The following is a 144179-nucleotide window of genomic DNA, read 5'->3' as shown; positions in this document are numbered from 1 at the left end:
ATGCCGGGTATACCTAAATAGAAAAATGAGATTTTTGCAATGAATTTAATGTATCCGGACAACAACGTAAACACTCATTATTAACATCATGATCAACCCATCGCATGCAGGTTTCCTCACGATGTTTTTCTTCACCGTTAAAGCAAGTGATATTTAATTACTTAAAAACGCACATAACTCCGAAAAGTTAGAGGAGCGTGCCCGGGATCGAACCCCCGCCCTCCAATTAGAAGGCGGACGTCCTAACAACTAGTCTATCACAGCTTGTGATCATAATCAGAACGGTATTATAGCAGCTGATTGCGAGCGCAGTGCCCAATTACCCCATTGCCCCTTGGGCCTTGAGGTAGTTTAATGGATCCCTAGCGGTTTACTTCATTTTTATAGTTGTCTGAAATGGCACATTCTTCTATATCAGTAATCTACTGAATACCTTTGTCTATCCGCAAAACGATGGAACACTACACTACAAGGGATACAGGGATGACCTCTAACGGCGCAAAAACGGAAACCAACGTTTATCCTAATCCGCCAAACTGTATTATACAGAGTAGATTGGTTTTGATGTACGGCCAAGTCATAGACTGTTAGCGATTTTCATAAACTATACATATAGTCATAAACCTACAGATATTTACAATAGATACACAAATTTCAAACCCCTATTTTACCCCCTTAGGGATTGAATTATCAAAAATCCTTTCTTAGCAGATGTCTACGTCATAATAGCTATCTGTATGCCAAATTTAAGCCCGATCCGTCCAATGAGCTGTGCGTTGATAGATCAGTCAGTCAGTCAGCCAGTCAGCCAGTCTGTCAGCTTTTCCTTTTATATATACAGATAGGTAAGTGTTTTATTCACTGGGAAGTCTTTTATTAAAACAGTCATTTTGAAATCATACTTTACAAATTCAATAAAGTGTCTTGATGAGATAAATTAATGTACATAACCACTAGCTTCTTAAACTCAGACCACACACCCAACCGATTGTCTTAACCCAAAACCAAGTGTAAAAATGCATCAGATAGTCGGGCATCGGACGGTTATGTCTCATAAAATGCGGGGCAGTTTCGATAAACGTTTGTTAGAGCGAGCTATCGGGGCTGTTAAATGGAATTCCGGGCAATAAAGACCGTTGGATTGTCATGAATGGACTGCCTATAGACCTTTCGTTTTCATAATGGAATAAGTAATTTTGCGGTGCTCTTTATTTTGGTGTGGATTGTATCAGGTTCTTCGTATCAATACTTGGTATGCCGTCCTTTGAACACTGTGCAGTTTGATATTAATTTAAATGGTTTGGGACTTTATGGCTTCACCTAACATTGAAAGGGATAAAATGTAATTAATAAACCAAGCAATATTTGATTTTTTTAAGTCTAAAAATCTATAAATCGTGTAAGGTCTTTATCAGCCCTAGCACAGACTACTTGTAATTGTTAGGAAACACATATCGTGGAAGAGTGTTCCAAACCTTAGCCATGCGTATGAGGAATGATGACGTAAAACGTTTCGTGCGTGTAGATGGGATGTCGACGACATTTTAAGGATGGAAACTCGCCCGACGCGCGTCTTTCAGTTCGGTGGTAAAATGGTGATGGGGGGGACAAGATCGATCTAAGGTCTATTTGGGCTGCAAATTGCAAACACCAATTTTTATGCTTTGGTCTAAAAGTGTGGTGTAAAACATTTATTAGTTGAATGGTGTTAAATGTTCATCTTTCAATACTAAGTCAAAAAAAAAAAAACATGATACGATGTGATGTCAAAATGCGTACTTGCAAAATGGTTGTTTTGATATATTATTATGCATTGTAATTGTTTTTATTTCGAGGCACAATAACAGCTTGTTACTGCGGCGCTCGCGCAAGGCGAAGCTATGTGCGCGGAAAAACGACGCGTTTTCATATAAATAACGAACAGGTACTGATTGACAGGTCCCGCTGTGCACTCTACACTTTCAGGGGTCCGTAGAAAAAATATAATAATTATATTGTACTACCCTACAATACATTTTTTTTTAAATTTATGGACTAGCGCAATTGGCTGCATTCAGACCTGGTGGCAAGTGATGATGCAGCCTAAGATGGAGCGCGCTTGCCTAGAAGATGATTGCCTAGAATCTAATCTAACACCATACCAGACCATCAATAAGAGTAATTTATTACCTATTTTGAATAAATCATTTGACTTGACTTTTGATGCCTATTCACTCTTGACTTGAAGGTACCCATATTATAAGTGGAAGGGAAAACTGATGCTGGAAGGGTGTTCCAAATCTTAGCGGTTCGAATATAACCCTCCAGATATTATATTTTAGGGTATATAATGGCCTATATACTACAAATGGACAGGGACTTCCACACGCCACAGTCTTGCGCCGCCTGAATCCAGCGGCTTTCTGCGACTCATTTGATGTCGTCTGTCTTATTGATTGTTGCAACTTGAAATACTTTTTATCTTACTTAGCTGTATAAGATGTAAAATAGGTAGGTACATCATGTTACAGAACAAATAAAAATTAATGTCTGTCTCTGTCTATTAATAAAGAAGTAAATTTTGAAAGTTAGTTTGTAGGAACTACTGAACCGATTTTGAAAATTCTTTCACCAATAGAAAAATGCTACATTATTCTTGACTCTTGAGTGACATAGGCTAAAAAAATTAGAAATCCCTACCAAAATTGTAATAAGCTACCCGTGTGAAGCCGGGGCGGGTCGCTAGTGTGTTTCTAAAACAGCAATTTCTTCCAGACGAACTTTTCAAAAGATTTCTTCTGCGAAAGTGTCCATTACGCATCTGCTTGAAAAATTAATTCACAAATCCTTTTTTGACTTACTCTCAAGTTTTAATTAATTGATTATTCATCAACGTTTAGCATTCAATGAATATTAGCAGGTTAATATTATGTGCAAGTCTGTGTTTTTGTCGCGTACCTCCGAAACCCAACTGGTTAATTAAAATCAATATGGCCACCTCCCTTGCTGATTTCAAAGATACATGTGATTAGCATTTGGTTAAGAAAACGTTAATATTTAACATTTATCACCTTTGTGGTTTCGTTAGTTATCTTTGTTATTAGCTAATAATTTTTTATTAGCTAGCTGAAGTCTGCGAATTTGTCCGCGTGGATTTTTTGGTATAATTCTTTGATTTTATAGGATGCAAGCTATTTTCTGTAGGTACCAAATATATATTTCTACTCAGTGAGATAGAGGTAAATACATTGCATACTATTTGCCATAGTTAGGTACCTACTCGTTTTGTCTCACAGGAAATAATATGGTACAGTATCATTTTTTTCTTCTCATGCCCGTAAAGTTCGACTTTATGGTAGCTGTACCTAAGCGGAATAAAACTGCTTTTCATGCTCTTGTGCATAAAGTGTTTATAGGTAAACAAGAATCTATCTGATGACACAAAAAAATTGTATTTGTTTTACACTTTTACAATTAGGTACATTATTACAATTACAGAATTACAATAATTTGTGCTAAGTAATAATTTTATAATCTGAGACAGATTTTTAACTCCCGTCCCAAATTGTATAGTAGGTACTTACCTAATTTTGTGACAGTCGTGTCTATTCATTAACACAGCCGTGGCCCGTGATTCGTATTATTCGTATTGTTTCTAAAAGAACAGTACCTAGTTACCATTTCTATAAACGTTATTTAGAATTCTGTGGTGGGAAGGGATATTGGTCAGACCCATGAAGGCTGGGCATTGGGCAAGCATCGAATTATGTAAAGTGTGGTGATTACGGACGGCTAGCTACGACTCTATCTTCGTTAATGTAGAGCGCTTCAAACTTCGTGATATTTGTAAAGGTGTTTAAAAAACTCTGACGTTATGGACAATGTGGCACAATACCTATTATTGTTTATTTTTTTCAATATCACGTCACGGGAAAATATTTTTTATGTTAAAAAATCACACTAATATTATAAAGGCGAAAGTTTGTATGTGTGTGTGAGTGTATGTTTGTTACTCCTTCACGCAAAAACTACTGGACGGATTTGGCTGAAATTTAGAATGAAGATAGATTATACCCTGGATTAACACATAGGCTACTTTTTATCCCGGAAAATCAGAGTTCCCGCGGGATTTTGAAAAACGTAAATCCACGCGGACAAAGTAGCGGGCATCAGCTAGTTTAAAAATATTTGGCCTTTACACCATGTGATGTCATTAATCGCTTTCAATTCAGCGCGACATTAATAGTTTATTATTTTAAAAATAAATAAAAATCATGATGTTTATAATTATTCGCTACCGCTATACAAAATTTCACGTCATTTTATTACTGCAGTCCAAGACCCTAGATTATTATATTACTTCCTTACAAATTGGCGTACGACAAGAATCGTTATTTTAGAAAGAAAGAAAGAAAGAAAGAAAATTTTTCTTTCTTTCTTTATTTTCTTATGTTCTCAACTCGGTCGCTGAACACATCGACCTGTTCAGCTGCTCACTGGGCGAGTTCATAAGGGCCACAACGTTGTTGTTTAGTTTTTAAATAAAGTAGGGTTATTTAAGTTTACTTAGCTATCGTATTAGGTTAGCCTGTAAGGATAGTTTTAAGTTGTGAATAAATAAATAAATAAATAAATAAATGTTTCGCATTTAATTTTATACTTGCTTATTCTCAGTTAACTGATTAAAAACTAGGGAATTGAAAATCTCTCCCTTTGTTAGAAGTCTGTTAAACACTCAAGATCGTTCAATCCGCGTACACAGCAATAGTTTGCACCATGTGTAGTTTAGTGGGGCTGTGGGGTTGTTTTATAAGAATTACAATTATTTATTCACGCGATCCCACCATTGATCGCGATCTGTATGCTAATAGCTTTGGTACAGCTGATGTTCGTGTTCCGGGCTCAATATCATCATCATCATCATGATCAACCCATCCTCGGTTCACTACAGAGCACGGCGGGGTGATTACGTAGGTATCGCGATCATTGCTGTCAAACGTCCGGCTAGCCGCTAGAGAGAGAGCAATAGCCACAAAGCAAAATAAGAAGAAGAAGAAGAGAGATAGCAAATGAACTGTCACATTGCTACTGCTGTCGCGTTGCTGTCGCTACTGCAACGTTTTACGTAACCCCCCCGCGGGTCTTCTCTCAGGTTTTTTTTTTTTTTTCAGTCAGATACAACTTAGCCTTTTACTGCATTCTCACCTGGTGCTAAGTGGTGATACAGTCTAAAATGGAAGCGGCCTAACCTGGAAGGGGCATGGCAGTTTTTATTAAGCCCACACCCCTTTGGTTTCTACACGGCATCGTACCGGAACGCTATAACGCTTTGTGGCACTAGCCACGGCCGAAGCCGTATAGCAAGTGACATTGAATTACTTAAAACGCACATAACTCCGAAAAGTTAGAGGTGAGTGCCCGGAATCGAACCTCCGACACCGATTAGGAGGCGGACGTCCTAACTACAGGCTATCACAGCTAAAGGGTTCAATATACCTTCGTATCTTATGTAAAAGCACAGTAAAAGGCCTTGTGAATGAAGTCACAGCTTTAAGAGGTAAACTCCTCACGATTCACGAACCATCGATTCCTCTCCAATAAATCATCCCAGGAGCCATTATCAAAGTAAATATCCTTGTTAGATCAGCCACGATATTATGCAAATCGTGCAAATCGCATTATTATTCATACGGTTTTTGCAAAGGGCTCTATAGCATCCTCACCTTCAAAACCCTAATCTTACACTATTCTATAATAAGCTTTATGGTTTTAGAATAAAGTGCAGTAGAATTTTTCTTGATTAGTATTAGGTATAAAATTTTAGTTGTACTACTCGATACTAGATGGCGCCAGTGACTATGTAAATTCTCAAAGTAATTTCCATTGATGAAAAACTTGGGGTTCGTTGTTTTTGATTGAGAAAACATCTGTAAGTTATTCCAAGTATAATGTAACAAGATTAAAGGTGCCGAGGTTATTATTTCATAATGTCATTTTGATGCGGGGTGTGATTTTGTTTGTTGTGATTGGAAAATGGAGCGTGGAAATTAATTTTGGGATTGGATTTTCTTTTGCGATGGAAAGATGATATGTATTAGGTTGTTTATTTTGTTATATTACGTACCTACCTTACCTACCTACCTATAGTACCTTCTACTTACTTAGTTTTTTTTTAAAAGTTGTCATTATTAAAAATGTTTCGACTTTCGTGCAAATAGTAGGTAGGTTACCTACCTACTATCCATGTACTTATGTACCTACTTCTTTAAAAGATAACACAGATATTTTTCCAACCGGAAGTAACATATTGTTATCAGATATTAAATTTTTACGTGTTGATTTTTTTCGATTTTTAATAGTTTCTCCTCAAATTCACGTCAAACCGAATGAAAATGAAAGTACCGAAGATGTTATATCTTACTACTGAAAATTGATTTCATTCCAATTTTCAGTAGAAATACCAAGTTAGATATTCTCATTCTTACGTTAGACCATAATGAAAAATTATTACCTACCAAAGTTAAAGTTAGTAAAATTAAATTGCCTAAAATCCGTTGGTCTTCCCGAAGTTTTCCCGCTCATCAAAACTTTAAGATTCTACTAACGCCATCTAGCGACGGCAGGCAAGCTCGAAACTACTTCTACGTGTCAGTTTTTCTATACCACAGGAGATGGCGCTGGCACCCTTACTTATAATAATTATTGTACTTTATTTTTACTTTATTTTAATTGCTTGTTTTATGTATATTTTATTTTATACTAACAATAATAATTAATAGAAAAATTAACTTGTTTCAGATACTATGCCCCCGAGAACTGGTAATTTTTCACATTAGTTATAATATACCTACCTACTTAAGTAATACCTACCTCAGTCAGCGACAGGTCGAGATAGCAATCGGGGTATGAGGCGGGGGGAAGCCCCGCACACCCGCACGTCAGCCGCGCTCGCCCGCACCGGGTTAGCGTGGAGACTGTGCGGATGTGCAGGGCGTTCCCTCTCTGATTGCCATTTCGACCTGTCGCGTACCTTACTAACTCTTGATATACCTACCTACTGTACCTACCTATCTACTTTAAAACACCTGCATAAAAGACGGGCGGCGGCGGCGGCTTAAAACAGCAGTTCTGTTTGGCGGTCATTTAAGTAAATAAGGATAGAAACAAAGGAAGCGTTACTTCCACCCGAAAAATTATCTAGATTCTCGCCTGTAAGTCTATCTGTCTGTCTGACTCTGTACCTAACTACTTTCAGTTCGTGCCTAAAAAGCGATAGATTATACCTATACGTCATGTTTGCCATATAGACTATAGAAATTTCACGTATTCTGAAAATTTTAAGCTAAAATATCCAGTAGGTACCTGAGCAAATAACAGGAATTCCTTTAATTGCGAACAGTTTTCTTAAAGCGATACCTAATTTCTTTTATTGCGGGCAAAAGAATTTATTTCAAGGTCCGTTAAGCCGTAACCCTTCCGTGGTGAATGGGTGTCGCGCAAGGAATTAAAAGTGTTTCTGGGTTGGCACCGGGGGGGGTTAAAACTTTATTGTTATGGTTGTTGCTAATTGACCATTTTATAGACCTTCTTAAACTTAGCTTTATAAGTCCAGGAGCAATAGGCCTATAAAAAGGTGAAGATGCTCAGAAATTGCGAGCCCTTTTGTAGGTACACGACTGTCCAAAAAAGTAGTGTAGATAATGTTTTCAGGCTTCATATTGTATTCCATCATCATCAGTTTCATTGTTCCGTCATAACTTCTAAATGCCTGGACGGATATGGATAGTCCTTACTTCATCCCGAGTGATAATAAACTGACAATTTTGAAAAAAAATTAATATGATGGCTGTATGGCGTCATTTTCAATTACCTATTACCTAATGTGAAAAATCTTCTTTACAGTCAAATTGTTTTGACTGCGTAAATAATTTACTATCTTAAGCTAAACACGCCAGACGTCTAATGCAGTGCAAGCTGCAGTTGGGTTTTATGTTATGTCACGTTATGCCGTCGGTCCTGGTTCTTAGGTTTTATAAAAATTAAAATTCCTGTGGGAACTCTGATTTTCCGTGATAGAAAGTAGCCTTTATAAGTCCCCGGGATGCAAATACCAAACGTCGACCTCAGTTAAATAGATGTCCCGTGAAAAGCTAGTAGACACACTTTCGCATTTAGGTGTACTACTAATTATTACTATAGTTTGGATCAGTTTTCAGTATAACAGGTTTCAATTTATTTTTCTCTTAGCGAAAGAACCTACCTAATTATTCAACGTTAGTTTATCTTCTTCAAGTTTCCCACTGATTTGTGATCTCAATTTATTCAGTGCACCCCAATCGCGATATCGACAGGGTTAATATACGACAGACAGACAGATTGGGGGGCAGACGGACTTGATAAGTGTACACAATATGTAATGTGCGATACTATTGCCCCGCGGGTCCGCTTGATTAATGATCGTCTCAGATTTGATTTCCGAGCAGGAAAAGCAACGGTTTTTTTTAAAAAGATCGTTTCTTACCTCTTTGAAAAGAAACAAGAAACAAGAACAATTTTTTAACAACGACGAGAAGAGCGAAACGACCTGCAGCTGGTTTAGAAAGCAGATTCTACTTCAGTAGAACCTTCTAGTCCGAACCGCTAGGATATGGAAAATGAAAGCCCTTCTGGCATCAGTTTTCCCCTCCACTTTTAATATGGGTATACCTACCTTTAAGTCAAGAGTAAATACCTACTAGGTATCTTCTGGCAAGTGCTCTCCATCTTAGGTTGCATCATCCCTTGCCAGCAGGTCTGATTGCAGCCAAACGCTAGTCTATAATTAATTAAATTAAAAAAAATATTACTAGTTTATTCGTCCGCGTGGACTGTACAATTTTCAAACCCCTATTTCACCCCCTTAGGGGTTGAATTATTTAAAAAAGACCTTTGTAGAACAAATAAATCAAATCATTTCATTTCAGAATTTTTTTAAAATCTTTTCTTAGCGGATGCCTACGTCATAACAGCTATCTGCATACCAAATTTCAGCTTGATCCGTCCAGTAGTTTGAGCTGGGCGTTGATAGATCAGTCAGTCAGTCAGTCAGTCAGTCAGTCAATCAGTCAGTCAGTTACTCAGCCAGTCAGTCACCTTTTCCTTTTATATATTTAGAAGATTATCATATTTATATACAAGGTATTTAACAAGGTTTTCATTTGTGTATAATATAAAACTAAGATCAATCAGCTTTCGTGGTACGAAGCAGCATCAGGTATTCGTGATAAGGCCCGTATTTGCATATAAATTGCTCGCTGAACTCTAACGCTGGAGACGTGTCGTTGGGGCCCTGTTTACGAGATGAACAACAGACAGAGAATGGCGGTAGTTCGTCATTTCTACATTGGAATCTATTTTTGACCGACTACCAAAAAGGAGGTGGTTCTCAATTCGGCCGGTTTTTTTATTTTTATATATTATGTATGTACACCGAATTTTTCGGGGTTTCTGGACTGATTTGCAAATATTTTTTTTAATCAACAGAGGAAGTTTCCGTGGTGATCCCATTTAAATTTCTGGATCCAACTCCTCAATCCTGATGCTGCAGGGTTATGCCCGTCTAAGATATCAACATTCAGGAAGTGTTCATAGAGGCGTGTCGTTGGGGCCGTGTTTACAAGATGAACAACAGACAGAGAATGGGGGTAGTTCGTCATTTCTACATTGGAAGCTATTTTTTATAAAATAGGAACCAATACTTATAGGAATGGGTAACTGATTAAAGCTTGACTGACTGACCAACGTAGAAACTTAGTAGGTATTTTGCATTTAAGATTTTGTCCATCGAATTCTCGAGAAAAACCTGGTAAGTAGGTAGGTACCTAATTACTAATTAGTAATAATAATTAGACACATGGGCAATTTGTTATAATGTAGCTCCTAAAGTGTCCTCATTTTCTTGTGAAAATTAAATTATAAAATAATAGATACCAAGACATTTTGCTCATAGACCTTTAAAATAAGGAGGTACATACCTACCTCATATTTTTTTTATTTTAATAAAATTAAATGGTAATTTCAAATCTGTATAGGTGATATTTAACTACCTTTCATTTTCATAAAAGAAGTCGGTTAAAAATAAGAGCTTCTCTCTATTGAAGTAGGTATGTACTTAGGTACACTTAAGATTAAACAAATAGTAAGGTACGTACGATTTCCTCGTGTTTTTGAAATAAAATTGGATTTTTCTATCAAAGTTTATAGTGACTGTAACAATCATCATCATCATCATTGTCATCGTCGTCGACCGATGTTGACGGCTAAACATAGATAGCTGTCTCTTGTGGGGCCGACCACGATTTTGCGCCACCTGAAGTCTGAACTCTGAATATAACAATAGGTATGCAAGGTATAAATCCAAGACAACGCATAAAGGGAAACGTACCATTAAAACAAAATAATGGGATTTATGTATGAAAAATAAAGCTCCTCGCACACCTTGTAAAACGATTTTCTAGACGCGTAACGAATCGCGAGAGTTATTAACTGCGTTTTTTCCGCTTATTTTACCCTATTTTTATGAAGAGGGCGCTCGAAGATCATTTGTTTGAATTTTCAAAGTGACAGCTTCGTAAAAATGTTAAACGTTTTATTGGCGGGATGAAAATTTTAAGTTAGGGTCATTTTTCAAATTAAGTCAATACTTTGTTTTAAAAATTGAGATTTATTAAGAACCAGGCATTCACGATTTATTGAAGATTAGTTCGCCAGGATGAGCTTATTCCTTACATAAATATAAATGTGTTGTATTACAATAATTACAATAATGATTGGATTTTCCAAAACTCCACCCCTAAGGAGGGTAAATAGGAGATGGAAGTTTGTATGAAAATCCGTCATTTCTTAAGTTATTTCCATGACAAATTAAATTTGGGGTTACGGTTACAAAAGGAAAAACGCGTAACCTATTTCAGGATTTTTGAAAATTCTACCCCCACGTCGATTTTCTAAATTGCATCCGAGCGAAGCACTAGGCTATAATGGCTTTAAAAATAAACCTATACCTACTGTAAATTTTAAGCGCCATTAAACGTATTATACAACCACATTACAACAGAATTGTCAATTCGCGTCTATTGAAGCGATTTTAAGCGATCGCTATAAATTTTATTGTGCACGCAGGTGCACTCTGGGGACACTGTGCAGGCGCCCTTATTTTTAAAGTTGTTAAGGAAAAGGATTACTTCCATTATTTTTATTGTAGATTTTATAATGTCATTTGATCTTCTTACCGTGAAATAAAATCTAAATAGAGTACGCGGCAGAAAAGGTCGATACCTTTAGGAAGAGAAAGCGGTATCGTAGAGCGTTGTCTCTGTCGCTGAGACCGACAAAACGTCAAATAAGCATGAGTGAGACAGAGACAACTACGAAGCCGAAATCTCATTCTAAAGGTTGATGTACAATATTTCTTATTGACGCAAAACGCCATATTTTGTACTAAGTATCTACCTATTAGATTTCTAATCTACAAAAAAGCTTTCAAAAAACTTTAGTATTTACAAGACGTAAAGTCGTAACGACTAAGCCCCCGCGACAATATTGTTTAAATTCAACAGCGCTCTCAAAACACCGTTTACCTTGTAATCGCTTTTAGGGTTCCGCATTTTCCTTTGAAAAATCATTTTCCTTGAAAAACATGCCAAAATAATATATTTAGCAACATAATATTTGTATCTGCCAATCCGTACTTGGCCAGCGTGGTAAACTATGACCTTCTCATTCTGAGAAGAAATCCGTGCTAGTAGTGAGCCGGTGATGATGATGAATATTAGTGTAGATTCAGCTTTAGAATGCCCTGATCTACGTAGTGATTTGTGTAGTATAGTAATCAGTTTCCTAACCAGACAGACTGACTTTATTTAGAAACTTTCAATATTAAAGCTCAGTTAGACTAAAGTATTAAGTAGTAAGTTTATTATATTTTGTGAATATAAAGGGCACTCGTTGATTTTGTGAACCAGATGTAGTCGGCATAATCCGTTGTTGAACGGAAACTAAAACTAGTATTCAGCTATGATAAATTGAACGATTGATGTGGGCGATCAAAACAGTGTATTTGCACGAATTAAAATAATTTTAGAGGAGGAGCAAAAACTGAACTAATAATTATTGTAAACCGTTTTAATCTAAATCACAAACTTTGGACTGAGTTTTAGCACAGTTTGAGGGTCGTTTTGCTTAGAAATCTTCTTAATATATATGTATAAAAGGAAAAGGTGACTGACTGACTGACTGACTGATCTATCAACGCCCAGCTCAAACCACTGGACGGATCGGGCTGAAATTTGGCATGCAGATAGCTATTATGTCGTAGGCATCCGCTAAGAAAGGATTTTTAAAAATTCAACTCCTAAGGGGGTGAAATAGGGGTTTGAAATTTGTGTAGTTCACGCGGACAAAGTCGCGAGCATAAGCTAGTGCGTCATATTCAGTGGATCAAGAAATTACGTCCGGATCAAAGAAAAAAGTATTTTGATTAGAAATTCAATAGGAGCGTTTTATTCACAAGCTCCTCATAATCTTTAGGTAATTTTGTATCTACATACCATTCATCTTTGGGTGATTAGCATTTTTAGATTCTCAAGAAAGACCTTGCACCTGAATAAATAAGTAAAAAAATGTAAAAGTTCTACGGAACCAATATCCCTATTGCTTGTTCACTTTTATCACATTTTCTTACAATTTTTGCCGTGCGGAGGGTTAAAATGATCGTGTCTTATGATCTCCGTATTGTCTATGGCACTCAAACGGTTTTTATTATCTGAGGGGACATTTTAGACTGCAGCGGTTAAGGGTTGCGTTCGGGACTTCGGGTGGATGTGCTTTGTTTACTTGATTAGGTTCTTTTTGAGATGTTTTAAGAGAAGTTTCCCTAGCGAAGTTTCTCTATCTATATAATATAGCTAGTTCGATCCATGATGACGCGCCCCACTCTTTGTCCCAATGCAAATGTGCTGTGTACTGTTAGAGTGTGAGTTCTATCGGAAGTCGTAACGCATCGATTAGCGATGTGGGCAAACGCACAAGAAGGTAAATAAGGTAAGGATCACTCCCCGCACCCGTGGTTTCCCCGCACAAAAAATAGTGGAGCGCGTCTTCGTGGACTGAAGTATCTATACCTATATTGTGTGTTTTTTAAAGAGTAACTGCTGAGTTTCTTGCCGTCTCTTCACAGTAGATTTTTTTTTCTGAAACAGAGGTAGAGTTTTGACGTCTTTGACAATTAACAATGGACCAAAAGCTTAATTTGCTATAATCCGCTGAAACAGGTTGCAAAGCCTTTGCAATTGTGCATTGTAAGGTCTACATCTCCTGAGGATGCTCCGGTGTCGGGGCGAAACATGCGTCGAGTGTGTTTGGGATTTGTGTGGTGCTACGTGGTGGTGGTGCGTATTGGTTGCCTGGTGGCTGCTTCTTCCTGCATGTTTAGCAGTGGGAGGGCGGGCGGTGAATTTCGCATGCTGCATGTTGCACCATACAAATTCGACCTATTTGAGCGGATTATAGCAAATTAAGCTTTTGGTTCATTGTAGGTATATCATGGACTTCCGCAAAGTAACGCCTGCTTCTATACAACGCTTTGACAATAATAATTATCATAATAGATATAAGTAGCACAAGTTTTTCATTCTTTCACTATACATTATCACACGATTCGTTTCAGAAACTAATAGGTAGATAGATAATTATATTGCATATCAGTGGTTTTTTTTAATAAAAATAATACAATAAAACTTAAAGCTAACCAGCCCCCCAATTGTGTAAGAATAACCATTTCATGGCTATCGCAATCATCAAGAATTCTGCCCTTTGATTGGCTGTGATAAAATGTAAACAGCGAATCAACCAATCAAATGGCAGAATGTCTTGACGATTGCGATAGCCATGAAATGGTTATTCTTACACAATTGGGGGGCTTATCTAATTACATAATACAAATAATGCTCGCGTGGAATGGTGCCAAGAATTGTGTTTTTCCAGATTTTCTTAAAAATCTAGTTTTAAAGTATGGGTTTAAAGATTTGATTTGAGAAAACTAGAAGACCTTTCCCAAAAGATTTTGAAATTGGCTCATGTCGAAATTTTTTAACCAGGAATTGAACTCGTGACCTCTTGCTTTCTGGGCGTACAATGCGTACATTCTTACCGCTTCACAAACTATATCTTGTACTTAACTTTTGATATTGTAGGTAGTTAGTATTAAACAATACAATTTCATCCTACCCTCATAAAGAACAGAAACTATTTTTCAATAACATTAGAATGAAAAACATTAAAATTATCGTTGCCCAACAGTTGGACGGACAGGAAGCGGTCGTCGATTCGATTCCTGACCTGAATAAGTTATAATAAATCTTTTAATGTCGTCATAATTCATATCGACAAGTCAAAGCTAAGTTAGAATGTTTAAGAAACTCTCACATAGTTTAACCGAAGGCAGACTACAGATTTATACGATCCGACAAATTGGGCGAAAATACGTTTTTTGTGTTTTAACCAGATTAAAATCATAATAATCAAATCCTATTTATTTAATGTATAGCCAGAGAGAATTCAACCTCAAGAATTCCCATATTACCTACAAGGTTTTGCATGAAAACAAAATCGAGAAAGCTTTGTTGTGTTTGGTGGACTCAAAAGTCACATAATCTAGACAAGGTAAAGACGTTTCTAAGACGGCGTTTGCTAGCTTCTATAGATGAGCTGAGTAATTTCGGCGTGGATTTGAGGTTGCAATGGGTACCGTCACATATTGGCCTATCGGGTAATGAGGAGGCTGACTCCTTAGCAAAATATGGATGTAAGGAAGGTAAAAGGATTAAAGTTGAGGTCGACTATTCTGAATCGTTACCAAAATATAGACAATTATGTTACAGAGAGTGGAAAGAACACTTCGACAAAATTTCCTTAGAAAAAGGAATTTGGTATCGAACGTTGCAATGTGAGCCTCCTCATATACCTTGGAGCAGTTATACACGAATGAAAAGGAAATATGTAGTGTTAGCCCACAGGCTTAGATCAGGGCACATTCCAACCAACAAATTCGGTTTTCTTATGGGAAAAACATCTTCCCCAAACTGTGACTCCTGTGGCGTCACAGACGATGTACATCATTTGTTGGTGGAATGCATCCGGTTCGAATCAGGGAGAGAACGTCTGATTGAATACTTAAATCTGAACAGATTGCAAGTTGGTGTCTTTAATAGTTTATTAGCTAATCCAAATTCTGATGGAGCTTGCAATCTGTTCAGATTGCTACAGGGTACCTAAGTAACATTGTTGTGAAGTTTGTGTGATGGGATGGGATTGTAGGATAAGTTAGAATTGTATACATAAATAGAATTGTAGAATAAGATAGAGTACAATAAGGCTGACATACATAAATGTAAAAGCCTGTTAATAAAAGATTTAAAAAAAAAAAAAAAAAAAAGACGGCGTTCTATGTACCTATGCAGCGTAAAATCGGAAATAATATCTCATAAGTAGTTTAAACTTGGCTGTTGTCGTATAAAAATCGGTTGTCTGCGTCTGTATCCGTTAGAATCTAAAGCTGAGTGATAAAATCAGTGTTAGTCTTGCATCGTACTTGAAAATCTTTTTTCATATTAGTAAACTGCCCATGTTTCGAGACAAAGAGCTTTGAAACGAACGTTACCGACGTTATGTTAAAAACTTCAACTTCTTATTTGGGGTCCCGGGGTTCGATCCAGGATCTCTAAATTTCCCGTGTTATCTATGTGCGTTTTAAGCAATTACAGGGTGTAACCAGAACGCTGGCAAAAACGAAGACAGGTGATAGTAGGTACCTGTTGATGATTAGGTACTTAGAAATATGATACCACGAAATAACATTAAAAAATCCTATAATTTTGTAAAAGTTTACGATATATTGCAAATAAAACATCTGACTGACGCTAGAGTCAACGAACTTTGCGTAAGTAGGCCACTCGGAGTACCATTAGGGTAACAGAAAAATCCCATATTTAAAAAAAACTTTAGAATAGGTACGTACTTAATATTTAAGAAGAAAATCTTTTGTTTCTAAATAAATGTTATTATTACATGTAAAACACATTTTATTAAGAGTGCCGCGGAACATTTTGTCATCGTCCCCTTTTTTAACAGACGGATACAAAAAGCTCCACTTTATCTTGACCCCCCAGCAACACTATCTCCCTTCATTTTGACATCTTTTCGTTCGGGAGTTGTAAGATGAAGGGGTCAAGTTGTGGTGGTCACAGGATGCGGGAATCGTTTGTCATGTCAGATGGTGGTGATAGCCGTCACTCCCGGAGATGGACACAGATTTGTGTGATGCGGACTGACTATGAATATTTTTATCATATTTCACTGCACCTAGGTACCTAAGTCAAGAAAACTCTTTGTCATAGGTACCTACCTACTACAAATACCTACCTAATACTTATTTGGCTTGCAAATAGCTATTATATTAACGTATAGTACGCAACAACTCGAGATAGCGATCGGGGTATGAAGGTGGGGCACACCTGCACGTGACCCGCGCTAAGTACCCCGCACCGGGTTAGCGCGGGGGCCATGCGGCTATGCGGGGCGTCCCCACCCAGATTGCCATCTCGACCTGTTGCGTACTATAGACATCCGCCAAGAAATTCCTGAAAAGCCGGCAACGTATTGGCGGTTCCTCTGGTGCTGCAAATGTTCATGGGCGGCAGTAATCACTTAACATCAGGTGACCCGCCTGCTGCTGCCTGAACATTCACCCCCTAAGGGGGTTAAAATATGGGGTTTTTTTTAAATATTAAAATCATCGGAAATCCTCCGATTTGTGTCAGAGTTCTTTTTTGGGTATTACATTTTGTTAGTCTCTTACATTATTTATTTACAGTTTGTTTTTCTATATTAACTATATTATACCTATAATTTTTTATCAAAGTATGGGGTTGAAATTTGTGTAGTCCACGCGAACTAAATCGTGGGCATAAACTCGTTCTTTATAGATTAAAACAGGTTTGTTTTAAATGGCGTAGCTACATAGTAGCTACATTTTACTTATTGAACAACAAACAAATGAAATAAACATCAAAATGTTTGTAGAACACAGGTAGGTATCAATGGCAATTATCACCATAATAGCCACCGTTCTCAAAGGGCATGGTGTTAATAAAACGTCAAAATTATGAGGATACCTGTAATAGGATGATAACAATGGATATCAATAAGCAGTTTTTGTGTAGTCACTGGTTTAGAGATGGTTTTTGGACCTTGTATAATAACCGGATGAGTTATAGGTTACCTAATAGAAAGATTTTTATGGACATGGCCAATTTAAATTGACAGAATTTGATGTAGGCAACCTCCCTGGCGCAGTGGTAAACACTGTTGTCTTATTAGTGGGAGGTCGCGAGTTCGATTACTGGCAGGAGATTAAGAATTTTATAATTTCTAAATATCCTCTGGTCTGGTCTGGTGGGAGGCTTCGGTTGTGGCTAGTTACCAGCCTACCGGAAAAACCGTGCCGCCAAAGACTGCATCACCACTTACCACCAGGTGAGATTGCGGTCAAGGGCTAACTTGTACCTATCTGAATAATATCTAATAATAAATTAGTAATTTGGGGTTTCCACCCATTAAAACCCCTTCGGTGGCCATCCTCAGTGCATATTAAGAAGCTCCGTGAATTCTAAAGAACGTGCGCCGATATCTGTCTGCCTTGCTCTCGAGTCTGACTCGCACTTGGCCGGTTTTTTTGACATAATATTTTGTCACAATCCGGAGTAACAGCTAGATAATTATATTAATGATCACATCCATACAAAGCGATCAGGGTTACACAGGCGCCTGGTTTGTCATCAGTCCATTGTGGGCCATTTTACGACGTCGTAAATCTCACCGCGCATTATGATCCCGATATCAGACGGCATCGCGCGTCAAAACTCAGGTGTTCCGACCATACCTGGCGGGGTTTTTTTTAGTAAAATTCCTACTAGACTGTGTGGAATCGTCGAATTCGCGTTGGAAAAATCTGTGACATCAACGATTATTACGTAAGTAGGTCGTCGATTAGTACGTATATCCCCCCGCTTGATACCCTGATTGCCATCTCAACCTGTCGCGGACTATAAGTAGGTAGCCAAAAAAAAAGGAATAGACTGACTGATCTGACTGACTAAAACGCACATAGCTCCGAAAATATACAGGTGCGTGCACGGGATCGAACCCCTGACCTCCGATTAGAAGGCGGACGTCCTTATCACTAGGCTAACACAGCGAGACAATTTATAAATCTAAATATATAAAAGGAAAAGGTGACTGACTGACTGACTGACTATCTGACTGATCTATCAACGCACAGTTCAAACACTGGACGGATCGGGCTGAAATTTGGCAAGCAAGTAGCTATTATGATGTTGACGTAAGGATTTAAAAAAAAATTTCAACCCCTAAGGGGTAAAATAGAGGTTTGAAAATTATAGTTACAAATAGGTATAACGATTAAGAAAATAAACCTCAAATATTTGGAAATTCGATACCTATCTAGTCTGATTATTATCTTAAGCAATTTGCAGATAATATACGACATAATCGAAACCACCGTTCTCTTTTTGAAAAGGCAAAAAACATTTTATTGTTGCCGTAGAAAAAATAAATAAATCATCGACAAAACGGGTCTCTGTTTATTGCCAATTTGTTATTGTTTTTTCGTGTCTTCTTTTTACACTATTTTGACAAGTTGTGTGTAATATTAATTTATGGGTTTTTACTTTTTAGAAGCATTTAATTTCAACATAAAACTTTTATGTGAAATAAAAGATTTAATGTTACTTTCCCAGTTAAGGCGGTTATGCACTGCATTCGATCCGAATCCATGAAAATACGATCTGAAGTAGTCATAGAACTATTTGAATGGTAGTTTCTGGTAAAAAATTCTGACTCCACCGGCCATCGCTCCTACGGCAAGCATAGCCATCGCCACTTCAACTTGCTTGATAGCTTTAGTTCTCCTGCGGATCTCTTCATTTCTTCTCTTCTCATCTTATCCTTCAGAGTGACCTCTCTCCATTGACAAATAAAACACACTGTAGGTACATATACAATTTTACAAACACAATAATTCTCCGTTAACTAAATACCAAGAAAACAAAAATATTACGACCCCGCCTCAAGAGCTGTTAGAAGCCAAAGAAAGCACCAAAAAAATTTTTATTGCAACCCACAAAGCCTATAGTGCTAATATAAATAAATTATATACAACAAACACAAGACGATTAAGCTATAAAAATGCTACTGTTTTTTGACACCAGCCACCTTCCCGGAACATATAAAAGTGCATAATAGCTATTTGTTTTTATCGCATTAAAGAGAACAGGCTAATAAAGTAATAAAAATCCGAAAACGGACGGCCGGGGGTTATAATTTCGCTATTAATATTCAATTTTACCCCAAAACTTTGCTCTTCAAAGAAAAATCTAAGATGACAATCTCACGAGTGTCATTTACGCAGGTTCCCAGTAAAGAAGGGTTGGGGGTGATTTTACTTGTGTTTTAGGGTTCCGTAAAAAACGGTGATAGCTTAGGGGTTATGACGTCAGCCTTTTACTCGGGGGTCGGGGGTTCGATCCCAGGCACGCACTTCTAACTTTTTGGCGTTTTAACCAATTAAAATAGCTTTGAAGGTGAAGGAAAACATCGCGAGGAAACTTGTATGCCTGAGAGTTCTCCATAATGTTCTCACGGTGTGTAAAGTCTGCCAATCCGCTCTTGGTTAGCGTGGACCTTCTCATTTTGATTTCTGAGAGAAGACCCTGACATGAGGTCTCTTCTCAGAATAGTTGGCCTCAGTCGTAGATGGGCTGGATATCAAACCTTTGAAAAAGCAACTGCCGAGTTTCTTGCTGGTTCTTCTCGGTAGGAAGGTCATTTCGAACTAGTCTTAGATGCATTTGACCGATTCAAAAGTACTTGTAAAAATTTAATTAAGTTTTTTTATTTTATAGAACTGCCATTATGTCATTAATGGAAAGGAGTCACGCCCCTCAGCAATGAGGAATACGACTATCAAGATTTAAGACTAAGCTATCACCGCTTTTTTTATTGTAGTGCAATAGTAAAGTAGATTATGATCTTTATGACGAACCGTGTAGGCTTGGATAATGAAGATGTATGGAGATATGCCTAAACCTTTTATTAAAGCACTGCGGAGATGAAATTTGAAAGATGTAGGTGTAAAATAATGTGTGTGTAGGATGGAATGAGAGCGTTCTGAGGATATCTCGAGTCTTTTCTTTTTGGACTAACACACACTCTTTGACGACGTCTCTGGCGCAGTGGTGAACGCCGTGATCTTATAAGTGGGAGCTCCCGGGTTCAAATCGTGGCAGGGGCAATTTCGTAAATTATTTAGCTCGCGACTTCGTCCGCATGGACTACACAAACTTCAAACCCCTATTTCACTCCCTTAGGGGTTGGATTTTCAAAAATCCTTTCTTAGCAAATGCCTACGTCATAATACCTATCTGTATGCCAAATTTCAGCCTGATCCGTCCAGTAGTTAATTGAGCTGATAGCGTTGATAAGTAGATCAGTTCAGTAAAGTTACATCGATAAAAATTGGTATACAGGGTTTCGGTTAAGAATAAAAATACGTATTTCACGATTTTTGGAAAATTCTACTGCCAAGGGGGTCAAAAGGAATAAGGGATGAAAGTTGGTTTGAAAGCCCGTCATTTTTCCCGTGATTGAATTGATATTTGGGTTTTAAAAAAAATGTAGTTAGGTCCTACCTATTTCAGGATATTTGAAAATTCTACCCCCACGCCAATTTTCTAAATTCCACCCGAGCGAAGCCGGGACGGGTCAGCTAGTGTGGAAATAAATTGAAATTGTAACTAAGTATATAACATTAGAAGGATTTTGTCACAACTATTTATCATCAAACTTTCGTTTAAGAATCGAGGGAAAACCCAAAATAAACACTGCCCACTCGCATGAACACAACCATTTTTCACGGCGAGACTTAATTTCTGCCCGCTCGTTTTTCATCTAACCCTAACGTCAGACTCTACGGTAAAGTGACCTAAGTCTTAATATACATATTATTATTAAGTGAAAAATCCTGTAGGTATGCAAGCTATCTCTGTGCCATATGTCGTCAAGATCGGTTCAGCTGTTGAGCCGTAAAAGGTAACAGACAGACAAACATGCTTTTACATTAGTATCGAATACACGAACTGTCAAATTAATATTAACATTAATATGTTTTAATTGATTATAAGATTTCAAACTCAAACTCAAATTTAAACTCAAATTATTTATTCAGAATAGGTGAAATTTTACGCTTACTGATGGTCAAAATTTTAATTTGTAAGATGATTTTCATTTCTTCTTACAAATTTTAATTTGTAAGATGATATAGAGGTGATAATTAATACGTACTTAAAACTAAAGCTACGAGGGTTCCAAACGCGCCCGGGTCTGAGAAGAGCCCACAACAAACTCAGCCGGGTATTCTTTTTATTATCATCACTTTACAAGATCACTTAAACTTATTAGAACTATCACAAAGCCGTATTTGTGTAAAGATCCAAAATGCGAACGTGTGTGTGTTTGCTGGTTTGTCTTTTAATCACGTCGCAACAGGGCAACGGATCGACGCGATTTTTGCATGGATAGACCTGACATAGACTACTTTTTATCTCGAAAAATTAAAGATTTCCCATGGGATTTTTAAAAACCTAAATCCACGCGTACGAAGTCGCGGGCATCAGCTTGTTATTAATGTTTTAGGAATTCAATTCTAAAAACCGTTAATGTTTACTTATCACCCTTTCCTCTTGGAGCGACAAGTTGAAAGGTCGCGTCTTGTCCGTGCCTCGAATAGCGCAATACCAATTTGTTTAGCGACAAAATATCCCTTTAAATAAGTGTACATACGCCCAGGGGGACAAGAAGTTGGGTTTCTTTGACAAAATGATGTAGAATGTCCCTAAAGGTTCTAAACTAAACTCAAGCGGGCTTGGCTAATTTGCAGCGGTACGCATTTTGTATCCTAATTCCTAACCCCTCGGTCACACACTACCCGTGTGGCATGGGCAGTAGCGAGGAATAGTCCCCGCGCTAAGGGTGCCTGTCCACTGAAGCGGAGCGGAGCGGAGATGTGTTGAGCAGACCAATCAGATTGTCGGTAAATCACGTGATATTTTTATTCCGTCATTCCATAAAACCAACTATACACATCTACGCTCCGCTCCGCTTCAGTGGACAGGCACCCTAACCCAGTGCCGGCGAGCGCGGATGACATGCCGGTGTGCGGGGTATCTCCCCGCCTCATACCCCAATTGCCATCTTGACCTGGTCCGTAGCCAACTGCAGGCAGCAATAGGCGTCGAGTCTACAGTACCTACTTCTACAGTGCGACAAGGATCTTTTGGCACGTGGCCAAAAATCGGAACTGACGCCACCACCTTGTGAAGTGTCACGCTGTCCCCATAAATGTGGTGTTGCTAAGTAAAAAACCGATTTTGTGATCTGGGGTCCAAAAACGTCCTGCTTGGAAAAAATAAGATCAGAAGTGTAATCACCGTTTTGTTCGCCAGCTACTCAATATAATTTGAATTTTTAAAAAGAGAAACGATGCTAATTCCTGAATGGGACGCTGCTATTGGGCAGCGGTGGCCGAATTTCTCCGAACGTCGAAATTTTAATGGTACCACGATCACGCGCTCGGACCGTTAGTGCACATTTCAAAAATAGAACACACCGGCCATACTGAGTACTTGGCCAGTAGCGATACATGATCTGCTTATTAAGCAGTCTATTTATTTTATTGTGGCCAATAAAGTATGCAAAAGGCGCGCGGTGACCGCATACGTTCCTGTGAAAATGGCCATAAAGCGGGTACTAGAGCTACGCCATATTGCGCCAGTTCTACCACTTACCTAACTAAGTATAACGCGACAGCAGCGACAGGTCGAAATGGCAATCGGGGTGGGGACGCCTCATACCACGATTACAATCTCGAATTGTCGCGTACTATACAAATCATGTCAATCCTAACTAACTGAACTCTTCGAAGTTTAAAAAACAACTGAGTGGTATTTTTCTATTCGCATAAAAGAAGACAACATAGGGGGAAAGAAAAACCGTTTGAAACGCGAGTGTTTACAAAGAATTCACACGCCACGACTTACCTAATCCTATTGTTATTGCTAATGACGGTCTCAAGTGGAAACACGCCAGCTTATTTTGAATGCACTATACTTTATTGTTAAGCAGTGATAGCCTAGTGGTTAGGACGTCCGCCTTCTAATCGGAGGTCGGGGGTTCGATCCCGGGCACGCACCTCTAACTTTTCGGAATTATGTGCGTTTTAATTAATTAAATATCATTTGCTTTAACGGTGAAGGAAAACATCGTGAGGAACCTGCATGCCTTTTCCACAGGGTGGTGTCCTATCTCCTTTACTTTTTTCCATTTTTATCAATACCGTCACCAATCTTCTTTCTTTACCATATCATCTCTATGCTGATGATTTCCAACTATACGTGTCCACTTCTGTGGAACAAATCGCTGAGGCCGTTGAGCGCTTAAACTCTGAACTGAATGTGGTCTGCGGTTGGAGTAAAGATCATGGATTGTTGGTAAATGCTAGTAAATCCCAGATCATTGTCATAGGTAACTCCAGGCAAATTTCCAAACTTGACTACCCTTCATTACCACCAGTGATCTTTGATGGTTCTGCGCTACCGTACAGTCATACTGTAAAAAATCTTGGGATTATCATGGATAGCAATCTATCATGGAAACCGCAAGTTTCAGCTGTTAGCAAAAAAGTCTTTGGTGCTTATGGATCCCTAAAAAGGTGGAAAAACTTACTACCCGTTAAGACCAAGATCTTGCTTGCCAATACCCTCCTTCTTCCAATCTTGGATTACGCCGATGCCTGCTACCTAGATTTAAATGAAGACCTACTAAATAAACTGGAGCGACTGCAAAACTTGTGCATTCGGTTCATTTTTGGTCTAAGGAAATACGACCATGTATCTGAATATCGTAAAAAACTGAACTGGCTCCCTATTAGGCATCGACGTAATCTGCATGTTCTTTCTATCCTATTTGCCACACTTTTCCATCCCTGGTCACCACCCTACCTTAAAGATCAGTTTAAATTTTTTAGCTCCTTCGAACGTGATCGCGGCCTGCGTTCCTGTTACGATTTCAAGCTTATAACGACCAAACATAATACGCATGGCTACGCGGAATCATTTACTGTAAAAGCAGCTTCGCTGTGGAATGCACTTCCGGTCGAAATAAGACGCTCCAAATCGCTGGCAATTTTTAAAAACCGTGTCAAGAAACACTATCTGTCACTGTAGATTTTCTGCCATAACTATATTATGTACAGTTAGCTATGTAGTATGTATTATTTATTTAATTATACTATATTGATTTTATATAGTATTTATATCCATGTATATTGTATATATTATATTATATTTTATAGTATGTACCTATTAGAGTGTATGTGTTTATATATACCTATATATATTTATATATATATTATATTTATAGCTAAATTGCGACTCCCCGTCTTACAGTTCTATAAGTTCTTAAGTATGGGTTGCCTGGAAGAGATCACTTTAGTGATAAGGTCGCCCTTTGTTTTTTAAGTGTATCCTGTATTCTTACTCTCTGTAAATCTATTAACAATAAAGTTATTTTAAATTAAATTAAAAATGCCTGAGAGTTCTCCATAATGTTCTCAAAGGTGTGTGAAGTCTACCAATCCGCACATGGCCGGCGTGGTAGACTATGGCCAAAACCCTTCTCACTCTGAGAGGAGACCCGCGCTCTGTAGTGAGCCGGCGATGGGTCGATCATAATGATGATGATACTTTATTGAAGAAAAAATACATAGCTGCCTACTGGATGTGTATTTTGACGAAATAAAGAACACGTCAAAACTCAGTGTTAATTAAGCGGTGAAAACAAAAAAAAGAGTCTCAAGGAGAAGAAATCCCAGCGGCGGCATATTGCCAAATTTCCATACTTGTAATCTTAAGGCGGTAGACAAATTTACGGAGAAAATATGTAAATTTTATACGAAGAAAAACACCAAGATCTCCACGGTCCCGCTGCTAAGTAACCCGGAGGTGTGAACTCGGCTTTGAAGACGAAAATCCCGATGAATTTTTTAAAAGACTTCTTGTGCGGTTTCTTTTTTTAATGTTTATTTATGTGCGGGGTGCAGATAGGGGTTAATATTAATGTGCGATTTGTTATTTGTTATTCATACAGTTGTAATGGGTTTATTGGTAGGTACTGGTTTGGTGCTGAACAAAATATTAAGTTATTAAATTCAGAAAAGCTAGATACTGGTGAGTGTTTTGGGGGACCAGTACTAAGATTTGGTCAGACGATTATGGCAGATCTGTATTGCAGTTGCAAACTATGATGGAAAAGCTAGCCGTTAAAAATTGACCGAGACTTGTCAATAGTAGGGTCTTGTTCTGTAGTAATAAAATGATGTGATTTTTTTGTACATCGGTATTTTATGGGGCTAGAATTCATTATTAAAGAGAAAAATTATATTAAATATATAAAAAAATATTTTTATTTATTCTTAACATAATATTTACTAACGTCACGCTCGCGCTGTACGGAAAGCGATTAATGACGTTACAAGGCGTAAACAAAAATGATTTTTAATTTTTTTTACATAAAAATATTTTCCCGCAGAAATTACTCTATACCTATTTAAGTTAAAAAATTGAAAAATATTTGACATTTACGCCTTGTGATGTCATTAATCGTTTTCCGTACAGCATGACGTTAATAAATAATTGATTATGTTAAAAATAAATAAAAATCATGTTTTTTCAACTATCAACATATCAGTAAGTATTATATCTAAGTACAAAAATTAAAAAGAAATTCACTTAATTCCTTAACAGTCAACAGTCTACGAGCATAAATAAAAATCCAACCCTCCCCGGGCAGCTACGAAACGGCTACAAATTAAAAAGTACATTATAAATGGAGGCGACTGTATGATAAATGGCGGGAGAAATTAAAACAACGCGATAATGTTATTACTTATCTGTCTTATTTACGGCTCGCGATACTTCCTGAAATGTACTAATGGTATTATAATGTGCTTCGATTGAAAAATAGTAGATGTAATTAGTACCTACCTTTAGAATAGGTATTTAATTCCATAACTTAATACAGGGTGTAACCAGACGCTGGCAAAAACTAAGACAGGTGATAGGTAGGTAAGTACTGATGATTACTGATAATATGATACCACAAAAAAAAAACGCGAAAAAGAAATATTTATATAAATAAATAAATTATATGGGTTTTTTTGCATGAATAAATAATAAAAAGAAAAAAATCTTTATTTACGAAAAAGGTTCTTTTATAGTGTCGTTTACTAGTGGTCTCCACACGAGGTAACTTGTATCATGGAGACCATAACATTACCTATATGAGTTCTTAAGTAGTGGGTTTTGCTGAGGACTAGGAAAGTACCTTTATCAACCTAAGTAAGTACCTACTAATTATTTTAAAAATTGAAGCTATTTCTTTTAAATGAATCTTTAAGCTAAATGGTTAACCTCATAGATATAGGTAAGTTAGAGCAATAATTCTAAATCTTTAAAATCTCGTTCAACCATTCCACGTTTTCGAAAAATTTCCATTAAAGTCCCGATAAAAAGAATCTCCTCGGTGCAGTTAAAAGAATTGCAAAACGACGCCCTGGGGCCTCCTAGACCCCGCTGCATCCGTGAGATTTATCTGAATAAATTATCTGTTTTACCTACCCACCTGAAGTGAAGGGTTGTCAAGAGAATTAATATAATAAATAAATAAATAATCTTTATTTCACAGACATCAAAGGCCCACAATATTATGTTAGTAACCATCTTAATCTATGTTAGTAACTATATTATAATATAATGTATGTTAGTAAGAAACTTATTCTATGTTAGTTAATATAATTAATATACTTATTAACTAATGCAGACATCCAGTGCGCCTTGAGAGCGCTGTCCTGTCTGTCTGCTATCACCTTCAGGATAATGTTAGGACTTCTCTCCAACCTACTTTTGATTGAGGCGATCCTTTTCCGTATGATTGCGAAGAAGCCGTCTACACAGTTATCCGCAAACATACCGGACGCGCTACAGTACCGAGGCAGTCCCAACATTATTCTGAAGATGTTATTATACTGGACTCGGAGGGCGTTTATAGATTTTTGGGTATAGTCAACCCACAGACTGCACGTGTAGAAGCTCTGACAAAAGGACTTGAACAAAGTGACCTTAACTTCTTTTGTGCAACGAGCAAATCTGCGAGCTATCATATTCCCTCTAACCGCCAATTAATGCTTTGCAATATTTATTGTTCTAATATTTATGGGGAAAAAAGATTTTTGACATATTTCTCAACAATGTACCCTATCTATGTAAACTGTACCTGTTTATTGCTCATCAGTCAACACAGTTTTATAAATCTACAAATACCTATATTTACTCGAATTTCCACTACCTACTTACGAGTACCTAAGTCCACTTACTCTACTACCACTACCGACGACTTCGACCAAAGCGACTACGAAGCGGCGCGGTTGTCTCTCACGTAGCGCCATGCACACCTACGCGCGCCTACGCGTATCCACTTACTCTACTACCACTACCGACGACTTCGACCAAATCGACTACGAAGCGGCGCGGTCGTCTCTCACGTAGCGCCATGCACACCTACGCGCGCCTACGCGTATCCACTTACTCTACTACCACTACCGACGACTTCGACCAAAGCGACTACGAAGCGGCGCGGTCGTCTCTCACGTAGCGCCATGCACACCTACGCGCGCCTACGCGTACCTATATTCACGTCGGGCGTGGACGCTCCCGCATCGCGTCCCGAATCCAGCTGCGCGATTGCAAGAGAATGACAGCTACAATGTCACGATCGCAATCACCTCTGATTGGTTGACGCTCGCTCACTATTGGCTACAATGCATTGTTGCAACAAGAATTGCACAAATTCAGCCAATCACAACAATTGAGATTGTAATAATGATTGATGCAGGTTTGCCGCAATCGAGGTGCAGCGTTCATGACGCGCAGGTGTGGCCATACTATAATATTTTTAATGCTACGGTCAGCAAAATTAACCAGTGTTTTTATATTAGGTAACTTTTTACAAATATTTTAGTTTTCTTTTGTTTACCTCAAAATATTTGCAAGTCAGGGTAACCGTTAATTTGACTAGGTAAACTAAGTATGAATCTTTATGTAAGCTCATTCCAAAATTGATTAGGATAACAATCGGAGTCGCAAAAAAGTTGTGCTACTTACCTATCTATACCTAATTGGCATTTTCAGCACGAGTTCAAAAATCAGCTAGGTAATAATGATTGCAGTGCAGGTACTAGGTATCAATAATGATAAAATCGCCTTAGATATTTATGGGTGTGGCGAATTTAGACAACTCCATTTACTTTGCATATTATAAGTAGGCTTTATTGGCCATATTCCTAAAATAACGACTTCCGTTAACCATCGCAGACAATGAGATGTAAAATTTTAATGCAATTTTTTACTAGCCATTTTATAAAAACCGGCCAGGTGCGAGTCAGGCTCTCGCAACGAGGGTTCCGTACTACAGTCGTATTTTTTCGACATTTTGCACGACAATTCAAAAACTATGATGCATAAAAATAAACAAAAATATGTTTTAGAATGCACAAGTGAAGCCCTTTCATATGATACCCCACTTGATATAGTTATCTTACTTCGAAAATTCAAAATACTTATTTTTATTTCATGACCACAATTTAATTTTTTTTGTGTAATGTAACCACAAATTCACGGTTTTCAGAATTTTCCCCTAATGTCTACTATAAGATCTACCTGCCTGCCAAATTTCATGATTCTAGGTGAACGGGAAGTACCCTACAGGTATCTTGACAGACCGACAGACAGACAGACAACAAAGAGATCCTATAAGGGTTCCGTTTTTCCTTTTGAGGTACGGAACCCTAAAAAAACACTAAAACAATGGATTGGAGATCCATTGGAAAGCTTAGCCATGACATCACCGCTAACACATTCACCAAAGTGAAACCGACGATACACGGACAGAGAAAGAAATACCTTTTAACAGGAAATAGTTTATATTCTCAAAACAAATTGCAATAAATTGTTCATGTTGACTACACTAAGACAAACAAAACCCAACTCTATTCTTAACTAAATAGAACATAAATTACAATGAGTAAATCCAAAGCCGATAAAAGAACACGGTGAACACGAATTAAATCTGTAAAACAAAAGTCATTGGTCCGAATTTCAAATTTCGAATCGAACGCTTAGGTCCATTTGAATCGCGGCACGCAATTGGTCATTTGCGATTCAGCGCGCGAACCGTCTTGATGGATCGATGATGGTAGCGAGTCGATCGCCGTTTGACCAGAAAAATTGACTTTGATGCCGGACTATATGTGGAAATGATATGACCAAATGGAAAAAACCGGCCAAGTGCGAGTGAGGCTCGCGCAATGAGGGTTCCGTACTACAGTCGTATTTCTTCGACATTTTGCAGGATAATTCAAAAACTATGATACATAAAAATAAATAAAAATCTGTTTTAGAATACACAGGTGAAGACCTTTCATATGATACCCAACTTGATATAGTTATCCTACTTAGAAAATTGAAAATATTAATTATTAGTTCATGACCACAATTTACTTAATTGTTTTTGTGTCATCTAACCCTAAATTCACGGTTTTCAGATTTTTCCCCAAATGTCAGCTATAAGATCTACCTACCTGCCAAATTTCATGATCCTAGGTCAACGGGAAGTACCCTGTAGGTTTCTTGACAGACAGACGGACATACAGACAGACAGGCAACAAAGTGATCCTATAAGGGTTCCGTTTTTCTTTTTGAGGTACGGAACCCTAAAAATGGAATCCCTTTTTCGTAGCTTTTTGAAGGTAAAGCTTCTTCTTGTGAATCATTCACAGTCGATCATTTCTCTATCAGTGATTAGATTATGAAACAGTCGTGTAAGTGAAAATCCATTCTTCATAACGTCTGAAGCCCCGGAAAATTTATAGGCACGCGTTTTTCTGAGAACTTTTTGCGAACCCCGCCCGTTGCACTATTGTCGTACCTACTCCTAGCACAAGCCTGACGCTTAGTTGGAGAGGAAAGGGGAATATTAGTCATTTAACATGGCTGATATTCTTTAAAAAAAAAAGAATTGTACCTATTCCTTTAGATCTTAAGGCTTTAGGAGGTGGCTGTCAAATATTTTTTTAGCGTTTTAGCAAAGAGCACGTTTTTATACCTCTGTGCTCTTGGCCCTTGCACTGAGATCTCTAATCGAATCTACAAGTCTACAACCCTTTCTGTTAAATGTCTTTAATCTAATTAATAATAATTAATCAACGCACAGCTCAAACTACTGGATGGATCGGGCTGAAATTTGGTATGCAGATAGCTATTATGACGTAGGCATCCGCTAAGAAAGGATTTTTGAAAATTCAACCCCTAAAAGGGTGTAATAGGGGTTTGGTGTAGTCCACGCGGACGAAGTCGCGAGCATAAGCTAGTCGTCTTTAATTAGGTATAAGCCTCGATGTGGTATAGGTACATTGAGCTGTCATCATCATCATCATCATCATCAACCAATAGACGTCCACTGTCTGGACATAGGTCTCTTGTAGGGACTTCCACACGCCACGGTCTTGCGCCGCCTGGCTCCCTGCGACTCGTCTGATGTCGTCCGTCCACCTAGTGGGGGGTAGAGGTTTAAAATATAAAAAAGTTGTTTGCGTCTGACGTAGTTACAGCTAGCTACAAAATCAATTCGCAATTCTATTTCAGAGAAGTACGCACGAGCGCTTTCTTCGCGAGGGCTCGGAAACTCTCTTTGTGACACTGTAGGGAATGCTTGTCTTCAATTCGATATAGCTATACTTACTTGATAAGGCAATTGTACTTATTTTTACTTTAAGTACATACCCACCAACTATTTAGGTATGTAGGTATTCTGTATCAATGTACCTACAACTCAAACCGCCTGTGTCTAGAAACTTAAGATTTTGCATCTAGGTTCTCTCTATAATGTAATGTTAGGTAGACCATCGTACAAGAAGTGACACTAGTTTTTTTTGTGATGTATAGGTAACGTAACCAAAAATTCGCGGTTTTCGGAGTTTTCCTTTTACTTGGGTTAGGTATAAGACATTACTATACCTACTTACCTGCCAAATTTCATGATTCTAGTTCAACGGGAAGCCTATAGATTTTGATTCCATTGACGGATCTTGACACTGACAGACACGTCAGGCAGATAGAAAGACAACGGTGATCCTATAAGGGTGCCTCATGGATTTAGAAAGTAATAATTCTTATTTGTACAAAGAATTAGTAAAAATTTCTTTGAAGTGCCTTTTCTTTCTAAAGATACGGAACCCACGGAAATTTTTTGAATGAATGAATGATAAATATTGTGTAGCAATTCGTGAATATATTATATGGTTCCTACTTTTCACCTTGGTACAAGTACATCAAAGGATATCAAACGAAATCTATCAACGCCTTACAAGAATTGTCAAAGCACCTAATTCGACGCCGATGGCTTCATACCACTCAGATTTCCCGGTGGATTGACGTAAGAAAGAGATGCAAATATACATTTAATATACGATTGAAAGGGAGAGGTATACGGTCACGGACTCTGTTCAGATGATTGGTGTACGTGCGGTGACGACCGCGCCTATACGTGACTTTTGAGTTCGACTTTGAGATAGTTGTGTAGTTTAGCGACTGGTTTTGATACTTGAAGTTTACACTAAAGAGAAGATTTTTTTTATGTTACACGAAAGTATAAATAAATCAGTCAAGTGCGAGTCGGACTCACACATGAAGGGTTCCCTACCATCGTAGAAGATTATGTACTACTTATTTAATATTTTTTTAATTACATGGCTGCCATTTTGATTTTTTTTATAACGGCAATAGAAATACACATTCTGTGAAAATTTTGACTCTACCTATTACGGCTCATAAGATAGGTAGGTAGATACCTACAGCCCGCTGACAGACGGACGGATGGACGGACGGGCGGGCGGACAGCGGAAGCTTAGTAGGTAATAGGGTCCCGTTGGCACGGTTCTGATACGGAACTCTAAAATTGAAAAAAATTATTGTAATTCAAAATTTGCACCAACATCGTATGAACTCTTTTAAGTTTTTACATGGGTATGATATAATTTTAAGTCAAGAAAATAGCTGTTGTAAGGTGCCAGAGCCAAAAAATAAATTAGTAGATATAGAATAAAATAAACGTTACCGTTTACTTGTAGATTACCTGATACCTTCACATCCTCAACGAGTCAGGATAATTTCACCAAAATACTAGGTACCTAACTCTAACACTACCTATAGTCCTTTGTGCATTTAGTAAGGTAATTATTTTTATTTTTATATTTTTTATAGAGTTTTATCGACCTTCAAGGAAATTTCAATATAATAATTTTAAATACATACCTATCAAAAATTCCGGACCGGCAGGAATCGAACCCGCGTCTCCTGTATTCAAAATTATTTAAAATAAATATTGTGTTGTATTCTGTTTGTACTTTCAAGTTTCAACGAACTACGATAAGTTTAATAAGTCCAAGTATCAAGACTAAACAAATAATAGAACTATGTATAATCGTTTGACTGACAAAGACGCATACCTTAGCTACTGTCTTATTGCTGCAAGCCCATTCATTGTTTTATTGGCCGGCATTTATATTGAACGAAGAATGTCTATAATCTTCTATATCTATATTAAAAAAAAAGAAAAAGCTGACTGGCTGTGGCTCTACCGCGGTTGTTTGACAGCTACAATGTCACGATCGCAATCATCTCTGATTGGTTAATGCTCGCTCACTATTGGCTACAATGCATTGTTGCAACAAGAATCGCACAAATTCAGCCAATCAGAACAATTGAGATTGTAATAATGATTGATGCAGGTTTTAGACAATCGCCCTACGGACGGTCCGATCCCGATCCCGATCCCGATCCGTCCGATCTATCGGACGGATCGGGTTGAAATTTGGTATACAGATATGTAGATTAGGTAGCTATTATAATGTTAGACATCCGCTATGAAAGGATTTTTGAAAATTCAACCCCTAAGGGGATAAAATAGGGGGTTGAAATCTTTGTAGTATACGCGGACGAAGTCGCGGGCATAAGCTAGTCTAAATAGGTATGTAAAAGGAAAAGGTGACCCGACTGATCTATCAACGCACAGCTCAAATTACTGGACGGATCGGTCTGAAATTTGGCACGCAGATGACGTAGACATTCGTCAAGAAAGGATTTTTGAAAATTCAATCCCTAACAGGGGTTTGAACTTTGAAGGGTAGTTCACGCGGCAGAAGTCGCGGGTTTAAGCAAGTAATAATATACAAATGTACAGTTACGGAACCAGAGCCTCTAGGGTAGATGTACCAATTTTGTGTGAAAATCTTTTTAACTTTTTTTTGTTGGAAAAATAAAATTGCAAAATTAAGTCTGTGTGTCACCCACCGTAATGCACAAGTCATGTTTTTAATAGGGACTTTTTAAACGGTTACATTTTTTTTCTTAAAGTCACCCACAAACTTGCGTTCATTATACTGGGAACTGAGGGGTTGGGTGTAGAGTTACAATTTTCTCAGACAGTCCAAATTCTGTAAAAATGCTTACGAAAAGTAAATTGCAACAGTACCTAACTTATTATCATCATCAACCGATAGACGTCCACTGCTGGACATAGTTCTCTTGTAGGGACTTCCACACACGGTCTTACGCCGCCTGAATGCAGCGGCTCCCTGCGACTCATCTGATGTCGTCCGTCCACCTAGTGCCCCCACAGTCTTCCAACACTGCGTCTATCTAACTACCTAGTATAATATAATAATATTAACTATCACATTAATTTGAAGCTTTTTATGTGTACCTACTAAGTAGATGATGCTCGTGACTTCATCCACGTGGATGTATTTAAAAATCCCGCGGGAACTTGTTGATTTTCCGGAATGGATGGTTTGGATGATCGGATGTTTATTACCCCTTCTCGCCATAATGACTAAACCGATTTGGCTGTAATTTGGAACGGAGATAGCTTATATCTACCCTGAATTAACATATTGGCTACTTTTTATTCTGGAAAATCAAGAAGTCCTCGCAGAATTGAAAACTTATATCAGAACATAGTCACATAGAGGTTGCCTGTAAGAGATCGCTTTAGCAATGAGGCCGCCATTGCAACCTTTGTATAGTTTCTTCTGTATCTTGTATTGTTTTCCTGTAATGTGTGTGTGCGCAATAAAGATTTCTAAATAAATATATAAAAAGAAATTATGCCGCCAGATCTATAGATTCTCACATCTGTAACAATGTCCGATGGGGTATGGAATCGTGGGTGGGTGAAGTTAAGCGAGTTTCGTCGACTGTCAACACGTCGTCAGCACGCGTATTGTGCGCGTAGCACGCGGGGACAATGCGCGTAAGTGACGAACATTAGGGTACAATTTAATGATTGTGCCCCATGATTTTTTAGAAGTCTCCAGTACTTACCTAGTTACTTATAACAGCTATAAATAAAACGATTCTTCGATTTTTTTAATTTTGTTGTTTAATTTTTACCTACCTACCCACAAAGCTGCCTAGAATTTGAATCCTTTGTCAGTTTTCACTAGAGCATAGATGCAATCTGTAAAAATTGGTATTTTATTTAGATACTAGATATAAGATCAATCCCCTGTATATCTCAAATTTAGCTCACTTTCATCTTATACTCCATTACTTATCACTAACCACCAGGTGAGATCGCGAAGTCAATTTATTGATAAGCAGCTAACTTGTAATGGAATTCATAACTTGAACTGATAACTTCAGGGCATAAACTTTGATTGACTATTAAGTTAACTAAAAATAGCGCTCAGCACCGGATATGAGATTCGAAGTCTTCATCAAGCATTCAGGACACGACGTTGCGACCCCTGCTCTTAGCAGTCGCACTAAACATAAATATCCATACCTCCATGCTAACATAATAAATCCCTGATTGTTTGTAGGTGAAGGAAAACATCACATGAGGAAACCTGCGCGCCGGAGAGTTCTCCATAATCTTCGTGAAAGGTGCGTGAAGTCTGCCAATCCGCACTTGTCATTCTTAGAGAAGACTCTTTCAAGTTCACGACAGTTAGAAAACTTGTACGTTTTTATTAAACCTTACCTACCCCTTTGGTTTCTACGCGGTATCGTACCGGAACGCTAAATCGCTTGGCATTCTGATGATGATAACAATGAAACTAAATTTTGCTCGCAGTTTCTTAGGATATCATTAGGAGTCAATCCGGGCACTAGGAATCTTGGCCGAATTACGTCCAAGTGCGAAATAGCTACCGGAAAATCTTTCTTGCAAAAACAGTAGACATTTCTTTATTTCTTTTAAAGGAACATTTGTTCAAATGTAATTGCAAATTGCTGCTTACACTAAAGCGCGATTCTATTAGCACCTCCCCTCGCAAGTACATTTTTCTTGCTCGAATGCCCACGTTTTTTTTTACCGGAGCCAATAAAAGTGTAAGTGGATTTTTTTCTTCGGGAAACCTAATAACGCGGGTAATTTTTCAATTGTCTGTACAGTTGGTAGACACCTTTCTTGGATGGGCTTATGCAATGGCAAAAAAAAATAGTGCGTGTACTTAATCATTATTCCTCATACGCATGGCTAAGGTTTGGAAATACTCTTCCGCGATCTGTGTTTCCTATCAATTATAATCCGGGTATCTTTAAAATAAAACAAGAGTGTATGGGTCTTCTAGGTCAACTCATCCCATCTTAGGCAACATCATCACTTTCCATTTATAATACTTATTAGGTAGCGCCTATTGATTTTCCAAAAACTTCAGTCTTCAGCTTTTTTCAATAGTAATGCATGTAATTTTTTTATAATTTTAATTCACTTTTTACATTGTTAACATAGTGAAAAATATAAGTAGGTACCTCTTGTTTGAAATGCTCAAATTTTTTTAAAAATAGATAAAACATTGCTAAAATTTGATCCGTTCAAACGCCGCCATTTTATGCGGGCTTTGAACGACGTCACGATTCCCGTCAGTCACCTGTCACGTGACAGTATTACTATAGAAGAAAAGATTGAAAACGTGAATCGTGACGTTCACGTTTTCAAACTTTTCACGTTCCGTTTCGACCAATGGTGATCCGTTTCGCAAAATGCAAATTTCGCTCGCTTAAATTTTTGCACTTCATAATTAATAATTTATGCAATTAAAAATAACTAAATAAAAAAATAATGGTTGCGATTTAATGTCAGGCCAATGAAGATTCGGGGAGGGAAAAATTCAAGTAAATTTAAACCACACGCATATTCCTTATTGGTAGGCATATTATTATTATCAATGCTATGAATTAATGTGATAAGTACATGGATTAAACTAGCAACTGGAAATGATTTTGTCTTTACATTGATACCTATAACCTATAGGTATGTAGATACTTCTGTTCTTAGCAGGGGTTGTGAGCGCGTGTCGTGAATGCTTGATGCAGCCTCCAAAACTCATATCCGGCTCGGCTATTTTTAGTGACTGCCGTAGGATTAATATCACGCTAAGTTTCCCTCACTGAGATAAACTTGGTACGGAAATATTTTGATGATGGTGCAAAATAATTGAGTTTTGTTGATATGAATACCTACTTAAATCAGTAGGTAAGAACCTACCCATATTATAAGTTCCCATATTAGGTTTCTGTGATACACCGGAATAGTCAGTAATTTATATCCAAAATGTATCTTTGTTTTTAAATAAAATAAAATGCGAAAGCGTGTTTGTTTGTTGGTTTGTTACTATACTACTACTACTATTATGGTATTTAACGTTGGCGCTCACTAAGAAAGCAATAGATTTTAAGGAGCCTTAACTCGTTTCAGTTTTTTCCAAAATATTGTTGCTTTTGCAATCATATTTTCCTTACCTTATTGACCTTAGGTGCAAATAAGCCTTATTTCGACCATACATTTATATATATTTCGAAAAGTTTACAAGTCAAGAAGCAAAACGTTCATATGTATACTTTGTCGTAGGTGATTACAAAAAAAGTTAAACTGCACACAAAAGGGTTAAAAGATCATATCGAGATAACTTAACCCTTCAGAAGGGGTTGTTTTATTAATTTATTTACTCGTATCTTCGAAATTATACAAATTTCATCATAATTGGCCCCCATATGCAAAGTTTAATGTTTCGCCCTGATTTTATCATCGCTTAATACATTTTCTTGGTTAGGGTTCGTGTACCTATTAGGTTTGTTTTGAGATGTTTTGTATAGCAATTTGGGTAACTTTCAAGGACTTGGTTGCTTAAAAAAATATTAAAAAAACCGACTTCCAAAACCACTCCAAAGTAAAAAATAACTTTTGTTTCCATACGTGTATGTATGCTTTGAGGCTTTGATTTCTAGTTTCTGTAGGTACTGTAATTATGCTCGCCCGACTTCATACTTACATCTTCCCTTTCCCAGCCACCTATTTCCCGGGCCGTGGGTCTAGCAATGGGCTAATGGTAGGTTCACCTTTCTTTTCTTTTGTTTTTTCTTAATCCTTTGGCTGTGTGGCTTAGTTCTAGCCTAATAGTGCATACCTTTTTTTTTTCTCTAGGAGGAGGAAAAATCCCTAATGGACTTCTGTCTATCGACAGGGTGTGTCCGACTCGCACGGACTAAAAAGACCTCCCCCTCTGCGAGATCAGCACGGAACCGCTACTTTTACTACCGCTACGATTACTTCGTGCTATATAGTGCATGTCTACCAATCCGCACATGGCCAGCGTGGTAGACTATGGCCAAAACCCTTCTCACTCTGGGAGGAGATCCGTGCTCTGTAGTGAGCCGGCGATGGGTTGATCATGATGATGATATAGTGCATAATATGTTAATGACATTGGTAAATCCGCGTTGCTCCAACTCACAATCTGGTTGGGTGACTGATTTTGTTGGACCCAATTCGGGCTCTAATAATTTTCCTCGGTAAATACACTAGGTACGCTTAGTCCTAATTATGAACATAAAAATAAGTAGGTAAAATATTCATTGTACAAATAGGTAGATAGGTATAACTAATATAATAAAATAATTACCAAAAGCAAGCAAAGTTTCATTTACTGGCAACACAGCAAGCGTGAAGCGCAAGCAATTAAAATTAGAATATCTTAATACACATCGAAGTATCAGGGTTGCCATCTTAATGCGAGCTTGTTCCCTAATTCCCGAGATAAACTCGTGTAAGGCCCTGGACATGTTTATTTGTATAAGTGAATGTTTATGGTGGAATTTATGTGGGTACACGGGGTTTGTATGGAGATAGCGGTGTATTTATGTCTAATTAGGATGTTATGGTGAATTGGGGAATATTAAATTTGGTGTTATCTTAGATAATTACTGCGGTACTTAGGTCATAGGTGTGTGTAATTAAAAAATGTAGAGTTTTCTTTTCGTCCTTACATTTTTTGGTAGGTAGAGCTTTTTTAATATTTTTAGGGTTCTGTATCTCAAAAGGAAAAAAGGAACCCTCTTAGGATCAATTTGTTGTCTGCCTGTCCGTCTATCTGTCCGTCTGTTCGTCTGTCTGTCAAGAAAACCTGTGGGGTACTTTCGGTTGACCTAGCCTTAGGTTTTAAAGATGTCATCACACCATAAAAATCATGGTAGATACAAAGACATTTTACTTGGAAAAGTTTACAAGTAAAATGTCTTTGGGTAAATAATACTTTTATTCAAATAATAGGTACCTACCTATGACCTTCAAATTATTTCCTCTAGGTCGATTCTTATTTTTTATATGCAAACCCATCCACGCAAAAATAGCTACTATAGTTCGCGACATGACGAGATGGCAATCGGGGTGTGAGGTGAGGGGACGCCCCGCACACCCGCACGTCACCCGCGCTATCCTGCGAGTTAGCGCGGGTGCTGTGCGGTTGTACCTACGGGGCGTCCCCATCCCGATAGTCTTCTCGACCTGTCGCGTACTAAGTATAGGTAGGTTGGTAGGTACTTCTAAATTCTACAGTTTTCTTTAGAAACGCAAACGTTCCTTCAGTTGGAAGATTAAACACCAATTACGGTTCCCAACCACGTTTGTGCCACTATTATAGAGGATTTATTTGACCCCCTAACAATAAAATAAAGGTTGGGTCAGTGTACCCTCGGATGTGGGGCAAGTGCGATCGATGCTGCTTAAAATTCCGTATCGATGTACTCGTACTTACGGAGTTTGATGACGTCACGTAGGAATTATCACATATTATATTTTTACGTCTAAGGGCGTTTGTGCTCTCATCCGTATTCGATTCGTATCCGTGATTCTTCGGAGTGGCCGTCATACAAATACGGAATCGGTGGTTTCACGGATGGGTGCACAAACGCCCTAAAAGTGGGTAAACAAAAGTTTTAACCACCTTTAGGGCGTTTGTGCACTCATTAGTGAAATTTTCAGATTTCAATTTCAAATTAAGACTATCAACATAGTAGGTATTTTATAAGAACATATTTTATAAAACGCCTGCCAAGGTGCAGCTTTTGTAACAAGTTTCATAACTGTCATGAACTATGCCAATATCTCGATATTCTCTGCTCTAGCAATCATTCATCAATCATGAATCTCATGATTGACAGGATTGACCCATCGTCTAATGGCCGTCTAAAGCTGATCGTCCATCGAACCGCAACATCATTGGTGCTCCTACAATTCCAAACTCCCCAATGTCAAGATCGTGGCAGGTTCAAACACCTGACGCGGGGAAAAAATGAAAATCACGAATTATCCAATAAGAACCACTTTTCTGGTTGGTTGTCTATTCGTGCTACCACTCACATAAGCGGAGCGATTTTGTACCCAATTTATTTTCACGCAAAAACTACTAATAACTAAGCGGATTTGGCTGAAATTTGGAACGGAGATAGATTATACCTTGGACTAACACATAAGAGGCTACTTTTGTTAGGCGTTTGGAACCGTCGTAGCTTTAGTTTTAAGGTTGCGTTATAATTATCACCACTATATCTTACAAATCTAACACTAGGTATACCAGACAATCAATAAGAGTAATTTATTACCTATTTTGAATAAATCATTTGACTTTGACTTTACCCCGGAAAATTCAAGGGTTCCCACGCATCCACATCACTGTTCCCACGGGGGTTTTAAAAGGGGGTTTTAAATCTTTAGTGGTGGAAGTATTCAGCGTCATCTATGAAAATTATCTCAAACGTTGCCTGGAAACCTCCTCATTCCAAACTCCCCAATGTCAAGATCGTGGCAGGTTCAAACACCTGATAAAATGAAAATCACGAATTATCCAATAAGAACCACTTTTCTGGTTGGTTTTCTATTCGTGCTACTTACCACTCACATAAGCGGAGCGATTTTTTACCCATTTAATTTTCACGCAAAAACTACTGAGTGGATTATACTGTTTGGAACTGAGATAGATTATACCTTGGATTAACACATAGGCTACTTTTACCCCGGAAAATTCAAGAGTTCCCACGGGATTTAAGAAAAACCTTTATCCACGTGAACGAAGTCGCAGGCATCAGCTACTTAAGTAGTTTAGTAATAACTGTAGCACGATTTAACGTAGCTAATTGCTACGAGTCTATGGCTTATGTGTAGGTATTCCGTATACAAATACGGAAATAGAAAATGTAGAATTTTTTTTTTTAAATAGAGATAGCGAGCAAACATCGCACATAGGTGCCCGGGATCGATCCTCGAACACTATCAGTTAGGCTACCACCACTTATTACTTAACTAACAAAAATCCTACAATAAATGCCATAATTTAGTTACACTTACTGAAAACATCGTGAAAAAACTGAAAAATACTTCCCTTTCGCTAATAAGAAAGACTTCCAGCTTTGCTTTTTTTTATAGAGATAGCGAGAAAACGAGCAGGCGGGTGACCTGATGTTAAGTGATTACCGCCGCCCATGAACATTTGCAGCACCAGAGGAACCGCCGATGCGTTGCCGGCCTTTTAGGAATATGTTGGTCCGCCCCTTGAATAACCCCATGTTGTAATCTAGTGGGAACACCGCCGATGGGAGTGGGTTCCACAGTTTGCATGTGCGTGGAAAGAAGGATCTGGCACAGCGGACGGTCGAAATGCACCAGACACCCAGGTGGTGAGGGTGAAATTCCTTACGGTGGCGCGCGGTGCGGTTGTAGAAAAATGAGGGTGGAATGAGGTCAAACAGCTCTTTAGAGCACTCCCCATTATAAAGGCGATAGAACACGCACAGGTAGCGTTAAACATACCTAGTAATTTTTCTACCCTAAAGACTGATTTCCCGCTCAGCCGATGCACAGTGCCCGCAGTCCGCGTACCGATGCGTCCGATCTAAGCAGTTCGCGTGACCGTGTCCGCCGGAGCGAGCTCTTTATTGATTACCACTGTTTACCGTAACCACCCGCGAAACAAAAACATCGGAATGGTGAAACAAACGCGCAATGAGCGTGCCCGTCAATGGATTGTTGCTAGGAATTCTTCGAAAATTGAATTCTTAGAGTGAAATCTATAGACCGCACTCTGACTTTGCTCAGACTTAAGACAGAATTAAAAAGAGACAGATGTATATTTCTCACATAAATCTGTCTCGTTTTAACTCAATCTTAAGTCTGAGCAAAGTCAAAGTGCGCTCTATAGATGTCAGCTTTAGGTATCTAGTAGGTACCTAATAACTGGAACACGAAAACGTAGCGGATTGCTACGAGTCTAGAGCTGCTTCGAAATCCATACTATCCATCCATATATACTTACATACCTACTACTTAATATTATAAATGCGAAAGTGTGTCTGTCTGTCTGTCTGTCTGTCTGTCAGTCTGCTAGCCTTTCACGGTCCATCCGTTCAACCGATTGTGCGTGATTGTTACAAACATCCAAACATCCACACTTTCACCTTTACTAGGATTAGGATCAGCATGGATTGTTACCCTACATTCTGTGGCCTAGGTATACCTAAGTAGATTTTAGTAGATCTATTCATGCATCATCTAACCCTAACAAAGTTAAATTGCCGGCTATCCTGAACGGAAGCCACAAACGCTTGGACATCCGCCCAAGCAACGGATAGCGGCTAACAGGACTCATTTGGTTCAATAGTGACGTTATAATAATATGAATCACGTGTAGGAAGGAGGCGGTAATAGCCTAATGATTAACTGCCTAACGATTAAACGTGGATTAACGGTGGAATAATTAGGTATACCTACCTACTTTATTTTGTCTTTCTCTGTCAATTGTCATCAACTCATTAGTTATTTGACATTTGAAGGAAAAAGACAAAACAGAGTAGTGGCCATAGAGATAGGTAGTGGCATTGGCCCCGCGATTGACTTATCTACCCAACATTCGTTGACCTAAGTACTTATAGCACGGTAATGTTTAGCGTCAATCAGTGGCTCTATCGCGGTTGTTTGACAGCTAAAATGTCACGATCGCAATCATCTCTGATTGGTTAATGCTCGCTCACTATTGGCCACAATGCATTGTTGCAACAAGAATCGCACAAATTCAGCCAATCAGAACAATTGAGATTGTAATAATGATTGATGCAGGTTTTAGACAATCGCCCTACAGGTGTCTTATTTGTATAATACAGTGCGAACTTTTTAAAAAACAGGTTTTTTGAATTATTTTTCGCCTTTTTTAGGGTTCCGTACCTCAAAAGGAAAAACGGAACCCTTATAGGATCACTTTGTTGTCTGTCTGTCTGTCTGTCTGTCGGTCTGTTAAGAAACCTACAGGGTACTTCCCGTTGATCTAGAATCATGAAATTTGGAAGACCTACCTACCTGAGGTAGGTCTTATAGCAGACATTCGGGAAAAAATCTGAAAACCGTGAATTTAGGGTTAGATCACACGAAAAAAATTAAATTGTGGTCATGAACTAATAATAATTAGTACTTATTTTCGAAGTAAGATAACTATATCAAGTGGGGTATCATATGAAAGGGCTTCACTTGTGCATTCTAAATTTTTATTTATTTTTACGCATCATAGTTTTTTATTTATCGTGCAAAATGTCGAAAAAATACGACTGAATTAAGGAACCCTCGTTGCGCGAGCCTGACTCGCACTTGGCCGGTTTTTTTGTGGTATCCCACTTGTAATCATCCGTACTATCACATGTTTTCGTTTTTGTTAGCGTTCTAATTACACCTTGTACCTAATATTGATCGAACTGCACTGAAGCTGTTTTGATCACATGATAAAATACCTACCTAGTTAAGTATACCTATCTCGTAGACCGTCTGTCGGGAGGGAATTCTATGGGTGACTATGAAGTGCGACCGGCATATTAACAACTGCTCAGCCTCAGTATGAACGAACTTGAACCCTAGTTAAATGTGAACTTTATTGGTATTTCAAGGGAATAGTTTTCCTTATTGTATTCATAGTCAATGGTTATTAGAAGCTAATCTGATTCATAGCTTCATGGTTAGGTATTAGGTAGGGTATGCAATGCACCCTAGGATCACTTTGTTGTCTGTCTGTCTGTCGGTCAAGAAATCTACAGGGTGCTTCCCGTTGACCTAGAATCATGAAATTTGGCAGGTAGGTAGATCTTATAGCTGACATTTGGGGAAAAATCTGAAAACCGTGAATTTAGGGTTAGTTCACACAAAAAAATTAAATTGTGGTTATGAACTAATAATTAGTATTTTCAACTTTCGAAGTGAGTGACTATATCAAGTGGGGTATCGTATGAAAGGTCTTTACCTGTATATTCTAAAACAGATTTTTATTTATTTTTATGCATCATAGTTTTTGAATTATCGTGAAAAATGTCGAGAAAATACGACTGTAGTACGGAACCCTCATTGCGCGAGCCTGACTCGCACTTGGCCGGTTTTTTTAAGTTAGTAGGTATACCTACCTACCTATCAAAGATTAAGTAGGTAGTGTAGACGGTACCTACCTATAAAAACAAGGTCCTACTCAGTGGCGTGCGCAAGGTTCGAAGAAAACATCTTATACTTACCAAACATTTAGGTAATGTTATAACGAATTTATTGGCATGTCGTACCTACTTCGTCATCATGATCAACCCATAGCCGGTTCACTACAGAGCACGGATCTCCTCTCAGCATGAGAAGGGTTTGGCCAAATGGCCATGGTAAAGTCTATTCAGAATAAAAAGAGTCGATCTTTGGCCTTTAGGTTACCTACCTACTTATCTACTCTGGTACCTATAAGTATTTTACGAGTAGGTACGCGTTACTTCATATAAAACTCTACCAAGCAGATGTGCGATATGTAAAAAATATCGTTGCAAATGGTTCCCAGTGTGGAAGTGTTGGAAAAGGTGTCGTAATGGCATCTCAAATTAGCATCAATCAATACCTATTACCTACAGGTGTGAGCCACACCCTCGCGTGCCAGACACTCGTACCACGGCGTCTGATCACACATTAACGGTGCTGCAGCCTGCAACAATTAAAAATCTTTACGCGAACCTACAAAACCGCACCACGCAGGCACAAAACTGGCGAACTCCCAACCTACTACTTATTATATTCTATGAGCGCAAGCTATAAACGTATTCCCGAACATATCACGTGCGAGACTACTACCAATTTCATCCAATCAGAGCGCGACAATTCAACTTAATAGTCTAAGCCACGCCCAATCACGTAACCGCCTATTACAGTCCGTGTAACGACGCAGGCTTTTAACTTCGCGATGACGTCCGATCGATTCGCGTCTCTTTCGTTTTAGTACCTCTATCCCTGTCTAATCCACGAAAAGCCACGGGACCTAGACACAGTAGACCGAGTGAATAAAGTCGCGTTTGGCGCGTGTTTTATCTGAGGTCTCAGTTGCACGTCCGAGGTCGAAGGAGGGGGTCGTGCAACTGTTTTCGATAATCGGCCGCGCGTTCCGTACGTGAAAATCGGCCAGTACCCGACCGGTCACGTCTGCGTAAAAACGGATATATGCCCAGAATATTTATTAAGTGGGTGGCTGTGCGTGACTTCTCTCCAGTGAATAGGTTATAGCTGGTAGCTGGCCACGTAAATCGGTCGCGAAATAGGACGGTTTGTTTTGTTTGCTAACTGAAAACGTTTGCGGCTGAAACTGTTAACTGTTCGTGTGAATTTTTTGCGGCTCAGAGTTCGCCGAAAATGTGCGTTCTATTTTCGAACTAGTGTCAAAGACTCTATCGTAAATAAAGTGCGGACATTTATTTAAATAATGGAATAAGAAGAAACTATTTCGTGTTCCGAACTTCTTATTTTGAAGCTTGTGTGTTTGAAAATGGAATAATCAGGAACATTTTCAAATTTCGAACGTTAAAGTTTTGTTTTTAAAATGAGTGTGACAGCGCGGGAAAGGACTGTCAAAGACTAAAAGATTAAAAAAACAGATACGATATAGTGATAATGTTGCCATACCAAGCGGTTGCAATGGACTACGTGGCCTCAGGGTTTCACCACCATCAGCGGGCTGGCGGGTTGCCCGTCATGGGCCTGCCGGGCCCCGGGCCAGGCCTCAACCCGGGCCTGAACCCGGCCTTCACCCATTCCTGGTTCGTACAGTCAAGCCCGGATATCTGTCGGCAGCAACAAGCATCCAACCAATCGCATCTCGAACCTGGGCACGTTTCATTTTTTCTTTTTTATATTTTTCTTTTTAGTTATAGTGTTTCTTCTTCTAGCGACCAAGTTTCTAAGATTGCTCATATTTTCTACTTAGGCACCTTACCTTACTTACTTTTTAATAAGTGTCAATTAATTTATGAGCTGTTCCACGTTTGACATACTTAGCAGGTATGGACACAGGAAATTCTGGACCAGAGTCATAGATAGATACGGTCTAATTTTTTTTTCAAGTAGGTACCAATTTTTTTTATCTACCTTCGAACCTACTTAAGCAAGCTTTCTATAAAGCAACAAAAAAATTGCACTCGCTTAGCTCATTTTTAATCATAAGGGTTTAGGACCTACTAGAAAAACATTTAAGAAATATGAGCAATTTGTTAGGTCTTGGTCTTGTGTTAAAAAAGCATTTTTAATTACTTTTGCGTCCTATTTATTTTAGACGCTTTATTTAATGTGCTTTTATAGATTTGGAGAATTAATGTTGTTCGTCGAAAATAATAATATACCTACCTATCATGTTAAATTAATATAAGTCCAGTAAATCTACCAAGCTGTTACTGTGTCATTTTATTCCATCATCAGAAGTGGGTCCTTATAGTTTTTTTAAAAGTAAAGCTTTGAATAAATCATCATATTCTACGAATAAGGACACTGTTACAAAAGGGCTACTTTTCAGGAGGAGCATTTTTTTAATACTTACTAGCTTATGTCCGCGTGAACTCAATAAATTTCAACCCCCTATTTTAACCCACTTAGGGGTTGAATTTTCCAAATCCCTTTCTTAGCGGAAGCTTACGTCATACCTAATAGTTATCTTTATGAGAAATTTCAGCACTATCTAGGTACACGGTGGCCAGGGTAGTAATTTCAAAAGCTAACTTCTAAGCAATAAAGTCAATTTTTTCAAACTTTTGTGAATTGACATGATGTGAAATTGAAAGTAAGTATCTAAGTATGTTTCAAATCAGCAAAAAAGCCACAACGGCAGTTACGCCCTTATTCGTAGGATACGATGAAATAAGCTGATCTTATACTTAAGTATACTTAGATTGTTACGGCTATATACCTACTCACGTATTTAGTCGACGTAAGCACGACTAGTTTCGAACCCCTCCGGAGTCCTCTTTCACAGGGACTCAGCTATTCAGCTTCAGGGTCTTATTAGTGGGAGGTCCCAGGTTCGATTCTGGCAGGGTTTTGGAGTTTTATATTTTCTAAATTTCTGGTTTGATCTTGTGGGAGGCTTCGGCCGTGGCTATAACTACCACCCTACCGGCAAAGACGTGCCGCTAAGCAATTTAGCGTTCCGGTACGATACCGTGTAGAAACCAAAGGGGCATGGGTCTAATAAAAACTGCCATACTCCTTCCAGGTTAGCCCGCTTCCATCTTAGATTGCACCATCACTTACCACCAGGTGAGATTGCCGTCAAGGGCTAACTTGTATATGAATTAAAAAAATCTGTGCAACCCATTACGAAATCGACTGATTTCACACATAGTTCTAATAATAGTTTTATATTACGAAATTTAGGTTGGTAGTGATAAAACAACTCAACAAGATAATAAACATCTTATTGAGAGTGCCCGAGTCAGCAAAAATTGCTCAAATTGTGTCCGATTTGTATCTCAACTCTCAACGACATTGTCTTACTGGTTCTAAACATGATTGTTTCCAAACCGTCTCAACCAGCCGGCGTGGCATCATTAACTAGGTATTGCGTTGGTATTTATATACTTACGAAATATTAGCTTATGCCCGTGACTTCGTCCGCGTGGACTACACAAATTTCAAACACCTATTTTATACCCTTAGGGGTTGGATTTTCAAAAATCCTTTTATATGCAGACTGCAAGTCAAATTTCGGCTCAATCCGATCAGTAGGTGCGTAGGTAGTTGAGCGTTTTAAATATATTTAGATTGTAGTCACAAAAAATATACCTATAACTCTACCTACTTTTTTACCATATTTTATTAACCGACTTCAAAAAAAGGAGGAGATTCTCAATTCGACTGTATGTTTTTTTTTTGGTATTTAGGTACTATCTATTTATCATATTTTTTTACCTTTCTCAACGTAGGTGTATGTAAATCCTAAGATCCAGTACATCGACATTTAGAAGGAGATGGCAGATTTGTAGAGCGTTGTCCCTGTCGTTGAGACCGACAAAACGTCATGTTAGTATGAGTGACAGAGACAACGCTCTACAAAGCCGAAATGTCATTCTAAAGGCCGATGTACATTACTTTCGGCCGCGTACTTTACTGAAGGTAATAAGTACCTATCCATTACAGATTTAACTTTAATAAATTAATATTTCACTTACTTTGACATCTTTAAATAAAACCATTATTTTTGTTATTTATAAAAGTCATAAACAAAAGACGTTCTCAACGAGATGAAATACCAAGGTTAAAACGATTTTCCGTATAAAACAACTATGTTTTAAAGCTATACCCGCTGGGCCATAACCCCATCGCTAGAGCGGCAGCTTAGTGCGACTGCTGGCATAAAAAAATGGTAGAAACATTCTGGGCGATTCGTAGCTTGACACTACATTTCTAAGAGAAACATTGAAAAGACCAAAATGGCAAAGTTCATCACAGTTTCCGTGAAAAGTTAAGATTTTATATTATTCTATTTTTGCCTGGCACTGTGTACTGTAATTGAGTTTAAGTATAGGGCCTATGAAATCACTAGGTATCCCTCCATGTTATACATCCAAAAGTGTATTTGTTGGCTTGTTGGTTTGTTAGTTTGTCCTTCAATCACGTCGCAACAGAGCAACAGATTGACGTGATTTTTTTGCATGGGTAAGTATCTATAGTTTAAACTTTTTACCCCGGAAAATCAAAGAGTTCAAAAGAAAATCAAAAACTTTAAACATGTGAATGTTTCACAGGTCGTTATAATGAATCTATTAACTTGTTTTGTTGATTACTTTCGCACTACAGAAAATTGCGTACGAAAATCTTTGACACTTATTTTAAAATTCTTTTAAAGGTTCTTCCTGTTGAACAAATTATAAATGATAATCCAACTCAGTTTGATACATTATCAGAAAACAGAGTTTCCAACATGTTTTTATGTAGGTAGGTAAATGTTTCGTTAGTGCAAACTCACGGTAACGCTAATGCAACAAAGTCGTGGCCAAGAAGGTATAAACCAACTTTATTTAAAGCAACAAGTACAAAGAGTGGAGAATTACGTAAATTAAGATTTTTATCATGTCATGAATCGTGGACAATACCGAGCTATTTATTTTTGTTTTGATCACGCAACTAACCTATAATGATACATTAAAAAACCTATTTTATGTGCCTAATGTCGAGTTTCGAGGATATACTCAGAGGTGTGGAATTTTTCTTGTTTTTGAATCGTAAAATAATAAATACAATCTTCAAATAGGAAGCTATTTGAAGATTGTATTTATTATTTTAAGCGTAGATAAAGCGGACTGAGCCGCTTTTGGCACTTTTGAATATTTTAGAGCTGCCTTTTCTTCACGTTGCATGTTGGTGGATAAATCAACATCATTATCAAATTTAAATAACACTTAAGGTAACAAACAAGCTTTGTTAATAGTTAGTCCACAAAAAATAAGTATTGTCCAAAGTAATAAGTCCATAATATTATAAGTAGCTAGGGTACCTAAGTATCTAATTCTTACGCTTCTTGTGGCGTCAGGGAGGCTGACGTGTGCATGTCCTTAACTTCCGAATTAGGAAAAAATGCCGTTGATTATTATAATAAGTGTTGATTGGTCATTAGTGCTACAACGCGTAGCACCTAAACCAAAGTTCGTAGCGGGTTTAAAACGCCTACAGTACGCGGCAGAAAGTAATGTACTTACATCGGCCTTTAGAATGATGTTTCGGCTTTGTAGAGCGTTGTAGTCACTCATGACGTGACGTTTTGTCGGTCTCAACGACAGAGAGAGTGCTCTACAAAGTCGCTACCTCTTTCTAAAGGTCGATGTACATTACTTTCTACCGCGTACTGTACATTGTAAGGCGCAAAATTAGAAAATTAGCAATTTGCCACCAAAGTCCACCAGACTAGTTGGCACACATCGACGCGTTTTTTACATATGCAAGACACACGTACCTACACGTCTATCGTAATCTTTCATCGGCAGCCATGCGGAAATTTACTAATTAGGTTCTCAACATTTTAGAAATCTAAGTGGTAATTGATTTCTCGGCTGCCCTAGATCGATCTGGAAACGGGAAATAGATAGATATATACCTATTAAACAAAAAATATAAGGTCATAATATTATGTGACGTGTCCACTGTCCCGAATTTCAGGGTACCTACCTAATAGAATCTGAATTTGGGTTACTCAAGTCATTCGGGTAGGATTCATCATTCACTGCAGAGCACGGGCACGCACGGGTCTCCTCTCAGAGACAGTGACGTGCAGGTCATAGAGGCATAAATGCACTGCTTAGGTACCCTATTGACCCTAGTCCTAATAACTCAATGCTTATTTTTCGCTATTGACTAAATAGGTTCATACCTAATTGCATACCTGACTTAAATACCTGTGCACGCCACTGCTCAGAGACTAGTGATTTTGGCCATCAGTCTACGCTGGCCATGCCAGATATGCGGATTGGCAGACTTCACACACCCTTGAAAACATTATGGACAACTCACAGGCATGCAGGTTTCCTCACGATGTTTTCCTTCAATGTTAAAGCAAGTGGTATTTAATTACTTTAAAACGCACATAACTCTGAAAAGTTAGAGGTGCGTGCCTGGGATCGAACCCCCGACTTCCGATTAGAAGGCAGACGTCTTAACTACTAGACTGTCAGGGTACCTATAGGGTCTGAATTTGGTAGGATTATAGTGGGTTGAATCAGAGAAAATGTTCTTATCCACATTGGGTTCTAGACGACATCCCACCTGTTCGTCATTACATAGTTAGTGCGCGACAGGTCGAGATGGCAATCAGGATGCCACACCCGCACAGCCCCCGCGCTAACCCGGTGCGGGAAAGCGCGGGTCACGTGGGGAAGTGCGGGGCGTCCCCCCGTCTCATACCCCGATTGCCATCTCGACCTGTCGCGTACTAAACTTAGATCACTGTGTGAGATTGTTCATGCTCACATCTAGTCATAGACAAGAAAATCCCCGTCTCTCTACTATTATTTCGAAACAAAGGTAATATAATTTGCATACCTACCTATTATCGCTGAATCATGTTTTGTCTCAGTAATTTGACGTTTTCCCAGAATCGTATTTTTATAATGATCTATTAAATTTAACGAACTTGAGCCACACGAGTAGAGAGCTTGAGCTACATTTCTAAAGTAAGTAGGTAGGTACCTACCTAACTCTAGAAACGTAGTAGGTAAGTACCTAGGTAGAGTCAATGATAAAACCTGGCGGTTAGACTAGAATTCCTCACAAGGGAGTACTTAGGTATAGTACTTACTTATTATGTACTAGCTGATCCCCGCGGCTTCGCCCGCGTGTATATAATATAGCCTATGTCACTCAGGAATAATGTAGCTTTCGATTGGTGAAAGAATTTTCAAAATCGGTTCTGTAGTTCCAGAGATTACCCCCTACAAACAAACTTAACGACATTACCTCTTTATAATATTAGTATACTTAGATGTATGAATTGTATCAATTAATCCTACAATATTAGAAATGCGAAAGAGTGTTGGTTTGCCCTTCAATCACGCCGCAAAAGAGCAGCAGATTGACGATATTTTTTTTAACTAGATAATTGGGGACGATTAAGACCTGGAGAGTATAGGTAGGTACCTAATAAGCTACTTTTTAAGAATGCGTTAACATTAAACGTTCCGGGATTTTGATAAAACCTAATTAAATTCACGCGGATTAAGTAGGAAAGTGTTATCTAATTATTAAATAACTAGCTGATGCCCGCCACTTCGTTTGCGTGGAATTAGGTTTTTTTTAAATCCCGTGGGAACTCTTTAATTTTCCGGGATAAAAAGTAGCCTATGTCCTTCCCCGGGATGCAAGCTATCTCTGTACCAAATTTCATCAAAATCGGTTGAACGGTTGAGCCGTGAAAAGCTAGCAGACAGACAGACAGACACACTTTCGCATTTATAATATTAGTATGGATGGATTAATTAATTACCTAGTAGTTTATATTTTTGTGAAATATTTCAAAAAAAATAGGAGGGGTATAGATACCGCTCCTAATTTTTTTACAGCGAACGTTGAAACGTTTTTGTTGTTTCGAAGTAGACAAAGCCTTTAAGTATACTTCTACTGGCCGCACATTACAGTCAGTTTATACAAACAAGTTAATTATAATAACATTTAAAAGATATTTTAAGGAGACACTACAAAAAATCCAAAACACTTTTTGTATACCGAACTTTACCTTTTGGTATACCGAAATCTAAAATCTTTTGACTCAATCTATGAAACCCTTTTACACTTCATCAAAATTTCTTTATAAAAAAAGCTTTTGAAATGAGGATAAAAAGTCAAAAAGTGGTCCACATCCGTTGTCTAAGCTATTTTGATTGGAATATAAAGGCCGTGACTAAATGGTTCTACGTACATGAATTTGATGATAGATAGAGGGCATTCCTTTGATTTTCTGAATGATGAAACTTGGAACCATATACCTACTACCATCATAGAGCCTACCTATACCTATTTAAAGTACCTAAGTTCTTCTCTATCCCACTCACCTTCTTCCTTGTACTTGTATCTTGCCCTAGATAATTAATTGTAATCTATATATAACCTAGGTATATGAAAGGAAAAGCTGATTGACTGATCTACCTATCAACGCACAGCTCAAACTACTGGACGGATCGGGCTGAAATTTGGCATGCAGACAGCTATTAAAAATATGACATAGGCATCCGTTAAGAAAGGTTTATTGAAAATTCAACCCCTGGGGGTAAAATAGAGGGTTGAAATTTTTGTAGCCCAAGCTACGAAGTCGTGGGAATAAGCTAATAAGTCATAATATTTATTAGGACCACGAAGTATTTAACCCAGATACCTATTACTGCTAAATAGGTGACGCTAGATGACGAATATTAGAAATATTACAAGTAAACCAGCCTTCTAGCAATCATTAGATAGAGATTAACTGATAGCACAATAGTTTAGAATGAAAATAAATTAAGCAACTTTAAACTCTATGCCTCAGGAATAATGTCTACAAAATTTTGAACAAGAATAAAAATCTGCTACGGATTCAAAAATGATCGCCGGCCCTTTTCGAATATATGGATCTATTACGTTTTGTCTTGTATTATTTTTGTGGTTTCTATACAGAATGTTCCAATTTTGACGTCAATAAAATTGATGACTTAGTTTGGTTTTCCTTGAGTAATGTAAATCAAAAGACTTACATTATAAAGTAATTAGCTAAATTGATAAGTAATGATTTTTAAAAGCATTCATTAAATTCATCATATCCGTCATACCGACAATGACATTAATCATAGTCGGTTTGACGGTTAAGGTAAATTATTTGAAAACTATTTACCTACCGCAGGAAAATTTTATAGCAAGGCGAACAGTAAACATGGCAGCCTAGCTCATTATGGACCCTGCTAATGAGAATCCTTAAGGGCCAGCACATATTATTGAGTACAGTACAGACATAATATTATGTATTGGAGCAGTCTTTTTGATAACAACTTTAACTCGCTACATGCACTCCGTTGATATATGATTAAAATTGGAATACTAATAAAATAAATGCGCAGGAGACTTAAAGACGCGCGCCGCGCCTGGACCAGCCTTGCCGCCCGCCCGCCCATCTCTCACGGGTTTCGCTAGGTACTTACCTAGGTACTACCAACCTGTAAGAATATATCAGCACTCGAGTGAACACATCGCATCATCATCGCACAAAACAAATCAAAAGTGACATTGTTTGTCACTTTTGATTTATTTTGCGTTCAGACGTTTCATTTTAAGTGAAAGATGCCAAATAAACAAAAAAGTTTGACATTCACCTTTAATGATGCCGACTTGTCCGCAAAAATCACAGGCGTTGGTTGGGTCACCGTATCGAAAATTTTTGTTCCTGTGCTCGTACTATGAAGATTTAAGAGAGTTTTCTCGTAACACCCTGTAGAGCACGGTAGTCAGTTCAATCAGCGAGCAACCGCTGAATCACGGTAATTCGTCGCGCCTTCTGTCCATTGGAGTTTTTGTACCGACAGATCGAGCCTTAACACTTTCAACTAGAACATGTTAGAAAATAACCAAGAAAAAATATTAGTCGTAATACTTATGACCAAATCGTTCGTTTATATTTACGGGAATTTTGCTTTTGATTTCGTACCTAGTACCTAGGTATTCATTCATCTAATATAATTAATGATTTTATATCAAAAGTAGCAGCTGCCCGCGACTTCGTCCGCGTAAAATTTCTGGTTTCTCACGAGATTAGAAACTCTACTGCTGCAAAAGGCCTCACTTACCTACCTACTCACTCAGTCTCGCCTTAAAGTATACTTAACATAGAATACCTAAAACCCCTATTTTTCCACATAGTGACTTTCATATAACCTTCCAACAACCATTTTACCCCCTTAGGGGAGGGATTTCTCAAAACTATTTCTTAAGAAATAACGTACCTTCCAAATTGTTAAAAAGTTAACAATAATTAAACTTTCCTAAACAAACTTTCATCTCCTATTTTACTATCCTCAAGGTGAAATTTTCCAAAATGACTTCTCTCGTCTAGTAACAAATCGTTCAAATATTTATTTTTTGGTTGTTGCCGTGAACTAAAATATTATAAGAATGCAGGTTTCTCTATGATGATGGTTTATCGATACTAGGTTTCAAATACCTACTTACTAAGTACCAGTGGCGTGCACAGGGTTTGAAGCCAGGGTAGGCATTAGTTAGGTAGGAACCTGTTTAATGGCAGGTCATAATGAAAAATATGCATTGAGCTATTACAACTGGGGTAAGCAGTGCATTTATGCCTCTATGACCTGCACGCCACTGCTAAGTACCTACCTAATTATATTTTCTAGCCAACATTCAAAATCAAGATAATAACATATCTAGATTCTAGATTAGTAGGTAGGTACTTAGGTACTTTCTTACCAATGACACTGCTAAAAAAATTGTAAATGTTTTCTACCAAGAGTATCTTTTTTGATTATAAAAAGGCACCTGCAGCAAACCTCAAATCACAACCGCAGACGTAAATTGATGCACTTTTTTGAAACATCGATTTCTTAACTTTTATTCGGTTTTATATCCAATAATCGTTTTGTAATGTAGGGTAATCGATGCTCGGAATTACCAGTTGCAGTCAAAGTTTCATAACGATGTTTTGGAATAACATGTTTTGGTATTCTTCTTCTTTGTGGTTGGTTTCCGTATTAAGATTTTTTAGATCTCTTTCTTTTTATAACAGCTGTACTAGCTTATGCTTGCGACTTCGTCCGCGTGGGCTACACAAATTTCAAACCCCTATTTTACCCCCTTAGGGGTTGAATTTTCAAAAATCCTTTGTTAACGGATGCCTATGTCATAATAGCTATCATGCATGCCAAATTTCAGCCCGATTCGTCTAGTAAATTGAGCTGTGTGTTAATGCGTTGTCCAGCTTTTGCCATGGACTTGATTCACGTGGATTTAGGTTTTTTTAAATCCCTTAGAACTCGTTTTTAGGGGTCCGTATCTCCGTATCTTCTTATGGGATCATTTTGTTATCTGTATGTAGCAATGTTTTTTTACTGCAATCACACCAAACCCACCAAGCCAATAATAATTAAGTAACCAGGTATTTAAACAAATTCAGTGCTATAAAAGGTTAAAATCTTCGGTTTAATACTTGAATGTAATCCAAGGACCAAGACTTCAGTTTTTTTCAGTCTAGGGTCTAGGCACACGAGTAGATATTATAGACCAGAGGGGAAGCTTCACACTAGCTCACGCACACCACGACGTGCCACGGACGCTCCGTGCGCCCAGTTTGGCGGCAAACGGAGCGTCCGTGACACGTTGTGGTGTGCGTGAGCTGCGCTAGAGTGAGTGAACCTACAGCCAGCCGCTAGTATGAAGCTTCCCCTCTGGTCTATATATCTACTCGTGTGGTCTAGGTACCTAGTTATGTTTTTACTGCATACAAAAATTCGCAATTCACTGTTTGTGTTTCAGTTTTATTCGTACAATTAATTTATCAAACTTAGTATTTCGGAGCAGGAATATTTTTTATAAAAGTTGAAGTATAATGAGATTTAGTTGTATAATTTACATTTTTATGAACCCGCAATCGTCGTTTACGCTGACAATATCGTGGAATGCGGAGCTATCGGGCCTACACATCTGTACTTTGCTTACAACAAGAAACAACAGAGTTAAGGGTGTGCGCAGACTTTTGTTTAATTCCCAATTACTTCCTAGACCCTGCGAGTTCTCCATAATGTTCTCAAAGGGGTGTGAAGTCTGCCAATCCCCACTAGCCAATAACTATGACTGTAGACGACGCTTCTTATTTTAAATGCTAGACCGTGCCAGGCCCGAGCCGTGCCACGTTCGAGGCACGTCCGATGAGCAGACGATCCACGCGCTGCAATTTTGTATGACGAAACGTTTACATGGACGAGCGAGGCGCTAAAACGGTGCGGGCGAGCGCGAGTGACGGGCGTCCTTCCGCCTCATACCCCGATTGCCATCTCAACATATCGCGGACTTCACCTAAATGTAATGGACATTCCAATAGTGACAGTGTGACCATCAATCAAGCGGGACCAGTCGGGATTAGCGGGACAAGTGTCCCGTAAATGATGCATCATTTCCCCTTTACCTCATCAACGCACTTTTGTACCGTGCCCCCTGTTGTTTTAATTCTTTCTTTTAGGGTTGAATTGGCATTGAAATAGGGTGAGGGGTCACTATTTGGTCTGTTCTGGTAGGTGTGTAGGGATTTTATGTGACGATGACAATATTCTTGACACATTCTAATTTTTTTTGTGATGAAACCACAAATTCACGGTTTTCGGATTTATTCCTTTACTTGTTCTATAAGACCTACCTACCTACCCAATTTCATGATTCTATAGGTCGATGGGAAGTACCCTATAGGTTTTGTTGACATTGGACAGACGGACAGACAGACAGATAACGAAGTGATAATATAAGGATTCCTTTTTTCCTTTCAAGGTACGGAACCCTAAAAAAGAGTTTAGGCCACAGTCCACTAGATCTACCTGGTCATCATCTAGTAGCCGAATCATCTAGTCACTACCCATAATATTATAAATGCGAAAGTGTGTTTGTTGGTTGGTTTGTCCTTCAATCACGTCGCAACCGAGCAACGGATCGACTTGATTTTTTGCATGGGTATAGTCACCGAGTATAAAGTCTGTGGGTACCTATAGAAAGACTTGGAGAGTGATATAGGCTACTTTTTATCCCGGAAAATCAAAGAGTTTCCCCGGATTTTTTTTCAAACCTAAATCCTCGCGGACGAAGTCTCGGGCATCAGCTAGTAGTCGATAAAGATAAAGGCTGAAAGCTAGAACCCAAAGCCGAAGCAAATTGTAAAAAAACGATAAAGGTAAAGCAAGCACAGTGGAGTTAAACTGCAAGTTTCCAGACAAAAATACGAGAAAAATTCTCTCCCGCCCCGGGCGCAATCAGCCGTCCCTTCAGTCGATTATTGCAAATAACTATTATTTCCTTCGCCTTTCAATTGGCAGAATGTGGCCCCAACGGTTCTCTTTGTATTGCTAATTTTACCAGCGCTAGTTTTCTCTATTTAGGGACTCTTAAGGAACTGGGATTCGCTAACTCGATTCGACATTTTAATTCAATGGACTAAAATTAGAGCTATAGAATTTCTTTAGAGTTAAGCCAATCGAGTTTAGGTAGAATTTTGTAGACTATCAAAATGTGATTTGAATTAGGTAGGTAGGTACAACAAAAATACGACCTAAGATAGAAAAAGTACAGATTAACATGCATTTACAAGTAATCAAATCTCCAACTCTATCAAAAGTTAAAACCACTGGTTAAGGCGAGTCACCGAGGCGGGCAGCGCGGCTTTGAACTACTAAACCGCTTGGCAACGTGCAAATTCTGTGTTTCAAACGTTAAATTTGAATTTAATAAATTATAGAAGTCCTGTTGAAAACCAAAATTTAGCAGGTTCTCTGTAGTACTTAAAGACAAATATTTCCATATAAAAATTATTTGCCAAGTCAGAAATTTAAGTATTAAATCATTCGTTTTAGACTTTTATATCGGCTTATTTCAAGATTTTATTTGATCGAGTGAAGTACTATAATTTAGGTATATTGTATATTTTTAGCAAGGCCATTATTTAATAGTAAATACCTAAAACATTTGATCTAGCAAACCAGTTTTTTCCGCTTAGCCTCGGTGACTCGCCTTATAACGCTTATACGTATAGGAGTTTGTATGAAATAGGGAAATGTGACGTCATAAACTTCTGACGTGCGTTTTCAAGCGCAATCGGAAAATTAAAATGGTCATTAAACTTAAAACTAACTGGAGACATGAATTTTGCGTATTTTGGAATCACTGCGTAGGTAGTTCAATTTTCACTAACCTATCACGACAAAGTTATGTAAGTATCCAATTTCATAGAAAGTCAAATTTATTATTTTGCCTTCTTTTTTCTTAAAGGACTTAATATTTTTTTAACAAACAAGAGGTTTCTACTTTAGAATAATACTCCGGGTTCAACGATAACTGCATGCCCGAATACCTCATTTGACCATTTCAAATCCCAGCCGCCACAGATGGGACCGAGTTATACCCAAGATCGCAATTTTATTCATCACAAAACTATCCACAGCAAATCCCGGTTTATTGCATTTATGAATGAAACAATTTTCCAGTTTCGCTACGATTTCGGTGGGCAATTTGCTAAGCGGCCAGCGACCATTAGTCATGCTTGTATCGACGTGTCGGGCAGATTGGCTATTTTTTGTCCATGAACGTCGGATCAGTACCCATTGGGGTGTAATACGGATAGGAACATGTAAAGTATACGGGGATTTTAGGAATATCATTAGTCATTATAAATCTAAAGCTCTATTATTCATACTAATATTGTGATAGCCTGTACTAGTGGTTAAGACGTCTACCTCCTATTCGGGGGATCGGGGGTTCTATCCCGGGCACGCACCTCTAACTTATTAGTCTGGTGGGAGGCTTCGGCCGTGGCTAGTTACCACCCTACCGGCAAAGCCGTGCCGCCAAGCGATTTAGCGTTCCGGTACGATGCCGTGTAGAAACCAAAGGGGTATGGGTTTAATAAAAACTGCCATACCCCTTCCAGGTTAGCCTGCTATCATCTTAGGCTGCATCATCACTTACCACCAGGTGAGATTGCAGTCAAGGGCTAACTTGTATCTGAATAAAAAAAAATTAAAAAAAAAAAAAACTTTTCAAGCTGTGAGTTTTTAAGCAATAAATTATTATTTGCTTTAACTGTGAAGGAAAATATCGTAAGGTAACCTGCGTCCTTGAGAGTTCTCCATAATAAAATGAAATGAAATCAAATATAGTTTCTTTGTTTGAGTATGGGATGATAATTTGTGTCTGTATTGTACAGAGTTACCCAACATATCCAGTCAGGAAACCCTGACATGCAAATTTTTTGACAAAGTAAATATTGTAATGAGGCCAATCTGTACTTGGCCAGCGTGTGCTTTGCTTATAGCTCATCAGTCGTTCTATTGGGTATTTAAAATAAGGTATTAAAAATAAGGTTGCTTCCTTTTGTGAATTTTCGATATAACTAGGTAAAGTTTAAGATGAGTATAAGTTATTTTGTGTTTTGTATTCCTACTTAAAGTGTAAAATTAAGTTAAGTTAATTGAGGTACGTACCTACAAAAAATAGCCTGGCAATTGGCGCATGCGTTGATGCAAACTTGAAGTTTTTGTGACATTTTTACAATTTGATATAATTTAGTCATTACTTTGATATACCATCATAAAAGAGGTGACGCGTGAAAAAAGGCTTGATTCAGAATTCAAATATTGCACAAAAACTGCTTATTCTATAAAGAATGTTTCATTAAAATAAGGTGACGCTTGAAATTGTTTCTTTTACGGTCTGGAATTTTTTATCTGTCGCCGACTGAAAAATCTAATTATTCTGCATAAAATCAAGAGATTGGCCGAGATCTGTTGTACTATTTTTTTTTGCGACTGAGTTTTTTTTCACTAAATTTAGTAATATTGAGTCATTTTGTATAATTTAGTTCCGCCATTGCATCCGGTATAATATCGACAAGATAAATATTAGAATTAGAATCCATACTAACATTATAAATGCGAAAGTGTTTCTCTCTGTACTAATTATGTCTGTCTGTCGGTCTGCTAGCTTTTCACGGTCCATTCGTTCAACCAATTCTGATAAAAGGTACAAAGATAGCTTACATCATGAGGATTAAAATTGGCTAATTTTTGTTCCGGAAAATCGAAGAATATACCTACCCTTGCTCAACTTACCTCACTTGAACGCGTGTAGCTCTTAAAAGCGATTTATTAGGAATGAGTTAGTATGGAGTATGGACACTTATGGAAAGAGATAAATTATTTACCCATCAGTATGCATAACAAGCATTTTGGACTAATCGTTCAGGACCTAATATGACCGATCAAGTGAAAAACTGTTCAAATCGCCCCGCCCTACCCCACTTAAGATTTTCATTCAAACAGATCATTAAATCATTAGAGTTTTTATTGTATGCTAAAAATGTGTATTTTTAATATTCTTTACATTCCCATTACTCAGATAAATCGCTTACACTGTGTTTTTTTTGGTTTTATGAATTTAATGTAGATGTTTCTCAAATAATCGGTATAAAGGAATATTTACATGTAGAAAAAATTTTCACTAAAATTTTTATTTTTTAAATGATTCTTAAACACTGTGATGAAATGTAGGTATTTAGGCGTAAAGTCACCTTTAAAATCTAATTATTATTACCAACCTTCTAGACTTTAACTTGGATAAGTACATACGTTTAAACTTGAGGCAGCTATAAGCATTTAAACTAAGGAATTTTACGGAATTTGTAAAGTAACCGTAACTAATTGAAATGTACCTGATAATTACGTCAATTTGTACTAAACAAGCATTCAATCAACGTCTTAGCTATTTGGTATTCCGAGCCCGTTCCAAAGGAAAATTGGATATGACGTGATTATTAAAGTCCGCCTAAAGAGCCGGCAATTTGGCCAGTGCGCAAATCGCTAGTCCCAATGGACAGGGCAGTTCGGCTTTATTTATTTTTGTCCAGAATTCTACGTAAATGCACCACTGTGTTATGTGTAGGTACCTAGTGTATGGGAATATCTTTAGAAAATAAAGAAAAATGACTTCTCACGCGCCATTTTAACTTTATGTGTCAAATTTCATGTCAAAAGTACGATTTAAGTCCTTCTTTTAAAGGTGAACCTACTTAAAAAAAAAAAAAATATTAGCCATTATAAATGACTAATATTCCCATTTCCTCTCCAACTAAGCGTTAAGCTTGTGCTAGTAGTAGGTAGGTACTTACGACAACAGTGCAACGGGCGGGGCTTGAACCGTCGACCTTTCGGTTTTCAGTCCACTGCTTTACCCGTTGATCTATTGAGGCTCTAACTTTTGACATGACAGTTGACCCATAGAAATAAAATGGCGCGTGAAAAGTCATTTTGTGCGGACTATACTAACCTACTTTATATATATATATATATATATATATATATATATATATATATATATATATATATATATATTTTATTTAAAAGTGACTAACCCATCGTCGGCTCACTTTCGGCCATAGTCCGCCATGCTGGTCAAGTGCGGATTGGCAGATCTTTGAGAATATTATGGAGAACTCTCGGGCATGCAGGTTTCCTCACGATGTTTGATATAATTGCTTAAAAAGCATGTCCCGTTATTTAAAGCAGCAGATACCCTTTCTATTATCTATCTTGTGTAGAATTCTGTGGTAAGAACCTAATTAGGTACACTTGTTTTTTTATGACTAGACTTAGGTATCTTATCTAAATGCGAACTAGTCTAGCCCCGTTGCAACCTATGATGTTACTTTGTTACTACACTTCTACAGTTAGCTACAGACAGTACATGTGACAGAGTGATGTCATTACGAGGTGAATCTTGATAAACTTTATCAGACTGCGAGGAATTCTGTGGGTGCGGGTTAATATATTCACGGGCATTTTTATTTTTGCTTTACACAAAAAAGGACAAAGTACAATGGCAAAGTTCATACAACAATTTACCTGAAACTGATTTAAAGCGTCTATGTACGAAAAATAAAAAACCATTAGGGTTTCATTACCTAAACATAATCACCAAGATTTTTTATCCTATGAGGAGGCCACCTTATGAAGATAATAACATTTTTATATTATGAGGTTATACGTTTTGACAATGCTGATGATGTACCGATTCAGCATACCCTACACCAAACGAACATTAGTACTGAGATAGCTTGCATCCTGGGCCCTGGCGATGGACATTGGATAGGTAAGTACTTTTTAGGGTTCCGTACCTCAAAAGGAAAAACGGAACCCTTATAGGATCACTTTGTTGTCTGTCTGTCTGTCTGTCTATCCGTCTGTCTGTCAAGAAACCTACAGGGTACTTTCCGTTGGCCTAGAATCATGAAATTTGGCAGGTAGGTAGATCTTATAGCTGACATTTGGGGAAAAATCTGAAAACCCTGAATTTAGGGTTAGATCACACAAAAAAAATTAAATTGTGTTCATGAACTAAAAATTAGTATTTTCAACTTTCGAAGTGAGTGACTATATAAAGTGGGGTATCATATGAAAGGTCTTCACCTGTAAATTCTAAAACAGATTTTTATTTATTTTTATGCATCATAGTTTTTTAATTATCGTGCAAAATGTATATCGTGAAAAAATACGACTGTAGTACGGAACCCTCATTGCACGAGCCTGACTCGCACTTGGTCGGTTTTTATTCCGGAAAATCAAAGAGTTGCCACGGTTTTTAAAAACCACGCGAAGTTGCGGGCATTATATTAAGTATATGCACTAATTTATAGTTCAATGACTCAAACTACATTCCAGTTTAGGTAGATCACTTGAAAAGTTACAAGGTCATTCGGAAATTTGCCGAGTCACACTACCCTCATCACAGGGGTGCAGACGAAACGGCTGTCCCGGGAGACCGAACCCGGATAGAATAGTTTTGATCCTGATCTTTAATAGTTATCCAGGATATCCTGCTGTACTGTAGTGCCTGATGTCCAACACATATACCTATAGATAGTGGACTGTGGAATCAAGGCGCAGCGTATTTTTCTTACCAAATTAAATTCAGCTTTCTTTACTTTGACATACGGTTGAAATTGGAGCAATGAAAATGAAACACGGAAGTGATTTCGAGGCACCGTGCGCTGCCGCCGCTTATGCCAAAATAAATAACCAAAGATTGTAGAGAATTTGTGAGCTTTTTAATATTACTAGCTGATGCCCGCGACTTCGTCCGCGTGGATTTATATTTTTCACATGTAAATCCCGCGGGAACTCTTTGATTTTTCGGATAAAAAGTAGCCTATGTGTTAATCCAGGGTATAATCTATCTCCTTTCCAAATTTCATCCAAATCCAGCCGTTTTTGCGTGATTGAGTAACAAACATCCAAACATCCAAACATCCACACTTTCACATTAATTATAATATTAGTAGGATAGTACTCTTAAATTGTAAATCTTTCTAAGTTTTTTTTCCACGTATTTTTAAAAAAATTTATTCTCATTATTCATCCTGTGTGATACCTACCTACATAACGATTGGTTTCATTAAAAAAAATAACCTACTTTAGGATTTTTTTCCTGTATATAACTGAAAAAAAACCGTAAAATTAAGTAAAAAGTAACATTCTAATCGTTAAATAAATAGAGACGAACTGAACAGTTTTTTAAACCATCGAAAAACAGATGTCTTAAACAGACACGAAAGGCAAAAACAGTCACGTGATCAGACCTATTTTTTGTTATTTTGCTAAGCGAAATGACAATAAGACAGCGTTGTGACCAATTTATGATAGACCACGGCGTTTTGTCACAGTACAAGAAAATAGGAAGAAACAGAATGAACTAAACTTGACCTGACGAACGTGACCTTTCTGGTCACGCGTATCGATCGATCGTGTTTGACACGGTCGCGGTGGGCGATGATCTTTAGATTTTTTGTTTAAAAATAAATAAATTACTAGCTAATGTCTCTCTCACAAGATATTATATTACATTAGTGCATAGCTCTAAAGCCCATACTGACAAATACACAAAAAGTTTCATAGGTATAACCAGCTTATGCTCGAGACTTCGTCTGCGTGGACAACAAAAATTTCAAACCCCTGTTTTACTCCCTCAGGGGTTGAATTTTGAAAAAATCCTTTTTTAGCGGACGTCTAGGTCATAATAGCGATCTGCATGTCAATTTCCAGCCCGATCCATCCAGTAGTTTGAACTTTGTGTTGATAAATCAGTCAGTCAGTCAGTCAACTTTTCGTTTTATATAGGTATTTAGATAAAAGTAGACTTTTTACGATTCCTAATCTGCGTGACAGTGAAAGTTCCATTAAAATCAGATTAATACATTTTTTGCTATTACAAAACAGTCGGATAAATACAGATCTAAAAATACAACAAAAACTGTTAGATTGTAAATTATTTGCCTTCATTTGATAGAGGGGAAAACTTTATTGTTACTATTAACTGGATACACTGCAATGTATACCCTCATACAATATGGGTGGCCAATATGGCACATTAAATGAACATTTGAAAAGAGCAACTGTCGACTTTCTTGCTAGTTTTTCTCGGTAGGAATGGCATTCCGAACCAGGTGGTACCTAAATTCTTTGAGGATTTAAAATCACTTGTAAAAGTTAATTTGAATAAAAATATTTCTATTCTATAGGTAAGTATACGGCACATGGGAAATACCCCAGTTTGTGGACACCCCTACAAGATACCTATGTCCAACAGTGGGCTTCCATCGGTTGTTATGAGCCATGACGACGACGACCACACGATGATTAGAACTTAAGTATACCTACAGGTTGTTTCAAGTCTTCGTCATTCTCCTAATTAAAAAAAATGACCTATAACTTCAAGTATCTATTGTCATACTCATTACCACAAAACGTCATATTCGTCTAGCTCCATACATAATTTAAGGAAAATAAAAACAAAATTTTAAATTACCAAGACATGTATTTCCCTTCCTTAACCACTACAATAGTTCGATGACTAATACCTACTACAAGGATCTTGATTAACAATTGCCTAAAATTACGACATCAATAGGTAATATCATAGTTTTGTATGACTGCATAGGAATTTCAGGCCAAATATACTATCTATTATTGCATGCTATTATATTGTCCTTATTAGGTATACCTTAAGAATACTATAATCATGTAGTTATTTGCAATCAAAAATGGCGGTGGTCATTATGATACCTGTTCAGTTAAGTTTAGAATCCTATGAATTTAATATATCGGAATCGTGTTTATTTTCATGTGTAAAAACTCCAGATTGCACCTATGATTAATCAAAAATCTAAAGAAAGCTTTCATTTAGAAAGAAACAAAAAAAAGATGCATTTTTTCAAAAAACAGAATTCATAAATTTTTCATAATTTTTTTATACTTCAACGTTTTCCAGTTTATTCCCTAAAATAATATACTCAAAGCATTAGCAGTAGAAATATTGATAATAGAAATATTATATATAATGGAAATCACTCACGATAGTTTAAACGCTAAAATAGCATTAGGAAAGTTTGCTATAGAGGCTTAGTATGTAAAGATTCTAAATTCAAATGCAGAAAATCGATTTAAACGTGCTTGAAAAAGCCGCCGGCCGCTTTCAAAAGTCAAGTGACTCATATTTCTTATCCATATCCATACTAATATTATAAATGTGAAAGTGTGTCTGTCTGCCTCTGTCTGCTAGCTTTTCACGGCCCAACAGTTTAACCGAGTTTAACTGATGAAATTAGCTTACACCCCGGGGGAAGGACATAGGCTACTTTTATCCCGGAAAATCAAAGAGTTCCCACGGGATTTTTAAAAACCTAAATCCACGCAGATGAAGTCGCGGGCATTCTCTAGTATTACAATATAATAAAAAGCAATGATTTTTGTTTACTTTGCGATAGGTACCTGAACCTAGCTACATATATCTAGGTAAGTCGGTACTAGCTGAACCGCTGGGCTTCACTTTGTAGAAATTCTGAAAATTCTCTGTCAGCCAAAAGTCTCTCTAAATCTTTTTTACATTTTTTAGGCTCACTTTAATTTGTACATTGATAGGTATCAGTCAGATTACCCTTTTATATTAAGTATGTAGAGAAAGAAATCAAGAAATTGGGAAAAAAACTAACCCGTTAATAAGAGCATGGGTACAATTATTTACCCACACATCACATTATATTATTATCTACGAAAACGATCGTTTGTTGTATCAATAATCTCGAGGCGTAATAAGCCGATGACATTTTCATTTCCGATGTCAAATAGTAACAGCACAGGGACACCCCAATGAGTGTGCCCTTCGAATAAATATTTCGGCGCTAGATCGTTTAGCTAATACATCCCGAGTTTAATTATATTGGTATTAGGTAATATTAGAAAACATTTTCATTATAGTATTTTCTACACTAATGTTATAAATAGGTAAAGTTGGTAAGACTTTCTGTAACGAAAAAAATTGCACGCAAATTTTTAGGTCGGTGTAACTTTGAAAATAGGTACACATTTTTACGGAAATCTGCCAAACCACAGACACATTATTTATTTCTATATAATGTCTACCTACTCCTAGCACAAGCCTTACACATAGTTGGAGGGAAAGGAGAATATTAGTCATCATGATAAACTTGACTAATATTCCTTTAAAAAAAGAAGAAGAAAAAACTACATTTGTATAGAATGCGCTGGGTAGCGCCTAGGGTTATCCGTTTTCCCGTACAGTACCCGGCAGAAAATAATGAATATCAACCTTTAAAAAGAGATAGCAGTTTTCTAGAGCATTGTCTCTATCGTTGAGACCGACAAAACGTCACATAGGTATGGTATGAGTGACAGAGACAACGCCTTACAAAGCTGATATCTCATTCTAAAGATCGATGTACATTATTTTCTGCCGCGTACCTACTGCACATTTTATGTGACACTAAAGAAATGTAGTATTAATAAAATATCAATAGGAACCCCTACAATAAAGTTTTTAAGTGCGGTGAGAATTTCATGGTGACAAATATGACATGTCACATTGTCACCATAAAGATGTTACGGTAATGCCCACTTCAGATCAATGGGGAGTCTTAATAGAGACCATAATACCATTCTTAATATTTTTATGAAGGAATCTTTGTAGTTTGTAACATATAAGTGGGAATTACTTCAAGTATTTATTTGACGTCTCAAGGGACTGAGATCTGAAAGGTTGTAGATTAATTAGTTTGTAGGAGGAAAAAGTTGGGAATTTTTAGTTTTTAAATTGTCTCTGGTCTACTCTGATACGAGGCTTCAGCCGTGGCTAGCTATATCAAAAGCATATCTCTTTCCGAATTAGCTTACTTTCATCTTAGACTGCATCGTCATTTACGAAATCCCAGTTGAAATCATGGGTTAATATAAAAAATTACTACCGAATACCGATACCTATTGTAAATGCGAAAGTATGTTTGTTGGTTTGTCTTTCAATCACGCCGCAAAGGATCGATGTGATTTCGGAAACTCAAACAGCCGCACTCAGAGTCGCTTAATCGTTACTTAAGGTATCCATACTAATAAATACCTTATAAGTAACGATTAAGCGACTCTGAGTGCGGCGGAAAGAGTTCTCACGTGATTTTTGAAGAACTAAATCCACGTAGATGAAGTAGCGGCTCTCAACTAGTATGTAGTAAGATAACTTATAGAAACAGAAAAGTGTAAATTCGATAAATTAAAGACTTTAGCTAACATTTTCGAAGTTAGCGTGCCGCTTGTCTTTTTATTTCCTCCCAAAAAAGGTCTCAAAAGAAAAATTCCAATACAAAGTACTAGCAATAGGTAATAGAGTTAAACGGAGTGAAACTTTTCAAAGGGAAATTCACACCCCATACACTTAAGGGTCGGCTAGCTTTCTTTAAAAGCGCGGACACCCGAGCCCCTGGAATTTAGTCAACCGTCCAGTCCCCGGGGTCTTTCATACCCACGGTCAAGGAAATTCAAATAAATCGACGCATTCCAGTGTTAGGATTTCTATAGATGAGGCCTATATCTGTAAAAAGAAAGACATTTCTCAAATGTCCTTCCGTAAATTACAAATTCAGCGTGTCTTAAAAAAAATGTCTGAGATATAACTTTAAAAAGTCTGTACCTATCTACCTATGCGATTTTTTTTTATTTCACGCAAATTATCCATAAATGCATTTACCTACGCATCCACCCTCCTGGAAGCAACCAAATATTTTTTTGAGTTGAAATCCCGTAGACTATACGGCTGAAATTACTTAATAATAATAATCAATTTATTTTATTTTATTTTATTTTTGTTGTTTCAGTTATTCTATTTTTTGTCGTTTCTGTTATTTGATGTATTGTTGTTTCTGATATTTAATTTTTATTGCTTCTTTCGTTTTATTTTTTGTTGCTTCTGTTAATTAATTTTTTATTGTTTCCGTTAGGTATCTAATTTTATGGTGTTTCTGTTATTCTGTTTTAAATTTTTTGTCGTTTCTCATTCCTACTTATTTTATTTTTTGTAAACATTTTTAAAAATATGATTGTAATGAGTAGGTGCCTATATTGTTAATCGATCTGTGATCTGTCGATAATTTACGTACATAGTAGATAACGTTGTTATTTGTCAAAAGAAAACATACAATTGTTTGACAAATAACAACGTTGCTAAGTAACTCATCGTAACTTACAGATTACAGATGGGGTGATTAGGTAATTTCGCCTGTTAGTAGAGTCATTGCAGAATAATCTGGGAGCCCACCGAATCTAAATATATAAAAGGAAAAGGTTACTGACTGACTGACTGACTGACAGATCTATCGCACGCACAGCTCAAACTACTGGACGGATCGGGCTGAAAATTGACATGCAAATAGCTATTATGACGTAGGCGAAAAGTCAACCCCTAAGGGGTGAATTAGGGGTTTGAAATTTATAGAGTCCACGCTGGCGAAGTCGCGAGCACAAGCTAGTCAATCTAATAAAACACTTGCCATTATGGGATTAATGGAAAGGGGTTACGACCCTCAGAAATGCGAACTGCAATGCAAAGAGTTGCTAGGTCGAAGTGGATATCTGATAGGTATTAAGAAACATAATTTTGCTCTTACATCGAATACCTGTTCCTCATAAATTCTACTCAAAACGAAGAGACCACTCCGATGCTTTTCGTCCTACTTTTATGACGTCCTCCCTTCATCTTCGAAGTGTCTGTCTTTAAGTGTTCACGTACGTGTCCCGACGCCCTGTACACCTGGGAATCGAACCCACAATAAGCACTAACGTCTTGACCCCCACCCCTCATACCAAGCGAAAATAAACCATATAACTATAGGAATAAAGTTCAAAATGTATTGATAAGTTACAAACGCGTCGGTCAGCGTTGATTAGTATAGGTCTGACGAAAAATGTCGTAACTCACAAAATTGGGGGAAACGAAATCGTATCTTATCTCAAGGAAAAAAGAGTAAAAAATATGTTTCCTAAAGGAAATTTGACGTGTAAATTGAAATAGTAGAAAGCCGGGGTACGCAGAAATCGAACCGGTCATAAAAAGTCCGGTACGCAACCGTGTCGCAGTAGTTACGCCTAATGTGCCCGGGACAAATTGAGTTGCGCCCGGGTAGGAATTAGTTCACCCCGGGGAGTTCCTTGCATAGTATGACGGAGGTGTCACTCTATGATTACATTTGTGTTACAGGCAGGGAGAAATAATTGCAGCTATTTTGCAGAAATATCACTAACTAGCTGATGCCCACGACTCTGTTCGCGCCCCGTAGTTCAGGTTTTTAAAATCACGTGGGAACTTTTTGATTTTCCGGAATGAAAAGTGGCGTATGCCCTCCTTCTCCATGATTAATGGTCTCTCCTTGAATCTTACTTTACTTGTGCTATAAGACCTACCTATCTGGCTATCTATCATGATTCTAGGTCAACGGGAAGTACCTACCTACCCTATAGGTTTTCTTGTCAGACAAATAGACAGACAGACAGATAGACAGACAACAAAGTGATCCTATAAGGGTTCCTTTTTTCCTTTTGAGGTAAGGAACCCTAAAAATCAACGGATACATCGAATATCGAAAACCGATGACGCTAGTCAATATTCAATATTTCGTTGGATCTGAAAATAAAATGTTTATAAAAAACAATTGAATAAAATCGGTTTACTGAAATCAATATTTCGTCGATATAATTATGTTCCTATCTTAAAATAAAAAGGACGTAAATAAGTGACGAGAAGAAACTGTAAATAATCCCTTTTTAATAGGTTACCAACAGAGCTCAATCTTTTATAGAAGAAATCGCACTTTTACTTTATTATTTACAGATTAAGCTATCGGGTAGCGGAAGATTAAAGGAAACTAAGTGTCTGTGACTCTCGGTACATTATTGTCAACTGTCACCTTTAAAGGGTTGACATCAAAGGTCGAGCTCTTCGTTTAACCGTTCAAATGATGGGAGTGTATTCGGGGACGTAATCCCTTGTTGCGGGTCTTTGAGACCTCGCCTGGGAACTTTGGAGTATTTTCTGCTTGAATAGTCGTCAGTCTAAACATTGGTTTTCATTGTTGTGGTCCAATGGGTATTGATGATCGGTGTAATAAATTGATAATAATCGTTGGGATTAGGTGTTATAAAGTTTTTGAAGAATTTGGTAGGTAGGTATATTATTATTTTGCAAAAAAATACCTACCTAATAAGTAATAAACTTTTTACGTTATTTTATGATATATCCATCAAATTAGTATGCATGAAGTACCTACTTAATTAACTGACATAAAGCCTTTATCACTTCGTTGTCTGTCTGTCCGTCTGTCCGTCGTGTCTGTCAAGAAAACCTATAGGGTAGGTACCTACTTCCTGTTGACCTAGAATCATGAAATTTGGTAGGTAAGAATGAATCCGAAAACCATGAATTTATGGTTAGGTACATCACAAAAAAATTAAAATGTATTTTCAATTTTCAAGTGGGGTATCATATGAAAGGGCTTTACCTGTACATTCTAAAACAGATTTTTATTTATTTTTATGCATTATAGTTTTCGATTTATTGTGCAAAATGTCAAAAAGATACCCGCACTAATTACGGAACCCTTGGTCCGCGAGTCTGACGCGCACTTGGCCGGTTTTTTTTTTTACATTTTCTGTTCAGTATTCAGCTATTAGTCATAATTTTATTCAGAACTCACGTCTAACCTTAGCTAGTCAAGAATAGGTATTCGAATAGCTATGATTAGCAATCCACGCGTCAATTATAAAACATCCAAGCTACTAGGTATCTACTACAAAACGTGCGTACAAATACCTACAAATAGGTCTAGATGCCGTTAATCGATAAGCTAGGAGACTCATTGGCGATTTACCAATTCCAAACTTCAGTCTTGATCACCGCAGTAAGGTTGCCGGCTTATCGGTGTTTTATAGGATACTAGAGGATGCCCGCGTGAATTTACGTTTTTAAAAATCCTGTGGGAACTCTTTGATTTTCCGGGATAAAAAGTAGCCTATGTCCTTCCCCGGGATGCAAGCTATCTCTGTAGCAAATTTCGTCAAAATCGGTTGAACGGTTGGGCCGTGAAAAGCTAGCAGACAGACAGACAGACACTTTCGCATTTATAATATTAGTATGGATAAAGGAGACCGACCATCTCCCATACATCGTTGGGCCCAGAAATTGATGAACCGTTACAAATTCCAAATTAGTATCATTTGTTAGAATAAAAGTATCTCTTTTGGACTGCTTTAGTGTCAGTTTGAGTGACAATCGCATAATCAAAATAAGTATATGGGCTCATATCCATGGTTAAATAATGTGTTATTTGAACAATATATTTTATCCAATTATCGATCAAGTAATAATAATTAGACGACTAGTGAACTGTTTAGATTGGTTTACTTTAAGTACATAAAATAACCAACATAAAATTATACCAAATTCTACTCTACACCATCCCACTATACAATTGTTATAGTAATTTAAATAATCTCGACAAAAACCTTCCCATTAATTAATCATTACCATTAATAGTTTTCTATATTTAACAAGTATAAACTCAAATTATTTTGTGTGATTTTGGTTTATCATAAAATAAAGGTTTTTTTTCATTTTTTTTTTTGTAAAAAGACTGGGCCTAGGCCAAGGGCCCAAAACTGGCCGGTCTTCTTTCAAATACTCAGGAGCTTTTTGATCTTGATCCTTCTTCACCTTGAACATTTTTTTCACCGTCGTATCGGAAGACACCGAATTTCCTCAACATTCTACACTCACGAAACGCTTTACTTATAGGTAGGTACCTACATCATTTCTTAAAGGTTTTTTTTTTTTTTAAAGAATATTAGCCATGTTAAATGACTAATATTCCCCTTTCCTCTTCAACTAAGCGTGAAGCTTGTGCTAGGAGTAGGTACGACAATAGTGCAACGGGCGGGGTTTGAACCGTCGACCTTTCGGTTTTCAGTCCACTCCTTTACCCGTTGAGCTATTGAGGTTTATAGGCTAGGCTTTAGGATACCTACTATTTTTCCTGCAAGTGCCAATCCAGGTATTCTTAAAACAAGAGTGAATAGGCATCGTTTAATTGTGGTCAAGAGTGTGCCTATACCTAGGTATAGTTACCTAATAAAACTAAAATAAAAAAGTCACACAAATTAGAATAGGTAGGCATAATACAAAGGCATTGTAGGCAATTTCGCTAAATTCAAAACGACTCAAGATATTACGTAATAGCCTGGGGCGGTCAACCCTCGGCTACTATAAAGTTATTTTAAACAATTTAATGCCGTATTGGGTCAAAACTGACCCCTGAGAAACATTAAATCAAGCTCAAAGGGCCGGTTGTTTTATACATTAACCGTTTTGTACGGTTATCGGGAAATTTGATCTTCTATCGTTTAAAGGGTTTGTTTAGATTTTCTTTATTTTTAAAGAGTTATTAGTCCCAGAACTGCAGTTACTTTTCAGATAAGGATATTGTTATCAGAAAATGTTATTGATGTGATACATTCTTATGTTATTTTGCAACCAAATAATAATATATTAGGTACCTACCTAATATATACCTACTTCCTCAACATTTTAATAAGGGCTGATTTCATAATCGTTTACAGTTCTTGCAATTCACGAAGGCTAGTGAACTTTACTTGTGGTAAAGTCGTTTACATGGTCATTGCGTAAGTGTGCGTGCATGTCGCACCAATCAGTCGCGAGCAAGCGCTGTCAAACGCACACATTTAGTGTACCTTACGTATACCGATACGACTTAAACACAAGCATGAGTCAGTGGCCTTCGTGAAATGCAAGAACTATAACTAAGGAATAGATTTGACAGATTTCAAATGAGCGAAAAATGGTCCTACATAATATTTCTGTAATCAATAGTGGTCATTAATTTCTTGTGTTTGACGTTGTGATAGCCTAGTGTTTAGGACATCTGCCTGCTAATCGAAGATCGGGGGTTCGATCCCGGGCACGCACCTCTTTAGTTCTAGTTCACCTAGTTTTGTTCAAAATGGCGTAACTCACCTCTTTATGTTGCAATAAGACGTAGAACTTTTGTCAGCGTCAGGGAAATGGGCTGTTTCCGATGACCTTACTCAGGTGACAATAAACCAGCGCCTCCGGGGAGGCAAGTAATCGGGCTCCGTCGTAAACTAAGCCCATCAACGGAACGCGTACTCAGCACAGGTTTAACACACGCTAGTAAACTGAGCACAGTTAAGTACTTACTTAATGCTTTCTACAAAAAAATATTTTATTTTTCTCAGTGTTACTTGTAGAGTGTACAGTTTCATCATCATCATCATCATGATCAACCCATCGCCGGCTCACTACAGAGCACGGGTCTTCTCTCAGAGAGAAGGGTTTTGGCCATAGTCTACCACGCTGGCCATGTGCGGATTGGTAGACTTTACACACCTTTGAGAACATTATGCAGGTTTATGAAGTGATATTTAATCACATAAAACGCACATACTTAACTCCGAAAAGTTAGAGGTGCGTGCCCGGGATCGAACGCCCGACCTCCGATTAGAAGGCGGACGTCCAAACCACTAGGCTATCACAGCTTCACAGCTTACAGTGTACAGTTTACTCAGTGTTAATTTGAATAAAATATTTCGTGTTCTTAACTCTTTTTATTAATTTAACCGGATCAACGGCCATATGCCTAATATCTGAAATCTTAACACGCAACATATAGGTACCTATACCTATTTAGATGTACAGGGTAAGGTACCTATACTACACAGTTGACGATAAGTATAGGAGTACTTAGGTACGTAGGTAGGATTTAACGATAAAAACATAGGTAGGTATATCTAAGCAACAATGACCTGATAAGTAATGCATAGATAAGTATCTACGGCATATTATCTATACACGGTAGGTAGGTTGTTACCGTTTAATAAAACAAAGCGATTAGCGACGCCGCCCGTGGGAGGGGCGTGGGAGGAGCGGGAACTCCCACCTGACAAGATGCGATTTTTAACAGACCACTTCAAATCCTTGAGTTTTATATTTTACTAGCTTATTTTTTATTAAAATAAAAATAAAATAAAAATAAAAATCCTTTTTATTCGTATAAACTTTTACAAGCACTTACGAATAGTCGGATGCATCTACCACTGGTTCGGAATGCCTTTCCTACCGAGAAGAACCAGCAAGAAACTCGGCGGTTGCTCTTTTCAAATATTTGATACCTATAGGTACAAGATTAAGTATGCCATGTATAAAATAGTATTTGCAGTCTTGTGCTTTGCTGGAACGAGCTGCAGGTCAAATCCACGCTCTTTTATCATTTAGATAATCTTCAATTGTGTAATATGCTTTTTTCAAGAGCATATTTTTAATAGATTTTTTAAACTTGTGCAAAGGTAAGTCCAAAATAGTTTGCGGGATTTTATTATAAAAGGTAATACCCAGTGGCGTGCATAGAGTTTAAAGCCGGGGTAAGCAGTAGTTAGGTAAGCCAGTCAAAGAATAATGAGCATTGAGCAATTTCAACCGAGTTAACTATTTCTTGGGTAAGCAGCGCTTTTATGCCTCTATGAGTTGCATGCCACTGGTTATACCCATACCCACAAATGATTTTTGGACTTTCCTGAGGTATTAGATACCTATGTGGAAATATAATATACTTATAGTAGGTACGCGACAGGTTGCGATGGCAATCGGGCGGGGTATGAGGTGAGGGGATGCCCCACACACCAGCACGTCACCTGCGCTCGTCCACGCGGGGACCGTGCGGATATACGGGGCGTTCCCTCACCGAATGCCATCTCATCCTGTCGCGGACTATTAAGTAAGTATAGGGTAATTCCGGGGGAGATGGCCGTACGGGAGAGATGGCCAATACATAAAAAATCGACAATTAGACAGTAAATGGCACTAATATCAGTTTAGTACGCTTCCTTACGCGACCGGCGACAGGTGTCTGTGAGTTTTTGTCAAAAAGTACATGAAAATGTAAGTAAATTCCACTTTTTTGTTTGATTACACATTTCATATAAGGCAAGGGGTTATCATAATACGTGGTGGCAAAAAGATTTTACAATATTTGCATGTTTTAGCACAGTTATTGTAAAGTAATTAAGTTTCCACGCATTTTAACCTATAAATTATAAATCATAGTTGCGTGTTTCTTTTTTTAATTCATATGGCCATCTCTCCCGGACAATCGGGATAGATGGCCTATTGTTAGAAAACGCAAAGCCATTCGGAGGATCTTAGACAGTAGCTGTGAAGAAGTTCCCTTCTCCCTTTGTGATACTTCTGAAAGTGAGAATGAAGACAACGAAGAAGATAACTGTAGAGGCTGTGGAGAAAATTATCACAAGACCCAACTCGTCGAAGACTGACTGCAATGTAATATTTGTATGCTTTAGACGCATGAAAACTGTACGGAGTTTGAGGATATGTGCTCTGACTGTGGCAATAAGAAAAAGAAGGAGTTGAAAGGACGTAAGGGCAAAGGGAAAGGGAAAAAGAGTACTGGCTATCTCTCCCCGACTCCTATGGCCATCATACCCGGACAATCTGGGAGAGATGGCCAATCGTAAGTTTTTTATTTTGTGCCAGGTTCATTACTTTTGTTTATTTTAAGACTGATTATTGTTAACATTTGATAACAGATATAATTAAAGTTTCGTTTGTGATTAAAGTAATTGTTTGATTTATTATGATTCATTGACAATCAGTCCTCAAAGTTAATGGGGCCATCTCCCCCGGAATTACCCTACTTACCTACCTACCTCCCTACCTAGTACCTAATAAGAGTAATAGGTAAGTACCTAAGTAGGTTATTTATCTAATAAGTAGCTAATAAGTAGGACCAAATTAATTGAAAAAGTGTTTTATGCAAAAGCTAACAGTTTAATTTGACATCGCAAATTAATTTAGGATTTGACTGTAGTTTAAAGATCCTAAGTGCATATCTAACTACGGTTTTCTTATAATTCTAAATAAATCCCACTTCTGATGACATGAAGGAATTTACTTTTATAAGTAACAACTGAAAACAAGTCTAACATCTTCCAAGTGCATTTTATAGTAAACAGGACAGGATCATAATGAATTAGAGACGTGAACTACGAAATCTAACTTAATCCTTTCTTTACAGCATCCTCGAGCTGCGAAAAGAAAAGAGCAGAGACGCAGCCAGATCACGCCGAGGCAAGGAAAACTACGAGTTCTATGAACTAGCGAAGATGCTGCCCCTCCCTGCTGCCATCACCAGTCAACTGGACAAGGCTTCGATCATAAGGCTGACCATAAGCTACCTCAAACTAAGAGACTTCGCGAACCATGGAGATCCACCGTGGAGTCGAGATCTACCGATTAGCAAAGCTTTAAAAGGTAAGTTTGCCCTTTTGAATTTATTTGGGGTAATTTGGGGGTAAAATGGGTATCTGGGGTAAGAAATACCCCAAAAATACCTCTGGTGCTGCAAATGTTCATAGGCGGCAGTAATCATTTAACATCAGGTGACCCGCCTGTTCGTTTGCTCGCTATCTCTATTAAAAAAAAACTACGGTACTTTTTACCCCAAATTACCATTTGGGTGATTCTGCCTAACATCCTACTTATTATCCTGAAATAATGCTAAGTTTAACTATTACCTACTGTCCCCTATAACCAGTCAGCAGCAGCCTACTAACTCAGTGCCTAGCACTGAATGATAGCCACCGAGCTCAAATTTGAAATTTAATTTTAATCCATTGAAGTTTTCCTGCCAAAAATTATTTTAATATTACTCAGTGAAGCAGCAATGTAGAACGTCAAATGAACTCGGTGGCAATCATTCAGTGCTAGGCACTGACTAAGCAAATCACCCTCGTCTTCGCCAACCATTTGGACCCACCGTGGAGTCGAGACCTGCCGAGTAGCAAAACTTTAAAAGGTACTTACCCCATTTGGGGTAAAAAATACCACAGCGATTTTAGTAATTCTGCTTTAATCATTGTTAAGGTAAAATTATTGACAAGGGGGGTTTGAAATAATGCTAAGTGTTCCTGTATCGCGTAGGTATCTAGATTTTAAATAATTTATACTTATTTCTGTCATTTCACAGTAAAAATAGTACTATATATAATAAATATACCTACCTACGTGAAATATTCCGTCAAAGGCGGGCACCCTCCAGTACTATGCAAAGTGAGTGAGTGGCTTTAAAATAACCGGGGAGGGTTCCAAATCAGATTTGCCTTCGTCAAGTCATTGTCGGTACTAACCGTGTTACGCCCGTGCGGGCGGCTAACAAGATTTACAGTTTATGTTCTGTTGATTTTATGGTGGAATAGTTGTAAACATTGGCAACTAGAATTTAAAACTATTAAAAACTTAATGCAGCTGACCAAAAAACCCCTTTTACTACAGGACATTGTAATCATCGTTTAGGTACCTACGTCAATTCAATTTTTTTTAAATGATATAGGACTGAACTTGTTAACACAGATTAATTTGTCAAAAAATATATACTTCGTGGGTCAAATTTACCCAGCAGCGAGCAACACCTACCTACAGTGTTAAATAAGAATTAGTTTTGAAAAAGTTCAAAAAAATAGATAAGTATGCATGAAAAATGAAGACAAAATCAATCAAGATCACGAACATAATGCAATATCAATATAATATAATGCAAAAATAATATAATAAATTAAATTAAATTAAATGAAAAAAATTAGAATAATTTTATTATTAGGTATATTATTTATATCGCGTGAAATAAAGACGCCTACAAACTATATAACAAATTATTAATTTGAAATTGCAATCAAAATTCTAATAACAAAACTATGAACAGCTATGAACAGTATCATAATATTGTAATAATTAATCTTAAATTAATTAATAAGTCACTGAATATACTTCTAGCACAGTGAGACCAAAAAGAATATTCGCAAGACAAAATCTTTTTTTGAGTAAAAATGTGAGGCGCGGACTAAATCACAAACATTGACAAGCGAAGCGTGCACGCAAATAAAGACGCCTTGGGGACACTGATTCACCGCAATACTTCAAATAAATAAATTACCTATACAGCTATTGGAAAAAAATACAAACGTTTGCTTTACTGTGCAAACGTGGCGCATGTGGTTGATTGTCGAAGGCGATGCGTATTATTATTGTTGTTTACGTGTATTATGTGGGTGTATTTTTGATAAATTATGTATGATAAAATGTAGAGTGTACGTACATCTTGATTACCTTGATTGTAAATGATGATATTGTACTAAACGACGCCCGTGGCTTTGTTTGCATGGATTTAAAATTCTTAGAAATCCCGTGGGAACTGTTTGATTTTCCAGAATAAATTGTAGACTATGTCCGTCTCCTAGATGCAAAATAATTACCTCTGTATGAAATTTCAACAAAATTGGTTATTGGTTGATGGGCAAAGAAAAGGTAACAGACAGTCACACTTTTGGATTCATAAATGGATTACTTGTTAAAATATTTAACAGCTGAGCAGATTTCGATGAATCTTGACTCTATGTAGCTCAAAATGCGTGGTAGGAAATTTTTGTAAATGATCATTTTAAAATGTATGGGGTGTTTGTTTAATTTATTTTATTTCCCTATTACTTAGTTTAATAGGAAACCTAACCTCTAAACATAGAACTGAAGAATTTCCACATGCAGTTTTTTGACATCTCCAAATTCGTAACAAGTGTAGCAACAGACCGCCCCACGACAAATCCAATTTTGGCCCCTAATACGCTTAATGCGACCGCGGAGCGAATCACTACGTATGCCACTGTCATTTTAACTCAATTTTCAAACCCACCTATAGTCTATAGCGGTATTAAAATAAAAATATTCGACAATAAAACATAGCCATTTAGGGGTGTCAAAATTGTGTAGCAAAATGTTTTTGGGGGCTATACGCTATACAGTTTACAATATGCTCACGTAGGCTATAAAGTGGGGTACTTTGAAAAAGTACTTCGATTTGTAAGTAAATGTCACCTGCGAGATTTATATGCACTCTGTAATAAATCAAGTAGGTATACTTTGTATTGTTACAGTGTTTTATTCAAATTATGCCACAATTTGTACCTATCGGATTGCAATTCCTCATCTATTTTATGAGGCTTTTATTACACTATTAAATACCTAAATAGATATATTAAAGTTGCAAATGAGCATTTTATAAACAAATTTATATTGCGATGTAAGAGCAAATAAATAAATTATGATAAGTAGGTAAATAGGTATAATTCATTTCCGCGTAATCTAATCCATATTCCACGTACTTCAATTACTTACTTAATAATATTATAAATGCGAAAGTGTGTCTGTCTGTCTGCTAGTTTTTCACGGCTCAACAGTTTAACCGATTTTGATGAAATTTGCTACAAAGTTAGCTCACATAGGACTTAGGCTACTTTTTATCCCGGAAAATCAAAGAGTTCTCACAGAACTTGAAAAAAATTGCTGATTTGAATTTGTTTTGAAGGAGTAATAAAAATAAATCTTACAAACTTACAAAATATATTATAATAATATAATGATAATCAGTTAAAAACTATCGATTCAGTTAGCTCAACCTTGGATTAGTCTTAGGATAATCGTAACGGTAAATGTAACAACCTAAAATATTTTTTAAGGTACTATTCATTGGCAAAATATAAATAGCAACACGTATTTAAAAGAAAAAAAAATGAGTAAAATCAAGAATTGAACAGGCTTACAAGTTTTTTCAAAGAATATAACAAGATCACCTCAAACGCATCTGTCAACATCCAAATTGTAAAAGACACCGCTTAAATGTCTAATTATTCTGGTACCCCCTTGTGACAATACGCCGAGAATTGGGCCAAAATTTTTAATCTAATCAATTAACAATCAGTGCAAACGATATACCGCTTGTTAGTGTTGCTTATTTGGCGAACGTGACTTGGTTATTCAAATCATTGGGGGTTCACTTGACGATTTTGTCTGGCCCGTTTAATTGGTTATCACTGTGTGGCATTTTGAAATAAATGTAGCGTTTTCAAACACTCTCATTGCCTTTTTGTTTCAGTTCAGAAAGATATAGAATGTTATTATCTCTTCTGTTGTCTTTTTGACCCATTAAAGAATAAGCATTTTTCAGAAGTGAATATTTTAAGAATTTATCGTCACCTTCGATAATAATGGAAACAATGACCCTTAAAAATAGTACTTCTGAAAATCCTACGCATATCTCTTCATGACACGAATGTAGAGCTGCCAAATTATTTATTAAGCAATAAGGCATCTTCAGGAATTTATCGTTTCTTCGATAACTTTGGAAACAATAACCCTTGTAAAATAGTACCTACTTACTTCTGAATATAGAATTATGCAATGCAATTAATTCAAATAAATCAGACCACATTTCTAGACTTTGTTCTTATAAGAAATATTGAGCTAAACAAGTTTGCTTGTAGATGTAGGTACTCTTGCAATAAATTTAAACTGTCGTGTGAACGTATAAAATTATTTTATGCGCTGTGCGTTTATTGAAAGGTGAGATTATGTTCTATAACGCATTTACCGCATAACTCTGTAGTAAAAAGACCATTACGATAGAGGTGCCCGTTATAATCAACACCATGATTGGACAAAATGATGTTATAAAGACGCCTGAGCGGCTGGTTATATTTTTATGATTGCGTGTTTATTTTAATCACGTATCCTGCTTTAGTTTCAATTGTAATTCTTAGGTTGTAGCTAGTAGTGACTTTTTTACCTTTATTGGCTTCAGTTACTGATTTAATTTAGAACATAAATTATAATTAAAGGATACTTGGCTAGTCTTTTGTAACGTAAGTACCTATGCTAGAATAAAAAACCCCTATATTAGTCACTATCTGCTTCGATTTTGGTAATTACTCTATACTCGAAATATAGCCATGCTAAAACCTATTATAAATGCGGATGTGTGTCTCATTCGTCTTGTTGTCAGCTTTTCATTTTGTGCCATGTGGGTGCAAAAGCTCATTTTAAGTAATTATTTAGTATTTAATTACTACTACTTACCACTCATTTTAAGTTTGTACTTTATGCATAAGATGAATTAATTAGATTTCTTTTATCAAAATTTAAAAGTACACAGATAGCTCGCGTCCAGAAAACAGACTATACCTACTACTTTTTATTTTGGCAAATTAACGAGTTCCTACGAGATTTACTTATAACAAAACCTGAATTCCATACAGACAAACTTGCGCACGTCATTGAGTTATAGATACGTTAAAAAAATCCTTATCTAAAGATACAAAAGTTCTATTTAAACTATTCAGTATAATTTTTTTAATTCAAGTTAGCAATTTTTTAAATAAAGATTACGAGCAGAATTACTATAAAAATTTACAAGCAGAAATTATTCTTACAAAAAATGAACTGCAGATAAAATAACATGTCCATACTCTTGCAAATAAAAATGATTGCTATCGTTTGTAAATGCCCTAATATGGTCGGACGTTGAGTTATAACATTATTAACGCAAATGTCAGCGGATGTCAAATTAGCCGGTACTTTATAAAATGCGGGTAATTGTATGATTGGCGTGCAGGTTCAGACGATAGGGTACAGATAGCGTTTAGGTACAAAATACTTAAGTTAGGTACCTATCAAAAATGATAATACCTAAGTGATATTAAGTAGATAGGTAGGTACATCAGACATAGTCGGTAATCTAGATTATAAAGATTAGATATAAAAGAAAAATCTGCCCGACTTTTATAACGTTGACATCCGCTAAGAAAGGTTTTTTGAACATCAACCCCTAATGGGATAAAATAGGGGTTTGCAATCTGTGTAGTCCACTCGGACGAAGTCGCAGGCATAAACTAGTAGCCCAGTAATACAACAAAAGGAATTTTTCCATCTTCAGACATAAGAAAATAAGAGAAATTGTAGAGTCGAAACATTACTCAAGAAAAGGCAATATTTCTCAATACAATATCGGAGAGGCAAGCAGATAAATTCGACAAATTAACTGGGTGGTAAACACATGTTCTGTTCCCCATATTGCCGCGCGGTAGCACCTTTGATTTATAGCCAATAGGGTTCGCGACGAGGATGTGTTGTGTGTTACCGGGATTTTTGACTTTTTGTTTCCTCTAAATATCGCTTTTTCTTAAAGAATTTGGATTATGATCTACAAATACGAAGTTTTTTTATTTTTCTCGCCTTTAGAATTACGTAGGTAACTAATGTAAAAACTTTCTTAAGTTTTGTGATTTCACTATCGATTAATAGAGCTCGTCCAATTTTTAACCGGCTTCAAAAAAGCGGCTTCTCAATTCGACTGTATGTTTTTTTAATTTTTTATTATGTCTTTAAATTCCTTTCAAAGAAGTGAATATTTAATTTTTCTAATTGCCTTATACTTACCTTTCTGTCTGATTTTTGGTTTGGCCTCTTCACATGACTTTTTAGAATATAATAGAATAGAATGGAATAGAATATATTTTTATTCAAGTAAACTTTTACAGGTGCTTTTGAATCGCCAGATAGTTTAATTTGCCACTGGTTCGGAATGCCGTTCCTACCGAGCTTATGAGCTGAATCTCAATTTTAATAGCTTAGACTGGTTATAGACATACATACGTAACGACATTGGTTTCTTATAAGAAATCCTCTGGTGCTGCAAATGTTCATGGGCGGCGATAATCACTTAACATGAGGGGACTCGCCTGCTCGTTTGCTCGCTATCTTAAAAAAAATTGTTAAAATGTAAGTTTCTAGTCTAGGTACTTACTTTACCAATGGTGGGTTTCACTCTAAGTACTTACTTACCTAGTTACTAACTTTAAATTAGTATTAGGGCCTGTTTCACAACCTCCAGATAAGCTTTATCTAACGAATAAATTTGACGTTATGACAGTTTTTGTATTGAAAATCCGTCAGTGTCATATTTATCCGATAGATAAAGTATATCTGGCGATTGTGAAACAGACCCTTAGGCTTATTATTTAAGGGTCAATTTTTAATCGTCAAATAAATTAAAATAATCGTTAAAAATTTTGACAAATATATTCGTCTGTCTATAGACAGATTTCGTATTTAAATTAAAAACTGAAACTAAACTGAAAATTATATTCCAAGGAAGTGCTCATAATCAAAAACCATCCCGAAATATTAAAATAAGTACCTATTCATCCTGATTCATAAAAAATCCATTTCCAAGACATCTAAGGCATAATATTATTATAAACAAAACTGTTTAACCTTAGGGTAAACCTAAGTTGACCTGCCGGTTATAATTTTCGCTCCTAAATCCTAATACCAGGGCGTCCGTAAATCATGGTACGGCACATCTGCCGGCGAAATAGAAAAATAACAATAAATAAGGGAAAACGCGCCACGACACCGGCTCAAACGCGAAATATTGGATTTTCACCATTTTTCTTGTCGGCCAAAGCTTTTGTTTGGGATTCTAAGAAATGTTAATTTTTCTTGGACTTTAAAGGAATATTCAAGCAAATAGGTATGTGACTAATTGCCTTTTTTAATATTGACATTACTGACAAACATCAAATTTCAAATCAATTTTGCTATTTTAATCGGACCACCACCAAGACGAGCCTAACTAAAGGACGGGGCACTACGTACCTACCTTTGCTCGATGCGTTTCGTCGTATTTTCGAGTAATTTTTTCTTAACCATATGCATTGATATAGGAAGAATCTGGCTAGGCGTAGTATTTTGTAGTTTGAGTCTGTTTTTTTAAGCAGCTGAAGCGGCTTTAGCAGCCTAGTCCTCCATCGAGAGTTGACATGCTATGAACGGATTGGGCGTTCGAACGAACAATTTATGCATTTGAAACTTCGTGAGGAAACCTGTATGCCTGAGAGTTCTCCATAATGTTCTCAAAGGTGTGCGAAGTCTGCCAATCCGCCCTTAGCAGCGTGGTATACTATGGCCTAAATCCCTTTCATCTTGAAAGAAGACCTGCAATAATAAATAATTCATTCATTCATTCATTCATTCATTCATTCATTCATTCAATGGGTTGAGGTGGTGATAGTAGCAGATTTGGTAGATACTTAGTAGAAGCTTCCTTTTAGACGCTTTGGTTGTTAGAACAGCTCAGGCGCTCAGGTCATTTGCCTTTGGCCATTTAAAGCTGGTTAAGTCTAACCTAACCTAGCCAAGTTTAAGAACAATTAATACAAAAATCCAAAATAATAAGGAAGATTCCACAAATAAACTCTTGATTACTTTCATGATAAGCCTAACGAAACCCTTTTATCTCTTAATACACTCATGAATACCTTGGTCTTAATAAGTTAACCCTTCGCGATCCATCTTTGATTAACTCTCTACTCTTAATAAGTACAGTTCATTCAAGATGTAAAGGTACTATAGGTACCTACTAACCTATTGCTTCATTAGGAGTCTACGTTTCATAATTAGATACTAGATGACGTCCGCGACTTCGTCCGCGTGGTTTTCGGTTTTTAAAAATCCCGTGGGAACTCTTGCTTTTCCGGGATAAACTGTCTGTGTTAATGAGCTTTCGGTTAAAAACAAAGAAACACGTGTTCCTATCACCTACCTATCAGTATTTTTGAAAATTTTAGCCCGGATGAAGTCGCGGGCATCCTCTAGTTAAGAATAAAACAGCAAGCATTTATATGGTTCTGTATAATATTATAGTCAACACAAAACTATCCATAGCTTCCGTTTATTATCAATCCCGCAGCCGAAACGCCATTTTTGTCCCTTCGGCCGGTGCATCACAATCATCGCCATTCTATATTGACAGTACGTGTTGCGAATGAACAACATTTTCCGTACTTTGTAGGCATTTTTATTTTGGTATCGACCGGGGTCGCTTGGGCCCCGGCCCGGGTGAAGGGTTATTCGCCCATGTAATTGGCTAGTTACAATTCATTATGCTGTCCTGATTTTTCGGTATTTCGCACTCAGTTTGTGGGGAATTGGGATCGGTATGGATATGGTATTACACGGATGCATTGAGCCACAATGATTTTAAAAGTAAAAAGCGGTGATAGCATACCTAGTGCGAAGACCGCCTTCTTTCCGAGAGGTCGGGAGCTCGATCGTGGGCACATAGGTATAACATTCGGTGTTGTTCTCAACTCACCTGGTGGTAAGTGATGATGCAGTCTAAGATGGAAGCGAGCTAACTTGGAAGGGGTATTGCATTTTAATTAAACACATACCCCTGATCGGTTTTTACGCGGCATCGCACCGGAACGCTAAATCGCTTGGCGGTACGGCTTTGCTGATAGGGTGGTAACTTGCCGCGGCCGAAGCCTCCCACCATCAAAAGGCACTCCAAGTCCGTGGGTATATTATGCGTCCGTCCGTCAATAACTTCGTACATAACTCGAAAAGTTTCGCTATAGGCCCTCTGAACAATAACACTCGGAAAATAGCGAAAGCACCAATGTTTAGACAGAAAAGGTAATAATTTAGCGGTATTTGTCCATTTCGACGTGTGCGGACAGTGCTAACATTGACCGGGGGTGTTTTCACAGGGCGAAATTAAATAACAACTCAACGCCTAATAAACCGGGGGGCGGCGAACTGGAAGATAGTTTTGTTTAACATAAGATAGATAAGCTATAGATACTTATTTATCATCGATATACCCAAATGACAAGATATGCCCAAGCAAACAAAATTTTCACGGTTTTGGCACCAAATAAATCAGCGCCACCTCTTAGATACCTTATGAACGACCCGTTTGAAATTCAGATGTCACTGAGGTTGCCATTTTGTTTGTTCAATGGCCCTGTCCATACGAAGTAATACATGTATAGGTCAATGGTCAATTTTTTCACATGTTAAAAAAAATTATAAGTAGGTGTGTAGGTACTTCTTTCGTAAGAAGAAAATTAATTTTATAAGCAAATTTTTTCAAATTTTATAAGTAGGTACATAACATCAATTCCATTAAGTAATAGCGGTAGATAGGTATAATGCAAACAGAAACCATTGCTTTAAAAAAAATCAATCATCACAACTAGGTTTCTATATAAAAACTTCCGCAGAAAAACCGCAAAAGTCCAGGAACTAGGGAATTCGTTCAAAGAAATGCCCGAAAGACAAACTTCCCCTCAAAAATAATACAAGTCTCGCGTTGATTACCAACCCCTGGGGGCGCCACTTGACCGGAACCGGCATCTAATGAAGAATTACGCCCTTTGTGGTCGAACCTACTCTTAAACTCTATTGATTGATTGGCCAACGTTATTCGACTGTGAAAATGTTAGTTAAGTTGACCTTTTGATGTCAAGTACTGAAAATCCCGATTTTCCGACATGAAAAGGAGCCTATCTCACTCTCGTTTTTACCTTTTTTTTATTCAGATAAAAGTTAGCCCTTGACTGCAATCTCACCTGGTGGTAAGTGATGATGCAGTCTAAAATGGAGCGTTCTAACCTGAAGGGGTATGGCAGTTTTTATTAAACCCATGCCCGTTTGGTTTCTACCCGACATCATATCGGAACGCTACATCGCTTGGCGGTACGGCTTTGCCGGTAGGGTGGTTACTAGCCACGGCCGAAGCCTCCCACCAGACCAGACCAGAAATTTAGAAATTATAAAATTCCAAACCCCTGCCATGAATCGAACCTGGGACCTCCCACTAATAAGACCACAGTGCTTACAACTGCGCCAGGGAGGTCGTCAAAAACTTTACCAATGCATCAACGCACAGCTCAAACTACGGGACGGATCGGGCTAAAATTTGGTACGCAGATGCTATTATGACGTAGACATCGCTAAGAAAGGATTTTTGAAAATTCAACCCCTAAAAGAGTAAAATAGGGGTTAGAAATTTGTGTAGTCCACGCGGACGAAGTATTGTACGAATTTTGCTAGCTACTTACGAGTAATAATTATGTTCTTAGATCATTGGCACATACTCGTAGATCAAATAATCAGTGGCGTGCAGGTCATAGAGGCATAAATGCACTGCTTACCCCAGTTGTAATAGCTCAATGCATATTTTTCATTATGACCTGCCAGTAAACAGGCCTACCTAACTAATGCCTACCCTAGATTAAAACCCTGTGCACGCCGCTGAGATCAATGCCCATATTTCACTATCCATAATATTATAAATGCGGACTTCCGCATAACCAATAAACCAACAAACACACTTGTGTTGTGTTTATTGGTTTATTGGTTTGTCCTTCAATTACGTCGCAATGGAGCAACGGATCGACGTGATTTATTAATGGGTTTAGTTAAAGACCTGGAGAGTGTATGCTAATTTTTATGCCGGTGAATTAAAGAATTCCCACGGGATTTTAAAAACCTAAATCCACGCGAACGAAGTCGCAGGCGTCAACCAGTTTCTTATACAAGACGGATTATTACAACATTATTAACTTGTAACTGTAATGCTTCGGAAATTACAGCCATTATGAGACCTGTATCAGACTTAAGAGTAATACCACACTGGGTGGGCGTAATGAGGAAATTATGCCGAGTCTTAGCGGCCTTAATAAAAATTTGTTCTTGCTTGGGGACGATATAGAGCTGTATAAATTGTTGTACTTATTACATCTAGACATTTCGCATTCAGAGTATTTGCCAACTTATGGATTTTAGATATTGTGATATTTCAAGATCTTTCATAAAACCACCAAAACTATGGAAAAATGACCCATAAATCAAACTCAAATTCACAATCACTAAGTAGGTATTTATGATATTATACGAAAGTATGTTTGTTTGCTGGTTTGTCCTTCAATCATGCCGCAACAGATCTGTGTAGTTACGACTGGGTAGTGACATAGGCTATCCGCATCAGCGTCCGCTAAGAAAGGATTTTTGAAAATTCAACCCCTAAGGGGGTGAAATAGTGGTTTGAAATTTGTGTAGTCCACGTGGACGAAGTCGCGAGCATAAGCTAGTAATTAATATGGGGCAAATAAAAACTGAACTACATGAACTTATATCAGAAACCAAGAACATACAGAGTACAAGAAATACTTATAGAAGAGAAACCTTGAGACAGTTTCGACAACATTACGGAACAGCTCTAAACCAAGGTTCTAATATCACTTACCTTTGTTCAGTATATCAACAATATAAATCGTTTAGACATCAAAAAAGCGAAATACAATCGGGTGACCCAATCTACCCTGAAATTTTACACTGATAAAAACAAAAGTTCACATGGCTACATTTGGGCCGCGACTATATTTAACCCGTGCGATGTCGCGATAGGTCTTAAGGTAGGATTTAATACCTGGGAAAACAAAACGCGTAAGGGCAGGCCTTTTTGGTCATATGTCCCAAAAAATATACCTAACGCGGTACACCACATCTCACGTAACTCTTATCTCTTATGAGAGAGAGAGACAGAGAGACTTAAGAGAAGACAGTAAAAAGAGAGGGATATATTCAATTTCAGGCTGCAGCGCTGTGCGGTCTGAATTACACTTTATTACTTTACTAGATGATGCAAGCGACACCGTCCGCGTGGAATTAGATTTTTAAAAATCCCGTGGGAACTCTTTGATTTTCCGGGATAAAAAGTAGTCTATGTCCTTTCCCGGGATGCAAGCTATATCTGTACCAAATTTCGTGAAAATCGGTTGAACGGGTGGGCCGAGAAAAGCTATTAGACAGACAGACAGATAGACATACTTTCACATTTATAATATTAGTATGGATATATGGATGAGTGAGAGAGACTTAAGTGAAGACAGTAGAAAGAGAGGGATTTATTCAATTTCAGGCTGCATCGCTGTGTGATCTGAATTACACTTTATTGTATCGTAACATGACGTATCGATATTTATTTAGATGTGTTGACGAGTAATCCTTCTGCACTTGAAAGATGCGGTTAAGTAATCTGTGGTGAGGGCAGAGACGCGACGCGGCAGCAGAGGATCTAGTGTAACACCCACTAACTTTTCTAGTTAACCTTAAGCGTAATCTCAAATCTTAGAAGTAAATAAAACAAGTGATTATATTTTTCATTGGAGGAAATTTTGTTTTGGTACAGCTCTTGGTTATTTATAATTCAGCAACTATTGTTTTTTTAAACCGAGCGATCGCACGAGTGCAGGCGAGAGATTTTATCAGGAAGAGGAGGAGGACTTTTGGATCTGGTAAGGTTAAAGGTAAACCACTCACAGAATGATATCTGGATTAATATAAACTTTTGCTTAAAAGGCCAAGACCTTGTCTTTTCTATAGCCCTGGTTGTGATCTTCTCCGTGTTTCAAATCTAGTGGTGTCAATTCCTTGCCTAGTCCCGTGTTAGACAAGTTTCCGTCGTACTACGTATTCATCGCGCTCTGTTTGTCCAGACCTTTAACCCACGCGATGTCGCGATAGGCCGAGCGTGTGCTTTATTACGATTTAATTCAACAAAGCAGAGGTTTCTCGGCTTTGATATTGCCGACTTGCGGCTTTGTAGGGCAGACCTCTTTCTTATTGTTATGGATAGTCCTATTAAGGATTGAACCTTAAATGGTTGATGGAATGTCTATACTTACTGTATAGTCACATCCTTTATATTATGTCTGTTTAATCTTTAGCCCTTATTGATAGCATTTTTCTATATTTCAAGTGCTTTTATTAGATTAGAAAAAATACAGGTTGTTTTCAGTTTTATAAGCTTTTTCTAGAATTGAACTTTAAGGTGTCTAAAATAATGCACTCTTATATTATAGGAAGGTTTACTTGAAATTTAATTGAGCACTATTCACAAGCTTCGTGAAAAAACACTGGTTACATACTGAAATAGGTAAGTACCTACCTACCCATCTAGATATATCTACCTTTTTTCATTTTACATATTAGGTAAATCTTACTTACTATTTTAGTATAATAAATGTGAAAGTGTGTTTGTTTGTTGATTTGTCCTTCAATGACGCTGCAACGGAGCAACAGATAGCCGCATTTTTGTTTGGATGTACGTAGTTAGACCTGGAAAATGGCATAGGTCCTAGGTTAGGTTTTATACCGGAAAATCAAAGCGTTCTCACGGCATTTTTAGTACCTACCTTAATCGCACAATCTAGTAACAATAATATATCTATTCAAAGGCTGTGTTCAAGAAATAATAATGAGGAGTTTCCGCAAAAATGGCAAACCATGCAGTCTCCACAGCTCGGTAAAGTCATAGAGCAAAAGTTGTTATGTTTTGTTTTGCAGCGGAGTTACGGTTGGCTTCTTGTGACAGCGTTGTTTAAACAATATGCATTTTGTATTTCATACGGACAACAGTGTTTTACGCACACTTCACTATAATATTATACGTATTCCTTACAAGAAAATTGGTGATCAACACAATAGGCTTATACCTTTAGGCACAATACCTTTTATAATAAAATCCCGCAAACTATTTTGGACTTACCTTTACACAAGTTTATATTTTAACTCTATTAAAAGTATGCTCCTAAAAAAAGCATATTACGCAATTGATGATTATAATATCTAAATGATAAAAGAGCGTGGATTTGACCTGCAGCTCGTTCCAGCAACGCACAGGACTGCAAATACTTTTTTATACATGGCATATTCCTATATCAAATATTATTTGAAAAGAGCAACATAGTTTCTTGCTGGTTCTTCTCGGTAAGAAAGGCATTCCGAACCAGTGGTAGATGCATCCGACGATTCGAAAGTACTTGTGAAAGTTTACTTGAATAAAAAATATTTATTATTATAGTGTTAGACACTGAATGATAGCCACCGAGTTAGCGAATCACCTCGCTGCGGGGTGCAGAAGTTTAGGTAAAAAACGATAACACACACGTGTGACGTGACAAATTAATTAATTAAACCTTTATTTACTTCCTTATCTTTATATACAATATTTTCTTATAACTACTCGTATTTAATCCATACTAATATTATAAATGTAAAAGTATGTCTGTCTGTCTGTCTGTCTGTCAGTCTGCTAGCTTTTCACGGCTCAACCGTTCAACCGATGACGAAGTTTGGTACAGATGTAGCTTGCAACCCGGGGAAGGACATAGGCTACTTTTTATCCCGGAAAGTTTAAGAGTTCCCACAGGATTTTTAAAAACCTTAATCCACGCGTACGAAGTCGCGGGCATCAGTTAGTATTATTTATTTGTATAACTTTTTCGCTTAAATCTTATGTTAGTTTTGTTAGTATAATTATGTTAGTATAAAAATTAAGTACCTATGTGGTTTATATGTGTAAGGTTTGCCTGTTGTAGGTATGTTGTGTTAGGTAGTTAGTAATTATTAATTTACAAAAGTTACAAATTTAATTTGTTATGTGAGTAGGTATTCTGTGCAGATAAGGATCCCATATTTGGGTATAAGGCCATATTTGGGTGACGTGACAAATACCCTGTTCTAAAACAATGTGATATACCGCCCTCACTCCTCGGTCATACCCACTCGTAGACTCGTGACGGCCATTGAGCTAAGTATCGTAATATTGCGCGGGTCGTGCTTGTCTGTCCGTGTGTCCGTTCCGCCGGTCACGAACCACGCACGGCGTGTCCTTGCGTGTCGTTGGAGTCACTTTCAATGTTGTGAACGTGGAAAACTGCATGTCGATTCCGATGGTTAAGCAACTTAGAACCAAGTCGTTGTATGGAAGACAGACTTTCGAACTGAAACGGCCTTTACCATTCCTCATTACTAACTATGAAGATGAAAGTCTTCGAACAGTGCGTGTTGCTAATGAATAATGACATAGGTAGGTAAGTATAAGGATGCGAGACATGGTCGTCATGAGCTACCCGTGCAAAGCCGGGGCGGGTCTGAGATCTATAGGGCACACTTTGACTTTGCTCAAACTGACTTAATTTTGAGTTAAAACGAGACAGATCTATATGTATCTACATCTGTCTTGTTTTTACTCTGACTTATGTCTAAGCAAAGTCAGAGTGCGCTCTATATACCTAGATTTCACCCTTATAGACTCATGACGGTGTTTATAAGTCGTGCTTGTCTGTCCGTATGTCCATTGTCCGTCTTTGGGATTCAAGCTATCTCTCTATATCAATCGGTTAAATGAAAACATACCCAGCAGACAGATACTTCCGCAATGAACCAAAAGCTTAATTTGCTGTAATCCGCTGAAACAGGTCGAATCTGTAAGGTGCAACATGCAGCATGTGAAATGCACCGCCCGCCCTCCCACTGCTAAAGATGCAGGAAGAAGCAGCCACCAGGCAAGCAATACGCACCACCACCACGCAGCACCACACAAATCCCAAACACACTCGACGCACGTTTCGCCCCGACACTGGAGCATCCTCAGGAGATGTAGACCTTACAATGCACAATTGCAAAGTGACGCGCGCGAAGTACTTCCGCATTTAAATTAAAAAGTACTTATGGATATTTCCCTTTTCTTACTTGAAATGGCTTAAAAATACATCGTTGTCAGTGAATAGAAAGGAAGGGACACATAAAGCACCGCCAAGTAACTTGACACCGATGGTATCACCACGCATTACCACGGTAGCAGGTAGATGTATGAACTTAACTACTAGAAGACGTCTGCCAAGCGTCGTTAGGCTTTTTTTTTTGATCCAGGTACAAGTTGGCCCATGACTGCAATCACACCTGGTGGTAAGTGATGATGCCGTCTAAGATGGAAGCGGGCTAATCTGAAAGGGGTATAGCAGTTTGTATTAAACTCATACCCTTTTGGTTTCTATACGGCATTGTACCGGAACGCTAAATCCCTTGGTGGCACGGCTTTGCCGGTAGGGTGATAATTAGCCAAGGCCAAAGCCTCCGACCAGACCAGAAATTGAGAAATTATAAAATTCCAAACCCCTGCCGGGAATCGAAGCTGGGACCTCCAGATATAATAAGACCAGAGTGCTTACCACTGCGCCAGGGAGGTCGTCAAAATTGTTATATCGTATTCCATTCTAATACTTGATTGCAGCCAAAAGCGAGTCTATAATATGTACCTAGTCCTACTTATGAAATGAAAAAATCTAACGTAAGCATTTTTCGCGGGATGCGATACACAAACAAATAAACAGACAAACTATAATCTAAATATATAAAAGGAAAAGGTGACTGACTGACTGACTGACTGACTGACTGACTGACTGACTGATCTATCAACGCAAACTACTGGACGGATCGGGCTGAAATTTGGCATGCAGATAGCTATTATGACGTAAGCATCCGCTAAGAAAGGATTTTTGAAAATTCAACTCCTAAGGGGGTGAAATAGGGGTTTGAAATTTGTGTAGTCCACGCGGACGAAGTCGCGAGCATAAGCTAGTAATGCAATAATATTAGAGGTTATAATATTCATTACTCAGTAGGTAAAACAAAGGGACTCATAAAGTTCCTGTCAAAGAAAAGTTGTAGTAACTTGTAACCCGACACCGATGCTATCGCGCGCCGCTTGTGAGGAGAGCTTCTTTTTGTTTATACATATATGCTTTCATGTACTTCATCATCATCATGATCAACCCATCGCCGGCTCACTACAGAGCACGGGTCTCCTCTCAGAGTGAGAAGGGTTTTGGCCATAGTCTACCACGCTGGCCATGTGCGGATTGGTAGACTTCACACACCTTTGAGAACATTATGGACAACTCTCAGGCATGCAGGTTTCCTCACGATGTTTTCCATTTAATTACTTAAAACGCACATAACTCAGAAAAAGTTAGAGGTGCGTGCCCGGGATCGAACTCCCGACCTCCGACTAGGAGGCGGATGTCCTAACCACTAGGCCATCACAGCTTCTAAAATAGCACTTAATCTATTCCTTTTATAATGTTGCTTGTGGAAAAGGATAGCACTAGATTTAGACATGTCAATTCAGTTTAGTTAAGAGATTGTGTACAAGAAAATCGGCCCAATTATACATACCTACTTATATTTTAGATATGCTATATGCTAACAGTGTTACTGTGATTGTTGCAGGTGCACAAAGCAGGCGGACGGCTGCTAGTCTTGCGATGGAGCTGTTCGAGCAGCACCAGGGCACACACATCCTCCAGGTGAGATTACATTATTATCTACGCAAGATCTATGTATTTTATATATAAAAAGAAAACCACGAATTAGAAGCCTACTGCTTTACGAAAACCTGTTTTGAGTATGAATGACATAGTAAAAAACAATAATATCTAAACCGGCTTAGAACAAATTGAAAGTTCATAGAGTAGTTCCTACCTACCACAAAAAATAGAGCCTATACAGTGTGTCACAGAGTAGGTACGTATAGAGAAAGTATTGAACTAGATAAGCATCTCTAGTACCTACAATTGAACTGAATAAAAAATTGAAGGTCAACTAATGGTAGTAATGTGATTGACACTTTAACTTCACAGCTGATATCAATCGTCTCGGAAATTTGGTTCCGTTAGTTTTTTCATCAATCTTGTTATAGTCCAAGAGCAGATGTAGCTTGTATATATTACCCGGCCAACAACTTGAGCATTGATGTGATTGGCTGGCGAATGGCGGGTGCACGCGATTGGTTGATCAGTCGGCGCGAGTGCACGCGATTGGTTGATACGTCGACTTTCGCTTCCCGGATTCGCCAACTTTCTCCTACTACGCTGCTGCATGCTCAAGTTGTTTGCCGGGACCTGTACATTTAGTTTTTAAACTTCAATGTTGTCGGACTGACCTACTAGGCCCTACTGGCCGCTACAGCGTCACCGGGAGTGGTTGCGAGCCTGAAGCTCCGCCTGGGGGTGAGCCCTAATAGGACTCGAAAAAATAATTTGAGAGGTCGGGGGGCAACGTCCTCCTAAGGGTGCCTCCTGTGACTCGGACTACGGCTTATGATGACGTTGGGATGGGTGGATTTGTTGAACTATTGGTTAGTCCGTACGCCCCGAGGCCGTGACGGGAGTCCACGGCCAGGTGACGATAGAAATCGTGGACCTCGTCTTCGTAAGACGAGCACGAGCGAATTGGCGAAGACGCTGTAATAAGGTTGAGTTGTGTGTTTTTAGATGCTAATAAAATTATGTTATGAATGAGGTTGGCCATACACAATCAAGTTTACCGTCAAGTTTGCAGCGGACATGAGGCTTCATATATCGGCATCCAGTAAACTTGACGGTGTAGATATAGATATTATTATTATAGCTTTCAGTGTGCATGACAAGACAACTTGTTTACAAGTTTGTTAAGTTGGCATAGAAAAATAAAATAATAAAATGCACCGAATTAAGAACCTTTTATTTGGAAGTCAGTGAAAAATAACATCTTTGATTTATTATCAATTGGAACAATGCCTAATAGGTACATGATTGTTCCTTTGATGTATCTATGATGCTTTTAAGGGACGGACCCTGGAAAATTCCTGCAATTTAATTTTTATAAATACGAGCCTTGAGGAACCTCCTCTCTTTTGCAAGTCGATTAAGTAAACTCTTGTTCCTGCTTTTATTTGAATAAAGCACTGTAGAAATTGGTGACCAGCTCTTAGTTTATTATTTTCATCACCACTGATAACGTCCCAAAACACAATCGAACTTGACTTTGTTACACAATTGGCTAACTTCATGCTTTTTATAAACATAATATAAGTACTTACAATAACTTTTTCAACAAAAGCCGACCGCACGCTTATGTCTAAACATATAACTTTCGACATCAAAATTTAATAATTTTGTCGGTTTCACTAAAAATTTCATAACCAAAATTAATTGAATACTTATACTAGCTACCTATTTTGTTAAAGGATTGCTTAAAAATCGCGGTCAAGTGCGAACGGCTTCGAAATTCGGGTTCCGTAATTGTGTTCAAAGTAATGCAACTTTAGAAAAATAATAGATGAAATGGTTAATCTTGTTGTTGTTTGATGGTGAAATTTCGTTGTTTTAATCAATTTATCTATTGTTATGACTGATTGGCATAAGCGAGAGAATGGGCGATAAGATTATTGAAAATCTGTACAACCGTTACGGTCAACTATCTATATTAATTTATTAATGAGTTTATACTTTATAGCTAACTCTCTATGCCAGCAAATTTTTTTACTTGACTATAATTATTTCAACATGTAGACATTCACTGCTGGATTAAGATCACTCATCAGTGAAGTCCATAGAGCATAAATGTATAGAGCTTTGCTAGTAAAATGATAGGTACCTACTGCAATATACGAGTAGGTATGTCTTCTCTTAAAATAAATTCGTCTAAAGTCTTCTACACAAATCTGACTCGTTTCAACTCGTCTGACTCGTCTGAGGGATTTGAACCTTAGTCTTTCTGACTCCAACTTAACTAACCTACTGATTGTTTCATTTACGGATAGCGATCTCTTCATTTACATGAAATGTAGCTGCTATTCTACTTGATAATCTGGTAAATAAATAGCTTGCAACATTTTTTTATAAGCTGTGTGTTGGCTAAGGCCCGCCTTCTTGGGCTAGTAGTATTGGTTATGTATCGGGTCTAGGGCCCTCGCGCTGTGGGCGATGAGCTTAGCTCCTTGATCTGTGACCGCACCTGTAGCGACTAATTAAAAATACTAGATGGCGCTTCAGGAAATACGGCCGCACTTACGAAGTGTTCGTGTTCGGGCACCGATCACTAAAATGGTCTGTGCCTAGGAATCTTCTCGTACGTCTCCATAAAGTATATCTTCTATATCGCTTAAATGTTTATCGATTTCAGCCTCGGTATAATTCAAGTAATTCAACATCGATATTCACAGCTTCGCGTTCATTAAAATATTAGTGAAGTACCTAGATATAGAAAGAGAACGCAGGGCGTTGTCTGTTAGGGCGAACATGATCGTCCGCAGGTTTGCTCGTTGTTCTGTAGCCGTCAAAATCACTCTTTTCAGAGCATATTGCACCTCCTTCTACACGAGCAGCCTGTGGATCGATTACACGCAAAAGCAGTACAATGCCCTGCGTGTACAATATAATAATGCATTCAGGATGCTGATGGGGCTGCCCAGATTCTGCAGCGCGTCAGGGATGTTCGCCGAGGCGCATGTAGACTGTTTTTATACTACTATGCGAAAGCGGTGCACATCCCTGTTGCGTAGAGTCCGGTCCAGCCCCAATGGCCTCCTGAAGGTATTTTCTGACAGGATCGACTGCCAGTACTTGAATCACTGTTGTATGATTCACGTGCTGGTAAATCGATCCTGTCCTAATTTAAATAGTTATAGATTTTTTACTAACAAATAGGTTTAAGTTTCGTGTAATTACTAACACTAATATTAATAATTACTAACAATTAGGTTTAAGTTTTGTGTAATTACTAACACCAATATGATCCTTGTTGGTCGAAATAAAAACATTTTATTTTATTTATTTTTTATTTTTATTTTTAAGAAAATTATAATGAAACGCTCAATTTTTCGTGCGTTTTGATTTTCAACGGTTTAGTGGCGACTCGACAAAAACAACACGTTTCAGCCTAACGGGCGCGGAATGCTAAAAAAATCGATTATAATACTATCATTTCGCTCACGTAAACAATATAATTTTATGCAATCTTAGGTACATTATAATACTGTGGTACTGTGGTTTCTATTGTAGATCGAGAACGGGCTGCTACGTGATTCCTTGATTCGATTTTTTTAACGGTGCAACGTTGCGGGACTAGTTGTACGTACGTTTTTTGAGAAAAAAATAAGGACGTGCATGCTATGATTCTGCGATTTGGAGGTCATTCCGATTGCGTAATCGATTTTCGAACAATTTTGCGTGAATTTGATTTTTTTAGAGTTAGTTCAGATTTTGTTACAAGAAATATTAGGTAAGGACTTATGCCTCCTTTTATGAAACTTCCGCCGGACCAATACAATTTTAACCTCTGTCGAAAAAATTAAATATTAATTTACTACGACCCCTTGTGGGTTCTGTTACCCTCCACAGTCTTCTTCCATTTAGGTCCCCCACCCATTTTCTGCATTCGATACAACACTGCTCATGGTTATTTGCTGTTATAGCGTCTATCTGTTAAAATAAAATATAAAAATTAATCAATCTAGGTGGTGTACTATGTCCTATATATAAAAAAGGAAAAGCTGACTGATTGAATGATATATCAACGCACGGCTCAAACTACTGGACGGATCGGATTGAAATTTGGCATGCATATAGAGCTATTATGACGTAGACATCCGCTAAGAAAGGATTTTTGAAAATTCAACCCCTAAGGGGGTAAAATAGAGATTTGAAATTTGTGTAGTCCACGCGGACGAAGTCACGGGGGTAACAGATTACCCCCGTGACTTCGTCCGCGTTGTTCTATGGTCTATTTTATATTATTAACTATGTTTTCTTTTGTCCACAGTCTCTCGACGGGTTCGCGTTGTCTGTGGCGGCGGACGGGAGGTTTCTGTACATATCCGAAACTGTATCTATATATTTAGGATTATCACAAGTAAGTATACTTATCGTTGGTTTGTTTCCATCACACATCATCAATCATCATCATCAACATCGCCGGCTCACTATTGAGCACGAGCATTGGAACTAGCGGATTGGCAGACTTGATAAACCTTTGAGAAAATTAGGTGGTTACATCTCAGGTATGCAGATTTCCTCACGATGTTTTCCTGCACAGGTAAATCAAGTGATATTTCATCGCACATAGGTGCCCGGGATCGATCCTCGAACACTATCAGTTAGGCTACCACCACTTATTACTTAACTAACAAAAATCCTACAATAAATTCCATAATTTATTTACACTGACTGAAAACATCGTGAAAAAACTGAAAAATACTTCCCTTTCGCTAATAAGAAAGACTTCCAGCTTTGCTTTTTTTATAGAGATAGCGAGCAAACGAGCAGGCGGGTCATCTGATGTTAAGTGATTACCGCCGCCCATGAACATTTGCAGCACCAGAGGAACCGCCGATGCGTTGCCAGCCTTTTAGGAATTTTTTGGTCCGCCCCTTGAATAACCCCATGTTGTAATCTAGTGGGAACACTGCCGATGGGAGTTGGTTCCACAGTTTGCACGAGCGTGGAAAGAAGGATCTGGCACAGCGGACTGTCGAAGTGCACCAGACACCCAGGTACTTAGTGAGGGTGAAATTCTTTACGGTGCGGTGGCGCGCGGTGCGGTTGTAGAAAAATGAGGGTGGAATAAGGTCAAAAAGCTCTTCAGAGCACTCCCCATTATAAAGGCGATAGAACACGCATAGAGAGCTAACGTCTCTGCGGTGCTCCATCATCATGGCTTTCTAACGAGCCAGTCAGTTTGGGATCATCCACAAGTCGAACAGCCTGCCTTTGGATCCGATCCGGCTTAGATATATTATCTGGTTACTGCCAAGCCACTACCTACTAATAGATTTGCACATTTTATAATATCTAGCAGGAGTATTTAATGAGATTTAATTATAATATTATTAACTCGCGGTATGCATACTCATTAGACTGGCCGACGTGTTCTAGGAACTCATGCGTTATTTTCATTAAATGACTCTATTACTACTGAGTGGGTATCTTATACCTATTATTAAGTCAATGAAAATTCATAGGGGCAATTAATCAATCAAACTATGAATGAATTAGGTGGGCTTTTAATAGGGTCGCGTTACGGTGTTTCTTTCGCATTTTTATGTCAGTTTTACCAACTCAAATAATATGAATTCATATTATTATAACAATGAACATCCTTTACAGACTTTTCACTATTCAAGTGGTCATTAACGGGCATAGTACTAGTATAGGTACTTACTTACCCAATATACCGGTGACTGGCACTATTGCCTACATTCTACTGTATATAAAAAAACCGGTCAAGATCGAGTCGGACTCCCACACGAAGAGTCCCGTACCATGGTACAAGGTAATATTTTGAGTTTTTTAAAATTTATTGCTATAGCGGCAATAGAAAATACGAATTCTATGAAAACTCTTTTACGGTTCACGAAATACTTAACTCTTATTCTAATACTTATTCAGATACAAGTTAGCTCGCGACTGCAATACCAGACCAGACCAGAGGAAATTTAGAAATCCTTAAATGCCGAATTTCCCCTGCCGGGAATCGAACGCCGGCCCTCCGCTAATAAGACCACAGAGCTCACCACTGCGCCAGGGAGGTGTATTGTGTACAAGGCAGATGTCGACAATAGGCATAATATTTACCTATAGTCCGCGACAGGTTGACATGGCAATCGGGGTATGAGGCGGGGGGACGCCCCGCACACCACGTCATCCGCGCTCTCCTAGACCGGGTTAGCGCGGGGGCTATGCGGGTGTGTGGGGCGTTCCCTCCCCGATTGCCATTTTAACCTGTCGTGTACTATAGGTATAGGCAGAAGTCGACAATATAGGCATAACAGGTAGGTTCCGTATGTACTTACGTCTGCTACAACGTTAAGCCCACGTACACACACGTGAGCCTTATCTGAGATCAGTGGCCTAACGCTGGTGATACTATCGCGTCCGCGTCTCAGATCGCCTGTGAAACAGTCAAACTATGAATGAAGCTTATTCTTTAAACTTTACAAATTGTTATGGCTTCTAATACTTCCCAGTCATTAAAGTAACAGCTTATTATAATAATTTTTATAGACTGCGAAAAACATTGAATTTTTCAAATTTTCGTTAAATACGTTTCCTCTTCTTCGAAACCTTAATTCGGGTCCGTCTTCGAGATGAAAACTATCTCTGTAATAAATTTCAATGGAGTATGGACCTTGAAAAAAAGACTGTGTAACCCACTTTGCTTTTATTGTCGGTTAAAATGTAAGGGTAACCCTAACGTTGCTTTGACCACCTGTTATGCAACTGGATATATCTCGATTTCGACTTCCTTCTGTAAAAAAGTATTTCAAAATAATTTTCACGAAAAAATTTATTCTCGCGAAAATGGAAAAATTTACATCCAGATGAAATTAAACATTACGAAATTAAAGGAAAGGAGGAAAAGATCTGAAAACTGAGAAACAGTTGATTCAAAATGGCTGGAGGGTGGTGTGAGGGAGACAACGGATGGGGGGAAAGAGAAATGAGATATGCTAGTCACGTCCCGGGCAAGGCGCGCGCGTGCTCTTCATTCTAATGCTGGAATACTCACACACCCCCCAAACACTCACACAAATGAGGCCCAAACTTCTAAAGGCTCATGTACACATTGGCCCAAAGCGTTTGGCAAGTGCCGGCTATTGAGTAAATCTGGTGCCTTCGAATTGTGCCAAGATTTTTTGTATGAAAACCCTAAAGTCGGCAAGGCAACGCTACCGCTGGCAAATGTGCGCCAAATGGCTTTGTACAAATTCGCCGAGTGCATTAGACGAGTCTCTCTCTGCATCATATTCCTCATTGGTGAGGGTAGTGACCCTTTTCCATTATTATTCATGTAATGGTTGGAGGATAATAATGCAGTTGTTTCCCAGATCCTTCCGCATAATGACCTGAGTTACGAGATTTCAAATCTTAGGTTTAACTGTTACTATCAGATATTGTGAAAATAATCGGGAGCAACGTTTAACGTGCATTGGCCGAGTACCTCGGGCCAATGTGCTCAAGGCTGTTTACATATGGACATTAGGCGTCGGTGTGTGTGGACGTAAAATACATAAACTTCCTGGTAAATAAGCAGACACAACTTTCTTATAGCTTCCTCATAAGCCCTGCTGCTGTTATATTAAATTCTGCCGCCATTTTTTCCGGGACCCCTAAAGACTGATGATAACGTCGACAATAGGAAATCCGAAATCGTATTTTCTATGGATACTTAAATCGGAAAATGGATATTTTACTTTTTGTTTTGACATGCTTGGACCCTTCGTTTTGGAAATTATTTACGTGATGCTTCTTGTCTGTTCATTATTGTGAGTTATGGGCGTACTTCGCGAGTTATGGACATCATTTCTCAGATATACTTATTTCCATTTATTCTTTCTTTCTTTTATAACCAATGTTTACTTACCTACCTACTAATATAACTTATGTTCTGTAGGTCTGAACATTCCTGTAATTTCAGGACTTATGGTTGCAGTGAACGATTTTTAGAATCTTCCATTATCATCACTTCCACTGCTGAACATAGGTCTCAACTCTCAGTGTAGGGCCTTCCACATGCCACGGTTTTGCGTCGCCTGAATCCAGCGGCTCTCTGTAAATCTTCCATCACACTTCTTCAATTTCACTTGAGATCACATCTTTCGCAAAAGTCTTATTTCTTTGAAATCTCAGTAAGGACAAATTTTCATTGATAAACTGAATTTTATTGTCTTTATGAAACCGATGATCTTGGATACCGTGAACTAAAATTTGGCAGTTGAAAATGTTTTCTCCTGAAGTTTTAAATCGGTAAAGACATACCACAGAAATAATATTATACTTATTTCTGTTCCACCTAAAGTAGTAAATATGTATTACAATTGTGTTAGAGAGTCCAAATTTTTTTGTAAACCTTACGATTTCTAAAATTGAAATATGTTCTAGTCCAAAGCTTACTTAAATAATACACAGACAATTTTAAGGTGTCATATCACGATTCACAATGGGCAACGAGGAAAATATTGCAAGGAATCCTGCATTTAAGGTACATTTCAGTGATATTTAGTTGCTTAAAAAGCACATAACTTCGATGATAAGTACATAATAAATATTACACGCATAAAGTCAAGATGTCTTCTTATCACAATATAACAATCACAAGCCAACAGTCACATAACAAATGCAACATCAAAATCACCTGTCAACAGCATCAAATTTGTGGGCCCTCACCTCAATCGTTGAATCGGTAAACGCCATAAAATGCTTAGGATCTTTCCCAGAAGCGACCACCGTAACGTCACCATTGTTCGAGCTATTCACATGCACAGCACCACTGCGGATACACGACAACTGAATGCTTAATAGGATCTCACAATTATATTTGATAAATTTATTTAAAGAAAACATTTGCATACGCCGTGAAAGGAGCAAGAAAGTTAGATAGTTTCCAATCGATGGTCAATGACAATCAAGATAATTTCTACGTTCTTCGAATTCTTTTTTTAAAGCACCTGTGTATAAGGTATTTTGCGTTGGTCTGTCCGCATAATATGGTAGATTTCTTTGACTGTATCATCATCATCATTGTCCGACCGATAGTCGTAAACTGGTCGTAGGTCTCTTGTAGGGACTTCCACACGCCTCAGTCTTTCATCGCCTAAATCCTGCTGCTCCCTGCGACACGTTTGATGGGTCTTCCAACGTGCTTTCCGGTGCGAGATCACCGTTCTAGCAACTTTATTGACTGTATCCAACAAAAGTTCACTTGAACATTTTTTTCTATTTTTACTGAAATCTTAGTTTCTACCGTCGAATTGTCACTAAAGCACCAGTGTAGAAGATTTTCTTTTGCACTTAGGGCAGATTAATTTCACTTTATCACACAAAAGCTTACATAAAAAAAATCTGTTTTACTTCCGACCTTTTTAATTTAATTTAAGCATTTTTAAATTTTAAATTTTTATCCCTTTGCAAGGCATAAGTAGATTTTATTCCTCATAGCAATTTTAATGTTGAATGATATCTTAGGTTCAGTTTCTGTTTGAGTTCATTATTGGTCGCACAATTCATCTTTTAAGTATTCAGAAATTACAATATTTGCTTGTTTAATTAAGATATCAAAAAAAGTCTTCAGTTTTATTTTAATTCTATTATGAGATAGTTGTACTCGTATTTACTGAAAACTTAAGTCTGTACATTTCTGTCAATAAATTCACATAGTTGAACGTTAAACTCAGCTTGGCAGAAAGTTAATTCTTTGAATTCAGTCTTACAAATGTCATAAGAAACGTGATTGTTATTTTCACGTAGCTTTTCATTTTTAAAATTCCCATTCTTGACGTTACAAACAATCTTATCGTTAAAAGAATCATGTTCATTTAATTTCACTACAAAAGTCGGCTTTCCAGTATCCGAGGTTGTTTGCACAGGTTCTAGTTCGCCTTCTTCACTGTCGTTTGTAATGCCACCTGCTATGCGATGTATGATAACATTCAGTTCATTCATAACTATGACTGTACGTGAGGTGTCTTCATTTGACTACCATGGTTGAGCTTTGGTAACTCGAACTCTAATGTAATTTGCATAAGGTACGTGGTGTATCGATAGTAATGTGGTTGGTTCATAATTTAGGAACTTTGAATTTGATATTATGTGTATCAACAAAATTCGTAGGTATGTTTTAAGTTTCAAATAGGTAGCTTTAATAAGCATTAAAATTTTAGTAAAAACAAAAAATATTCCTCAGCCATAAGAAAATTAGGAACGAAGGAACAGGACAATAGAAAAGATGTGAAAGTCAAAAAAATCGATTTTACCTTCAGCCAAAAAATGGGTAGGTACGGTATCTAATGAGTTTTTCAAAATAGCATTTAATTTTTAATTGATCAAGTGCCAATTTTATAATGTCTCACTCAGAGTCGCTAATCGTTACTTAAGATTGAATTTTAATTCAACAGAAACAAACAAACAATCAAACGAGACAGATTTATGTGAGACATATAGTGTCCGTGAACTTAGCAGAGCATGTGCTAGCAGATCAAAAATAAAAAGGAGTTCTATTCGCATGCAGAAGAGTTCTAGAGTTCCTGATACTTTTTAAAGAAAGTTCTGGCGTTTTAACCAAAAAAATCGCAGTTAAAATAATGCTCTGCTAACTTCCGGTAGCAGATCATTTTCGAGCAAAGCAAAAAAAAAAGACAGTTCTGTACGCATGCAGGTCAGTTCTATAGTTCCTCATACTTAATAATGATAGTTCTGGCCATTTAAGCTTAAAAAAAATCGATTGAAAAAATGAAAAAAAATTCAAACTTTATAATCACAAGTCATTCAAAAAATTCCAGCAGCTAGAACTCTGATCTGAGAGGCGGGAACTCCTCGATTTATTCTAGCTTATTAAACAAGCTATCGAATAAACCTACAAACTAAACCAGAACTCTCATAAAAATGCCAGCAGAGCATACAAGAAGAGTCAATTACTTTAAATTTTTGAACTTAGTATCAAAAGTTATTAAAAAAACTCCAGCAGCTAGAACTCTGATCTGAGAGGCGGGAACTCCTTGATTCATTCTAGCTTATTAAACAAGCTATCGAAAAAACCTATTATCTAGCCTGGAACTCTCAAAAAGATGCCAGCAGAGCATACAAGAAGAGTCAACTACTTTAAATTTTCGAACTTAATATCAAAAGTTATTTTAAAGAATCCAGCAGCTAGAACTCTGATCTGAGAGGCGGGAACTCCTCGATTTATTCTAGCTTATTAAACAAGCTATCGAATAAACCTACAAACTTAACCAGAACTTTCATAAAAATGCCAGCAGAGCATACCAGAAGAGTCAATTACTTTAAATTTTCGAACTTAGTATCAAAAGTTATTTAAAAAACTCCAGTAGCTAGAACTCTGATCTGAGAGGCGGGAACTCCTCGATTTATTCTAGCTTATTAAACAAGCTATCGATTTAACCTACAAACTGAACCAGAACTCTCATAAAAATGCCAGCAGAGCATACAAGAAGAGTCAACTACTTTAAATTTTCGAACTTAATATCACAAGTTATTTAAAAGAATCCAGCAGCTAGAACTCTGATCTGAGAGGTGGGAACTCCTCGATTTATTCTAGCTTATTAAACAAGCTATCGAATAAACCTACAAACTAAACCAGAACTCTCATAAAAATGCCAGCAGAGCATACCAGAAGAGTCAATTACTTTAAATTTTCGAACTTAGTATCAAAAGTTATTTAAAAAACTCCAGCAGCTAGAACTCTGATCTGAGAGGCGGGAACTCCTCGATTTATTCTAGCTTATTAAACAAGCTATCGAATAAACCTACAAACTAAACCAGAACTCTCATAAAAATGCCAGCAGAGCATACCAGAAGAGTCAATTACTTTAAATTTTCGAACTTAGTATCAAAAGTTATTTAAAAAACTCCAGTAGCTAGAACTCTGATCTGAGAGGCGGGAACTCCTCGATTTATTCTAGCTTATTAAACAAGCTATCGAATAAACCTACAAACTAAACCAGAACTCTCATAAAAATGCCAGCAGAGCATAACAGAAGAGTCAATTACTTTAAATTTTCGAACTTAGTATCAAAATTTATTTAAAAAACTCCAGTAGCTAGAACTCTGATCTGAGAGGCGGGAACTCCTCGATTTATTCTAGCTTATTAAACAAGCTATCGAAAAAATCTACAAACTTAACCAGAACTCTCATAAAAATGCCAGCAGAGCATACCAGAAGAGTCAATTACTTTAAATTTTCGAACTTAGTATCAAAAGTTATTAAAAAGAACCCAGCAGCTAGAACTCTGATCTGAGAGGCGGGAACTCCTCGATTTATTCTAGCTTATTAAACAAGCTATCGAAAAAACCTATTATCTAGCCTGGAACTCTCAAAAAGATGCCAGCAGAGCATACAAGAAGAGTCAACTACTTTAAATTTTCGAACTTAATATCAAAAGTTATTTTAAAGAATCCAGCAGCTAGAACTCTGATCTGAGAGGCGGGAACTCCTCGATTTATTCTAGCTTATTAAACAAGCTATCGAATAAACCTACAAACTTAACCAGAACTTTCATAAAAATGCCAGCAGAGCATACCAGAAGAGTCAATTACTTTAAATTTTCGAACTTAGTATCAAAAGTTATTTAAAAATCTCCAGTAGCTAGAACTCTGACCTGAGAGGCGGGAACTCCTCGATTTATTCTAGCTTATTAAACAAGCTATCGATTTAATCTACAAACTGAACCAGAACTCTCATAAAAATGCCAGCAGAGCATACCAGAAGAGTCAATTACTTTAAATTTTCGAACTTAGTATCAAAAGTTATTTAAAAAACTCCAGTAGCTAGAACTCTGATCTGAGAGGCGGGAACTCCTCGATTTATTCTAGCTTATTAAACAAGCTATCGAAAAAATCTACAAACTTAACCAGAACTCTCATAAAAATGCCAGCAGAGCATACCAGAAGAGTCAATTACTTTAAATTTTCGAACTTAGTATCAAAAGTTATTAAAAAGAACCCAGCAGCTAGAACTCTGATCTGAGAGGCGGGAACTCCTCGATTTATTCTAGCTTATTAAACAAGCTATCGAAAAAACCTATTATCTAGCCTGGAACTCTCAAAAAGATGCCAGCAGAGCATACAAGAAGAGTCAACTACTTTAAATTTTCGAACTTAATATCAAAAGTTATTTTAAAGAATCCAGCAGCTAGAACTCTGATCTGAGAGGTGGGAACTCCTCGATTTATTCTAGCTTATTAAACAAGCTATCGAATAAACCTACAAACTAAACCAGAACTCTCATAAAAATGCCAGCAGAGCATACCAGAAGAGTCAATTACTTTAAATTTTCGAACTTAGTATCAAAAGTTATTTAAAAAACTCCAGCAGCTAGAACTCTGATCTGAGAGGCGGGAACTCCTCGATTTATTCTAGCTTATTAAACAAGCTATCGATTTAATCTACAAACTGAACCAGAACTCTCATAAAAATGCCAGCAGAGCATACCAGAAGAGTCAATTACTTTAAATTTTCGAACTTAGTATCAAAAGTTATTTAAAAAACTCCAGTAGCTAGAACTCTGATCTGAGAGGCGGGAACTCCTCGATTTATTCTAGCTTATTAAACAAGCTATCGAATAAACCTACAAACTAAACCAGAACTCTCATAAAAATGCCAGCAGAGCATAACAGAAGAGTCAATTACTTTAAATTTTCGAACTTAGTATCAAAAGTTATTTAAAAAACTCCAGTAGCTAGAACTCTGATCTGAGAGGCGGGAACTCCTCGATTTATTCTAGCTTATTAAACAAGCTATCGAAAAAATCTACAAACTTAACCAGAACTCTCATAAAAATGCCAGCAGAGCATACCAGAAGAGTCAATTACTTTAAATTTTCGAACTTAGTATCAAAAGTTATTAAAAAGAACCCAGCAGCTAGAACTCTGATCTGAGAGGCGGGAACTCCTCGATTTATTCTAGCTTATTAAACAAGCTATCAAATAAACCTACAAACTGAACCAGAACTCTCATAAAAATGCCAGCAGAGCATACAAGAAGAGTCAACTACTTTTAATTTTCGAACTTAATATCAAAAGTTATTTTACAGAATCCAGCAGCTAGAACTCTGATCTGAGAGGCAGGAACTCCTCGATTTATTCTAGCTTATTAAACAAGCTATCGAATAAATCTACAAACTTAACCAGAACTCTCATAAAAATGCCAGCAGAGCATACCAGAAGAGTCAATTACTTTAAATTTTCGAACTTAGTATCAAAAGTTATTAAAAAGAACCCAGCAGCTAGAACTCTGATCTGAGAGGCGGGAACACCTCGATTTATTCTAGCTTATTAAATAAGCTATCAAATAAACCTACAAACTGAACCAGAACTCTCATAAAAATGCCAGCAGAGCATACAAGAAGAGTCAACTACTTTAATTTTCGAACTTAATATCAAAAGTTATTAAAAAAACTCCAGTAGCTAGAACTCTGATCTGAGACGCGGGAACTCCTCGATTCATTCTAGCTTATTAAACAAGCTATCAAATAAACCTACAAACTGAACCAGAACTCTCATAAAAATGCCAGCAGAGTATAACAGAAGAGTCAATTACTTTAAATTTTCGAACTTAGTATCAAAAGTTATTAAAAAGAACCCAGCAGCTAGAACTCTGATCTGAGAGGCGGGAACACCTCGATTTATTCTAGCTTATTAAATAAGCTATCAAATAAACCTACAAACTGAACCAGAACTCTCATAAAAATGCCAGCAGAGCATACAAGAAGAGTCAACTACTTTTAATTTTCGAACTTAATATCAAAAGTTATTAAAAAAACTCCAGTAGCTAGAACTCTGATCTGAGACGCGGGAACTCCTCGATTCATTCTAGCTTATTAAACAAGCTATCAAATAAACCTACAAACTGAACCAGAACTCTCATAAAAATGCCAGCAGAGCATACCAGAAGAGTCAATTACTTTAAATTTTCGAACTTAGTATCAAAAGTTATTAAAAAGAACCCAGCAGCTAGAACTCTGATCTGAGAGGCGGGAACTCCTCGATTTATTCTAGCTTATTAAACAAGCTATCAAATAAACCTACAAACTGAACCAGAACTCTCATAAAAATGCCAGCAGAGCATACAAGAAGAGTCAACTACTTTTAATTTTCGAACTTAATATCAAAAGTTATTTTACAGAATCCAGCAGCTAGAACTCTGATCTGAGAGGCGGGAACTCCTCGATTTATTCTAGCTTATTAAACAAGCTATCGAATAAATCTACAAACTTAACCAGAACTCTCATAAAAATGCCAGCAGAGCATACAAGAAGAGTCAACTACTTTTAATTTTCGAACTTAATATCAAAAGTTATTTAAAAAACTCCAGTAGCTAGAACTCTGATCTGAGAGGCGGGAACTCCTCGATTTTTTCTAGCTTATTAAACAAGCTATCGAATAAACCTACAAACTAAACCAGAACTCTCATAAAAATGCCAGCAGAGCATAACAGAAGAGTCAATTACTTTAAATTTTCGAACTTAGTATCAAAAGTTATTTAAAAAACTCCAGTAGCTAGAACTCTGATCTGAGAGGCGGGAACTCCTCGATTTATTCTAGCTTATTAAACAAGCTATCGAAATAAACCTACAAACTTAACCAGAACTCTCATAAAAATGCCAGCAGAGCATACCAGAAGAGTCAATTACTTTAAATTTTCGAACTTAGTATCAAAAGTTATTTAAAAGAACCCAGCAGCTAGAACTCTGATCTGAGAGGCGGGAACTCCTCGATTCATTCTAGCTTATTAAACAAGCTATCAAATAAACCTACAAACTGAACCAGAACTCTCATAAAAATGCCAGCAGAGTATAACAGAAGAGTCAATTACTTTAAATTTTCGAACTTAGTATCAAAAGTTATTTAAAAAACTCCAGTAGCTAGAACTCTGATCTGAGAGGCGGGAACTCCTCGATTTATTCTAGCTTATTAAACAAGCTATCGAAAAAATCTACAAACTTAACCAGAACTCTCATAAAAATGCCAGCAGAGCATACCAGAAGAGTCAATTACTTTAAATTTTCGAACTTAGTATCAAAAGTTATTAAAAAGAACCCAGCAGCTAGAACTCTGATCTGAGAGGCGGGAACTCCTCGATTTATTCTAGCTTATTAAACAAGCTATCAAATAAACCTACAAACTGAACCAGAACTCTCATAAAAATGCCAGCAGAGCATACAAGAAGAGTCAACTACTTTTAATTTTCGAACTTAATATCAAAAGTTATTTTACAGAATCCAGCAGCTAGAACTCTGATCTGAGAGGCGGGAACTCCTCGATTTATTCTAGCTTATTAAACAAGCTATCAAATAAATCTACAAACTTAACCAGAACTCTCATAAAAATGCCAGCAGAGCATACCAGAAGAGTCAATTACTTTAAATTTTCGAACTTAGTATCAAAAGTTATTAAAAAGAACCCAGCAGCTAGAACTCTGATCTGAGAGGCGGGAACTCCTCGATTTATTCTAGCTTATTAAACAAGCTATCGAAAAAATCTACAAACTTAACCAGAACTCTCATAAAAATGCCAGCAGAGCATACCAGAAGAGTCAATTACTTTAAATTTTCGAACTTAGTATCAAAAGTTATTAAAAGAACCCAGCAGCTAGAACTCTGATCTGAGAGGCGGGAACTCCTCGATTTATTCTAGCTTATTAAACAAGCTATCAAATAAACCTACAAACTGAACCAGAACTCTCATAAAAATGCCAGCAGAGCATACAAGAAGAGTCAACTACTTTTAATTTTCGAACTTAATATCAAAAGTTATTTTACAGAATCCAGTAGCTAGAACTCTGATCTGAGAGGCGGGAACTCCTCGATTTATTCTAGCTTATTAAACAAGCTATCGAATAAACCTACAAACTAAACCAGAACTCTCATAAATATGCCAGCAGAGCATACCAGAAGAGTCAATTACTTTAAATTTTCGAACTTAGTATCAAAAGTTATTTAAAAAACTCCAGTAGCTAGAACTCTGATCTGAGAGGCGGGAACTCCTCGATTTATTCTAGCTTATTAAACAAGCTATCGAAAAAACCTATAATCTAGCTTGGAACTCTCAAAAAGATGCCAGCAGAGCATAGAAGAAGAGTCAACTACTTTAAATTTTCGAACTTAGTATCAAAAGTTATTAAAAAAACTGCAGTAGCTAGAACTCTGATCTGAGAGGCGGGAACTCCTCAATTTATTCTAGCTCTCTCAGATCAGAGTTCTAGCTGCTGGATTCTTTTAAATAACTTTTGATATTAAGTTTGAAAATTTGAAGTGATTGACTCTTCTTGTATGCTCTGCTGGCATCTTTTTGAGAGTTCCAGGCTAGATTATAGGTTTTTTCGATAGCTTGTTTAATAAGCTAGAATAAATCGAGGAGTTCCCGCCTCTCAGATCAGAGTTCTAGCTACTGGAGTTTTTTTAATAACTTTTGATACTAAGTTCGAAAATTTAAAGTAATTGACTCTTCTGGTATGCTCTGCTGGCATTTTTGTGAGAGTTCTGGTTAAGTTTGTAGGTTTATTCGATAGCTTGTTTAATAAGCTAGAATAAATCGAGGAGTTCCCGCCTCTCAGATCAGAGTTCTAGCTACTGCAGTTTTTTTAATAACTTTTGATACGAAGTTCGAAAATTTAAAGTAATTGACTCTTCTGGTATGCTCTGCTGGCATTTTTATGAAAGTTCTGGTTAAGTTTGTAGGTTTATTCGATAGCTTGTTTAATAAGCTAGAATAAATCGAGGAGTTCCCGCCTCTCAGATCAGAGTTCTAGCTGCTGGATTCTTTTAAATAACTTTTGATATTAAGTTCGAAAATTTAAAGTAGTTGACTCTTCTAGTATGCTCTGCTGGCATTTTTATGAGAGTTCTGGTTCAGTTTGTAGGTTTTTTCGATAACTTGTTTAATAAGCTAGAATAAATCGAGGAGTTCCCGCCTCTCAGATCAGAGTTCTAGCTACTGGAGTTTTTTTAATAACTTTTGATACTAAGTTCGAAAATTTTAAGTAGTTGACTCTTCTTGTATGCTCTGCTGGCATTTTTATGAGAGTTCTGGTTCAGTTTGTAGGTTTATTCGATAGCTTGTTTAATAAGCTAGAATAAATCGAGGAGTTCCCGCCTCTCAGATCAGAGTTCTAGCTGCTGGATTCTTTTAAATAACTTTTGATATTAATTTCGAAAATTTAAAGTAGTTGACTCTTCTGCTATGCTCTGCTGGTATTTTTATGAGAGTTCTGGTTAAGTTTGTAGGTTAATTCGATAGCTTGTTTAATAAGCTAGAATAAATCGAGAAGTTCCCGCCTCTCAGATCAGAGTTCTAGCTGATGGATTCTTTTAAATAACTTTTGATACTAAGTTCGAAAATTTAAAGTAATTGACTCTTCTTGTATGCTCTGCTGGCATTTTTATGAGAGTTCTGGTTTAGTTTGTAGGTTTATTCGATAGCTTGTTTAATAAGCTAGAATAAATCGAGGAGTTCCCGCCTCTCAGATCAGAGTTCTAGCTGCTGGATTCTTTTAAATAACTTTTGATATTAAGTTCGAAAATTTAAAGTAGTTGACTCTTCTGCTATGCTCTGCTGGTATTTTTATGAGAGTTCTGGTTAAGTTTGTAGGTTAATTCGATAGCTTGTTTAATAAGCTAGAATAAATCGAGGAGTTCCCGCCTCTCAGATCAGAGTTCTAGCTGATGGATTCTTTTAAATAACTTTTGATACTAAGTTCGAAAATTTAAAGTAATTGACTCTTCTTGTATGCTCTGCTGGCATTTTCATGAGAGTTCTGGTTTAGTTTGTAGGTTTATTCGATAGCTTGTTTAATAAGCTAGAATAAATCGAGGAGTTCCCGCCTCTCAGATCAGAGTTCTAGCTGCTGGATTCTTTTAAATAACTTTTGATATTAAGTTCGAAAATTTAAAGTAGTTGACTCTTCTTGTATGCTCTGCTGGCATTTTTATGAGAGTTCTGGTTCAGTTTGTAGGTTAATTCGATAGCTTGTTTAATAAGCTAGAATAAATCGAGGAGTTCCCGCCTCTCAGATCAGAGTTCTAGCTACTGGAGTTTTTTTAATAACTTTTGATACTAAGTTCGAAAATTTAAAGTAGTTGACTCTTCTTCTATGCTCTGCTGGCATCTTTTTGATAGTTCCAGGCTAGATTATAGGTTTTTTCAATAGCTTGTTTAATAAGCTAGAATAAATCGAGGAGTTCCCACCTCTCAGATCAGAGTTCTAGCTACTGGAGTTTTTTTAATAACTTTTGATACTAAGTTCGAAAATTTAAAGTAATTGACTCTTCTTGTATGCTCTGCTGGCATTTTTATGAGAGTTCTGGTTAAGTTTGTAGATTTATTCGATAGCTTGTTTAATAAGCTAGAATAAATCGAGGAGTTCCCGCCTCTCAGATCAGAGTTCTAGCTGCTGGATTCTTTTAAATAACTTTTGATATTAAGTTCGAAAATTAAAAGTAGTTGACTCTTCTTGTATGCTCTGCTGGCATCTTTTTGAGAGTTCCAGGCTAGATTATAGGTTTTTTCAATAGCTTGTTTAATAAGCTAGAATAAATCGAGGAGTTCCCACCTCTCAGATCAGAGTTCTAGCTACTGGAGTTTTTTTAATAACTTTTGATACTAAGTTCGAAAATTTAAAGTAATTGACTCTTCTTGTATGCTCTGCTGGCATTTTTATGAGAGTTCTGGTTAAGTTTGTAGATTTATTCGATAGCTTGTTTAATAAGCTAGAATAAATCGAGGAGTTCCCGCCTCTCAGATCAGAGTTCTAGCTGCTGGATTCTTTTAAATAACTTTTGATATTAAGTTCGAAAATTTAAAGTAATTGACTCTTCTTGTATGCTCTGCTGGCATTTTTATGAGAGTTCTGGTTTAGTTTGTAGGTTTATTCGATAGCTTGTTTAATAAGCTACAATAAATCGAGGAGTTCCCGCCTCTCAGATCAGAGTTCTAGCTGCTGGATTCTTTTAAATAACTTTTGATATTAAGTTCGAAAATTTAAAGTAGTTGACTCTTCTGCTATGCTCTGCTGGTATTTTTATGAGAGTTCTGGTTAAGTTTGTAGATTTATTCGATAGCTTGTTTAATAAGCTAGAATAAATCGAGGAGTTCCCGCCTCTCAGATCAGAGTTCTAGCTGCTGGATTCTTTTAAATAACTTTTGATATTAAGTTCGAAAATTTAAAGTAATTGACTCTTCTTGTATGCTCTGCTGGCATTTTTATGAGAGTTCTGGTTTAGTTTGTAGGTTTATTCGATAGCTTGTTTAATAAGCTAGAATAAATCGAGGAGTTCCCGCCTCTCAGATCAGAGTTCTAGCTGATGGATTCTTTTAAATAACTTTTGATACTAAGTTCGAAAATTAAAAGTAGTTGACTCTTCTTGTATGCTCTGCTGGCATCTTTTTGAGAGTTCCAGGCTAGATAATAGGTTTTTTCGATAGCTTGTTTAATAAGCTAGAATAAATCAAGGAGTTCCCGCCTCTCAGATCAGAGTTCTAGCTGCTGGAGTTTTTTTAATAACTTTTGATACTAAGTTCAAAAATTTAAAGTAATTGACTCTTCTTGTATGCTCTGCTGGCATTTTTATGAGAGTTCTGGTTAAGTTTGTAGATTTATTCGATAGCTTGTTTAATAAGCTAGAATAAATCGAGGAGTTCCCGCCTCTCAGATCAGAGTTCTAGCTGCTGGATTCTTTTAAATAACTTTTGATATTAAGTTCGAAAATTTAAAGTAATTGACTCTTCTTGTATGCTCTGCTGGCATTTTTATGAGAGTTCTGGTTTAGTTTGTAGGTTTATTCGATAGCTTGTTTAATAAGCTAGAATAAATCGAGGAGTTCCCGCCTCTCAGATCAGAGTTCTAGCTGATGGATTCTTTTAAATAACTTTTGATACTAAGTTCGAAAATTAAAAGTAGTTGACTCTTCTTGTATGCTCTGCTGGCATCTTTTTGAGAGTTCCAGGCTAGATAATAGGTTTTTTCGATAGCTTGTTTAATAAGCTAGAATAAATCAAGGAGTTCCCGCCTCTCAGATCAGAGTTCTAGCTGCTGGAGTTTTTTTAATAACTTTTGATACTAAGTTCAAAAATTTAAAGTAATTGACTCTTCTTGTATGCTCTGCTGGCATTTTTATGAGAGTTCTGGTTTAGTTTGTAGGTTTATTTGATAGCTTGTTTAATAAGCTAGAATAAATCGAGGAGTTCCCGCCTCTCAGATCAGAGTTCTAGCTGCTGGGTTCTTTTTAATAACTTTTGATACTAAGTTCGAAAATTTAAAGTAATTGACTATTCTTGTATGCTCTGCTGGCATCTTTTTGAGAGTTCCAGGCTAGATTATAGGTTTTTTCGATAGCTTGTTTAATAAGCTAGAATAAATCAAGGAGTTCCCGCCTCTCAGATCAGAGTTCTAGCTGCTGGAGTTTTTTTAATAACTTTTGATACTAAGTTCAAAAATTTAAAGTAATTGACTCTTCTTGTATGCTCTGCTGGCATTTTTATGAGAGTTCTGGTTTAGTTTGTAGGTTTATTCGATAGCTTGTTTAATAAGCTAGAATAAATCGAGGAGTTCCCGCCTCTCAGATCAGAGTTCTAGCTGCTGGGTTCTTTTTAATAACTTTTGATACTAAGTTCGAAAATTTAAAGTAATTGACTCTTCTGGTATGCTCTGCTGGCATTTTTATGAGAGTTCTGGTTAAGTTTGTAGGTTTATTCGATAGCTTGTTTAATAAGCTAGAATAAATCGAGGAGTTCCCGCCTCTCAGATCAGAGTTCTAGCTACTGCAGTTTTTTTAATAACTTTTGATACTAAGTTCGAAAATTTAAAGTAATTGACTCTTCTGGTATGCTCTGCTGGCATTTTTATGAGAGTTCTGGTTCAGTTTGTAGGTTTATTTGATAGCTTGTTTAATAAGCTAGAATAAATCGAGGAGTTCCCGCGTCTCAGATCAGAGTTCTAGCTACTGGAGTTTTTTTAATAACTTTTGATATTAAGTTCGAAAATTAAAAGTAGTTGACTCTTCTTGTATGCTCTGCTGGCATTTTTATGAGAGTTCTGGTTCAGTTTGTAGGTTTATTTGATAGCTTGTTTAATAAGCTAGAATAAATCGAGGAGTTCCCGCCTCTCAGATCAGAGTTCTAGCTGCTGGGTTCTTTTTAATAACTTTTTATACTAAGTTCGAAAATTTAAAGTAATTGACTCTTCTAGTATGCTCTGCTGGCATTTTTATGAGAGTTCTGGTTAAGTTTGTAGGTTTATTCGATAGCTTGTTTAATAAGCTAGAATAAATCGAGGAGTTCCCGCCTCTCAGATCAGAGTTCTAGCTACTGCAGTTTTTTTAATAACTTTTGATACTAAGTTCGAAAATTTAAAGTAATTGACTCTTCTGGTATGCTCTGCTGGCGTTTTTATGAAAGTTCTGGTTAAGTTTGTAGGTTTATTCGATAGCTTGTTTAATAAGCTAGAATAAATCGAGGAGTTCCAGCCTCTCAGATCAGAGTTCTAGCTGCTGGAATTTTTTTAATGACTTGTGATTATAAAGTTTGAATTTTTTTTAATTTTTTCAATCGATTTTTTTTAAGGTTAAATGGCCAGAACTATCATTATTAAGTATGAGGAACTATAGAACTGACCTGCATGCGTACAGAACTGTCTTTTTTTTTTGCTTTGCTCGAAAATGATCTGCTACCGGAAGTTAGCAGAGCATTATTTTAACTGCGATTTTTTTGGTTAAAACGCCAGAACTATCTTTAAAAAGTATCAGGAACTCTAGAACTCTTCTGCATGCGAATAGAACTCCTTTTTATTTTTGATCTGCTAGCACATGCTCTGCTAAGTTCACGGACACTAGCCATATACCTAGCTCTTGTCTCGTTTTAACTAAACTTAAGTAACGATTAAGCGACTCTGAGTACGGATGTTAGAGTTAATGGTTTGAATCTAAAAAAATACTCTCGATGGAAGGTAACTGAGCCATCCGTTGTGTTCTTTTGTAGTTATTTTTAAATGTGTTGTCTTTGTCCGCAGGTAGAAATGACGGGCAGCAGTATATTCGACTACATCCACCAGGCTGATCACAGCGAGATCGCGGAGCAACTGGGCCTGTCCTTAGCGGGCAGGTCGGGGGGCACCGGTCTGAACAGTCCCGCCTCAGGGAGTGAAGAGGGCAGTCAGCATGGGACTAATAATCCTGATGGTATGTAGAATATATTTTTTTTATTATTATTAGATATGACAACGATAAATTGTAACAACATTCACAATTATTAAAAACAGTTCACAAACAATAGACTAGTTGACACTTTTTTTAAGTTGGTCTTAAATGGTTAATATTTGTCCTATTAGATCAAAAAAATTAACACTATATTTTTTTGCGCCCTAAAAACCGTAAAACTTTAATTTAAAAATATATTTTTCTTAGACAGGTGAAAACACTGTCGGCCATGTTTGGCCCATAGATAGATTATCTGTGCTCTGACGTCATGCATTTGTAAACAACAGCATAACCTCCCAAAGTTTAATAAACATGACTTCTATACTAGTTTACATGAAAAATATAGTAATTATCGTTATTGTATCATCCGAGAATGTAAAAAACGCATCACGCACTACAACCATCAATTATAGGCATATACATTATACAGCATTACGTAGGTCTCCGGTTCAAATTTAATTAACAATAAGATACATTTCTTTCTTTTGCAATAGGTTTATCAAGGCTATCATGATCAACCCACTGCCGACTCACAACAGGGCACGGGTCTCCTCTCAGAGTGAAAAGGGTTTTGGCCATAGTGTGGATTGGCAGACTTCACACGCCTTTGAGAACATTATGGAGAACTCTCAAAGCAAAAAGAAAATAAAGAGCTGAGTGCGTATCAGATCACGCATGAGGTAGGGTTCCGTCACTGTCATCATGTTCAACCCATCGCCGGCACACTGCAGTACAGGTCCTCTCAGAATTAGAAAGGTTTAAAGCCGTAATCCCCCACGTTGACCGAGTGCGGATTGGCAAACTTCACACACCTTTGAGAACGTTACCGATTTTAACGAAATTTGGTTCAGAGATAAACTATTTTTTTTACGACCATGTTATTACCTTGTCGTTGTAATTTTTGTAAGTACTTTGTCCTACTTAGGCAGGATATACTTAGTATGTTACTTACAAACATTTTAGTTTACCTACCTGATCGTTGGCTAAAACCATCGATGTGTAAAACTAAATAACTGGTTTAGTTACAGCCGCACTCAGAGTCGCTTAATCGTTACTTAAGTTTAGTTAAAACGAGACAAAGCTATATCTCTCAAAATCTGTCTCGTTTTAACTCAATCTTAAGTAACTATTAGCGACTCTGAGTGCGGCTGTTAGACTAATAAGACATTGTTGAGTAGGTTGTTACTTATAGGTATAGCGAAAAAATCCGCCAATATCTTAGACACGGGTTTTTTACAAAGAATGAGTTTGCTAAAAATAAACGCTATTTTGGGATAATACGTACCAAAGTAATCTGTTTTTATTTTATAAAATAAACTGATCGATATAGATTAGTCTTCTAAGTAACCAAATGGATAGGTAATGGATAAAAATAAATGTCCGTAGATATATCGACAAAAAAATTTCAGATCAGTTGGAGCTTAGATCATCGAGAAATTGATACAATACAGATTATTTTAGTATCGGAAAAGGAAATTAACTTTGGTTTAACCTAAATTTACCTTGACTACGATTAAAGTAATAGCTAATACTATAACAGGTACAGTTCTTGAAATTCACGAAGGCTAGTGAACTTTACTTGTGGTAACGTCGTTTACATGGTCATTGCGTAAATGTGCGTGCATGTCGGAACAATCAGTCGCGAGCAAGCGCCGTCAAACCCACACTTTTAGTGTACCTTACGTATACCGATACGACTTAAACACAAGCATGAGTCAGTGGCCTTCGTGAAATGCAAGAACTATAATAATGTGCGTAGGGATAAGATGCCCGCAACTAGTCAGCGTTTGGATTTAAGTTTTTAGAAATCCTATGGGAACTCTTTGATTTTCCGAAATAAAAAATAGCCTGTGTCCGGTGCAAGCTATATCTGTAACTTTTGTCAAAATCAGTGAAAAGATAACAGACAGCTTTAGCACTATTACGTACAGTAGGTACGCGGTAGAAAATAATGTACATCGACCTTTAGAAAGAGATAGCGGTTTTGTAGAGCATTGTCTCTATCGTTGAGACCGGCAAAACGTCACATAAGTATGAGTGACAGAGACAACGCTCTACAAAGCCGAAATCTCATTTTAAAGATCGATGTACTTACATTATTTTCTGCCGGGTACCTACTGTAGTTAGATAATATTCTGTGATATAGTATGGATTGTATGAATTTGTGGTCCATAATCATCGGATCTAACAAACACTATCTACCGCGGTTGTTTGACAGCTAGAATGTCACGATCGCAATCATCTCTGATTGGTTAATGCTCGCTCACTATTGGCCACAATGCATTGTTGCAACAAGAATCGCACAAATTCAGCCAATCAGAACAATTGAGATTGTAATAATGATTGATGCAGGTTTTAGACAATCGCCCTACTGGTATCTAGTTGTATTGATGTACGTGAGTTCGACAGCGATGCCTGGTCCATTGTTGGATGAAATCTAAACTGCAATTATGTGCTAAAATCCTATCCCGCGATCATTTGCGGATTTGAATCGCATCCGGCTTTAGGTGGATTGAGATTTGAAATGTAGTACGCGACAGGTAGAAATGGCAATCGGAGAGGGAACGCCCCGCTCACCCGCACAGCCTCGTCACAGTGACGTGCGGGTGGACGGGGCGTCCCCTCGCCTCGTACCCCGATTGCCATCCCAACCTGTCGTGGACATAGTTAGATGTTATATAAAACTGCTAATGACTATCTAGGTAGGTATCTATCCATGAAATTAAATTTTATAGGACGACGAAAAACTAACGATTTTTAACGATTTTTATTATAGAAGGCTCGTAAAATCTAAACTATTAAGTATATACGAGTACCTACCTATTATAAATGCGAACGTTGTCTGTCTGTCTGTCTGCCAGCTAGCTTTTCACGGCCTATCCATTTACCTAACCGATTTTGACGATTTGGTAAGGGCTTGCAACCTGTTTTTTGTCCCTAAAAATCAAAGAGGGGATTTTTTAAGCTGCGCGCATCATCAAATGATACTACTTATATTATATGGTTTAGAACTCTACAACAACGCTTTTACCAAGGAGAATTCTAATAATTTCTCTGCATCACCTTAGCTGCTATTAAAGGCGCACTTAAATTAAAATTTAGCACCGAAAAAGTTAATAAAAGAGCGGTAATTTATAAAATAGAGCGACTCTACCGTTAGCCAATCTACTTATAGCTGCATTTTCCCGCTAAAACGACCACTTACAAAAACACGCCCGACCTCACTGTTAAATTGAGAAAAAATTATACGAATTCAATTAAAGTTCCCTCATTTCGAAGGCTAATAGCCGAAAAGCTGGTGGGAAAAGAGGATGTACAAAAATAGCACCAACGGAACCTAGATCAGCCGAAAACCGTTTGGGTGGGTTGATTCACAAATTATGACTTTTAGTCACATACATATAAACAAAAAAAACTCCAATACCTACTGAATATATTCAGCTATCAATGGCAGTAAGTACCTACATGCCGAATGCATCAAACCCAATTCATCAAGGTCCGGGAAAAGTTTCATATTTTTCAGGGCCCGTGTCCTGTAGAGTTTCCAACCATATTAATTTCATCTTTTATCAAAATAAATATCTCCTCAAAATCTTCCACATACTCTTAGACCATAAAGCGCCTTTTCTGTAAACTTTACTGATCCCATAAGTTCATTGAATGGTCCAGCTATGAGTACAATGGCAATAAATTGTACACCAGATTGAAATTAGATTACGAAAACGTCACGGTGTGTTGCCACCTTATGAAACGGTCAATGGGGAGTCAGCGTCGACCTTTATGTCGTTGATTAATATTATATTTATATCGTTATGGGAAAGAATCGAATGGTTATTGGATTTGGTACGGAATCTAAGAATAAATGAAACCAAAATAAGTATTTTAATTTAGTTATCTACGTACAAGTAGGTACTTAGTACCTACCTTTTTTTATTCCATTACTGCATTCCAATTACACTGTGATCTCCAGACCAGTGATATTTAGAAACACAATGAACCAGAAGCTTAATTTTTAAAAAGCAAGGATTTGTGCGGTGCTAGTGCGTATTGCTTGCTTGGGGGCTGGCTATTCCTGCTTGTTTAACAGTGGTAGGGCGGACGGTGCATATCGCATGCTGCATGTTGCATCATACAGATTTGATCTGTTTTAGCGGATTATAGCAAATTAAGCTTCTGGTTCATTGTGTGTCATGGATTTCCGCAAAGCAACGCCTGCTTCTATACAATATTTAGAAATTATAAATTCCCAAATTGCTCCTGTCGGAAATCAAACCCAAGACCTCCCACTTAATATAAACCCACAGTGCTCACCACAGCGCCAGGGAGGTCGTCAAAACCCTCAAAACTTTGTATTTCGCTAAAGCTAGATGACTCCCGGAACTGCATCAGAGTGGAATTAGGTTTTTGAAAATCTCGTGGGAACTTTTTGATTTTCTGAGCTAAAAAGTCGTCTCCGGGGTGTAAGCGCTGTCTGTATCTTTTATCAAAATCGGTTAAGCTAATCGGCCTTGAAAAGGTAACAGATAGATGGACAGGGTGATAAGGGGGATAAAATACAGCGATAAAATATGGCGGCCTTAAAATAGCTCTTATGTTTGGCGGCAAGTTTATACTTATAACGACCAAACTTAATTCTGCCTGAAAACACATCTGGGTTACCTACTCTCAAGTCTGGGTCACGCGCTGAAGTTTCAAAAAGTGAATAATTTTTGTTAAACACATCGATATATTTAAATACTAGCTGATGCCCGCGACTTCGTACGCGTGGATTTAGGTTTTTAAAAATCCTGTGGGAACTCTTAAATTTTCCGGGATAAAAAGTAGCATATGTCCTTCCCCGGGTTGCAAGCTACCTCTGTACCAAATTTCGTCAAAATCGGTTGAACAGTTAAGCCGTGAAAAGCTAGCAGACAGACAGGCAGACAGACAGACACACTTTCGCATTTATAATATTAGCACAGCCTTGAAAACTGTGATATTAGTATGGATCTTGAATACTAAGCAGTACTAATTTGAAAGAGAGGTAGTGGTAGGTATTTTATATCTAACTTTCAAATTAAACTGTAAGCTTAACTAATTAAAAGTGAAGGTAGGCAAAAAATATTATAATTTCTCTAACAGCTGTCATTCTACGGTCCAGTGCTCACAGAATTACTATCTACGGAATGTAGTACGATTTCAATGTACATTTGGTTACAAAAAACTTTAATCAGTATTTTACGCATCTGTATTACTCATTTTGTATTTGTTTCAATAGAAATGGTTTATTTTATTATAATGTGACAAAAAAATTAAATTAGTTCACGTTTTTATGCGATCGAAAGTACCGCGAATTTCGCTGGAATAGGACAATTACATTTCTCGGTTTGTAACGCAATTTTGTACAGTAGTTTAGGTCTAGTTTACACATAGCGAGTGGATGAGACAGCGCACTGGACTGAATACTTAATGGTGATACTACGCATCCGAAACTGTTATTCTTTAATGAAACATGAAGATGAAGTTGTGTATCATCATCGTTAGGGACTACTGGTCATCGTCAGGGCTTGCTGGACGTAACTAGTTGTAATATTATTAAAATACTAGCTGATGCCCGTGACGTCGTCGGCGTGGATTTAGGTTTTTAAATCCTGTGGGAAATTTTTGGTTTTCCGGTATAAAAAGTAGCCTATGTGCTTCCCCGGGATGAAAGCTGTCTCTGTACCAAATTTCATCAAAATCGGTTGAACGGATGAGCCGTGAAAAGCTAGCAGACAGACAGACAAACAGACAGACAGACACACTTTTGCATTTATAATCTTAGGTTAGATAACATAGGTGCTCACATTTAGTTACTTTTTTATGACAAATTGTGAGCGGCCCCGCTTTTCCTTGTAACTCGCCAACAAACTGCACACAAGTTTGGCGAGAGTCACAAAATGTAAATATTCTGTATCTAATTTATTTATGAATAAATTAAAATTAAATTGTCAAAACTTGTGGCCGCCAGATTCAGCAGCACTTTTCTAATCGAAATTAGAGTAGCTGCCTCAGGGCAGTGAAACGTTTACTAAGTGAAAATCTTCGGCGAAGTAACTCGCTTAGTGTAAACTGGGCCTTATTGGTTTGATTCGAGACTATCACTTGCCTTGACTAGCCATTACTGGACGCTTTGACAAATGACAATACCACCTAACTGGTCTTAGATCACAGTTTAGTTTAATAATACTTACCTACTCATGTTGTCGAATCTAATTTAACTGTCGTAAGTATACATTTTTTTATTAATTTAAGCATGGGCTTTGACCATGATTTTTTGACATACCTATTACTAACAGGAGGTTAGCGTTATTGTCATTTTATTAAAGTTTGTAGGTACCAACTAGGATTAGGTAGTCAGTAAAAATATATTACCACAAAAATACAAAAAAAATTGCATAATCTTTTTTTGACTTATTGTACGATATTTTCAGAACAATTACAAATTCTTGCTAATTTTATTTTGACTCCTGAAATAAGGATCTATTCCATGAAATAACGAATTTAATAATTGAGAGCAAAGTCGTAAAAATGATAAAGCCATCTTACCTATTCAGAATTGGTTAAAAAGGCAGAGGTAGGTAAAAATTTAATCAAAATTAATTAAACCTGCCCACGAAGTAAACTGTCTAATAAAGTTTCTCAATCAGCCCAACTTTTTACCAGCGATAAAGGAATCAATCTTGACTACTAATGTGTACCCAACTTTTTTTTTCTGAAAAAATCAATCAAGGCTCTGGGTTGACAGTATTTGATTGTGTTTAGAATAGCGTGGTGAATGATGGACAGGTGATGTGCGTGAATAAAGTCATATTGTGCCGTGATGGGTTGGAATGGCTTCTGAAATCGTAGTTGATTTTGGACCACAGTTTTCTAAAGTTTTAGGTCAACTATTTCTATTTCTCTAATAGCTATCTAATAAAGAAGTAGGTACAAATAACTTGTCCCTATAATGGACATGTTGATTTTGGACTTGTAAAGTTTTAGGCCATTCGTTTTTGCTAAGTACCTATGAGTACTTAGGTACCTTTCACGATAAATCAAAAACTATTAGGTACGCATAAAAATAAATAAAAATCTGTTTTAGAATGTCTAGGTAAAGTCCTTTCATATGATACCCCACTTGGTATAGTTATCTTACTTTGAAAATTACTAATTGAAGTCATTGTAATTATTTGTTCATGAACACATTTTTTTTTTGTACCTAATGTAAACACAAATTCACGGTTTTCGGATTTATTCCTTTACTTGTGCTATAAGCCCTCAAATTTCAGGATTCTAGGTCAACGGTTACGCTACCGGTTTTCTTGACAGACACGACAGACGGACAGTCGGACAACGAAGTGATCGTATAGTGGTTCCTTTTTTCCTTTTGAGGTACGGAACCCTAAAAAAACCACCGCAACTCGGCTTTAATCCACTTTGCTGGTGTACGTCGTGCCTTAGGTTTAATGAATATTTTTTTAGCTACCAGATTATTGATAATAGCCAGGACGTGCATTCTGAGACAGAGGAAACGGAAATGCCAAGTTCGGACCTTCAAAGTCAGAAACCAACTATAAACGTCGACGGCTACTAAAGAGTTATAACGATTTCTTCTATTAGATACAGTTAAAATTAGTATCGATTCGCTACGCTACGTACCCGATACGTTTTTACTTCCAAATTAAAAGCGACGAATATTTATAGAGCTCATTTCTTTATCGATACAAAACTGCCTAAATTAGGCGGTAATAGCATAGCAAAAAACCCATTACAGTCACCGATACTTGGTGAATCATGATTTGCAAAATACGTTGTAGTTAGTCACCTGTGCTAAAAACTCGGAGTTTTCGGAGTTATTTACGTTTTAATTGAATAAGTAGGTACATCATTTGCCTTAATGGTAAAGCAAAATATCGTGAGGAAACTTGCATGCTTGAAAGTTTACTGTTTACCTTAATGATCTCAAAGATATGTAAAGTCTTACTAGATGGCATAAACAGTCGGTTCAGTACTGAGTCAACATACATATCACAAATTTCGTCACTGGCAGGAAGCGAGCCGTAGCTTTGTGGTCAGAGCGTCGGGCACGATCCCAGGAGACGCGGGTTCGATTCCTGCCGGTCCACAATTTTTGATATGTATATAAAATTGTTATTTCTTGTACTGTTAGGAGGTCCGCTTCGACAGTCTATTTTTTTTTTAAATCACAAAAAAATTTCCACTGAATTTAATTTGGGAATTTACACACGGAACTTAACGCGAACACTGTAGATTGGATGTTAACTAATGTAGGCTGATGTGGACTGTGGACTAACTCGCTGCCTCGCTGGTTGCTTGCTTCATATAAATTTGAAAAGCTGATGCAGCTAATTAGTATATATTAAAATAATTTATAACAGTGCGATGGTACGGAACCCTTAGTGTGCGAGTCCAACTAGCACTTGACCGGTATTTTGATCCAAGAAAAACTTTAAGAACCACTGACAAATTCACTTGGGATCATCAAAGAAATCAATTAGGCGCATCATTCTGTCTCCCAAATCCCAGCGTTGCACCACAAATCATTAATTAAATATCCGCTATAATCAGTCGAGCCATCACTTTGATTTTAATTGAAACATTTCACACCTGACACCGTGTAACGTGACCTTGTTGGTTTGTTTAGAAAATTAGATAATAACTTGTTACGCTAAATTTTGAGGGCAGTAGAAATTATGTAAAGTTTTTACGCTTGATGACAGCATCAAGCGTAAAAACTTTACATACTTTTTTCTTATTTCACGGAAATTATAACAATATGGCAAGAAGTTTTGCCGTGTTAGCCTTCTTGTATAAATTTATATGCTGCTAGATTGACACATTCTTCAGGATTTCATACCTATAAACTGATGTACTTATTTATTTTATAAATCTTAAAATAGTGTTCATAAAATATCTAAGTTTAAAAGAGAGCTGTCCACTTAGTTACCTACATGATTAATAAAATTGTAACTGATTATTTCATTACAATTTAATAATATTCTCCCAAATCTTTTAATCATCTCTAAGACTGTTAAATACATTTTAAATCTCCCTCCCTTTCACTCTTTTTTGTGCTACCTACCGAATAACAGGTAGAGGTTAACTATTAATCACAAAATGCATCTTCTGTATAGATACTTACCTACTTATCGACTAATCGAGGAGTACCTACGGGATATCAAATCTTAGATTTAACGTCTATAATTAGATGTTGGTAAGAATAACTAACCAATCGACGCCTCATAGCGAGCTTTTCGAGGCACGGAAAACACGAAAAGGCCAAATTGGACCGTCAAAATCCCACCCAACTGCTAACTTAGCTCTATGTTGCTTACCTAGAGCAATCTAATACTGTATGATAAAAAAGGTATGAAGGTCAGGGACCCATATAAAACATACAGTTTACATACAGTCAGAATATTTTAAAATTATAAAAAAAAATACGTGTAAGTTAAATTGTAGTCTAATCAACTTCATATCGTATTTCTTTGTTCGCAGTATCAGCACAAATGACGTTAGGAGCCAGCGGGGCATTATTCCGAGGGATGGACAGAGCGTTCTGCGTTCGGATGAAGAGCACCCTAACGAAGAGAGGCTGTCATTTCAAGTCATCAGGTTACAGGGTAAGGAAATCTCTTAACAAAGCGCTTTACTGAAGTTTTAGTACTGAAACGCAATCGAGTTCCAATAGGGAACGGTCTTGCAAAGACGTAGGGATACGGATCTGTAAAGCTTCACAGAATTAATCGGTCTGATGATATTAACTTATATGGAACTAATCAATAACTAATCCACGGAATTTTTATACTTGTCACGGCTTTTTGAACAGAGGAAGCTGATAAATCGTAAAATCGTATAATAGGTAGGGACTAAACCCATAGAAAATATTCATTACTTACCTTAAAGGAGATCATCTCTAAAAATATCTGAACGAAAATAGGTAATAATTACATTACGTAATTGAGTTTACTTAACACTTACTAAAACTTCAGTAAATCATCTGAAATTATAATATTAAACACTAATAAAGAAAAGAAAACTAGATATAAGCCCCTCAAATTGCTAAAGCGCGTGGCCGCCATTTTAGTGACTGAAGTTTCGAGCTGATGGTATATTTTTATTTCGGCTGACGTTAAATGACGTCGATGTTAATGAGACATGGTTCCAGCGAAATAGCAATTTGCGGGACTTATAGTAATATTTTGTCTTAACCTAAAATGTTAAAAATAGTAGGTAAATAATAAATACTTAGTTAAATCTGAAAATTTGTGGACATATACATAGCTCTTATTGATTTAGAATGAGAAGTAAATGTACGCTGAATTTTCATTTTCGATCTAGGTGGGAAGAGGCAAGGACGGTGAACCATCCAGTTACGGAGAGGGTGGTAATTGGCGGGTGGGTATCAGAATAGACAAGATTTGTGTATTTTATGTAATAATAGATATTTTGTAAATCTATATAATCTCCTAAATATATAAAAGGAAAAGGTGTCTGACTGACAGATCTATCAATGCACAGCTCAATCTACCGGACGGATCGGGCTGAAATTTGACATGCAGATAGCTATTATGACGTAGACACCAGCTAAGAAAGAATTTTTGAAAATTCAACTCCTACGGGGGTAAAATAGAGATTTGAAACTTATGTAGTCTACGTGGACGAAGTCACGGACATAAGCTAGTACTTATATTAGGTTTAAAATAGTGTCTTGATAGTAGGTACGATACATAAAATAGCACAGACGCTAAACAGCTAGGACATCCTAAATGACATTAGGGATAAGTTACAACCAGTTACATCCGATTTAAATCCGTCATCCATCCGTCAGACATACCAGCGATTATCTACGACATATTATGTCATAACCTCCCATGCAAAACAAAAAGGAACGTATTTTCACGGACTCGGATCGGATGTAGTGCGTAACCGCCCTTATCCTGGTGGATGTAACATAGGAAACTGCTACAAAAGGCTTATGAAAAATTCTAGTTATTTAGGAACTCTAGTAACATTAGAATATAGTAATTAGTAAGAAGATTTAAAACAATTTTGCCGCATATAGCAAGAATGTTAATGATATGTAATACCGTCTACCGAATTCGAAATTAAAGAATGCATTTAAAAAAACAAAAAATATTAGCCATGTTAAATGACTAATATTCCCCTTTCCTCTCCAACTAAGCGTCAAACTTGTGCTAGGAGTAGGTACGACAATAGTGCTTCGGGCGGGGTTTGAACCGTCGACCTTTCGGTTCGCAGTCCACTCCTTTACCCGTTGAGCTATTGAGGCTCTAAAAGGTAACGAAGTCAAGGTTTTATTGAAACAAGTTAATAAATATGATTGCACTGGTTCACATAAATACTCGAATTACCATTTTATTACTCCTAAATAAGTTCACGCGAGCTTTATCCTTCCTTAGATCACAAATATTATTGTTAGAATTATTGCGGAGCGTGGGGTGCCCCAGGGCGAATTGTGGGCCCATAATTTTTGCCTTAACTCGGTGTTAGAACATAAAATGTGATTATATCTCCAGCGACTTGCGAATAACGTACTAGGTGGGTAAAATTGTTCGTAATAGATTGTTTCCGGTGGTTATGCTCCTTTTATTTATCAACTTGGGAAGTTTATTATTCTTTTAAACGACGTCATTTCCCTCATTTTATTTGCCATATTTAGTACAACTAACGTGTGATTGTAGGTCTTTATTTCTTTGATTATTAGGTATTTATACTTACACAAAGCATTTTTCTTATCAAAAATCTAGCTTATCAAAAATTGTAATTTTTGATGGAACATAAGTATTTTAGCAAATCTTTTCCGGTTGAATTAATAAATAATTTTAAAGCCTTTGAGCCAATTTCTTTACAATACAATTTAATACGCTAGTATATTCAAAACCGCATAATAAATCTAGCGATTAACAATTCTAAAGTTAAGCCCATAATTCGTATTTATCTCAATCTAAATTGTTCATACAATTCGCAAATATCGACTAAGCAATTAGAGAAAATCGTTCCTAACCCTCTATATGGCTTTTGTGCCAAAGGCAAAGCGTTTATTGCGAAAATTTCAAATTAGTTCATCCTTCTCGATTTTAGAAGTTACCTGGGAATTTGTATACGTGACACCTTTACGGCTAGATTCTGAATCTTCTTTGAAAGTTTGTCGGTGTTGTAATCCACGTCTCGTATTAGGAGTTCGAGACAAAGTTTTAACAACTTTGTGCTACCTATTAACTTGTTTTATGTCAGAGGCAAGACTGTTTGTGGGTAAATTAATGTTTAATTAAGTAACATGTAAATACATGCGATAAATTTTTGTGATGAAGTACTGTGAGAAACATGCCATCAACTCCCGTGGTATACAAGAAAATAGTTCTGACGCGATGGTCATGAGTCGGGCATATTTTTAAGAAAGGAGGAAGGAAATTCAATGTAGGTCGAAGGAGACCTGGTCGACCCACGAGTACTTGGAGGAGGTCCATTGAGGCAGACCTTAAAATAGTAGGGTTCTCGTGGAACCATGTCAAGGCAGTGGCCAAAGACACAAGTGCTGCAGGTCTAAGTTCTACGAGATCATCATCTTAATTTTTTGCTAAATTTAAGCGTTGATTTTAAGACCTTATTTTAGAATAATAATTATTTATCGATGTTGCAGTTTCAAGAACTTGTTGAACATTTTCTGCCTAAAGGAAAATAAAAAACTTTTCTCTTACTTTTTACAATTGCATTAAAGCGTCTAGATATCGGTTTTCAGTCTTCTATAATTCGTTGTAATAAGCAGGCTTTATTTCATTAATTGTATTACTTTACAGGATGTGCATCTAAATTGGTGCAGGGAAGACATCTGCTACTTTCATTTCAGCGTCGACATTTTCAACGTCATCCCGAAAGTTTTCTTTTCATTCTAATACCATAACTTGTTTATTTATTTTGTACCACAAATTTTGCATGTTCTTTATTTTCACAGATGTTTCTATTCTTTTCAGGTAGTGCTAATGCTCTGTCGTCTACGGCCGCAGTACTCCTTCTCACACAGTCGCAAGACCCCGCCTGCTCTACTAGGAATGGTGGCTTTAGCGATAGCGTTACCTCCGCCATCGGTTCACGAGATAAGACTGGAATCTGACATGTTCGTCACGAGGATCAACTTCGACTTCCGAATAGCGCACTGCGAGCCCAGGTATCACAATTACATGATTTTTTTATTCTCCTCAAGATATATTTTTCTACTAGGTGATGCCCGCGACTTCGCCCGAGTGGATTATAAGGTGTTTAAAATCCCGTGGGAACAGTTTTATTTTTCGAGATAAAAAGTAGCCTATGTCCTTCCCCGGGATGTAAGGTAGGTAAAGGTAGTAAATTTCCTCAGAATCGGTTGAAAGGATGAGCCGCATTTATAATATTAGTATGGATTTTCTTAATAAACAGATTTTCAAACTCGTTTGTTTTGTATTACCCACTCCTAAAGTGCCTTGCCAGGGTAAACTAGAGTAAGGAAATTCTCGGAATTCTTTGATCCTGAATCGACGGTATGTCAAAATATTACGCTATAGTGATGTGGAAATCATACAGAAATAGGGCTACATTAGGGCTAGGTACCTGCTTTAAATTTACTAATATTTGACGCTTGCCAGTGACGTCGAGGCCTCCTCTACGTTTCGTTAGAAGTTCGTAGAACTGTCGTGAACTGTGGCATTGCTAAGTATTTGTTAGATAGGTAGATAGATTTAGTTGCTTGCTTCTTAATATTAAATTTGTCCAAATAGCTTTTACCATAACTTCTACAAGTTATTGCAATATCCAGAACTTAAAATATTATAACTATTGTCAGTTCAGGTTCTTTTCGAAAAAGAATATTAACATTTGGACACCTATAGCTAATTTATTTTCTTGCTTGAAATTAAATGAAATGAGCCAACACAGTACTTTATATCAATTTACATAAACTTCCTAATCAAATACTTACGTAGATCATAGGAGTTAATGGTTTTCTTCATATTTCTCAGCAGGGTATCAGAACTACTGGGGTACACAGCCGAGGAGCTTACAGGGAAAAATCTATACGCGCTCTGTCATGGAGAAGACGCGAACAAGCTTAGAAAATGTCACGTTGATCGTAAGTAAATACCCAACAACCCAACCCCATACCCAACATATTCCTGCGGAGTGATTCGCTAGCTCGATGTCTAACACCAAATGATAGCCACCGAGCTCATATTTGGCATTGGTTGGTTCTTCATTGCTGCTTCATTGCAGAGTGATATTTAAAATATTTTTTTCGTAGAAATTCTTCAATAAATTATTATTATTACAATGTCAGACACTGAGTTGGCGTATCAGTAGGCTGAAGCTATCAAGCGTTAAACAGAACTTGTTCACTAGTCAACATTCAATGTTAACTGTACGAAAAGGAGTAGAGCCTGTAGCGGATCTTTTTAAAAGTATAATTTATTGTACAAATTTGACATCATCAAACTTTCGCCGACTCACTAGTCAATACTGATCACGGGTCTCCTCTCAGAATGAGAATGGTTTGGCCATAGTCTACCACACTGGCCAAGGACAGATTAGTGAATTGACATGGGCATGTACTATAATGTATAGTAAAGCCGAATTCAGTGACGTGTTTGGATAATTTGAAAATTTCGCTGGCTCTTTACTTACCTGCTTCTGCTCTTCAATAGAACTACAGCCTTCCTTAAGGCCCGGATCCACTTAAGCGGAGCGGAGAGGAGATATGAACAGTACACCAATCCGATTTAAAAAAATGACGTGATAATTTTTCACGTCATCTATTTCGAGTCGATTGCACGCATCTCCTCTCCTCTCCGCTTAGCTGGATACCGGGCCTTATAATGCAATGTATGTAGGCATTTATTATAAACGTACCTGCCCACTTTATCCTATTATAAATTCCACCATCGTTCATTGGCGGAAATTCTAGCCGTATAATTCCCTAATTTTATTACCTAATATACTTTAATATACACTGTGATATTGCATACCATTTGAGCGTACAGTTGTAACCAAATTACCCGCTTTCTACCCAACACCCTGTGTTTTATGGTAATTCCAGCAATTGTTATTCAACAGCGGAATTGTCCACATTTGACCGGCATCTGTATATTGTGCATTTTAAATTCAAATTAATGGTCTCGTAAACCTATCAACGGTTGTAGTGAAAAAGTTACTAAATGACGTCGATGGGGCGTGATTCGCCTTAATCGGCGGCCATCTTGGTTTTGTCAGTTATGCAAGCCTAGTGTTTTGTATATTTCTGAGTGTGTAGGGGAAATTCTAGCCTTATGCCACTAGGTGGGGTCCCTTTTCCGGATACTCTAGATTCTAGATCCATCCTGATTTGAGCATCCAATTTTTTGAGTCTATTGACTCCTATGTGCATCTACACTCACGATCTCAGTCAGCGCTTTCTTGCTCCAAGGACGATAATGTGGAAGCATTTGTAACTTTGTGGTTTCTGTACTAAGTACATCATACTCGTGCATGCCCTATCTACCATTACGGGTAAAAGCCCTGGTTATTAAATAACAAAGATTTTCAGTGGCAACCAAAGCATAAACTTTTTAAATCAAAGTTTTATTTTGTAAAACTTAGTTCTAGTAAAACTGTTAAGTCCTTCTTCGACTTAGCCTTATGTCATTTGGTGGCGTCCCCTTTCTAGATTCTATATCTATCCTGATTTGAGCATCCAATTTTTTGAGTCGATTGACTCCTATGTGCATCTACACTCACGATGTCCAGTCAGCGCTTTCTTGCTCCAAGGACGATAATGTGGTGGCATTTGTAACTTTGTGGTTTCTGTATTAAGTACCTACATTATGGGTAAAAGCCCTGCTTGTTGAATAACAAAGATTTTCAGTGGCAACCAAAGCATAAACTTTTTCAAATCAAAGTTTTATTTTGAGCTTTCCTTAGTTATCCATTTCTTCTTCCTTCTTAATAATTTCTTGCTTTTTCCCGTTGAGAATTTTAAACGTGTTTTGTCTATCATTACCACTTATTTCGATATTTGTTTATCTATTTTCTTTTGTTGCAATTCGTGCCTTGGATCTTTCTTTGTTCAGATAAATATTTAGGTAAGTACCTACTTATTATAGTTTCAAAATCTAAGTCAAAATTAGATTTTCGAGTTCATAGATTTCCAAGTACTAGAACTAATTCATAATTTAGAGAGCATTAACTAATGCAATTCTTATTTATTGGTTTAGATAAATGCGCTAAATGAGACAAACAATTTTAAAAAAACAACAATGGATTTCAATAATTGTGAAATAAGCATTATTGTAGTATAATCTAAAAGAATTCAGTAAATACTCGTAAATAAGCGATTTATTAGGAACAATAACGCCTTTCAGCAAATTCTATTGTTATATCCTCCACGCTGATTTAGGAAATCTTGAAGAATTACTTAGTTTTATGATCTGCTCTATCGATTACTTTTACAGCAAAAATATAAGCGAGCATAATTGCACACTTCTTAATCAATATCTACTTATAGACAATCCATAACGGATAGCATGGCTTTAGTTAGTTTAATTTTTTTGCATGACGAGAAAACTAAACTTTTGTAGAATTTCCCCATTTTTGAAATTAGAAACCTTGTAAGGACTTTTTTTTTGTCATCTTCATCATTTCAGTCTGTTGACATACACTCCTGGATACAGGCCAATGAGCGCCATATACTCTGTAACCAGCCTTCCTCATCCAGCCACTTCTCGCTACCATTTCGTCGGTCCGTCTTGCTGGGGAAATTTTTATAATGCATTTTCTAAATTTTAATTTGGTTCACTATGATTCCTTGAACTTAATGATGCTTTCACAAGGCAAAACAATAAATGTATGTAGATGTATGAGACAGTTGGTTATTTAAATTGCAGAATGTCTCGCATCATAAACCCAACGTAGATGACTAAGTATCCTCAGAATCAAACACATAAAAGACAAATGTCTATTTTATTTTATGTCGCTACCAAGAAGGCTTCAAAGGCATTACGGGCCGACATTTCCCACGTCTAAGCCAGGGAAAAGGAAACGAAATGATGCTACGGAATTATTATTCAAATCACAAACGGTACGGCGCTAGGCCTAAATTGTATTCAGACGGATGCGTGGAAAAATAATGATATCACGCACACAGACTAACTGAGATGGCTTTATTTGGTTCCATTTTTTCCATTGCTATGTCGGCACATACCTAAGGATTTACGTACAGCACATTAAGATGAATTCTGCTATACGTTCCAAAACGCGAGTAGCTGACGTAGGCATTGCAGCCACTTTACTCAAATGGGTCATGGGAGCCGTATGCCAGGAAACTTATGAGCAAAATCTGCTTCTTTCTGGACTTCCCGGAATCATCAACGCCAGCGTGGTAGGCCGAGGCGACGTTGGTGTGATGAATTAGATAAGTTTACGGCTACGTGGCCTGAAGCGGCACAGAATCGGGAATGGTGAAAGGATCGCAGGGAGGCCTTTGCCCAGACGTGGGACAGTGCAGGCTGATTTAGATTAGATTAGATATTAAGAGGACTTTTCTATTGAAAATATTACCTACAGTAAAACTAGTTTAATCTAATTACTGTCAAGTGTGCCAAGAATACTAGCTGCAGCTCTACATCTGACTGGCAGGCTGATATTTCGCGCAAGATCTGAGCTAGCTCTTCTGTCCTAGATGGAAATAACCACAGTGAATTAAAATATAGATATTTTAGATTCCATGGCCCTAGCTATTCTGAGCAATATTTAGATTATAAAATTTTGACGACTAGTCTATCGAAAGAGCTAAAGATTGATAATTTTGAGGGTGGTTTTAAATTCCGCATCAATATGATCTTATATATTTATGTCACATCATGTTTTTCACACATATCACATTGTTCACATGTTCATGTCACACAAATTGGAGTAAATGTAATTGTTCTTACATTTATTTTCGACTACAAGAATAGCTTGAAGCGGGCATTGGAGAATTCAGTTTAACCGTATTACTCAAAACAATGGATTTTTACGCAATGTCCTGCTTGGTCATCGTTGTTTTCCACATTAGTCATTATAATCGATTATCCTTATCGATTGACATAAACGATTGTTTTCGTCGATTCCACCCATGACCCAATAAGAGTGAAATCCATCGGATGGCGTAACCCCACTTTGTATTCAATGTGTGCGAATAGAAATTCATGTCAAGACGACTTCAAGGTAGGAGGAAAATTTACAACTAACTTCTTCGAAACTGGACAGTCTATTTTATCGATTTCCATAAGGTTTGCCTCCATTTTATTTATATTGATTTTTCATTGTCGATCAGATTCTTGATCGTGGTCCAATTTGATTATCCCAATGTACCTACCTACACCCAATTTAAAATGTAGGTCCAATTTGTTTCAGTTGCTTATTTTTTCGGAAACTTAATAGTCAGCTTTGCAATATAATATTTCTAGGTTTTTATTTATATATAGATTCACCATCAACCTCTCGCCGGCTCCCTGTTGAGTACGGGTCTCCTCTCAGAATGTAAAGGGTTTGGTTATACTCCACCACGCTGACCAAGTGTGAATTGGCAGACTATAGGTTATATGACTTATATAGGTTAGGAGGTAAATGTTATCTTCACTGGTGTCACCATAATATTATACGAGTGTCTGTCCATTGTCCGGAAAGGGTTGTTCGATGTATAGCTGCCATAATATGATTTAGCGAGTAGTGCCAAGAAAAACAACGAGAAAATGTGCAAGGTTGATGTTGTTCCTTTTACTTGAGCCAAACTGCCTTTAAAGTGACTTCGCTCAGTTTTGAATTGCATTCTTCCTTTGCTTTCGCCTTTCGACAATTCATAAACAATTCGTCGTTCGGTCTTCGACTTTCAAAGATTTTCTTGGAATTTTGGATCTTTAATCAATATGTGGGGCAGTTTCTTTATCGTAACGTAACCAGTAGGTAGGTATGCTTTAACGGTGAAGAGAAACATCGTGAGGAATCCTGCATGCCTAAGAGCTCTGCATAATATTCTCAAAGATGTGTTAAGTTTGTCAATTCTCACTTGGCCAACGCCGTGGTGAACCTAAACCATTATCATTCTAAGAGGAGACCCATTCTTAGTAGTGGCCTGGAGATGGGTTGAGATGATGATGATTACGGATTAGTATGCTAATTTATAACTACTTATCTACGTCATCAAGCTCCTTAGTGGAGTTATAAAAAGGCATAACCTCAAATATGCAATCAATACAATTTACCACAACAATAAGTTACTATTAGCAAATGACGCCTAACTTATGGCTCGATGCCATACGCATTGTAAATTAATAATGGCAACAATAAAACAATAAAATAACAAAACCAAAAAGCGGGATTGTCTTAATGATTCACGTACACAATACACATGTCGAACACTTTGTATTTTGTATGTATGGAATGTACAATGTGATGCATCTATCTAAAATAATAAACTAACAGAACTTTACACATACAAAACAAACAATATCACATAAAAAATAGTCTCAAAACAAGAAATGTTATCAATCTACAAGAACCCCAAAAGCTAGTAATTAGAATTTACGATAATTTATTGTAAATAAAGATTTATAATTAAAAACCAACAACGTTAAAGCAAAAAAAATTAACATAGTAGATACGTGCCAGAAAAATTCTGGATATCTGAGATCTTTTAAAAGTTTGGGAAAGTAATTAGAATTAAGTAATTGAATGAAATTGAGACGATGATCTTTCAGTATTTTCGGAGAAAAAAAAAATGAAAATTTCGAAGAAAAAGATAAGATTGAAGAAACAGTAAAATTTAAACGCTTTGATACGAAAGTATTTTCCTTGGTTTTTGAATACAGAATCAATGGACTGGAATGTCTCAGCGTATACGCATTCGTAGCCATTGTTTCGCACAATTTGAATATTATGATCGTCATCGATGCGATTTAAGTCACTAATTCAAGGTCGTGATTATGAATATCCCCGTCCTGATTCAGTTGTAATAAATATAATTATGGCAGTTGAATTACATGATTAATCGCTATTATTTCTTTCAATTGTATATTATGGTTAGGACCTTTAAGTTCGTCCTTTTGTTTTCCTATTGTTGCGTTTATTATCATTTGTATCATATTATCAAAGATCTAAAGTATTTTCTGGTCTTTAAGCTTTCTGGGTATTTTTTAATGTTTTTGCTTAATATTTTAATGAAAACTGCTTGTACTATCTGCATCATTTATCGTTATTACTTCTTTTAAATTACTTTTCGTTCGTGCCTTTTGTAGATAAGGCTTTTTAGGTTCGTTTGTTTCATGAGTTTGATTTGTAGTAACGATAATGCAATCTTAAAGTCCTTTTTTATTAAGGGATTTATTAATATTCTTACTTATTCTGCAAAAAAATTAATTACTTATTCGAATTTCCTTTTGTGATAAGAACTTTGTTAGTTCGTGTTTTTGATCTATCAGTTTCAACTACGAGCAATCATTAAAATTAAAATTTTAATTAAAAACTTAAAACTTCTATGATATTATTTTCACCAAGTTTCAAATTTCGACGGAGAAAAATAAACTTCCTCTAGAAAAAAGAACTTACCATCTCAAAAAAGATTTTTAAAACAAAATGAAGACATCTATATTTGCTTCTCTTTCCAGTGATGAACAAAGGACAAGTGCTGACACATTACTACAGGCTGATGAACAAGCTGGGCGGGTACACCTGGATGCAGACCTGTGCAACCGTCGTCTGCTCCTCCAAGAATGCCGAAGAGCAGAACATTATTTGCGTCAATTATGTTATTAGGTATTATATTCTCCAAGTTTCTATTTACCGTTACACAAACGCAATTTATTTTCATTTGAGGATCATGCACAATTTATTCACAATTGATATTCTTCCAATTGAAATTCCCAATATCTAAGTGTAATTCTCAATCATTTATGAAGTCATTGTTAATAGGAATATCGATATTTAGAGGAGTAAACTTTTGAATGTATAAGTTTCACAAAAACTTCATTGCTAATTGCCTATTTCTCCTTTCAGTGGCCGGGAATACCCAAACACAGTGATGGACTGTTGCCAATTAGAAGAAAGTTTACAAGGTGTGAAGCGGGAAGAAGCTGCAGGGGATCCAGAAAACGGTCCACCTGATGCGGACACGCCCGGAGCACCCCCGCCTCCTCCACGTCACACCGCAGAAAGAACTGAAGCCCCAACAAATACTGACTCAGCGTCAACCGCACCCCCTACTTCAGAAGTCCCTCATCTGACAAGACTCAACGATGCCCAACCTTTATCACTACACACAACCCAAGAAAGAACCTCTCCAATGCCAGCCAGAAGAATGAAGAAACGAAAACATACCACAGATTGCGAGGAAGACCCAGAAAGAGACGAAGAAAGACGAAAGAGCACGTCAAACCCAGCTGCAACTATATCCACCGAACGAGACATGTCCAAAACAAACTTGGCGATTCCAGAAACATCTGACGCAACATCCGTAAGAGACTTAGAAAACGCTATGTCCAAACATTTGCCGTCACTAGATGGGAAGGAGATTTCTCATCGGCCTACAGATTTTTCTACAGATGCGTTACTAAAACAGCAGCAACAGAAATCTACTATTCAATGGATAGGGACGCAGAACCACCACTTGAATCATTTGAATCGTCAAATCCCTGTTACTCATTCTTCGACGCCCGCTTCGGCGTTATTGAGGCAATTGTATGCGAGTCGAGAAAGTGTTATCAGATTAGGAGATGGCAGAACAGGAGGCTATTACTCCAGTGACGGTCAATCGGGACCTTTGCCGACGCCTCCCGGTAGCGAAGGCTCAGGTTATGGAGAACAATTAGGTCACAAAGGTACGGATATTAGTTCTTTGCCATACGGACCTTATGCGGACTATCATCCGGCAATGACGCCTCCAGGATCTGTGTCTCCTAGAGATAAACAGCAATACCCTTTGCCGTACGATAATAGTGCTTATTCGGAAGCAATAAGGCATTCTTATTTAGAGTCCTCGTTCCCACTGAAACCTCAGGCTTACTCAGCCGTGCCCGGTGCTTTGGACTACGCATCATCGATAGACCAGTCCCAGTTCTTCCATCCACCTACGTCATTCCATCTCTATCATCCGCAAGCGCATGCTACTCATCCGTCTCACTCGCACCAATCAATGGATAAGTCAGCTCCACCGAATACTAATTGGTATTCGACCAGCTCATAGCCGTACTCGTGGTAGTGACGAAATTTGGAAATCTCCGAAGGAAATTTCCTTGTAGGTTTCAATTGTTTTTTTTAACGTTTGTTTTTCATTAATTGTTAATACTGTTTTGCTGGAAGGTTGTTTCACACTTCTCAGACCATTTTTAAAGTTATATCATTGAAGTATGAGAATTTGGCATTGAATAAAAAATATGTTCTTTATATTAGTTTGGGTAGTAGTTTCGTTTGTGTTAATATTTGTGAATAATACAAATTAACATAATATAAAAAAGACTATAACCGAATACTCAGGAAGGGCCAACATGTTAGTTTTTCTTTTTTTACAATTATGTGCCAAAAATATAAGAAATGTGGCATACAAAAATTATAGGATTTTAATTAGAATTTAAAATACTATGACATTATTTATAAGTAATAATAATTTCTTGAATCTTTTTATACGGTGTGCTTAAATAATTCAAAATGGCGGTACACAAGCTAAAATCAGAAGCCAATAGGTAAAACAGTATTTGTCGTTATAGTGTTACGTGGCAGAAATCACAAAGTTAAAAATGTTATTTATAATCTGTCTACCTACATCGTTCTTTTTTTTACGAAATGGCGATATATGTATAATATCTACAATGTATTCAAAATGGCGATACATTAGCCTAACCAGTATTTTGTCCTTAGTGATATATATATTATAGCGGATTATTTTACCCGCTAAGCTGTATCTGCAGGACGGTTATTTCGACAGCCATCGATGAGACAAAACTTACTATAAGAGATAGGTAGAGATATTTGGTTTAAAGAAACATGGTATCGATTTGATTATGACAAAAAAAACTACTAGCATCTATGCGTTGTCAACTATAAAAAGAAAACAAACTTTGATAGTCAAATAAAACCAATGGGGATGCCGTCAATCAAGGATACGACATACGGCGTTTGAATAGAATTATGACGTTATTAATGTGAAACTTCCAGAAGACTAAATAAATAGGCATATCTAGCACATCAACAGACTTATTTTACTCAAGACGACACGATGATAGCACTAAGCACATGACTTGGTTCTTAATTTTTAGTTTATTTTATTTACACCTAGTCGGGTTACGGTTTTTTAATTTTTTTCTATTTTTCCGTAGTCGGGTTACAGCTTTTAAAACTTTTCTTTTGTTTTCATTAAAATCGACGCTATGTTTCCTGACCAAATAGCTCTACCTCTAATAATAACTGCTCGGCTGGAGAAAGAACATTCTGTATAGCTTATTGCATATCATTTTAACGTTTTATATTATAGTAGGCTTCAGTGTAAATTATTGTACAATAGTTAGACAACTATAATAATTATTTAGGTTTAGATTTGACTCCTGTACATTATTGATGATAAGTATTGTATAATACTATTTTATTTTTAGAAATAGGATTTCGTGTAAATATATCGTTTAGCTATGGTATAGATTTTTTTTGTTTTTTGGCAACGCTCAAAGACTTTTGTTAAATATAATATACTTAATTATTGATTTATAGGAAATAAGTAGTTCTTTTTTAATAATAATACTGTGAACAGCGAACCTAAATAAGATTTTGCAGGTATGGACCACAATGCCATTGGTATACAAAAAGTCGTGTCTTTCGAGTTTCTTATAGGAAATTCATCAGGCATCCCTAGAGTTGAATTTTGAAACTTTAAATCCTGAAAATGTCAGCTTTCTAGCATCATCCAGACCGAAGCTATGACTGCTCGAAAATACGACGAAACGCTTCGAGAAAAGGTACGTAGTGCCCCGTCCTTTAGTTTGGCTCGTCTTGGCGGGAGCACTGCCGTGCCCCCTGATATCTACGTGAGCCTGTCTTTACAATTTAAATTGCATTGGCTCAAATGATACTAATATTTTATTAAATTTAAAGCCCCGCATAGACGATGGAGTTATTTGTATACTGTCCCTCGTCTGCACGGGGCCTAAATAACTACTATGACAGTACAGTTATACAAATGCCATTTACCACAGGGTTATTCCCGTTGAGTCACACCCCCGTGTGTAACACTGTGACACAAGGTGCCTAAAATTTCAAAACATTCCCGTTGAGTAACACTGTTACACAACGGGAATTAATTTGAACTTGTTGGCACCTTGTGTCACACCTACATAAATACATATTATTGCGCGTGTATCAAGTATCAACTGATTGTGCACTTTTCCGGGATGTTATTTATTTATAAATACAAGATGGCGGACATGATTTTTTTTTACAAAAAATTGACATGGGTGTCGTTTTTAGGGTTTTCGAGGGTGCTGAATTTGATGATGACATTTATTCTGAAATCCAAGATGGCGGACATGATTTTTTTTACAAAAAATTGACATGGGTGTCGTTTTTAGGGTTTTCGAGGGTGCTGAATTTGATGATGACATTTATTCTGAAATCCAAGATGGCGGACATGATTTTTTTTACAAAAAATTGACATGGGTGTCTATTTCAGGGTTTTAGAGGGTGCTGAATTTGATGATGACATTTATTCTGAAATCCAAGATGGCGGACATGATTTTTTTTACAAAAATTGACAGGGGGGTCGTTTTCAGGGTTTTCGAGGGTGCTTAATTTGATGATGACATTTATTCTGAAATCCAAGATGGCGGACATGATTTTTTTTACAAAAAATTGACATGGGTGTCGTTTTCAGGGTTTTAGAGGGTGCTGAATTTGATGATGACATTTATTCTGAAATCCAAGATGGCGGACATATTTTTTTTTTACAAAAAATTGACATGGGTGTCGTTTTCAGGGTTTTCTAGGGTGCTGAATTTGATGATGACATTTATTCTGAAATCCAAGATGGCCGACATGGATTTTTTTCCAAAAAATTGACAGGGGTGTCGTTTTCAGGGTTTTCGAGGGTGCTGAATTGGATGATGACATTTATTTTGAAATCCAAGATGGCCGACATGGATTTTTTACAAAAAATAGACATGGGTAGCGTTTTCAGGGTTTTCGAGGGTGCTGAATTTGATGATGACATTTATTCTGAAATCCAAGATGGCGGACATGATTTTTTTTACAAAAAATAGACATGGGTGTCGTTTTCAGGGTTTTCGAGGGTGCTGAATTTGATGATGACATTTATTTTCAAATCCAAGATGGCCGACATGGATTTTTTACAAAAAATATACATGGGTGTCGTTTTCAGGGTTTTCGAGGGTGCTGAATTTGATGGTGACATTTATTTTGAAATCCAAGATGGCCGACATGGATTTTTAAAAAAATTTACATGGGTGTCGTTTTAGGGTTTTAGAGGGTGCTGAATTTGATGGTGACATTTATTTTGAAATCCAAGATGGCCGACATGGATTTTTAAAAAAATTTACATGGGTGTCGTTTTCAGGGTTTTCGAGGGTGCTGAATTTGATGGTGACATTTATTTTGAAATCCAAGATGGCCGACATGGATTTTTAAAAAAATTGACATGGGTGTCGTTTTAGGGTTTTTGAGGGTGCTGAATTTGATGATGACATTTATTTTGAAATCCAAGATGGCTGACATGGATTTTTTTACAAAAAATAGACATGGGTGTCGTTTACAGGGTTTTCGTGGGTGCAGAATTTGATGATGACATTTATTTTTAAATTCAAGATGGCCGACATGAATTTTTTACAAAAAATTGACATGGGTGTCGTTTTCAGGGTTTTCGAGCAAGCTGAATTTAATGATGACATTTGTTTTGAAATCCAAGATGGCCGATAGATTTTTACAAAAAATAGACATGGGAGATTTTTGTAAAAAATCCATTTTGGCCATCTTGGATTTAAAATTAAATGTCATCATCCAATTCAGCACCCTCGAAAACCTGAAAACGACACCCATGTCTATTTTTTGTAAAAAATCTATGTTGGCCATCTTGGATTTCAAAATAAATGTCACCATCAAATTCAACACCCTCGAAAACCCTGAAAACGACACCCATGTCTATTTTTGTAAGAAATCCATTGTGGCCATCTTGGATTTGAAAATAAATGGTTCATCAAATTCAGCACGCTCAAAAACCCTGAAAACGACACCCATGTCTATTTTTTGTAAAAAATCCATGTGGGCCATGTTGGATTTCAAAATAAATGTCATCATCAAATTCAGCACCCTCGAAAACCCTGAAAACGACACCCATGTCTATTTTTTGTAAAAAATCCATGTCCGGCTATCTTGGATTTAAAAATAAATGTCATCATCAAATTCAGCACCCTCAAAAACCCTAAAACGACACCCATGTC

At 37.2% G+C, this 144179-nt stretch overlaps 1 protein-coding gene across 2 annotated transcripts; it reads left to right on the top strand.

Annotated features, from left to right (window-relative positions):
* The first annotated feature begins 44990 nt into the window (after positions 1-44990).
* Positions 44991-142140, top strand: trh (PAS domain-containing protein trachealess). Of its 2 annotated transcripts, none has more exons than XM_069505894.1 (10): positions 44991-45755; positions 76640-76875; positions 94375-94451; positions 98728-98817; positions 117480-117648; positions 127189-127313; positions 130686-130879; positions 131709-131815; positions 138357-138504; positions 138745-142140. In XM_069505894.1, the coding sequence occupies exons 1-10, from the start codon at positions 45541-45543 to the stop codon at positions 139928-139930; spliced, it is 2547 nt and encodes an 848-aa protein (XP_069361995.1). In that variant the 5' UTR covers positions 44991-45540; the 3' UTR covers positions 139931-142140. The 2 variants fall into 2 exon arrangements, with proteins under 2 accessions (XP_069361995.1, XP_034835860.1); XM_034979969.2 differs by having other exon boundaries at positions 131706-131815; positions 138745-142139.
* The last annotated feature ends 2039 nt before the right edge of the window (positions 142141-144179 follow it).

The sequence above is a fragment of the Maniola hyperantus genome, chromosome 21 (assembly GCF_902806685.2).
Source record: "Maniola hyperantus chromosome 21, iAphHyp1.2, whole genome shotgun sequence".
Taxonomy (NCBI): Eukaryota; Metazoa; Arthropoda; class Insecta; order Lepidoptera; family Nymphalidae; genus Maniola; species Maniola hyperantus.
This window is presented reverse-complemented; position numbering and strand designations above follow the sequence as displayed.

Bases quoted from the DNA above. Each gene is read 5' to 3' on its own strand.
- trh (XM_034979969.2), top strand. From the start codon at position 45,541: ATGTTGCCATACCAAGCGGTTGCAATGGACTACGTGGCCTCAGGGTTT. The intron at 45,756-76,639 runs GCACGTTTCATT...CTTTCTTTACAG, and splicing joins CAATCGCATCTCGAACCTGG to CATCCTCGAGCTGCGAAAAG. The intron at 127,314-130,685 runs GTAAGGAAATCT...TATTCTTTTCAG, and splicing joins TCAAGTCATCAGGTTACAGG to GTAGTGCTAATGCTCTGTCG.